Genomic DNA, 144,179 nt, shown 5'->3' on the forward strand with positions numbered 1-144,179 from the left:
TAGGACTGGTGTCTATATGGGAAAAAGAAGAGGCACCAAGGATGTTTGCACACAGAGGCAAGACCGCGTGAGGACACAGTGAGGAGGTAGCCATCTGCAAGCCAAGGGGAGGGACCTTATGAAAAACCAAATCTGTGACACTTGATCTTGGACTTCCAGCCTCCAGAACTGTGAGAAATAAATTCCTGTTGTTTAAACCACTCCATCTGTTACAGTTTGCTATGGCAGGCTTAGCAGATTACTACATATATATAGTGGGAACTAATCTCAATCCAAAAAAATTACATATTCAGAAAATATTAATACTTTGTTATAGATCAATTTACATGGAATTTCAGAATCTGAATCCCACCTCCACCTCAGGTAGTATAGAACTTAAATTTAGTCCGCCCCAAGTTCTCCAAGGGCTGAGGCATGGAGAACGGGAGGTGAGGGCCCTATCTGGCCTTTGAGCCTTACGACATCCTTTGTCGACATTAGTCCTTCAGGTTGGGATCTCTGTGAAGCTGAAATGGTCCCATTGACCTGGATGCACCGTTACATGGTTTTTCTTTTCTGAGGTCACGTCACCTCCTCTTATACTGTATTATTCTTAGACTTGATCATGTTGAGTCCTGTTCTGTGTCCTTTGCTTTAAAGGGCCCCATTCTGTTCCTTCTCTGACCTCACCTCTCCCCATGGGCAAGGAGCCATGAAGCTAAGTGGCATGCCACTGTGGAGCTGGTGTCTCCCTTCCAGACCTATTCCCCTAGATTCCTGGGATATTGGAATTCCGTAATCAGAAGGCCCTGAGCCCATTTCTTGAGTCTTTTCCCAGGATGGGGTTGATAGGGAAAAAAGGGGGCAGGTCTAGATAAGGATGGGTATGGGATTCTGAGGATCCTGAGAAGTCTACCTTTGAACCTGATCTTTCACATTATCATGAAAGCCTTAAGATCCATCTTGCCAAGGTTTGGACTTGATTGGGACCCATCATCCCTCTTTCCTTCCAATTTCTCCCTTTTGGAATAAGAATGTCTATCCCAGATTCACAGTTGAGAAGAATTTTGGGATGGAATGAATGTAGTCTGCATGCAAAAAGGGAATGAATTTGGGGAAGCCAGGGACAGAATGTTATAGACAAAAGGTGTGTCCCTCCTAAAATCCATACATAGAAGCCATAACCCTTAATGTGATGATACTTGAAGATAGGGCCTTCAGGAGGTAACAGAGGTTAGATGAGGTCATACAAGTGGGTCCTCGTGATGGAATTGGTGCCTGTATAAGAAGACACATGAGAGTGCTTGCTGTGTATTCTCTCCCTCTTCCCTGTGAGGACACTGCAAGAAGGCAGCTGCTTGCAAGCCGGAAATAGAGTCCTTGCTAAAACAGTCAGCACCTTGATCTTAAACTTCCCAGCCTCAAGACTGTGATAAAAATTCTGATGTTTAAGTCACTCAGTCTATGGTACTTTGTTATGGCAGACCAAATGGACTAATTTGGGCAACACCTAGAGACCTGTTGGAAATGCAAATCTCTGAGCTCCACCCCAGACCTACTGAATCAGAAACTCTAGGTCTGGGGCCCAGCAGTCTGTATTTGACAGCACTCCAGGGGATTCTAATGCTTGCTTTTACTGCTCAAGGTGCAGTTTTTATTCTTTTATGTTCGTCCACCAGAACAACTTAGAGAATATTTTTTATGAGAACTTAGCTTTAGCCTTTTTAGAGCTGAAAGTGCTCCTTGTTCCATTATCAGCAGGATCTCAGATTCCCCATCAAGTTTTTGAATACAAAATGCAACTGCTGATATAATGTGTGTTAAATTGATGTACCTGGTTAAAAATATCCCAAAAATCAACCAATATGCTCTATCTCCAAGAATTTTCAGATGCATCCTTTTGTTTCAAAGAAGATGGTTATTTCCCCCCATTTATTTTATCTTCTTTAAAATCTTGGTGGTAAGGCCTTAGGGAGCACATTTTTGGAAACACATATCTCTTTATATATATGTAGGCATTAAAATCACAAGGAGACCCTGGCTGGTGTTGCTCAGTGGTTGAACATCAACCCATGCACCAAGAGGCCACCAGTTCAATTCCTGGTCAGGGCTCATACCTGGGTTTTGGGCTCAATCCCCTGTGGGGGGCATGCAGAAGGCAGCCAATCAATGTATCTCTCTCATCAATGTTTCTATCTCTCCTTCCCTCTCCTTTCCCCTCTCTCTAAAATCAATAAAAAGATATTTTAAAAACATTTTTAAGTCACAAGGGGATATGACAACTGCTTATTGCTTCAACCTCTTTCCTGAGATTCTTGGAAGAGTTATGTCTCCCTAGCAATATTTAAATGGGGAGGGAATTTGGTGTAAAAAAATAATTAATACTTGGATTTAAGTAAGCACAGCATGGCAAGTTTTTGTATGTGCCCTGTGAGAAGAACAGAAAAAGGAAGTCATATGTCTTAATGTACTTGCAAGACATTCTTTACATGCCTCAGGTTTTATTCAACCGTCACAGTACCTTGAGGTTGGTAGCATTATCTCCACTTATAAGTGAGCAAAATGTAGACTCAGACAGCGGGCATATGTATCTTACTGAAGGAAACTTGGTCAACCATTGGAAGTCTTGGGATTTGAATCCAAGGCTGTTTATATCTAGAAAAGCCTCCACATTCCCAAACTATCACGCCACCTATGGAAAATGCATAACCACCTTACAGTCTGACCATCTTTGAAAAAACATTTGCAATATTGCAACTGCTTCATTCAGGTTCTCATAACTTTTGCTGTACTTGCTAGAAGAACCTCCTAATGAATCTTTTAATCTCTAGCTGTTTTACCCATGTACCATGGCTAGAAGTGGTTCTCTGAAAAGTAAATTTAATCACATCACTCTCCCAACTAAAAATTCTCAACCTCAGCCTTCAAGATTAAGCCCAAACTCCTTGACATGCCATCCAAGGACCTTCCCAACTTATCATTTGACTACATGGTCAATGCTCTCCATGTCACCTCCCACCACTCCACTCCAGGAAGTCTATATGCTCTACCTTTAACACTTACAATCCCCGCTCACGCCATGCCTCTTGCCTCTCTTCCCTGACACACATACTTCTTTCTGCTCAGAATGCTCTTCCTGACCTGTTTTACTTAACCAGCTCCTACTTGTTTTTCCAGGCCAACTTACAGATTCACCTGTTCTCAGAAGCATCTCTCAATCTTTGCTGTCTAACTGGAGTGTGTCTCTTCTGTCTTCCTGTTCCTTCTGTCATGGCACTTACCATGGTGTATTAGAACTATATACTTATACAATGCTTTGTCCCAGGGCCTGCCAGTCCAGGACCACTAACCAAGTGAGCTATGGTTTCCTGGTGCAGGCCCTCTCTACCTGGGCCTTGTGTACCCTTGAAATTGCCCTCTCACATTCATGGGAATCCTCATGTGAAGTCTCACATTTGCTCATGATTAATTCCCTGTGCCTCCAGAGCTACAGGAGACCTGTCTGGAGACTATTTCCAGCCTCTGTCTCCAAACAGTTGCCCCTTCAGGACTACTTTTCCTTCTACTACCTACTGCTGCTACTGAGTGTGCTACACCCATTTAACGTTCCAGGCCCTTTCTCAAGTGTGACAGAATCCATGTGGTGCCAAAGTAGTCCAACTACATTGCTTCGTTAGAGACTTTTGTGTGAAAACAATTACTTCTATTTTATTTTGTGTTTCACTTACAGTTCCCACACTCTGCCAAAGCCTCAGACAAAGGAGGTATGGGCCCCATTCCATTCTCAAAGCTAGTTTGATAACAAAGACCATAAATTTGAGCATAGCTTGTCCTGACTATTTCCCAGGAGAAATTCTTCTCCTGGAGGCTTCTTATTTTCACATGCAAATAGATTCCTAGAAGTCCTGTCCCCTCAGTAATCTAGATTTTCCCCAGAAAGCTCCACTCCCGGAAATAAACTCAATTTAGGCTTAAACTGATTATCCCCAGTACTCTCACCCATAATGCAAGGTACTGAGTATTAAAAATAAAATAGGGCATGGCTGTTATTTCTCTAAACTGAAGATGCTATTGTAACTGAATACTTCACAGAGAGAGAAAAAAATGCATACTTTCCAGAGACTTTCTTCAGTAAGAGAAAAAACTAAAGGTGTTCCTCACAGGGGTGGGCCCTGGCCTTGGTGTTTGTTCATTCGCTTTCTCGATTCTTCCAGCCTGGGAGCCTACCTTACGAGGAAAGGAACAATATATGGGGCTGATTGAAGCCAGAGCTGAACACAAGGAGCCGCTATGGTGGTCAGACAGTGATTAAACCTTTCCAGGGGAAAAAGTTGCATACATACTTTGTCGTTCCCAAACATCCTGACACAGCTACAAATCCCCCCAAATCCAGCATTTTACAGAGTGTTTTATTTCCTGGCAGAGCTGATTTGGTCTCCTACAAGAGACGGATGAGAATTTGGCCAATGGGCTCCAAAAAAAGCCCCTTTTTTAAAGAAGGGGATGCATATCATCAAATTTCTTTCTTTCCCTTCAGAAGTGACACTTTGCTAGATTCCACACATTTTACCCTGATGAGTGTTTACCTAGGAAAGTCCCAACCCAGAAACTTCTAGTTCAAAAACAGCTTGTGTGGCCAGCCAATTTGAGGAAGTCTAGTTGCCGGAAAACCCACTGGTTAAATGTGAGGCTAGAGAGCTATGTGGCAGGATTCAGAAAAGAGAAAGCTTATTTTCCCCCCAAATTGGAAGGCCAAGGCCTGGCTCTTCAAAAAACAAGCACATCCCTGATGCTAGGAGTATAGCCGTTGCCATGGCACCCATCCAGCTAAAGCTTCAAATGCTACAGAGGCTCCACAGAGACCAGATCCTCAGAGCTGACAGTGACAGTAAGAAGCAGCTGCTAAGTATATCTTAAAGCAACAAGAAAACCCCTCTGACAGGCTGCAGAGGGTCTCATGTTCTAAGGTAAGCTCTTGGCAAGAACAGAGCTGCCATGGATAAACTCCTGTCTGCTCTTTTAAAATGCACTATGCTGGGTCATGTCTATGGCAACAAAACCCAATCTATAGAACATTGAGAGTATCTACCTCCTTTGGTTTTCTCTACAGTACACATTGTAATTCTGTCCCCTTTTTGTTTTTTACCTTCAGCACACATTAAGGAATTATTTTTTTTAATTTTCATGGTTTGATTTTAGCATCCATTTGTCCAGTTTGCTCATTTAACACATGAGGAAATTCATGTTCTAAGATGTTTATTACCTTGCTCAATCAAGTTCATATCCCTTGTAAATAATCGAGCCAGGTCTGTCTAATTCCAAACAAGATCTATACTTTTTTCTCATTGGTCTATATTGCTTCCCTAAAACTAGTGGCAACTATATTTTGTCCTCTATCAGTTAAGAATGATTTGGGCTTCAAGTAACAATAACAACAATAACAAAAAACTGAGTATCTCAAACTATAAAGGAATGAAATCTGGACCTGGGTAGTTATAAAACTGGCTCAAAGGCAACCTAGGGTCAGGACTTTGAGGCAGCATCTCTGCAATTTTCATGACCTTCCTCACATGATCACAACATAGTCATTGCAAATGCATAAGGTCTACATGATCATGTCCAAGGCCAGGACAGGTGGACAACTGCATAATAGGAGGAGGAAGATGAATTAGAATCATCATGATGGTCTTTCCTTTTATTAGGGAGTAAAATTCTACCTAGATTTCTCCCAGTTGACTTTCTCTTGTCTCACTGGACAGAACCTTGGACAATGGTAGCTGCAAGGGAGGCTGAAAAAGTGAGCATTTGGCTTTTCACTGCTGCTACAACAGGAGGCAGTTAATAGAAGTGCATTAGGATGGCCATTAAGTAGCCAATCGAAAGTGTTTGTCCCATGTCCTCACAGCCTCCAGGGAACCACTGTTGTATGGCACACTTCCTTAGTGCTCATAGTCTTTTTCTAGAATTATTCTAAGAGCCTCTTAACTGAGAGTCCCTGTCCATAATCTACCCATTTAGTGGTAGAATTTGACTGAATCTTGAGTTGTCTCATTTATACTTTTCAGCCCTTTCCATCAACAGACCTAACAAACCAGCCATGTATTTAATACATAAGCGTTTTGAAAACAGTTGTTTAGATTTCCTATATAGAAAATATTTACAACAAAAATACAGCAGAAGAACCCACTGTCTTTCCTTTCCCCCATAAGCAGTCTCACCCTGTTTAGTCCCAGTCACATAAGCTTTCCATATGATAGAAATCCCAGATGAACTTGAAATGTTGTACCATGTCTGGAGGAAGAAAGAAGCACACACACACAGAGAGATGCCAGAATCAAAAGTGGGACTTATAAATTGTATGGAAATACAGGGTTTTTTAATTTTTTTAAAATATATTTTATTGATTTTTTTTTTTACAGAGAGGAAGGGAGAGGGATAGAGAGTTAGAAACATAGATGAGAGAGAGAGAGGAACATCGATTCAGCTGCCTTCTGCACACTCCCTACTGGGGATGTGCCCGCAACCAAGGTACATGCCCTTGGCTGGAATCGAACCTGGGACCCTTCAGTCCACAGGCCGACACTCTATCCACTGAGCCAAACCCATTAGGGCAGGGTTTTTTATTTTTAACACAAGCATTGCAGTGTCAGTGCTGGTTTTCAGATTTAGTGGCTTGGAAAATTAAGACTTTCCTATGGGATGTTTTATGCTTGCCACTTGGTAAAGTCACTAACTACTTGACTTAAAGCCCCAGACTCAAGAAAATTTTATCCGAAAAGCCACAGAGAACATCTGAATTTATTTTTTGTTTCCATAAACAAAGGCTGGAATGGTGCATCAATGAGAATACACAGCAGCAACCCCTAAGCACCTAAGCCCCGCAGATTCCTGGAGGAGTCATTAGCATTGTGTTCCATGTAAATGGGCCCTCCCTGGAGCTTGGCAGCAGCAGCCTACCAGTAGCTGCTACAAAACCCAGCAAACAGCACACCACTTAGCCTGAGAGATCGTCCCCACAAGATCTGTGCTCACAGTGATGAGACACTTTTTTCTACTTGGACTTTGCCTATAAGGTTATGCATAAAAAACCGTTCTGCTCAGAGCCCAGGCTGATTGAAATCTGAGCTGAGCAGTTGTCTTTCGGTTTTCATACCATGATGCATAGCTCTCATTTTTAAATGACAAGAGAGAGGGCACCATGGTTCCCCAAATCCCCCACCCCTCTAGACAATGAAGACAAAGGACAGGATGAGGGAATGAAGGTTTGGTGAGGGTCAGAGGTAAGTGCCTGGCACAGACTGAGCAGAACTGGGGCACACAAGCCATTAGGTTTCTGAAAAAAAGATGAAGGCTACTATTTTTCAGGCAGAACCTATGCCAGTTTGGGAGAGCCTGAGTAGAGTGTGTTGGAAGAGAGAATATAGATTAGTCCACGGGAATCAGATTTAGTAGAAGAAAGCAGGCACAGAGTTTTTATTGTGCTTTTCGTTCATTTAGCAACAGAAGATTTTGTGTCTATTGTGCAGGCACACTGCTATGCCAGGCACTAGGGTGGGATTCAACAGTGGAGGCAGACACAGTCCTTGCCCCCAGGTAGCTTACAGTCTGGTGGGCAAGGCAGACATTAAAAAATTACCATGCTTGCCGAAACCGGTTTGGCTCAGTGGATAGAGCGTCAGCCTGCGGACTGAAAGGTCCCAGGTTCGATTCCGGTCAAGGGCATATACCTGGGTTGCGGGCATATCCCCAGTAGGAGATGTGCAGGAGGCAGCTGATCGATGTTTCTCTCTCATCGATATTTCTAACTCTCTATCTCTCTCCCTTCCTCTCTGTAAAAAATCAATAAAATATATTTTTTAAAAAAATTACCATGCTAATAAGTATTCAATTTGAATTGTGATAAATGATGGGGGGGGGGGGTGTTCAGGACACAGTACCCTGAAACATGGCAATTTTTCAAGCTGAAGAAATTTGAGAAAAAAAAGGCATATGCAGGAAGAACTTTTGACTTGTCCTTGAAGCAGGTCACAGAACCTTCATGTGAGAGATGCCCTCCCTACACCTGATGGAGTGTCCTATCTATTTCAGTCTATCTCCTTGGCAGAGAGAAATCTGAAATAAGGCCTTGCTCGATTTACTCCCCCCACCCCACCCCCCACCCCCGCCGCCCCATTTACTACACTGAGCTCACTGCTGTCCGAACTTTTTACCCTTCATCAAACGTAACATAAAAACACTCAAAATTAACCATTTCTTTGGGCCTTCAAGTTCTTATGAAGGCTCCCGTGTCACATAAAACATAAATAAATTTGTATGTTTTTCTCTTTGTTAGTTTAATTTTCAGACCCAGCCAGGAATCCTAAGAGGATCTAGTAAAACTATTTTCTCCCCTCTACAAGCATTTCAAAGGAAAAATGCACAGCAGAAGAGTGAAAAACACAAGAACAAACCCAGACTGAGGCGGAGTGTGCACAGGGAAGTGATGTTTAAGCCCATGACCGATGTGTAGGGTCCAGCCTAGTGAAGAAGCCACTGGGTGCTGGAGGCAGACGGAACAGCAGGCTGGGAGGCCCTGTGTGCAGAAGAACTTGGCACATTTGAGGACAGAAGGGAGGCTAGTGTGAGCCAACTGGGCACTGCAAAGCCCAGAGCTCAGGGAGCAGAGGCTTTTCGAGAAAACCCCTTTCAGGTCCTGAACTTCAGTTCTGGATCAATCTAACAAAAGAGTCCCACTGGTCAGCGCATCAACCACCGTGCTGGAGGCCACCTTGCTCTGACGCCACTGTTCTCTGTGCTGAACCGTCAGCAGAGCATAAATGTGTGCCCTAAAGCGATTCAGAGGGATTAGCAGAGGAAGCACCAGGTCCGAAGAGGCCAATGGCTATTCAAATCACTGATATTTGGGGTACTGGGTCAGGTTCCTGGGACCTCCCTTCAATCACATGTTAGCAACTGCCAACCGCACAAGGTGGGGGAGCTGGCTTCAGACCAAAGCACCAGCTCCTCTGCAAAAAGCTCCCTCCCCTTCCTGTTGCCTCTGCTGCACACTAGTGATGGGCAGGCAGCCTGGCCAGTGACTTCAAGGTCTCTTTATTTCCTAGCATTTGGAAAGGAAAGAATTTCTATAATATGGGGCTTCAGGATTCAATTATTCCAGTTCCCTGTTACCTGTTGCATCAGCAATCCCTCCCAGTGGGCAGGAGGAGAGAAAAGAGCTACATGAGTTTAAGGAGGCTGCCTGACATCCAGGATGGTTTGAGGGGCAACTTGTCACCCCACAGCCTTCTGTAGTCCCTCATTTGCATAGCAAACTCAGATCCTGGGACTCAAGCAGCTAATTAGAAGACAAGTTTCTCCCTCAACTGAGGTTGTCTTCTTCCATCATGCAAATAAGTGCAGGAGCTGTTCATTCCTTGCATTCTAATCTAGGCACAGGCTTGGCCAAAAATAAAAAAATAAAAACCTTCCCACACTAACTTCCACTAAAGTGCTAATGCGGAACTAGCTGGAGCTCTTAAGATCTGTGCACCCCAGAAAGAGCCTGCTCCAACACCTAGGAAATAAAGAGACCTTGGAAATAAAGAGAACTTGAAGTCCTTGGGCAAAATAGCAAAGTGGAGGGCATAATTATGTTTTGTTTTATTTTAACTAAAGTCTAAAAGGACTCAGAAATGAGAGACTAAATATGCAAAGAGACAACAGCCAGACAATATATAGAATAGACCTCTGACCCACAACCTGCGGCAACGAACCCAGAAAAACAATCCATTATCTGCATTAGCCAGGCCGGGAAGCCAACCCACTATCTAAATCAGACTTGTAGGAAGTCAGACATTATCTCTAGTAAAACCCAGGAAACCAAACAAAAACCCGTGTAACAATCAGCCCAAAAGGGCCAGGACTTGATTAATAACTGACAGCTTTCCTGCTTCCAATGTAGGACCAATTAGAGAGGACCAGGTATGCATCCCTAACCAATCACATTGGAACCCAACTAAAGCTCCCCCATGCCAACCGCCTCCAAGCAGGCATACCTCAAGCCTTCTCTCTTCCCACTGTAATGCTTTCCCATCCTCCACCAGCCTTAGAGTATCTGCCAAAACCTAAATGACAATAGCTGGCTCCCTTGTAACAAAGTCGACAACACAGCCTTTGCTTGTTTTCATTTGGTCAGTCTCCATTTCTCTCCACACTAGGATCCCATCACTTGCTGGCTACCTGGTACATCACTGGTCATCATCTCTGGACCTGTTTCCTTCTCTATACAACTGAGTTAGTATTGCTGCCCCTGTCCCTGTTATAGTATTGTGAGGAAGGAATAAATGCTTTGTAAACTAAAGCACTAAAGCAACTAAGTTCTTCTGTTAGCAGAGGCAGCTAGGAGTTAAAAGAGAGGGGAACTAGACTGGCTGGGCCTGATTGAGTCTGGAAATTATACTTAATCAGGTTTAGGTCTAGACCAGCGGTTCTCAACCTGTGGGTCGCGACCGGGTTGAACGATCCTTTCACAGGGGTCGCCCAAGACATTGGAAAACACATATATAATTACATATTGTTTTTGTGATTAATCACTATGCTTTAATTATGTTCAATTTGTAACAATGAAATTGGGGGTCACCACAACATGAGGGACTGTATTAAAGGGTTGCTGCATTAGGAAGGTTGAGAACCACTGGTCTAGAAGTTACAGTTTCAAATACCCCCAGGGAATAGCTGACTCTTTGCCAAGGGGATTAACATCCCTTAGTCCCCATAAGAGGAGAAAGGACTGGCTTTCCAATCTCCCCAGGGAATCACTGTGTGCCCCAATTACTGAGGGGAAGGGCAGGGGCAGTAAAGGGGAAATTCCTCTGTTGAGGCCTACACAGTAGAAGCCAAGATAGATGGCAACCATAAAGGGGAGATGTCTAGCCTGAGAAAAGAATTGGATTGGATGAGGGCATGGAACTCCAGAAGGTCCTAGAAAGGTAGAGGATAAGGAGAGGGCTCAGCACAAGCCCACAAAAAGCAGGACAAGAGATTGGTTAGCTTGAAAGAAAACGTACCCCTTCCCAAACCTGAGAGAATACAATCAAAGTTTAACAAAGGCCCTGCTCAGGAGCAAGCCTTCACCCCTTCCTTTGGGAGCGTCTTCTCTCTGTAGCAGCCCCATGACGCCAAGCCCAGCTCTAAGTGTAGACCTGGTTGAGGGGCAGTCAGTCAGGAACAGAGACTATGCTAACCAGATGAGGACAGAGGCTGAGCTGGATTAAGCTTTGGCATGTACTGAACTGAACTACGAAAGCGTCTGGGGTCCTGCGGATGCTGGGCCAATGGCACAGAATCTCTGGACCCTGCCCTTTCTCCTCAGCTTGTGCAGACAAGGCTGGACTTCTTTCACAGCACGATGGAGCTGACCACCTGTCACAGAGGAGACTCCATATTTCTACTCCAATACATCTGACCACCACTCCTCATCCTTTCATGTGTGGGTCCCTGACATGCTTTTCTCATGACTGGAAGAGCCCTATTTCCACTGGCCACACGTCCTACTCTGGGTGTCAACACTGTCTGTCCATCTACCACTTTCCCCTGATCTTATTCTTCCTCCTCCCATTTCACAACTCTAGGACTTAGTTCAGCATTTTGACTTTACTATGTAAAACATGTGAAAAGTCATGTAAATGTCTATTGATATAGAATTTTAGAAACTGAGACATGTTGTATTTTTCTCCATTGCCAATGACTTAGCCTCTCGACCATCCTTCCTCCCGCCCCCCTCATGTGAGTTTCTCTTCCCAAGGTGTGCCTTTTATCCTGCCAGCTTCTGTTTCTCTTTCTCTCTCCTTCCTCTGTTGTTATTGGTGGCTTCTGTTCTCTGATGCTAGATTTGGGGATTCTCAAACTTATAAAATCCTGAAAGTTTTCCCTATTCGAGGACACATGTTGCTCTGGTGGGTCTGAGAGCATTTTAAAAGAAATACAGTTTCATTACTTCCAAGGACAAAAAGATAACACTGGTTAAAAAGGGAATAACAAAGCCTTGAAGGACTCAGAGTTGCAATTAGCCTATTCATTGTGTGAATGCAAATTCAGGTTCACTGATAGAGGAGCATTTTCTTTGTTTGTGCTCTTAATTCCATTAGCAACTCTTATTCTCTTAGTTGCATAAAATCCCATTACAGAGTAATATTCATCACAAAAATTAATCCCAGGGTTTCATATAATTGCAAATATGAATCCCTGGTATAGCCCAGTGCTTTGCTCACATGATTGCAGCCAATTCTCCACACAACATAACTGTGTATCATACACTCTGTCACAGCAACCAGCCTGCCTTGCATGTGTAGGCCTAGAGCAGTGATTCCTGGGGCAGTGGTTCTCAAACTTGAGGAGACCATTTATGCTGCTGTCAGGGCCAGGAAAACTTTTCCCTTACCACTTTCATCCTTCTGCTGGTAAAATAATTTAAATGACATACTGCAGATTAACAGGAGAAAATAAAATTTTAATACATGCACGGGGAATTCACATAAGCATGAAAATTCCAAAGACAGTGAAGCTACTTGAAAAGTAGGTTCCTAGTGTCTGGCTGGTATGGTTCAGTGGTTGAGTGTCGACCTATGAACCAGGAGGTCATGATTCAATTCCCGGACAGGGCACATACCCAGGTTGTGGGCTCCATCCCCAGTGTGGGGAGTGCAGAAGGCAGCTGATCAATGATTCTCTCTCATCGTTGATGTTTCAATCTCTCTCCCTTCCTTTCTAAAATCAATTACACACACACACACACACACACACACACACAGTATATGTAAAAGAAAAGTAAGCTACTCGTCAATAAATTAATACATAACAGAATAGTCAGTTGACATCCACAAAGAATCAGCATCAGGCAGCAGCTTTAAACCTACAGTGCTGATGATATATGGAATGAAATTTTAGTTGATGCAGAAAGCATATGATTAGGTGTCTCCTATCAATCATTCCATGTAATCCATGCCATACTCTTTCTTTAAACAATGTTGCACCATAAATGCTGCCAGAAAGAGTGATTCTTTTCCATAATATTCCGAAGCTTATAATAATGTAAACTCTTTGAGAAATGGTAATAAACTCTGATGATAATAGTTGTGATTTCCTTCTGTTAGACAGTGGGAGGTTCACATATTAAGAATGCCAGAAGTTGGGAAACTAAAGTGTTAAATAAGGGCACTTCTAGTAGATGTGGTAGGTAAATACCAGTTGTTGGTCTATGGCTGTCAAAGCAGTTAAGTTTGAGAAAAGGCAACATAATCCTGAATTAAAAAAAAATGTTTCTGACAGAATGAAGAGGATTTTTTATATCCAAGTCATCTTACACAACTGATATGCAATCATCTTGGGAAATATACTCCTGTACAATGTCTCATCATCATTAGCATACTATCGCTAATGCAATGGTTAATGATCCTCGTTTTAATAAAATTGATGAATTGAAATGGAATCATATCATCAATCCTGGGATTATTAATAGGTAATAGGATCAATACTGCTCCTGTTACTGGCCAAGGGTTTGAGCTTCCTATACAGTAAGTATATATTTGGTGGGTCTTGATATACAGATTTCTTAGGAGAGAAGATATATGGGAATTAAGGCAACTGGTAACTCTAAAACTGTAAGAAGTACTAAAATAATATATTCAATTGAGAGCACCAAAGGGCTAGTTGACAACAGGGCTAACATTCCATCTCTAATTAGGAGAATTACTACGTGGCGAGCTGCCACATTTGCTGTAAGCTGCATGCCAAGTGCTATTGGTTGACTGTTAATATGGTTCGGGGATTAGTGAAACAGATGTTCCATAGGGTGCAAAATGTACAGACGAGCTTTTGGTTATACAAGGAAACCAATAATAACTGTCCCTGATACTCGTAGAGTTTTTGAGATTTGAGTGATTGTGGTAGATGTCTGGTATAGCACCCCTAACAGGTTTATAGAATAAATAAATAAAATAAGTCACATAAAGATTAGAGATCAAGCTTGTTCTTAGTGGCTATGAATTAACTTTAGCTGTTTTTAAAGCAATTAGACTAATCATTGCTGGAATGTAATGAATTATGCAGTTCTTAATAAAACGGTTTGGTGGGAGAAACAGAATTGTTGGAAATATCATCAAGATGACAATAAGTAATCCTAATAATGTGGGATACTAAAAAAGACAAATATATTTTGCTTCATTTTGTTTCTCAAGGGGCTGTTTTGGTATTTCAAGTGTTTTGAGCAAGAATAGGCTAAAAAATTTGAATCAGAATTTTTAAATTGAAAATTGCTGTGGTTTTAGAATTTCTGATAAGACAGTAACGTTTCCTGGTGCTGTATCTAATTGGGATATGTCAAGGAACAATTTATAATCTCAATGTTTAACCAAAATTTTAATGATACAAGCTCCTTAATTAGTTTATAGTAAAGCTGCCAGTCAGCTTTTGAAATATCCTACAGGTGCCATTTCAAGTGCTACGGTTGAGGCACAATTTCGAAGCACTGCTCTTAACAAATACTAGGTCTTGTGAATATTACCACTTTTTTACTTAAAACTTCTGAAATAGCATCTGTTTTTGTTCATTTCTTTTTTTGTCTGCATATGGCATAGCTCATGAGTAAAGCACATCTCTTTGTAAGATTAATATATTGATCAGAAGTTCTATAGGTGGTAGGTACTATTTATCAAGTTCCAGGAGACAAAATGTCCCAGGTTTTGAATCTGTTGCTGAAATTATGTATGAATCAAAGTTAATCATAGTGTGTATAATTTCAACATCATTTATGTCCTGTTGTTTTTGTGGTTATGAATAGGCTATTAATTTTATCCATTAAGTGCAGAATTCAGCAAAGAATTCGTAAAGATTTTAAAAAGAATTAAAATAATTGCAGGTAACATTTCAAACTGTTTCCACTTCATGAGTATCTATTGTGCTTAGGTAAGATAATTTGGCACATAATGAAATGCAATTATAAGGGCATAGTCACAGAAATGTAGCTGTTTTTGATAATAAAAGTTACATTTTGAAACTATAGTTGGAATGGGTGTACCATTATGGTATAAGGAATTTTAACCAATAAATAACTTTGACAAATATGTATAACAGTTTTCACTCATAATTAATCTGTAAGAAAAATCTTAGTTATAATGAGATTAAAGCTAATTTTGAGGAATTTGATTTTCCAGTGGATGGTTGGTTTAGTGTTTCCAGTGTTTTCAGTACTTAAGATTGTGTATAAGTTGATTTTTCAAATGTTTGATATAATGGAGGGCATACTTCTGTTTTCAGGAAATGTTCCTCTAATTATAAATGTTATTAGCATTACTGTTTTGAGTGAGATAAATGACCCTCAATATGAGAGTGTTTGATGCTTTGTAAGCATGTATAACCTAGATAGTATGAGTATTGTCATAGCATACCAGAAAGACTACAGTATGTTGGGGGTAGTTAAAATAACACTTAGAGATACTATTGTAAAGTGGACTTTTGGCTCCTGTGACATGATGATTATCCTGAAATAATAGGCATCAGTCTGCAAAGCCACCTGCTGCTACAGACGGGACATGGTAAAAAGGGGCAAAATCATAATATATATTGTTGGGATGGTTAATTTTATGTATCAACTTGACTAGACAATGGTAACCAGATATTTGATCAAGTAGAATAGTATGATGCTGTGAAAGTACATTTCAGATGAGATTAACATTTAAATCAGTAGAGTTTGAGTAAAGTGGATTATTGTTCATAATGTGGATGGGCCTTGTCCAATCAGTTGAAGGCCTTAAGAAATAAGATTGCTCTCCCTCAAGGAAAAGGGAATTCTGAGAGAATTCTGCAGGCTTTGAACTCAAGCTGCAACATCAATTCTTCCCTGGGCCTCCTGTCAGCCTATCTTACAGATTTTGGATTTTCCAGCCTTCATAATTGTGTAAGCCACTTCCCTAAAATAATCCCTCTCCCTCATCTCTTCTCTCTCCTCTCTATATCTCTCTTCTTCACCCTTCATCTCTCTGTCTCTTCTCATGCCTATTTCAAATTTAATTCTTAGAGAGGAAATATCTCAGCTCACTCGAAATAAAACTAAAGGGCAATTCATTCAAAGAATACTAATGAATGACAGATATTGTCAGAGAAAAGTTAAGTATGCTAATGATTTTTCCTTGCTTTTGGTAAGAAATTATCTTTCCCTTAAAGAAAAAAGATAAGGAATGTGCTTGGCAAAGTTGAAGTGATTCATCTTATTCCTCCAAGGTGAAGTGACCCACACACCATTTCATCATTTTCAGACTAGCATTCATGTTAGGTTTCAAAGAAAATGTGATTGCTGAAAGGTAAAATCTAAGCACACCACAGAGAAGTCACAATATTCAACCTTTTCATCCTCCTAGTTTGCCTTTTCCCTTCTTCCAGCTTACATCTCTTTCCAGCTTGCCAAAATAAGACTCATTTATAAAACCAAGTATTTAGATGAAAAACTTTCTGCCTCAGTTTCACTGTATGTGGAAGATGGTTACTGGGGAAAATCTCAAATATTTTCTTTGACCTCCCTATATACCTCAGGTCCTTGATCCTGCTCTTTGAGTAATGCCCACAGTCTAAATCTTATTTTCTTAAGAATTATAACCCCAACTTTGGGAATGAGAATGATAAATTTGTTTACTCCAAAGTGACATGGGTTCCCCCAAAACATTCCCCCTTATTGGTTGGATTTTCCAGCTTTCTTGCACAGACAACATGGAACTCTGCATATACTTGTTTTGTCCCTCCCCTTTGGTTCCTGGATAACTCCTTAAGATTTAGTTTAGATGTAACCTCTAAGCTTCTCTCCCTCTTCCTCTGAGGCAGGTGCTCCTCTTTTCTGTTCCCACAGAGACCTATGCATAGTGGCTAAAATATCCGAAGGCCAAGATTTGAACCCTAGTTTTTCATTTATTAACATTTTTTCTCTCATCTAGTATTTTGATTTCAATGTTCTTCATGCAATATAATCCCTTTGTGGACCTGCTTCTAAAACCAAGAATAGATGTTCACCACCAGCATGAGGGATTCTTCTATAGCCAATGGAGAACCTGGATGGAGATGGGCAGAAAGCTGGAAACTTTTCTAGTGTGCTCTAGAGCTATAGCAGGACGCTCAGACAATAACAAGCCAACAAACAAAACAGAACACATATTCTCCTTTCTGAGAATGGTGAGAAAGAGCGAATGTAGCCTAAGAGAAGAAAGAAGGGGACATTACATGAGCATTGATAGACGTCTTGAGCTTGAAACACTCCTCAGTGTTTATTAGAAGAAACTAAAAACCAAGCATCCTCTATGCTTTTAAAAATCTAACCTTGGTGCATCCAAATGTCATTAAATTATTTTGGAAGAGGAAGCTTTACCATATTCAAGACATGAGAGACTATAAACCCAGCATTTTGGAGTTATGCATATTCTGAATAGAAATAGATTTATTCCAGGCGAATGAGCACGAGGAGGCAGCTACCGAGTGTTCCGCATTTATTTAAGTAATTATTCCCCCTTAAGGAAAATATTTTACAACCATAATGGGGCAGTGAGGAGAAATCAAGCAAGTCAAAATGCCTTCAAGTACAACCAATGGCCTGGGGACTGCAGGAAGGATGCCATGTGTTAAGAGCCCACTCAACTTGGCAGCCCTAAGAAAATAATTCAGGATCAGAAACTTATGGCCCCTTCTACTGCTCTAACAAGGACTTATGCGGTACCAACCCGCACCTAACCTGTCAAAACGTAGCAGATTCTGAGAGGAACTAGATTTTATCCTTAAAATGACGTAGAGTTGACAGGGAGGTGGGAAATGATCAGAAATGCCTACATGGAGAAAAATATGAGTAAATATAGTGTAATTCTCTCATCATCAGCTCATCAAGAACCAAAAATAATTTTCCCTCTGGTTATTTCTTGTTAGTAGGCTGCATAGCCCCTTGAATATTAATAGTAATCATCTCCTCAGATTATATATTAAAAGAAAATAACCAATTTGTTTCAGAATTCTTGGGAAATTTTTCTGGGTTTCAGATATCATCTATTGCATTCTCTGCTTTTATGCCACTAAATAAAGCATGTGAAGCATTCACTGAGAAATGAGAAAAGCTCCCTCAAGTGTTCTCAACACCATGCTAAGACTAAACTCGGCTTTGTAAGATCAATAGATTCGGTAACCCTTACAAATCCAAAAGAATGTCAATGTCTTCACTTATATAAGTGGTTAGTGTTGACACCAAGAAAAAAGAAAAATTACTGAGAACCAGCTTGATAAATATGTTCTTAAGAACAGCATAAAATGGACAAGCAAAGAAAGGTCTGATCTCCTTATCATAAAGAGGCAAGAATGTCTACACTTAGATTTTTTTCCTGTGATGGTAAGACCTCTGAGAAATAACATTTTCAAAGGTTTTTTTTTTTTTTTTTTTACCACTGTTGACTACAGGATATTTTGAAAAGTGCAGTCATCGAAAAAAGGCAAATGGCACCATATCAACTTCATCATCTGTAGCCATTTGGATTTTAATTTTCATTAAAGGTTATTCCATCCCCCCCCCCTCCCCGCCCCACAACTCCCACTATACAGACCTGGAACTGTCACCTCCAGCTCTTTCTGTGCTCTTTGATGCATTGAAATTAGTTGTTTCCAGAATATGTTGCATGACAGAGGAGAAAGGGATTTAATAATATATTATAATTTACAAATCTCACTTGGCAAAATATGTGCATATAAATCAACATTTCTGGTGAAAGGCCCCAAATCTTTTTAGTCTTCCACTGAATACACTCAGTGTTCCACATGTGAATACATTCAGAGGAATAATGCATAAGGAAAGTGCCTCACTTGATAAAGGTGACTAAAAAAATAATTCAACAAGACAAACCTAACTGTAAGCCTCATTCAAGCCTTCAAGATAGAGATGGGAATCAGTCATATAGTTTTGTCCTAAAGTTGCCAAGGCGAAGGCCTGAGGGAGAAAGGCATCTAGCCTCTAGTCATAATAGTAGTATCATACTACTAAAAAAAAGAACTTACACACACACACACACACACACACACACACACACACACACACACATATATATATATATACATCCTAGGAAAGAGTTTGACAAAATAAACAAACTGAACAGGGATTTTGGAATAGGGCAGAACTAAATTTGAATCCAAGCTTTTCACTATGGTCAAACTACTCTTGACCTTGGTCAAATCATTTAATCTTGTTGAGCTTCAAGTCCTTCATTTGGAAAATGGAGGAAATTAAATCTACTTTGTGGATTTTGTGAGGATTAGTTAGGTATTACGTGTACAGGAACCTGACACATAGTAGGGGCACATCCGATGGTGGTTATCACACCTTTCATGTTCCCCACTCCCCAGGTGAAACAGGCTGGCAAGAAACAATAAAGAAACCACAACTCAAGTAACAGTTCTTAAATTACATCAGATCTTTCAAGCTGTACACTCTGCCTAGTGAAGAAAAACTTCACCTATGTTTCTGAAACCCTAGTGTTATCGGCTTCTCCTGGAAAGAGTGAGGTAGTAAAGTTTAGATCTAAATTGTCTTACTATTAGCTCATTAGATACATAGAGTCCAAATAACATATAAAACAGTACATTTCCCTAGATTTGACTTATTACTGGGGTAAGACCTTCGTTCTTAACTGTTAACACACACCCACACAGCCACCACCTTACAGAGAACAGAGAAATCTCCTCGTCTACTTCAGCTTTATCTTCCCTGTGGTTCTTTGGACACTAAAGAGGTTTCTCTTTGACTTTGTGCCTTTAGAATATATTTTGTGTGTGTCCAGATCATCATTCCTTCATTCCACCAAATGCCATGTACATGGTTTTTGGGCAGATAATTCTGGGAGGTAGAAGAGGGAAGAAAGAGAGGGAAAAAGTCCTTCATAGATGTCCTCATTTCAGGTGCGATAGCTTCCCAGTGATGAACACTTTCACACTGTCCAGAAATCCTCTTGGCATCTCCAGAGTGTTCTTATGTGTTTTTCCACCAATGAGAAAGGAAAAGGAGAAAACAGACCCATCCTGCTATGGCCCCCTCCATGGAAACTTCTCATTTCTCACAAAGACCAGTACCCTCAATCCCTTGTGTAGGTGAAAAGATACTGAGTTTTCTCCATTCAGACTTTGACAACACTGTGAGTCTCTAGAGTTATTGTAGCTGGTCTCCCAGGGACAACAGATTACACACACTGATGATTGCTCTCCACCACCAACACTCCCTCTGTCATACCCACACACCATATGTCACTCTGCTTCCAGTATACCATTTGCAGTCCCATTGAACACTGATGCTCCAGATTAAGTTCTTTACAGGGGGTGCACTTCCTTCCTGTTTAGGAGTGGTAGGAATCTCCCCCCCAAACCTGCAGAGAGAAATCACTGAGCTCCGAGATCCTAAACCCTCACCTTCAATGTCACCCTCCTTGTACATCTCTCCCTTCCTCTAGAGAAATAGGAGGGATTCTTGACTTTGTAATCAAGCCTTATCACCTCCTCACGGGTGATAAGGTCAAGCTTCTGAGAAATAGTAGATCCTCTCTCCCTTCTGACTCCCAGATGAAGGAGAACATTCTGAGCCCTGGTTTGATCCAACCTTCAAACAAACTTTATAAACTTGAAGGTATCCTAGTTAGCCTTTTATTAGACTGAATGTTGGGTTCAAATACTGTTTACTATCCATCTCTTAAGTATCCTGGATTGCTAATGCCTCTGCAAGTGATAATGAACTAGTCCTAGAATTTTTAATCCTAAACAATTGAAATTTTTGGTGGTAAACAACTCTCAAATTTTTTTCCTTAATCAGGATGGACCCAAGAGAGAAATCTTTAAATTGTTAAGATTTTTTTCTAATGTGTGTGGTATGTGCCTGGAAGGGAAAAGTGTCTGAACAGTTCATTGCCACCAAGATATCACAATATCTGGCCTGCAAACAAAAAGAAAAGCCAAAGTGAATTGTAATTCTAGGGATTTGCTGATTGAATGAGAAGTAGAGAGGCAGTCTTTTGGGGGAAATGTGGATGCAGCAGATCCAGCAGTCTCCTTTTGTCACCACATTCTCACCATCAGAGGCAGAACTGCCCTAAGAATCCCCAGGGCTTCTTTCCTCACCAAGTGGCTCAAGTCATCATGGGTCACTCGGGATCCTAGAAAGGCCTATTTTCAAATGCTCCCACAGTCCATCTCTGGTGTGCTCAACAACTTTATACAGCATTTCATTTCTCCTGGTCCTGGAAAAGCCACGTTCCTTCCCTTACAAGGATCCCTTTCTCCTTCCTCCACTGTCCACAGCTCTGAGGATTCTCAACAAGGATTTTCTTCTACCCCATCCCACTGGGCCAGTGGAAAGAAGTTGCCTAACAACTTCTCAGCAGTATGTGGGCATCTCTCCAAATGAACACCATTTATATTGGATTAGAATCCACTTTAATGGCCTCATTTTAATTTGATTACCTCAGTAAAGACCCTAGATATTTTGGGGAAAGGGGATCAGATACTCAACTCACAACACTGCTCATTTATAGACTCTGTTAAAGAACCCCCAGAATAAAGCATCATCCTGGTACAAGACGAAGTCTCTAGTGGCAGTTAGAAAAGAACTCTGCCTGGTTCTTATGTTGAGGCTCAATCAACAACCAAAACATAGTCCTCCCACCCACTAATTCACTGATCTCTTAAATTACATAGAGTTCATAAACATTTTTTTATTCCAAGATTTTATATTTAATGTGAACTTTTTTCTGGCATCTTAAAGCTCAGCTCTCAAGTGGGTAATTTTAAAAATGCTCTTGGTGTTTTTCAATAATTTTGTTCAAAATATTGTGCACAATTATGGAATTTTTTCATTTATTAACCAATGAATTATCAAAATATGCTGAACAAGTTGCCAGAGTAAATAAAGTTGCATAGAAAATAAGTTGGCTGCTTGCCAATTTTCTGTTTTGCATTGCCAAGCAGTTACCAACATGCTTTTGTACTCAAGCAAGACCAAGAAATTATCATTCATGTTTTTACACATTTTAGCTCAGGGCTTAGAAGAGTTCTTTGAAAGTTAATTGTCACTTTTAAAGAAATGTTTGGTAAAATTTGAAAATTTTCACTTACTTTAGAAGTTTGTTCTCCAACAAAATATTCTATCTTCCATTGTCCTTTGAGCAAATGGTATTATAAGATATATTAAACCAAAAAGATAATATGGCTTTTAGAAAGGGGTATTGGTTTTATACAAATTTGAAATTTTAAAAGTACACCTGCTCCTCAGTCCCAGAGTCTATTTCAGAAACGAAAATCACTTTTTGCTTTCAGCTTTGATAAAGTTTTTATATAGCCTCCATCTTATTTCCCCCCAAATCCTCTAACTTAAAACAGTACTATCTTTTCATAAAGGTCTAAATATGCTTTCATTTTCTCATACAAGCCCCCAAATAATTCTTGAGTTTACCTCAAATAGAAATCCAATAAGAAAAAAATCAATGCTGGGAAGAACATGAGCCCTTTTCTCTCATCATTCCTTTAATATTTAGGTGGAGACCCTCAAGCATTTAGTGACCCAAAGTTTTCCAGGAGAGAGAGGTCACCTGAGCCTCAGGTACTTGAATTAGACCAATTCTAGATAGTGAAACTGGTGATGGTGGGGAATACCTGAGAGAATATGTCATACTTAATAACTGAGACAGCTTATTAATGTCCAATATCACCTTGGGGTTTGGGTAGTTAATATCCTTCTATGTTAACTTTATTGGGCTTAGAATCTATTTTAGAATTATGTCCTATGTGATATCCCAGCCTATTCATCTACTCGCACTACTATTCAGTCTGAACATTCAAGGAGGTTGAGCCCATTGAACTCATGGCAGACACAGCTATGCCTGGAATGTCAGGTACCAGTCTGAAAAACTGACAGTCCAGCTCACCAGGTTCCTAAAAAGTAACCCCCATTTCTATTTCTACATCTTTACCTCTGGGTTCTCCAATTCCAGCATCTCCTACTTTGCCTGGGTAAACCCAATAGACACAATCATTAATATTTTCATAGTCTGGAATTTGTGAACTAATTTACATCTTACTTTCCAGAAGGAAATTTCCATATCGATATTTAGCAGTTATAAAGGCAGTTTAGTCACCCAGGTTTGTGACTTGGTGGGTGGACCCAGTCTAGGAGGACACTTTCAAATAGAATGGTTGGCAATAAGAAGATACTTCCTTTTGAACCATGGCTCAAATGCTTCTGGGTTCCCACTTCGGTTTCTGATTTAGTGAAAGCTGGGAAGTGCAATCAGATCTGGAAGCACTTCCTAAAGAAGCAGGTTACTCTCAGTTCTGTGACCAGGTTCTATCCTCTTCTAGTATTTTTCCTCAAGTCAGTTTTTGAAAATTGAGAATTGTTTTTATTGGCACACACATTAGCCAGAGTTCTCCAGAGAAACAACCACTAGGAGATATACATATAGAGATTTATTATAAGGTATTGGCTCACATGAGAAGTCCCATGATCCACCATCTACAAGCTGAAGCTCCAGGAAAGCCAGTGGTGTAGTTTGGGGTTCTGAGAGCTGGAGAGCTGATGGTGTAGATTCCAGTCCAAGTCTGAAAGCCTGAGAAGTAGGAGTGCTGATGGCAAGATAAGATCAATAATCAGGACGAGAGCAGCTTCAATTCTTCCTCTGCCTTTTTGTTCTATTCAGGCCCTCAATGGATGGGATGAAGCCCACCCACACTGCAGAGGGCCATCAGCTTTACTCAGCCCACCAATTCCCATTTGAACCTATTCCAGAAACACCCTCATAGACACACCTAGAAATAAGGTCCCATGCCTCAGTCAAGTTGACATAAAATTAACTATCAAAGGCCATGCCGCCCAGGATTGCTACGTGGGCTCGCTTCCTTCTAAGTGATGAAAATTGGGTTTTATTTCTCATTGGCACACCAGCTTATATGCTTCTTAGTAAGCCAAAAATGAACAACACTGGGGACCAGCACATATTTGCAGCCAGTAGTTACTGCTTTATACAGATTCAATCTATTGTCTTTAAGTGGTATGTGCTGTATGTAAACTAATTTAATATTGGCTCCCTTATCTTGTAATGGAGCATTCAGAATCCCCAATATAATGGCCTAGCATTATATTCTTGAGGAAGGCATGAGGGGGAACACCAACATAGAGAAATTGAATAAAACAGACAAAATGGTGGGTCCTACTCTCAAGCTACAAAATTGTCCTTCCACAATTGCATATAACATACCACATGATAATGCATATCATATTAGAGATATGTTTCAATTAGTTTACCAACTATGAAATTATCTAAACAATATATTTTATAAAAACTATGCTATATTCACTATGTAATACATCCCCCTTTACCCCAGCTTTTTTTCCTCTTGGTAAAAGCTTAGTGGTATGAGGATAAAGAGTATTTGTAAGATTACAGTAAATTGTTCTCCCCTTACATATCTTACCTAATGGTTTGCAAATAAAAGAAATTTAAACACCAGGTTTAAATTAGTAATACTTTAATGTGATCTGAGTGATATTAAAAAATTTTTATGGGGAGAAGACAACAGTAAATATAGCAGTTTAAAATTGGTGAAAGAACTACAACCTATTAAATGGTTTTCTTTTCTCATTAAAGAGTAACTTGTGTTCATTATAAAATGTTATATGTTCAATTACAAAAATTTTCATATAAAATTCATCTATAATAATATTTTTCAATGCAAATCATTTTACAAATAACTTTTTCTTTATTTAGCTAGGTAATGTGAATATTTTTTCTTATCCTTAATAACCCCGGGCATTTTTTAAAATTTATATATTTATCAGCAGTTAGTGAAAATCTCCTTTCCACATATTGGCTATGATCTTCAAAATAAGAACCAACTTTATCAATCTGAAGCATTTTCTTTGCTCCATTTTTTAAAATAAATTTGGAAATTTTATATAACCAATTTCTATCCTTCCAGAGTTTTAAAATACTTATGAGGTCATATTTTCAGATCATTGTTACTATCAACAGTCACTTAAAACCTGAAATCAAACAAAAAGGTAGACACAATTGAAAGGATGTTTGTCTCTTTCCCACCCCATGAACTGAGTGGAGAAAAGGGAGGTGGGAGAAGTTCTACCATCTCTCCTTGGGTCCTGGCACTAGGACAAGACAGAGCAGTTTTCCTACATTTTTTGGCAAGTAAGATGACAAGTAAGCATAGAATTCCGAGTTAGAAGCAGTCCATGAAAGTTATTTCTTCTTGAGGTAGTTTGTTTAAGATGGTAATGCCATTAATTAAATATAGTCTGCCAGGCATAGAGACCCTACCTGGGCCTCTAGTAGTCTGATAAGACAGACATGGCCAGGAGCCTGGTTTACTGGTAGCAGTACTTTACCCAACGTGAGTGTCCATCTTTATTAATTTATTTCTCCAACCAAATCTCCTCACCAGTTTGCTGTGTTTTGGGGCTTCTGGCTTGAAAGATGAACTTTAATTTATAGAGATATAACAATTTGACCTACAAACAACTATTTCTATAAAATAAAGGGTTGCATTCAAGGTGAAATGAGTAACTACTATTTTTGCTTGCTCAGTTTCTAGCCTCCATCTTCTAGTAACAACATCCCATTTGGCTTAAGGTAACCACTGAAGCAGACATGTCCATTCCCTGACCATGTTTTCTCAGTACTCATTTCTACTCACAGAAGGCAGCTCACTGCAAAAATCCCATGACTCCTAAGAAGTTTTGTTACAATAACATGATCAATTCATACACAGGACAAGCCAGAAGTACTCAAGAGTTAATGTCCCAGACGCCCTCAACAAATCATGTAAAGGGATACAGTGGGAAAATATCTTGGCTTTCTCATTTCTCAGTTCACGTAACTCTGGTGTGTGATCTAAGCTGTCTCCCTGTGAGATTAAATTCCAATTGCCTCAAGTGGGAACTGCTTTGATAACACATCCTTTATTGGCTTCCTTCCCTTTACTGCCTCTCTTTCCCACTCCCAAATAAACCTCCTGGGATCAGCTCCCAAATGAACCACTTGCTCTTGAACCCTTGTCTCAGAGTCAGACTCTGGGGGAACCTGAAACAGGACACTATCCCTGCCCAAGCAGACCCCAGCTTTGGGGGACTGGTAATCATGGTACGTTACATGCTCTGTCTCTGATAGTTGGACCTTGAGTGGAATCACACAAAGACTATTTCAGGGAGGCCAAGGCTGTTCAAAGGGTGTGCTCATTAGTTCTTTATGGATTGCTGCAGCCCCCCTGACACAGGTCATTTTTGAGCCAGATTCCTTAGTTGTTCTGCCCAATTCTACGAGTTACCCTATATAATTTCAATAAGTTCATTTTGGTATAAAATAGCTACAATTGCTTTCCATGACTTGCAGTCAAAGAAACCAATGAATATAGATGGGATGATATGGTGAGCCTTTTACAGCTATAAAGATTTTGTGATAAAAAATAAACAAGCTATTAAGAGTGTCAGAGCACTAAATGCTATATATTTATTATTCATAAAGTCAAACCAATAGAAGTCACATTAAAATGTCAGTGTTTTTATTTTTTTTTTCACACTTTACTTGAAATAACATCTTCAGCTGGTGAGAATGTCTCTCTAACATTTCCACCCAATTCCCATGAATGGTGATTGATCGGGAAGAGTAAAATAACTTCGGGTGGGGGGGAGGAAGGGGTTATTATGGTTGCCGTTGTTTTGTTTTTATCTGGGGTGGCTATTAAATTCCCATTTCCTAGTGTAGATCTTTAATTAAATGTTTCTAAGAGTAAGAAATTCTTACTCTTTTTCTATGCAAATAATTCATAATGCTATAATCCTAGAGAAACCTATTCATGCTAATTTTACATAATTGAACAAGAAAATTCATAGAGAAAAGCTATTTAAATATGATTTAAAGAGAGGCTCCTAATACCCAAATCTAGGAAAAGTTGAGAAACAAAACAAATAATGAGAGTAATGGATTACAACCCAGAATATAAAATGCATGTATTCATGAGTCCATAATGATATAACTAGCTAAGGAAATAAATTGGAGAGCAGAATTCCAATTAGTAAATGTGGAAGGAACAATGACAATGTAAAATCATCATTTGGTAACATTACAGTCATAACTATTCCAGCCAAGAATCATTAATAGATGCTAAAATTAGTAGGTGAAAGTGTGATGAGAAACAGAATATTTACAGAGTCTCAAATACCTTCCCCTAATACACCTGCCGTATGCAAAGTGGAAAATAGCAATGTTACAGTGGAGAGACTTGGAAGACTCTGCTTTGTCCAAGCCAGGGGTCCTCCAACTACGGCCCGCAGGCCACAAATATTGTATTTGTTCCCGTTTTGTTTTTTTTAACTTCAAAATAAAATACGTGCAGTGTGCATAGGAATTTGTTCATAGTATTTTTTTTAAACTATAGTCCGGCCCTCCAACGGTCTGAGGGACAGTGAACTGGCCCCCTGTTTAAAAAGTTTGAGGACCTCTGGTCCAAGTGATCCAAGTTAACATTGCCAGTAATGAGATAAAATGACATCATAGCCTCCTAACTTGATCTGCTGAAAAGGTGATGACTAATTTTCCATGTCAACTTGCCTGGCCCATGGGATGCCAAAGATACTTGGTTAAACAGTATTCTGGGTGTGATTGTGAGGGTGTTTCTGGATGAGGTTAACATTTAAATTGATGGACTGAGTAAAGCAGATTGTGCTCCCCAACATGGGTGGGCTTCATCCAATCACCTGAAGGCCAGAGTAGAATAACAGGCTGAGTAAGAACTCTTTCTCTCTGCCTTACTGCCTTCAAGCTGGGACATCACTCTTCTCCTGCATTTGAACTCAAACTTCCACTGAAACTATACCATTGGCTCTCCTGGATCTGGACTCCTCAGGCTCCATAATCACATGAGCTAATTCTCTCTCTCTCTCTCTCTCTCTCTCTCTCTCTCTCTCTCTCTATATATATATATATATATATATATATATATATATATATATATATATTCTCTCTCTCTCTCTCCTCTGTTTCTCTGGAGAACCCTGACTAATACAGATATTTTGGTACTGTGAGTAGTTGTAGAGTAAAAGAATTCTAAGAATGAATTTTCTGAATTGATTCTGGTAATTCTGAGTTCTTTTGCTCTCTAATCTGATTAGATTTAAAGATGCTAATGGCTCTATTTCCAGTGGTAGAGAGACCACTGATAGTCCATGGCTTGATCTGGCAATAGAGATACACAAAATGTCTGTATTGGATACTCCTAATCAACCACTTATAAGAAGCAAGGAGCTGAGTGTGTACATGGTACTTACAAATATTTTTGGGAATCTAACAAATATAATGAGGTTGACTGGTTGCTCCTAATGTTGTTAGACAAATAGTGAAAAGAAAATGATGAGCTCATGGTTACGAATTCCCAGCTCAGGCACCACATTAAGGACCTGAAAACTTCTATTTGTGTCCTGAAGGACCCTAGTCTCCTGTAGCTGCAGGGCTGAGATTGCTGAAAAGCAAAAGCAGAATCTCATCATGTTATTGGCTGAATTACAATACAAGTTCAACACCCAGACTCACAGAGTGTCTACGGTTAAAGTGAGGGCGTTGAATCGGAAAGAATGGGATCCTGAAAGCTAGCATGGGGACATGTGGGGAGACCCTAACAAAGCTGTGGACACTGAGCTCCCAAATTCTGATGAGTCTTCTTTGCCAGTGGAAGAGACCACCCACCCGGAGTGGAAGCAGCATTGCACCAGGTATGTGAGATTTTTTATCAATAATGCATAACCTAAATTTAATTATGACAAAATATGAGACAGACCAAAATGGAGGGACAGTTTACAAAATAACTGGCCAGTACTCTTCAAAAGTGTCAAGGCCATGAAAGACGAAAAACCAACCAACAGGTTGAGGAACTTTCACAGATTAAAGGAAACCAAAAAGATATGCAACTAAATGCAATGTGGAATTCTAGTGTGGAATGTGGTTCAGAAAAAAAAAAAAAGATCATCAGTGGGATAATTGATAAAATTTGAATAAAGGCTGTAGATTAGTTAATAGTATTATATCAGTACTGATTCCTGTTTCTGACCATTGTACTGTGGTTATTATAAGATGTGAACATTTGGGGGAGCTGGATGAAGGCGGTGCAGGAATTCTTTGTGCTATTTTTACCATGGTTTTATCCATCTTAAATGATCTCAAAATGAAAAAAGTTCAGAAATGAAACAAAAAAAGTTCAAAACATTATTTAAAGTAAATTACACAAACAATCACTGAAATAGCAACGGGAGGTGGAGGCTACACTGAGGAAGTAAGTGTGAGAAACCCAGCACATTGATTATGCCCTCTGACACAGTAACGTGTTCAGAACAAGCTGTGATCTCGCTATGAAAAGGAAAATGGAAATAAGGAACTAGTAGCCTGAAGAATAATGCCGAATGATGACTTATCCAATGCATAAATGTCAAAGGAACGCAGAGTGAAAACAAATTGAAGAGCTTGGAAGTCTTAAGAAAAATGTGACTGTAAACAAGTGGTGAATTTTGACATATGAGTGATTTCTTTCCTCTATAATTTTTTGATAATAAAATATAAACATGTGCCTGGCTGCGATGGCTCAGTGGTTGAGCATCGACCTATAAATCTGGAGGGCGTGATTTGATTCCTGTTTGGGGCACATGCTTGGGTTGTGGGCTCCATCTCCAGTGAGGGGATGTGCAGGAGGCAGCCGATCGATGATTCTCTCTCATCATTGAAGTTTGTGTCTCTCTTTCACTCTCCCTTCCTCTCTGAAATCAATAAAAATATTTTTTATAAAGAAGAAGAAAAGAAAATTGACTTTCAGGTAGAATTTGATTTGAACTGGCAATGTCAGGCCTTATCACAAGTACCATTTTGCTCCAAATTGGCAGCTGGGACAATCAGCAGAGGACAGGAGACAGATGCTTCTAAGTGTGAATTTCTATTTGAGAAAACATCCTCAAGTCAGTTCATATACTCTGTGTTTCAAAAACATGGACACCAACATTCTGGACTCATGGAGGTTAATTGAGTAGGAAAAATAACATGATGAAACCATTTGAGAAAGATCTGTCCTGGGAACTGAATTTGCAAATGAATTTCAAGTAGGATCAACTCAAAACCCACGGAGATAATGAATTACAATCAAATAAGACAGGCAGGGCTGCTTCTTTGAAGAGGCTATGTTTCTTTATTAAACACACACACTATTCATCCCTTCCACAAAGAAATGCACTCTCTCTTTATTTTTTGTTAATCCTCACCCGAGGATATTTTTCCATTGGTTTTTAGAGAGAATGGAAGGGAGGGGAAGAGACAGAGAAAGAGAAACATCGATGTGAGAGAGACTCATCCATTGGTTGCCTCCACACACACCCCAAACAGGGTCAGGGATAGAGCCTGCAACCCAGGTACATGTCCTTGACCAGAATAGAACCCGGGACCCTTCAATCCATGGGCTGACACTCTATCCACTGAGCCAAACCAGCTAGGGCTCCAAGTTTGCTTTTAAACATGGGCTATTGGGGGGCATCTCCTGTTTACCTGGCTGTGATGGAGAGAGTTATGCACAGAGAAATAGTTCTCTCCCGCGGACATTTGACGATGGGAGCATGATGGTAAAGGAGGACTGACAAGCCCTAGCAATCAGGGAGATGGGAGGGAACTGGAGAGTGCATGACCTCTGCTGAGGCCCTCTGTGTGCCTGCAACAGGGTTTACCCTGCAGGATGTGAGCCCCATGTTGTCAGACCTGCCAATTGTTCATGAAAAGCTGAAGATCTACATTTTTTTCTGTGAAATAGCTTGACCTTGCAATATTTACCTAAAGCTTTTTAAACTAGGTGCAGACCTCCTTCTTCAAATGCTGTCATCTTTTCCTTCCATGACACTCTCCCAAGTTTCTTCCTTCATTACTGCATGTTTCTCATCTCCTTTCCTTGACCTTCCTCTTCTGCTCACCATCTAAAAACCTTCTCTGCTCTCTCTACATCCTCTACCTGGGCAACCCCACCTGATCCACCTGTGCTGGACATTCCCAAACCCATATCCAGCCCTGATCTCTACCTGACACTCCAGGCTGTCAATTTGACCTCTCCAAATGGGTGCCTCATGGGAATCTCAAATTATCCTGACCAAGAGGGGTCTTTCCCCTGACCCACCCATACCTTTTCCTCATCTCAGTAAATGGAACCACCATCCACCAACACGTCCGTGACAGAAGGAAAAGAAGCCCCTTCTGCATGTGTGGTGAGATTTTATGCTTCATACATTTGTTCATGTTATTCCCTCTTCTTAGGAGACCCTTCCAGCTCCTTCCCCATCCTTTTCTCCTGGAAATTTTCTATTTATCCTTCAAAAATCAGTTCTAGCATCATCAGCTCCAGGAAGGGCTAAGCACATAATTTTATGGACCTAAGACACAATGAAAATCTGCATGGAGAAGTCAAGATTGACTGCCACCCAACCCAAGGATAGTGCCTCTACACAGGGCACACGTGGTACCTGAACTGAGGGTGCAAGAGAGATCTCCAGCCAGTTGCCTGCCAAACATGCCTGTGGTGCTGCCAGCCCAGGTGGGGACACCTGACACCTTGCCTACCCCAAACACTGCAGGGTCCAAGCCTAACCTCTTCCTGCTGCTGGTCTATGCTTGGGATGAAGGGCAAGGAGACAGCAAGCAGCCTCCCACCCCCTATTGCCTGCCTCTCTGCCCCAGAGCTGCTGAGAACCCCTCCTCGGAAGACAGGAAAGCAGCAGACGGTAAATCTGAACTAAGCCCCTGGCATATGCTCCATGTCCCATTGGACTTTATTTACAAAACATACATCCAAAGATAAAACTAATAAGAATTTCAAAGAAGGGACCACAAAGCATTAAACCTCCAGCATGGGCACTTCTGAGCATGGGCCCTAAGCTACTGGTTGTAAGCCAGTCCTGCCTCAAAGAGATTGTCCCTGACCAGCCCCACCCCGACCCCCAAATTGAGCCAGCTGCCCCTTGCTGTGCTCCCTGCTCACCCCATGCTTGCCTTTGTCAGATTATGTTAATATTGTCTATTTATATGTATGTTTCACAAAATATTTTGTAAAATTCATAAGTTTAGGGAATTCAGCTAAATTTTTAAAAATTAATTTCTAGATCTTGGTATTGAAACTGCTTCTAATGGGCCTTAAAGAAGATGTTAAAAATGACCAGACAAATACACTAACTGGCTGAGCTGAACCAAGTGTATGCACTGTTGTTGCTTGGCCCTGCCACCACCACTTGCACCATGATAGCTGTCTTCTCACTCCCATAACATCCTCAGCAATGGATCACACCTGACCCACAGTTTTATATCCGACTACTACGCCCCTGCCACCACCACTGTTCGGGAAGTTTCCATGTACAGCTCTAGCTGACAAAGAGAGATCACCACATCTGACACCTGCCAGACTACACTCACGGAGGCTCTGGCTTCCTCAGGTAGCTTGGAAAGGCTAGGTAACAACACAGCTGGGAAGGTGGAGAAGATAACACCCTAAGAAAGCAGATGTCAACAATGAAAGGCAGGAGACAGACAGGAGTCAACAGGTATTTGTCCGTCATTCCTTATCCTAACAGACTGAGCTGAAATGCAGTAATTTCATTTGGCCTCTCTGAAAATATCTCACAAGACTGAGCAACCAGCTATGTTAGCTCTGAAGCCATGACCAGCTTGGTAATTCTTGTCATTTCCCTCCTTCATTCCTTGCCTGGTTCCTTTCCCCCTTTCTCTTGCTTCCCTGGGACTGTACCTCCATAAAACATTAGCATGAAAGCTGTCCCTCAGATTGTCTTCTGTAAAAAGCCAGCCTGAGGCAATTGGTAGCAGAAGTGGGGTAGTGACGACGGCCAGCAGGCTTTGGTATCAGAATTACTAATGCTCTTCCCTGTGGTTGATTGGGATAAGGTGGAGGTTTAGGGTACGCCTTATGGATATCAAGTTGACACTGCAATTGATCAATATGAGGGTAATGATAATTATGAGACTACTGCTATGCCTGGCTACTTATGATGATATTGAATTTCTTGATAGGCTCAGGGCAGCTGATTGTCCTTTTAAGACATTCTGTGAAAGGTAAAGATAGCTCTAAGGTAAGTAGTAAGACCAGATCATAAATATATCAAGAAAGAACCAGAGAAACATCAATGGGGGCAGATCTTGAGGGTGTTAGATCAAGAATCTGGAATTTGACTGAACAAGGAGAATTCATTCAAATGGACAACTCATCCATAACTTGGAATTTAATGTCTAGCAGGTCTTAATGATGTCCCAATAACATTTAATGTCTACCAGTCCTAATGTTATCTGGTATCACTGCTTAAAGCCTGCATTCACAATGGCTCAGGAATTTTGTTGGAATTTACTTGGCAGAGTAATGAGGAAGGGTTCAGAAGGCTCAGGAAAGAAAAGAGTATTAGAATGAAGACATGCAAACTCACCACCTGAGTATATTCTCCAGGGGGGACCAGGGCAAAATCCCTTGACTAAGAAATGTACTGATCATGGGGGCATGGACATTGTTGAGAAACTCACTGTTGGGTGTCCTTTTCAGACCAGGGTTGACAGTGGAAGATCCTGGCATATCACTGGGCTTCTTAATATCAATGGGGATATTGGGATTCTGGAAAAATCAGAGGCCAGGTGAGTATAATTACCATACTGAGCAGAATGGCTTAGAATGGCAATCAAGGTGTTTTGGCCCCAAATGCCAAATGACCTATTATTACAGTTGATTTATGCTGTTTTTCCCAAAGGTAACACAGACAAACAACCCTCTAGAACAGTGGTTGTCAGAGCTTGATCCTAAGAGCAGCAGTTTTAGCATCACCTTGGAACTGTCTGAAAATGAAAATTCTGATGACATGACCCAGCAATCTGTTTTAACTAGCCCTCCGGTTGATTGGATACATGTGAAAGCTTGAGAACCATTAAACTAAGGTTTTGTTTGATTTTTAAAGCCAAGAAGAATTGGCCACTGATGAGCATAGGCTGATGTTAGACATTATAATGGAAAATTGCAATTTCTAGTAACTAGATCTAAGTCACTTCACAGATCCAGGGCCCATTGTTGGAAGGAAAATCTGTGTCCCCACAAGGACACCAAAAGGATAGCAAATAATTCTCTAACCCTTCCTCAAATTTGCCAGAATAATTGTGCACCAAAAAAAGGGAATAGCCCTGGCTGGTGTGACTCAGTTGGTTGGGCGTCATCACATGCACTGAAAGGTCACCAGTTTGAGGTGATCCAGTTGCTCATCGAGTTGCTCGCTCAATCCCTGATCGGGGTGTGTGCGGGAGGTAGCTGATACATGTTTCTCTCTCAACTCAATGTTTTTCTCTCTCTTTCTCTAGGAGCAATAAGAACATATTTTTTTAAAAAGAAAGAAAATGGAATATCCAGACTTCTTGAGAATGGTGAGACTGAGGTAACATCTGACACGGACATCCAAACATGGTCCTCCAGTTAAAATGGAACCTTAGAGATACCAGACTACAAATGGTGTTTGGACTCAAGTCCACCTTACAGTGGATCTAATAGATCTAAGGACTCACTCTGTTGCTGTTTCCCTAGTCTCTGAATGCCTAATGGCACAGACATGCTTAGAAGTTGGCATTTGGTTTCCTGACCTGTGATTTAAGGAACAGTATGATAAAAAGGTGCAATGCATCTTCCCTCCAGGCCAAGGCATTAACTCAGAAGCAGTATCACCTCCCCGAAAAAATTGCAGAAACTTGTTCCAACAAAGATTTAAAAGATTCATGGATGGAGATTCCCATAATATCCCTAGTCATTCCACCCATCTGGCCTCTGAAAAAAAAGGCATATGGCTCGTGGTGGATTGCAGTGGATTATTATAAATAAATCAGTATCCCTAATGACAGTTTCTGTGCTTAGGTATGATTTTTATTAGAGTAAACCAAGTCAACCTCTGGGACATCATTTGGGGCTTTTTCTCTACTGAATGCTTTATTCCTGATTCTTATCAACAGAAAGGACCAAAAGCAGTTAACCTTTATATTGCAAGGAGAGCAGTACATCTTCACTCTCTTGCCCAAGGTCTGTGTTAATTTTCCTGCTATCTGTCATGGTCTATTCCAGAATGGTATCAATCATCTTGATATTCCGCAGTTCATCACGCTAGCCTTCTATACTAATTGACATTTTACTAATTGGACCTAATAAGGAAAATGGGTCAAGTACTTTGAATGCCCTACTAAAACACATGTATGTCAGAGGGTAGGTGGGAAGTCCTTGATGATTAAGGAGCCTGACACATCAGTGAACTTTTTAGGGATCCAGTGGTCTGGAACATGGAGGTACACACCATCTGAAGTAAAGCCTGACTATGGCACAAGTAACTGTGCAATTGGAGTTGCCTGACATGAGCTTGGTGTTAACACAAACTCCCAGAAAAAGACTGAAAGGCATAGAAACAAACTACTGTGTTAAGGAAATAGTATTCTATATAATAAAAGCCTAATATGCTAAGTATCTAGTTGTTTGGTTGGCCATTCAACCTATCAAAGCATAATATGCTAATAACATGATAAGGCCACTCAACTGCTCGCTATGATGTGCACTGACCACCAGGGGGAAAACAGTCAACTGGTCAACCAGTTGCTATGATGTGCACCAACCCCAGGGGGCAGACACTCTGACCAGTAGGTTAGCTTGCTGCTGGGGTCCAGCCGATCAGGATTGAAGGAAACGGGCCAGACACACCCTGGAGTCCTCTCGCAATCCCTACCTGGCCCCGATCATGCACGGATGGGGTCCTTCGGCCTGGCCTGCACCCTCTTGCAATCCGGGCTGAGGACACCCACCACCCCCCCAGCCGAGGGCATGAATTTTGTGCACCAGGCCTCTAGTATTTAAAAAAAGACTCAAGTAGCCCAGAAGATACAAAAACTATGACTTGTTGGCCTAGAACTTCATATCACCTGCCCCTGTTACATAGGTGCCATTTCCTAAGCTCTCACCTATGGCCTCATGGGAAATTACCTATAACCAACTGATGGAGAAGGAAAAATCTTGAACCCAAGTCTTGATCAAAGACAGCTGCAATGCTATATGGGCGTTCTATAGAAATGAATCACTGTCACAATACAGTCCCTCTCAGGAGTGACTCTGAAAATATAGAAATAGCCACAGGAGGTTCAAGAGTGTCAACCAGCTTCTCTTTGGCCAACCCACTGCTTGCACAATAGGCGAGTGATCAAAGTGGGCCTGGTGGGAGGCTCAGAACCTGTACATGGATCCAAAAGCAGGTGCTCCAGAAACCAAGGCATAGAACTCGGCTTAGCCTCTCTCACCATCACTCTCAATGACCCAGTTGCAGAATTTGTACTTTTCTGTCCCTACAACCTTGTATCTGCTGGGTTTGGAGATCTTGATTCCCAGAGGAGCACTGCTTCCCAGAAAACACATTAAGTATTTTACTGAACTGGAATTGAACTATTTTTAACTCAGCATGCCAATGGACAAGAAAAGGAAAGAATTTCTATACTGTATGGTTTGACTGTCATTCCAGTGGTTGCTACACAATGGGGACAAATACATGTACACCTACATTGCTGGACTCACTGAGGTACCTCTTGGAGATTCTGTGCCCAATGATAGTTATAAATAGACACTCACAGCCACTACTGCCTAACAAAGGAAAACAACAGAGAGTTCATGTATACCAGGGATGAGGGACTGTGCCAACATAACAAGCAAGCAACCTAGAGCAGCTGATGTACTGACTAAAGGTGAGAGATACTAGAATGGGTGACAGACAAGGGAGTTGATAAATATCAGCTTTGACCCTGGGTCCCACTGCAGCAGTGAAAACTGTTGCTTGGTTTCTAATCCTCTTTAAAATCTTAGGTGACTGAAACTTACCACTACTTGCAAGGATTGGCCTTGCACCTCCTTTTTTAAGAAGTAGAGAAAGCATCTTGTTCTCATACAAGATCTTGGATATTATAACAGAATGCAAAGTGAACCTGATTGTTGCAGGGATGTAGTATAGGAAACTCAGTCTATGCATCACCCTAGATCTACTCCATTCCACCAGACAGCAACCATTTGCAATGCTTCTAGCTATCTGAAATATACCCACAGTGTTTAAGTCTCAGCCACTGCCACTGAATACTGCAGGCCCCCTCATTTAGCCCCAAATGACAGGGAGTGACTGCTACCCTGCAGGCCAGAGGCTCTGGCTGCCCCAGGGGCTGCCTGGAAGGGCTACATACTACAACCTGGACATATAGGAAGTTAATGCCTTGTAAGGTGAACTTTACTACTGGAAGACAGTAGATGGGAAGGACACCAGGAGGTGCATTTCTCACCATTCCTTCTCTCCGATAGACTGCTCTGAGGTGTGGTGTTTCCATATGGCTTCTCAGGAGACATCCTGCAAATCTCAGCATCTGGCTGATTGTGTTGGGAAGATAAGGCAATCTTATTAGCTCATCCTCTTGAATTTTCCTTCTTTCTTTCTTTCTTTCTTTCTTTCTCACCTCAATTGCCTTTATCCTCATTCTTGCTTCCCTAGGAAAGCACCCACCTCACCCCCACCCCCCCCAATACAATGTTAGCATGTTAGATTTTGCAGTAGGTACTTTTTCTGTAATACTGAACAAGAAGTCAGCTATTTTTTGTTTCTTTTAAAGAGTGGGAGATTCAGGACTCTGTTTCCAACCTGAAATTAAGGAGCTTAGAGGTCACCACTCCATTCTAACAGCAATTATAAAGCAGAACAAAATGAAAAATTAACAGCTTTTTTAAAAAGATCTGTCACAGATATAAGGTCACAGGGCAAACCACTGCTCCCAAAATTGGAGAGAATTTTTATATTTGAATACAGAAAATCACAACTTACCAGAGCAGAAACCCAGGAACAGTCACCTCCATGGGAACCAATGCTAGAGTAGGAAAACCTGTAGTGGATGATTACTGGAGGCTCAGTGTGGACAATCTGAGAATTAAAAACTCCAGAGTGAACCAGTCACAGGGCCCCCACACATTTGTGAGTTTTACCTCCAGAAGCTCCACTAGGTCCTCACAGAAAAATCCCCTCAAGTTTCCCGCAGCAGAAGGACAAAAAGAACCATGTTGAAATATGCCAGAGGATTCTGTTCTTAACAAGCCTGGTACCTATTTGCATCCAGTAAACATTTGATAAATTGATAAGAGAATGTAGGCAAATGTGAGAGAAAACATTTCTCCAATGTCTCAGTTTGTTGTGTGTGTGGAAGGAGAAAAAAGCACAGAATCTTGTACCAGGCCTTGAGCTAGGGAAAGGGCACAGGTCTAAATACTGCCCTCAGAGAAGTCAAAGTCCAATGGAGGAGGCAGACATGTGAACAGATTGATACAACGGAGGGGAACTGGAGACCCTCAAATGGAATCAAGTAATTCTAGATAGGCTGGGTACAACCAGGAAAGAGAAGACGACAATCAGAGAAGACTCTCTAGAGAACAGGATCTTCCAAGATACATCTTGAAAAGTGCAGTGTGCAAAGAAGGAAAGGGCATTCTAAGGTAGAGGAAAATAGGCTGTAGAAACAGACAAGGGCACCAAATCAGACGACCTTGTATGCAACAATATGGAATCTTATTCTATAAATATGGAGATGCACTAAAGCAGAGGTTCTCAACCTGTGGGTCGCGACCCCTTTGGGGGTCGAATGATCCTTTCACAGGGGTCGCCTAAGACCATGGGAAAACACATATATAATTACATATTGTTTTTGTGATTAATCACTATGCTTTAATTATGTTCAATTTGTAACAATAAAAATACATCCTGCATATCAGATATTTACATTACGATTCATAACAGTAGCAAAATTACAGTTATGAAGTAGCAACGAAAATAATTTTATGCTTGGGGGTCACCACAACATGAGGAACTGTATTTAAAGGGGCAGAAGGTTGAGAACCACTGCACTAAAGGCTTTTAAGCAGGAAAGATGGCTTGATCAGATTTCTGTAAAGAAACTTTACTCTGTCTTTTGTGGATATTGTCACTGCTGTAGACAACTCGCCCAGCCACCTGTCACTGCTCAGCCTTGGAATATTCCATCTAGCTTATAAGAAACAAGTCAAATGAGAAAACTTTGAAACTACATAGTCAGAGACTGAGGGCTTCCTGGACTTGCTAGCTTGCAAAAGGAAGAAAAAAGTTGCAAGCCTGTTACTATCTTGCTTGACAGCTCATCTGATGTGTGATTTCCTTGTGACTCTGTGAGTTCCTGATCCATTCTACTAAAAAGTGAAAGAAACCATGGTTTTGGAATCTAATCTGAGCACTGAAAGTTTGTGGTAAAATTGAAGATGTATTGCCTCCTCTGTGGGAAGCCACCCATTGTCTTCACTATTAAAGAAGTGTAAACAAGGATCCTGGAATGCTGGTGAACCTTGAGCTGCTGGCAAGGGCCAGAGCTATGCACCGGTTGTTTAGTCCAGACAATGGGGGCTCAAGCTATTTCCTGACCAAATAGTCTCAGAGTAAATCTTTCTAATATTTGCTGACCTTTAAGTTCGTTTGTCTGTTACGGCAATTAACTGCCTAAGAGCTAGATGTGTATCCAAAATTGAATAAAAGGTTGGCAAGGCCTGGGCACCAGTGGAAGTCCTTTCCCTTGCACTGGGCTTTCTGCCTGGCCCCCAATATTTCCAAATTATTATTTCTCGTCTCGTCTCTTTCATTTGTGTGCGGCCCCTTCTCCAGATCCCGAACCCCGAACCACACGGTACGTGTAACATTCACACTCTTCTGCCTTATTAGGCCATCCTAAAACAGTAATTATGAACTTGCTTTCTCTTCTCTTCCTAAGTTCTATTAGAAGAAGATTGCAGGTATGGGCAACAAATACACATGGACACCAAGGGGTTGGTCTGATAACCTATCATTTGGCACCAAACGTATTTTACCACTAGATCACTTTGTGACAGGGTTGACATCCAAATGTAAACTCCTGGGTTTCTGTAAGAACACAAATTCTGTCAAATTCCAATAGGCAGGCAGCTTCATTCTATCCCTTTGCAAATGAATTTCAACACCTTTACATCATGCCGATCTCTTTTCAGACAAGTACACTTTAAAAACAAGCCAAGGTCTAAGGATCAAACTTTGTGGGTTCAGAACTCCCAAGAAGACAAAAACATCGCAAGTTCACTAAGGGAATGAGGAGGAGTAACTCTCCCTCTCACCATTACGTTTCAATCCCAACCAGCATCCCAGGACTTGTCCGAAGAGAGGAAGACCCTCAGCACTGGGGGAAGGTAACTGGGGACTGAGGGTAACCAGGGTCTGATTGCTTTCCTCCCCACTCTTCCCTCACACAACAAAGCTTTATGTAGTCTGATCTGCCAAACAAAGCATCTTGCCTGCTTTTTCCAACACGCCCCCACCCCCACCCCTCTTCCCCCCGGCCGCCCCCCAGGATTTGGGAAGAAATTTTTTTTAATCTTTATTGTTTAAAGTATTACATAGGTCCTCCTTTTTTCCCATTAACCTCTTCCAGCCCACTCCCGTCCTCCCCACATTCCCCCACCCAGGCCCTCACCACCCATTGTCCACGGGTTATGCATATATGCATACAAGTTCATTGGTTGATCTCTTCCCAACCACCCTCCCCTGCAGGAAGGAATATTTTTAAACTAGTAATAACACCAAATTCAAGGAACTCATTATATTTGATTTCATTTCAAGTCACCTTACAAATAGGGCCTTTGAAGCATAATGAAAACACCCAGAGACATAAACTGCTGCTTAAAACCATCCCCTGTAGAACTTACCCCTTCTGCTGAAAAGAGATGAAAAGGAAAATATTTCCAAGTGTTCTGAGTTCCTTACTTAACAGTCATCATATGAACTTCAATTGAAAAAAAAAAAAAAAGGGTCACCAAGTGTTTAAAAATCTGCTTTAATTATATTTTCATGAATTCCCGGAGAACATCATCGCAGTGAATGTTACAAAAAAGCAAAGAGAGACATCTGAACATGCAATAAAAAATGGATTCACAGTGAAAATAATGTATGTGGGTCCTAAAATATAGTTACTTGGCTCCCTGAAGGAAAAGATTTCTTCTAATTATCTATTCACTTGGGTTTTATTAGGATAAAGTTTTGTGGGTTGTTTTTTTTTTTTTCTCAAAAGCTTTGGGGGAAGCTTTCAATTTCTGCTACCATTGTTAGCGTCTGGAAGTCCCTCATTCTGAAAGCCATTATTTGCAGCCTATAATTTAATCAGAAAATTCCAAAGTACAACAAACAACTTGGCAACTGTGTTCCTGTTACATACAAAGCCATTAGCAAAAATATGTAACAAAATTTATGTAGAACAAACAAGTTTGTCCTTATATACAGGAGTTTGCTTTATTCCACCCCCTCACCGCCTGCTGTAAAATGAGAGGGTCTGGGGTGGGGGGGAGTAGCTACCAGAACTCTTATTCTGGTTGGGAGAGAGAAATCTTAAAAGGTAAGGTAACTATTTTAACCACCTTTTAACCGAGTTGTAAAAACGCATCTGGGCTTCTCAACAAAGGAGGAAAAATAGGAACGATGACAATGGCTTTAAAATAAAGAATTCATCCCTCCGTCCTTTGCAAAGCTTCTTAGCTAACTCAGGTTAGAGAGTGAAAATGACTACATTGGTGACTGTGATTAGAGGTGAAACATACGTACACTGTCACCCAAGCCGCTGAGAAGGTTCGCATGTAGGGCATGCACATATTTCATACCGACAGAGTTCACACCACAGGGGAGAAAGATCATATAGGTGCGTGAGGAGTGCCACCCAAATCTATACATAAACGCAGGAAGAACTCATGGAGTCAAAGGCAGACCAAAACACAAGTTTAAAAATACACGTCCAAATCATTTCAAAGCCAAGGACCCTGTTTACTGAAAACTCTTGACAGTCCTACAGAATACCTTGTAAACATGGAAAATGTGGCATTATGTAACTCACAGTCTCAAAAGAAAATAAATTTCTGGTTTATCATCGCTGCTTGGCTCTGTCTGCAAAACAGAATGATCCGAACAAAGCTGGTCGGTGTGGCCTGCGTGCAGGGCTGTGCACGCGCCCTCGGGGATGCCCCGGCCCTCCACGCAGCTGCCCTTGGCGTTGCTCAGGTAGCCGGCTATGTAGGAGCCCGTGGAGTGCCGGTTCCCCGCGGGTGCGGGCGCCGCGGGCTTGTTTCGAAGAACCACTCCAGCCACGTGGGTGGGGTTCACACCCTTTTGCTTGTTGGCTTCCTGCTTCTCCTTGGCCCGGCTGGCAATATTGCGCACTCTGCTCTGACTCCTGGATGACAGCTTTCTGACCAGCGCCCTGGGGAGCTGATTGGCATCCTGCTTTGCATACAGCACCTGGCAGCTGTCTTCCTGCTCGAAGGACACGAGTTTCCGCAGCTGCTCGGTCAGGGCATCCATAGGCTCTAACGACTGTGTCTTCACAGCCACACCCTTCCTGTCTCGGATGCCCGTTGTCACAAAACTCTTACTGATACACTGGTACTTGCTTTCGAAATTGCAGGCGATGTCCTCCGACGTTAAGTCCCCCAGGCTTTTGGATTTGCAAGGACTGGGCAGCTTCAGGACAGGCAGAGGAGGCTGCTGGGGCTGCCTGGGCGCAGGGGCATGCAAGTCTTGGGCACCAGACGGGGGCACGCAGGTCTGGTTCATTTTTGCATCTGAATTGGAGAAGTGCTTGTGCATAAAACCAGCACCCTGATAGGCTCGACAGGAACGACTTTGATTTTTGACATCTTGACTAGTGTTGAATATTTCTGAGACAGGAGGGTGGAGAGTCGCTTTGCAGTAGCCATTTCTCAAGCCTCTTTGGAAATGGTCCACCACATCCCGGCTGTACTTCAGTTTGAAAGGAGAAGCAAGGGGACTTGTGCCTTCTCGCCTATAATCATAGGTGGTTATAGACAGATTTTCTGAGTCTCCATCGATTTCCACAAGACTGCTCTCCCCAGAAATTAGACAGAGTGTGGGGTCAGCTATTCCGTCTCCCAGGGTCAGGTCGGTGGAAGGGGCGAGGCTGTTCTTCAGGATTTCCCAGTCTTTCCCATCGGTGGGACTTTTTGGTAACCAGCAGTGAGAAGTGTTAGAGGAACACGGCAGGTTGCTTTCCGTGGCCCCTGTCTTGGCCTTAGCAGAAGGGTCATCATCTAGTTTGTCTTTAGAGACGTTAGGAGTGCAGGCAGTTTCACAAACCACTGTGTGTGTTGAGCGTTCAGAGGCCTCAGGACTTAAGAATGCCATCCGCTCAGGAGTTGAGCAGAGTAAGGATGCCTTGGGTTTTCCCTTGGGAAAGTCATGCTGGAAGGGCATTTTTAGGTCCATGGTGGGCAAGGGAGGATGGTCTGACCTCATACGGGTGCCATGAAGAGGAGAAACAACTGTGAGGTTAGCCTGATCCCTGGTCTCCTCAAACTGGCCAATCAGCGCTGAGATGGAGCTGCCCGGCTCATTCTCATTCGTTAAAGTGACATTGTCGATAAGATGGGAAATGTCACTCTCCTGCAGAATCTCGGTAGAATGTAAGTCAGGTGTGTCAGGACAGAGCGTAGAGACGTCTGACAAAGAAAAGGATGTTGTAGCTGGACCCTTACCGCCATCACCATCCGCGGTTTTAATCTCCAGATCGCTCTGAGAAAGGATGCTTCCTGACAAGGCGCTTTTCCCTTCCACAAAGCCCCCGGCATTCCCATTCTCCTTAGTTTCCACACCATACCGATCATGCGCTGGGTTAACTGCAGGATTAAGAGCCAAATGCTTCCTTGGGGAGAGGGATTTGTTGCGGCAGCGGTGTTCCTGGCCATCACCTGACACTGTCGGTTTGGTTCTCCCACCCTTGGGACCTGGCACTCCCTCCTGTTCTGTGATTGACATCTTGGTAGGAGAAACAGCAGAGTCCCCTTGGCTGATGTCTTTGTGGAGGAGAGCGCTGGAGGAAGAGGATAACTTTTTGCTGAAATGTGGAAAGTGTTGATCTTTTGTACTTGCCTTCCCACTTCTGCTGCCATCCTCATCTTCTGCTGAAGGAAACAAACAACATTTTAGGTGACGTGTAGCCCTTTATGTAGAAGCTGCACACACTCATGTTTGTCTTCAGACAGACAAATGGGGAATGTAAATCTGTCACATCATGAAAGGATATAATTATGGATTGCATAGATTTTCAACAAAGTATCTGTGTGATGAAGAAATGGTAAAATATATGTATAGGAATTTCACTGAAGTTTCCCTTTGAATATCTATTACATCAGTGGAGGATGTAATATTCATTATCCAAAAAAAAAATGTCAATGAGTTACCATACTTTTACAGTGAGGATTACCTTAAGTTGTTTCCTATTCAGATTTGTACTACACAGAAGCATGGCAATAAAAACAGAACAAGACAGCTCTGTTAAACAAAGTATTGTGGTACCTGTAAGCAAGATACTATAAGTTTTCAGAGTTAAGCATGTTTTAAAAGTACAAATCATATTATTTTTAAAAATCATTCTGGCAAAAGATATAATATAATTTCTAAAACAAAATGGAAGGTGCAATAAATATATTAAAATGTCAATATATTGTCTTTAAAATGTAAAATTGAAGAATTGGTCACTAATTCTATCCCCTTGTGAATGCCTAATTTTCTGTTATCATATTTTTGTTTCTGGTACACACATTTTATATTGCAATCTCTCCTAAAAGAGGCAGGAAAATAACAAGCACAGTAAAGAAAACTGTAAAAACACACAAATCACAGCAATTTGGGGTACCCCATTATGCTTATTATAGTGCTAAGACAATATTGGGTGTTTAAGAATTCTTGAATATATTCTTTTAATAGTATTTCAATGCTTTCAGTCATAATCTATACAAAAAGAATTTGTTTAATTATTAAATATTTTCCTAACTAAAAGTATTCATCATAAATCTTTGATAAACCCTAAAATTATAAGGAAAATAATTAAATTTCCAATGATGTTACCACTCAGAGTCAGGCACTGTAAGTTTTGTAGAGGAATAGAACTATGTATAGAATTTTGTATTCAGTATTTTCTCCACTTAATATTTTTTCTACATTATAACTTGAATCATTCCATGACTATGTATTGCTCCATATTTGCCACAAATTTTATCTATACATATACATATACATATACATATACATATACATATATGAAAGACTAACTTATATAATTGTTTTTTAAATGGAAAAAAGAAACATCACCTCAATATTACTTTCTAACTCACCTTAATAGTATTAACATCTTAATTTTGGCATTGACAGAATAACTACCAATTTTTATTAAATATAGTTTTATTTTCTCCCAAATGGAATTCTAATATAAATTTTGAATCATGTATTTCATCTTTCCTCTGATATTCCTCTTAGCAAAAAATTTCAGACTTTTAAACTCCCTTTTCTTATTCAAATAAGCGATTCAAAAATTGGTGTGTCTCCCTAGAATATCTTTAAAATAAAAATCAATATAAGCAAAATGGTGCTTGTGAGAAAATCGATTATTGAAATTAGATTGCATGATAAAAGGAGAATTTCCCAAAAGAAATAGGTATCACATTCTACTTGTCTGAAATTATTCTGATTTAATTAAAACATACTTGTTTCAGAGACATCAAATGAAAACAGTTTTGGTGCTAAATTATCTAGAATAAGGCAGGAGGAGTCACTGACACAAGCCAAGAAGTCTTCGGTACATTGCAAGGCAAGCCGCACTGCTTATCAAGGTCTTGATATGAGTGAGGTATTACGGTCAAATTAGGGGAAAAGCTGAGTAACACGCTTAAGGAGCCTATGACCGGGAAGGAGCTGCAGGCAGGCTGCCTTCCCAGCAGCATCCAGGGATCAGGGAAATGAGGCCACAGGAAAACAGCGCCTGAGCTACCTCTGAGGACTCAGAGATGTTTAAGTGAAGATAGTAACTTGCTTTAACATCTGGTTTTCCCTCTTTCTCCATAAACATTCCCAATCACAGAAATGTATTATATGTTGGGGAGAGAAAAACAACTATATGCAACTTCAGAAAAATCAACACATTCCTATTCAACCTGAGAGCAATCAGTATATATGGCGCCCACCGAGAAGATCAAGGTCTCTCTGCTCATATTCTGCAGGCTTCACCTCTCCCTGCCAGACCCAACAGATCCCTGCAGTCACACCTGCTGGTGTCTCATCACTCACTGTCACTCTCAGATGTCAATGTGAGTTGAGGCTTAACCTTTTCTATCACCCTCTCCCCAAAGTTTAAAATCTGGTCTAAAAAAATCACTTTAGTCTGGCCGGTGTGGCTGAGTGTTGACCTATGAACAAGAAAGTCATCGTTCGATTCCCGGTCGGGCACATGCCCGGGGTTGCAGGCTCAGTCCCCAGTAGGGGGCGTGCTGGATGCAGCCGATCAATGATTCTCATCATTGGTGTTTCTATCTCTTGTTCCCTCTCCCTTCCTCTTTGAAATCAATACAAATATATATATTTTTTTTAAAAAAATAACTTTAACAATTACTTATTTTTCAGTGTGTTTTCCTTTGACTACAAAATGTCAACCACATTATAATAACTAGAGGTCAAAATGCTGCTTACAGGGGTCTCTTTTTAGAGAAACTTAAAGCATCTTACCCAGAGAGTTTTCTTTTCCATCGGTGTCTTTTGCTGTTTCGGATACAGGCAGCGACAAAGCCCCCAGAAAGCACTTGTCAACAGGCATCGAGACCGGGCGCACCTGCAGGCTCCTCGTGGTCCTCCTCACCACACCATCCTGATCCCTTGCAGCCTCGGACACGGAGTCCTTTACCTCCACCACTTCCTGGAAGCCCATTTTGCTCTTTTTTCTGCCTTTGGCCGGCGCGCTGGCCGTGCGGCGCAGAATCCGATCTCCAATCGATCGCTTCCGGACGTAATGGGAATTGCTTTCTGAAGAACTGTGCCTGGGGTTCTTATTGAACAGTCCCTTCAGACCTTGGAGCTGTCTGTTCTGGAGATACAAAAGGACCAAACTCAAAGTCAGCAAAGGCAGTGGTGTCAACAACTTGCCTTTCTTAAAATGACAGCTCCATGAAAAATGGAATACAGAATGGAAATTTTCAGCCATTGCAATATACTCAGACCAAGGAAACAGCAGCTCACAGCATGTTTGCACAATGTCATGCACGTCTTATCCACCTTTACTTTGTGAGGAAGGCAGCCTTCCAGAAGTTTCCTACCCGGAGGTGACGAGGGGGCAGGAAAAGTTTTCACAGTTAACAGACTGTTAAAAACTTCGGCCACCTTAAAGCAACGGATGTGTGTTTCAAACTGGTAAGCGGGAAGATGGAGTGACATGAGAGAGCATGAGGCCGTAACTTTAAAAAAGACATATGTCAGCAAGAACAAAGCGCCACGCTGAGCAACTACCTTTGTAGCTCCTAGAAAGTGCAATATAGTGTAACTGGGGTTGAGTATTAAAGGGCTCCACTGCAAGGAAAGAGACAAACAGACAAGACACAATTTGGGCTCAGTTCAAGGTGGCACAAGTGAAAACAAAAGAAAAAAAAATGCATATATGCTTCTATAAACCCTGCCTTGAGGTTTCAGTGATTTTAGCCACGGGTTCATTCATGGCTCCACTCACCACCACCACCGCATGGCGGTTTGTGCATCCCAACCCAAACAGACCTTGAAAGTAATAAATTATATGACTTCTAAATGGACACTTGATTAAAAGAGAGAAGTCTGTGGAACACTTTCTTTTTCATATTTTAATTTATTTCTGGACCAAGTTTTGAACAGCTTCTGAATTTTATTATTTCTGTCAAGTATGATAAATACTAGAAAAACTACTTCGTTACCCTGGGATTCCTAGAAATTCAAGAGTCATTTTACGATCGTTTATATTTGTGTGTATTTAGGCCAGAGGAAAAGATATCAACAAGCAGCACAAACAGAAACCCAGGACTAAACGTAGAAAGTCGAGGAATAAAACTGCATCACTCTTCGGCCAGGCAGATTTCTAAGTATAACATTTATTTATTTACGAGGTAGGTACTATTTTTACTCCACATTTACAGGTGAGAAAGCTGAGGCATAGAGGATGTATATGCCTCTGCAGCGAAGCTCCCTGCTACGCATTCTTCCTGGGAAAGAACACGGTATTTCTGGGCCTTACTCAATGCTCTCCGAGTCCCTCCAAATCCCCTCTGGTTCTGCAAGCGCCTTCCAGTGGCCAAGTCTCCAATTACTTGGCATGACCGGAGGATAGCCTGTTGATTGATCAACCTCAAGGGAGTCGCACAATGAAGTGAGCAGTGTCAGGAGAGAACTAGAATACATTTTTGTGGTCTTTTAAGTCCTGTGGGTGGCTTTAAATTCATTCTTGAGTTTTAGGTTTTCTATGAAATACAGTGGCATCCAATGAAGGCAGCCTGCCTAGAGCTGGCTGGAATCATAGCTTGGTTAGTACAAGTAATTCATCAAACAGCTGAGACACTACATTTCCCATTGCAGCCAGCCAGGACTTTTTAAGAATTAAAATAAAAATCAACATTTAACTCTATCTCCACTGTGTTAACCAATGATCACCTGAGAGGAGAGTTTTCTGTCAAGCCCAGAGGGTCCCGCTGAGGGGAAAGGAATGGGTACACACCCCTAAGAGCAGAAGGAGCACATGTGGATGGGGACCTGAGCGCAGGACAGCACAGGGCTCTCTGGGCTTCCCTGCAATTTTCTGTTCAGAGGTACAGTCCTTTGATGCAGTCAGTCAATAAATAACTTTGTTAAGGACCATATGATAGTTGCAAGCGGCTTTAACCCCTATAATCTTTCTCACCTTTCCAAAGATTTCATTGATTGTTATGTGGACAAATATGGATGCTTCTGTCAGCCCTTCCAAATAGACATGCCGGTAGCCTGATAAGAGAAGAGAAAGCCGTTTTCTTTCATTGAACTTGCATTTGGCTTCCCCACTGGTACAGTCAAATTGGGATTTTGACTTTCCATTTCACAGAGCATGTCAACACACATATTATCATACAACGCGTTTAACATGTCATACATTGTGTATATCAACATCATATATTAAATCTTCCAAAGAAAAAGGAATGGCCAGTCTAGAGAGGGAAGACCAGGCCATACCTACCAGGCACTAAGCTGCTGAAGGTCACAGTTCTTTGCCCAACGAAGTCTCGTCCAATAGGATCGTGATCCCACACAAGGAACCGAACCAAAGCTATTTCTGGCATGTGTACTGTAAATGTCAGGGTTTCTTCCCACACAGGGTTAAATCCTCAGAGAAAACAGGAAAAGAAAAATCAGAAAAGTGAAGGGATTGGATAAAAATGAATTGGCCACAACATCTGCAAAGCAGGCAGTGAAAATTGCTTGCGATGGTTATTAAACTCATGCAGAAGACCAAGCCGCCCCAGGATGCCTTACTGAAATAAAGCCTCGGAATTTACCCCATTGCTAGAAAATAATTGGTAAGAAAATTGCCTGTAAATGATTACATCAATTCTAATAATCTTTGATGCCAAATTGCACTGCAGAGAAAGCTCTTTCACGCAATATTCAGGATGCTTCAATGAGGTCAAAGTAGCTATAGTAGGGATCTCAGAATGTTTTAGCATAAAATGATAAAGGATGATTCCCACCCCCACCCCAACCCCCACCAGAGAATTATGCCTCTCGCGCATCAAAAATTCTACTGCTGCAATAATCACTAGCAACTGTTTCATAAGGAAGGTTTCTTGCAGATTTCAATGCTTAGATATCATGCTATTTAATTCTTAAGGCAATCTTCTAAGGGTGGTAGGTAGGTCAGGGTTTGTTTTTGTTTTCTTCTATTTAAGAAAAAGATGTATATTACCAACTTTCAAAAATTACACAGGTAACACATGCTCCTTTTTTTAAAGTAGGAAAATAGTATTTATAAATAATTTTATAGTTGAAAAACTGATGTTCAGAGAAAATAATGTGCCTAGGGGCACACAATTAGTACCATAGCCTAATTAGGCTATTCATTATTGATTTCCAGTGGCTTCTTGTGAAGCAAGACCTTAATACATTCAGATGACATATTTTTATAGCTACTAAAAATAAATAGAAAGGTCTATAATTCAATTCAAATTCTAAAAGCAAAACTCCATTTATTTCTTGGTAAGATTCTCTCAGATAAAATAATTATTTAAATTGATAAAAATTTAAGTACTCTATAAGTTTTTCCTGTCTAAAAATGAATAAAAAATTTATTATAATGTATGCACTAAGGGGCATCAGCATTTAACCCTATTAAACACCTTAGCTAATGGCATAATTATGGGCTGAAAAGCATTGAAATGCAGTCCCTCCTGAACAAAAGAAGAGATTTTCTTTGTCTTGACTTAGTGATGACCTCTCAATTACTTCTGGGTGAAGAAAAGCTATTGAACACTGATAGGAAAATGCAATATAGGAAGTTCTTAAGCATGGCATTCAAGTAAGAAGTTTGTGCTACGCTTTTACCCCCAAATTCCTCTCCTTAAACCAGTGCTTAGAAAAACTCCCCTTCAGGCCTCTCTTTGAATTTCTAATGTCTCCAATGTTTTGAGAATTGAGAAGAACAAGTATGCAATAATGTTTATCAAACATATAAACAAACACAATTTTAGATGATTGCGAAGAAAAAGACACAAAGGTTGGCTAAAGAAAGCGGTCTTTACATTATAGCCAAAAAGACAAGAATGCTGCCCACTCACCACGTGTGCATATTTAAGAAGACTTGCCAGAGCAGGATGCCTGAGCCTTAGAGTTTTACATGCTCCAGAAAACAGGGGAAATCATCAGGACATAGATGTGCAAAATAAAAACACAATATAAAAACAGGACGGAGGCATCTTCCTAAGTGGAGTTTTAACTCAGCCCTTAAAAATATAATTTATTCTTTTCATGAGAAAAAATTTTTTGCTTTGAAAGCAAAAATCTTGAGAGCCTGCCCATCAAAACATCTCATTCATTAATCCATGTTTACTTAGTTTTATGTGTTGAATAGCCCTTAACATAAACTCAGATGGCAGTTATGGACTTTAGGAATTTCTGTTCTACGTAGACACATTTTTCTTTTTCAGTGCAAATTCTATTTCTAGAGCACCCTGATTAAAGTGAACACAGATTATCATCTTACCATTGTCATCCACCACACGGGTTTGATCTTTACAGCAATCTACTGGCAATCCAATAATTTCAACTTCAACAAAAGGATCGATGATCTACAAAGAGAGTGTATTATAATAACTCATACATTTCTACACATGTGTTAATTAATATGACAATACTGGCCAAAATGTCTACATTTCAGCAGTAACCCATTTTATTAGGTGCTTAACAAGAAAAAGAAAATGTACTAGGTGCAATAGATTCTGCTACATGGGACAGAAATTTAAAAATTGGATTAAATTTTTGTTTGCCAATATCTACTAATGCTATACAAACTTTATCCGATGATCTACAACTTCAGTTCAGGGTATACACCCAACAGATATGTGAGCTTTTGTCTTTGTACAAATGTTCAGAGCAGCTGTATTCATAATAGTCACACTGGAAACAACCTAAATGTCTATTATGAGTGGGATGGCTACATTATGAAATATTCATTTAATGAATACTATACAACAATGAACAAAAACAAATTTCTGCTATATAGACATAATGTTGAGCAAGCCAGACCCAAAAGACTGAATACTGTAAAAGTAAGTTTACAAAAAGTTTGAAAATTACTCTCTTATGATAGGGGCTGGTGTTTGATGAGGGAGCAGTACTGACTAGGAAGGACAGAAGCATTCTGGGGTGCTGTCTTTGAACTGGGTTACATAATCATTAAGAGAGCTTATCCTCATTTGATTTGTGAATTTTAATGTAGTTAAATCAGTGGTGCTATAATATAAATTTTAAAATATTTAAAAAGATTAAAATATAATCAAAAGAAAAAATATGAGTGCTTATCTTCCTCCCACCCCCTCCACATTACTCCTCCTCTAGGGGAAGGCATCCTGCATTGCTGACCATCTGGAGGCTCATTACCTGGTGCAGGTTCCAGATAATGAGCAATGAAGGACTCAAACCTGAAGGGACCCAAGAGAGCAGAGAGAATGATTGAAGTCCAAGAAAATACATTTTTAGGATCTTGGAGAGTAAAGAGAATATAGATTCCTCATCTGTGAGCCGGAGATAACAGTGTCTGCTTCAGCCCACCGTAACCCAGGTGAGACACCAGAAGAATGGAATCAGATAGTGGCAGCAAGACCGGAAAGAGATTTGGGAGGTAGGGCACCTAGCAGATGGTAATTTACTAGATGTGGAAAGAAAAAAAAAAAAGGTGAAAATTAAAGATGACAATTTCTGATTGGAAGCAAGAAAAATTGTCATTTCATTCTCAGAAATATGAATAATATGAGAGGATAATGGAAGCCAGGGTGGGGAGAAAAACCTCTATCTGTATTTTCATTACCCTCTGACTAAAGGACAACATAGTAGTATTAGTACTGCAATTTTGTCTCTGATAGAAATCACAGATGTCCTCAAGTCACGTTTTGGTTGTTGCAGAAATCTTCATGTATCAGCTATACTCATCACAACTTAAAATTCTAATAGTTATTAGACCACCTCTAATCCTGCTATTCATTTACTGCCTTAATGAACACATATATTTGCATATCACAATTTGTTTGTAATATTTTGATAAGTGAATTTTAATATAATTGGTTTCTGTGTAGCCCTATGGTATTTTATGCATTTAAAAACATTATTTTGAGAAGGTCCTCATGGCTCAAAAAGGTCATAATATCCTGATAAAGAACCTTATAAGCCAAGATAAGGAGGTTGGGTTTTGTTTTAATTACAAAGAAAGACAGTCCCTATACATTTAAAAGTTTACACTAACTCCACAAACTACGTATTAATTACAAAGGTAAAGAGATACCTATTTAATGAAGACAAAGAGCTTAAGGTAATACTAAACTGCAGAGCTGCATGGTTTCCCATAACATTCACGGTCCAGAAATGACAGTTTAACAGGTAGGAGTGGCAAAGAGCCCAAAGTGATGGGCCACTCCTGAGAGGAAGGGCATGAACATAGGAGGGCTGACAGGTCAGGAGAAAACTGTGGCCAAGAAGGTCAAGACCAGGTGTCATGGGAACAATGGAATAAGAGCTCTGGGAAGACAGGATGCTATGGTCATAGAGGAGACATTTTAAAATCATGCCACAGAGGTGTAGCAAGTAATGACAAGGTTCAGCATGTGGCCAGGAGCAGGTATCTGATGTGTAGCAGAGATGAGGGGATGAGGAATGTGGATGGAAAATTAAGACATACTCTTATGTAATGTTTCTATTGATAAAAAAGTTGTTCTTTGTACCCGAATGTTAGCATTGCCCATGTCAGTCTTGAAAAATGAATTGAATCATATGAACTCATGCCTCCAAGGACTGTGTGTGCTCTGCCCAAAAGAGCTGGTTAATATCTGGTGAGCTGAGATCAGTGGCTCATTTATAAACACACACACACACACACATACACACACACACACACACCTGACATTTTGGATGAAGTGTGAACCCAATAAGATAGTCACAAAATTAACCACTGGGTCACACATGGCTTACCTCTCCTCGGTCTCCAAACATGGAGTCTGGAGGTTTGGGAAGTTGTTGTCCACTGATCACTTTCAGGATGAGCTGCTTTTTCGGGTTGGCAGGAAGTGGATCACCAGAGAAAGGGTTGAAAGTACCTAAGCCAAGTAAGCAGATGTTAAAATATAACGTTAGTAGCATGGAAACACAAACACATACACACACAGCTAAAGCTTGTAGAAAAAAGAAATGACAAATGCTGAGTTATTAGAGTGCGTCTTAGAGCCAAGAAACTATCAGGTAACTCTCAGTGTGGCCTTTGCGTGAAGGCAATAGCAGCTGGCATTTCCATAGCTGTGGCTTTTGGTAGAATCCATGCTCCCATTCAAAGAAATGGGCCAATTTAAAGCAAGTGTCTGTGATGCAATTATCAACCATGGCACGGGGGCAGGAGTAGCATTTTACTCCAATGCCAATAGTATAGGGGAGGGGAGCAGTTACGTCAGATTTAAATAATTTCCTAACCTAAACTATCTCAGCTATAGGGTAAATATAACAAACAGAAAGACTTTCTGAAATTAAGTAAATAGCAGAGGGAAAAAAACATACAAAGTACAGAATCCTGAAGATACACCTGTCAACACATTTAACCTGAATTGTTAAAAATCCAATTTGGAGAATTTTAATAAACAGAACCAAAAAAACATGTTTTTTCCCCCATCTACAATGACATTATCTTTATTTCTTGTTAGCACTGTCTTGTATTAGAAATCCAATTTGGAGAATTTTAATAAGCAGAACCAAAAAAACACGTTCTTTTTTTTAAATCTAACACTACATTATCTTTCCTCTTTTGTTAGCACTGTTTTATAATTGGAACATACTGACTAAAGAGCTTGATAAGCCTAGCAGGTGTGGCTCAGTGGTTGAGCATTGATCTATAAAGCAGGAGGTCACGGTTCGATTCCTGGTCAGGGCACATGCCCGGGTTGTGGGCTTGATCCCCATTGTGGGGCATGTAGGAGGCAGCCAATCAATGATTCTTTCTCATCATTGATGTTTCTCTCTCACTCTCTCTCCGTCCCTTTCCTTTCCTCTCTGAAATCAGTAAAAATATATTTTAAAAAATAAAGGGCTTGATAAAATTGTTTCAGGTGGTATTTTAATTTTGCCACTAGATTTCCAACTCATACACCCTAAGAAAGCTTCTGAGATGGCTCAAACCTTAGTAATGGTAGAAAGTCCAATTTAGAAGTAATGCCCAATGAATGTCATGCTGGGCACTAGATTTCAGATGGCAATCCATTGCTACCTCTGCCCTTCTTCACATGCAAAACCGCAGGAGGGTACATTCTACACATCATAGGGTGACAATAGTTTTAATTTACACTCCAACCTGAACCTACCTCTTTTTTGAAATCATGTTGCTAAACACTGGGGCATCACACTTTCCACAGGGCTCCTTCAATAGAGGCCACCTGCCTTCAGATACATGACTCGGAAATTAACACATACCTTTGCACATTTGCTGGGGTTTGAGGACATAGCCACAGTTTCCATTTGTCTTGAATTTGGCTCGGTTTAACTGCATGATTCGCCCTTCAGACTGGTAGTTCAGTGCCACTGTGCAAGTTCAAAGTGAGAGAATTAGGCAAAATGTCAGCATAGACTCAAGACAGGCAGAGGACCACGCCTTCCCGAGGGGTACACACCTAGCTGGCAGCCTGCGTTCCAGTAGGGCAGTGGGTTGAAGTTACTGGAGTCAATGCGGTAGGCAGAGGGGTAAATCCTTGTGAGTTGCTTTTGGTTATAAATCATAAACTGCTCTGATTTCTGCTGAACCACCTGGTGTGCTCTTGTTTCACTGAATGATAACACATTTCCTGTGGTTCCTGGCAATTTTTAATAAAGAAAAAAGAAAAGTGAGAACTACAGCAAAACAAGCAAGCAAACCGGCAGTCGGACATCCCCCTCGCAATCTGGGACTACTGGCTCCTAACCAATCACCTGCATGCCTACCTGATTGCCCCTAACCCCCTGCCTGCCTACCTGATCGCCCCTAACTGCCTCTGCCTGCCTGTCTGGTAGCCCCTAACTGCCCTCCCCTGCCGACCTGATCTTGCCCCTAACTGCTCTCCCCTGCCAGCCTAATCTCTCCTAACTGCCTCTACCTGCCTGATTGCCCCTAACTGCCCTCCCCTGCCGGCCTGATCTTGCCCCCAACTGCCCTCTCTGCCTCGGCCCCCACCACCATGTCTATGTCCAGAAGGAAGTTGGATATCCAGAAGATGGCCAGTCAACCTGGTCTAATTAGCATATTACCCTTCTATTAGTATAGATTATATAGGATAGGATTGTGGGAAACTGTTTATTGCCTTCACTATCTGATAAACATAGACAGAGAACCCCCCGAAGGCTGGGTGCCTTTGAAGCCCTAGCAAAGGTTGGAGCTAGGCGCCACCTCTGTTTGTCCAGACAGTGGTAGCTGAAACTACTCCCCCATTTATTATTATGTAAATCCTTGCTGATGGCCTAGTCTGCTTGTTGCCAGGGGTCACCTGCCTAAGGGCTATGCTATGGGTGCATCCCAGATCAATAAAAGCTTGGTGAGGCCTGAGCACGGAGGAAGTCCTTCGGGACTTGGCCGCCTGGTCCCCCAATATTTCTAAATTATCTCGTGTCTTTTTCTCTCATTTGTTGTGCGGCTCCTCTTTCAGATACCGAACCCTACTCCACGCAGAACGTGGAGGGAGTCTTACACAACATAGGATTGCTTAAATGGGGCGGGGCGGGGGCGTTTTTCAGCAGGAAGAGGTGCTCTTGGCAGACAAAAATACATAATCCCTATATCTGGACTGATAGCCAACCATATGCACTATACTGCCAAACCGGTCATTAAAAAATTGAACCACTCTCTTACACCACACACCAAACAGCTGTTTCCCTTAAAACCCCTCCTTAGCCCCCAACTTAGGTTCTGCCTTCACAGTTCACCCAGGTTAGGTTCTGATTGGTCAGTTTCTATGCCAGTGTCAAAAGCTCCACCTCCTAGGCAGCCATTGGCTCCTCGCACTTCACCTAGATCTGGTTCTGATTGGTCGGTTTCTATGCCAGTCAGCATCTCCGGGTCTATCTCTGGGCCTGATCAGAGAGGTGAGATTGATCAGCAGCCCCCATGGAGGCCCGGAGAGAAACAGAGGTGCAGCTGCTGGTGAAGCCCGAAGAGAAAGAGAGAGGCAACGGCTTATCAACAGCTGCCACGGAGGCTGTGGATCAGACCCTGCCTCTCTCTTTGGGACTCTCTCTGGGCCTGATCCATAGCCCCTTTGGCAGTCAGTGCTGGGTTGCCAGCACTGACTGCAGGACTGACTTCCAGTCGGTTGAGCCTTTGGTCATTACGGACCCTGGGTTTTTATATATTAAGATGCCTGTTTGGACATCAGGTTGGATCAATCCAGGGCCAAGGACACTGCAGATTTGGGGTCATGATGGAGTAAACCTCCAAACATTTAATATCCTACCCTTCCCCTAATCATATCTTTTGCACCTTGTCTACAGTATTCCCACTACTATCACCCCTTCCCCAAACATCCATACCTCACCCCCAAAATGACTACCATGTCTCCTGGGCCTGCTGGAAAAGGTCAGTCTAGATAAAGAGCCCAACTTGCCCAGAGCCTCATTTTCATTCCAATGTGTTCTGTGACAGCTGAGTGTGTCTAAACCCAGGCTGAGTGACATGGCCCATGAAACCAAGGAGTAGAGTTATAGTCCAGCTGGTCCACTGACCTGAATTATGTCCTTATTGTGCATGTTTATTAGAGCACAGTCTCCCAGGGCCCTGTTGTCCTTGGGGGTTGTACACCCTTAGATAGAAAATGCTGGCCAAGTGACTAACAACTACATTCCAGAGCTGGAGCTTGGAATAGTCATAAATACAGGTGGGAGGCAAAGCAATTAGAGAATTCATTTTTAATCTGATGATGTGCTTCAAATTAACTCTTTCCTTATCATGTATAGTTTATTGACATTAATTTATTAACTTATTCACAGCACAAGTATTCTAAAAATGATGTTATTTGAGGATTTTGATGAATACTTTGAACATGATAGGAGAAAATACAGTCTTTTTGACAAGTTAGTGCAGATAATATAGTACTGTAATCAGTGTCACTGTTTGCTGTCTTTCCACATAAATATGCATACCACATCATCATCAAGATGACCCTGATAGGCATATGTCAATTAATATATTAATGCAGTTGAGTTGCTTTGCATTAGAATAAGCCATTCACTCATTGTCTATTGTTCATTTTAAGGCTGAAAAGAAAACCCACAAAAGACAAAAACAGCTGAAGTTCAAAAGCTAAACAGTACTCAATACTATTTTTCTCTTAAGCTAATAGAATTATGATTTCCTAAGGCATTTGTTAGAAATTATATTCCTCTAAACCAAAACACCTTCAACTCCATTGAACCACTCTAGGTTTATTTTCTAGCTGTGGGCAGTTATTACAAGAATGTGTCTATTGTTCACATGCTGAGAATCCTACCGTTTATCATGCTTTCACATGAAATTAATTTAAAATGTTTATGTCACTATTTGAAGAAGAAATCAATATAAAAGGAAAGAAAATCTACAGATAGGAAAAGATACACTTGTGAGTTAGAGGAAGGAAAAGAGATCTAAGGAAAAATCCTGGAGGTTTGTGAGGATATAAGTCACCACAATGTCATTTCCCTTCACTAAGACTTACTGAGAAAATGGGAGATTCTGATTTACATTTAACTTCCACTCAAATTGAAAGTAGATTGAAAAGCCACATGACCATAGTTTATGTCTAGAAACATTCATTAACTGGACAAAATAGAAATGAGAAGGACTGAGAATAAAGGGGAATCGAGCAACTAGCAGGAAAGCCCAGGATAAGAACATTTGTGACTAGAATTTCTCAACCCAATTTGTGGCAATTAATAAGTGAAAATCAGTGAAGAGTCAGCACTTCTGAAATTTTTCCTTCTTTCTTTCTTTTGTTTTTTGTTTTTGTTTTGTTGTTGAAACCTCAATCTTGGGGTTAAATTGTTTTCATCAAAGTCAAATTTTCCAATGAGAAAATAGGAGGTTTTTCAAGGTGTTCTTTAGGCCAATTAATTTCTTCTTTTTTCTGGTCATTCACATTGGGAATGGCCATCAAATCGGGGCAGGTCTCTATAGTTCAAGTGTGGGGGAAGCCCTACTCTGACACATTTGTCTTTTTTATAATAAAGTCTTCCTCTGCCCTGTAGGAAGTTTCTCTGGCCTCTAGACAATCAGGCAACCCCAGTAATCAACAGAGGCATCCCTGTGAGCTAAAAGCTTGGTCCTAATAGTCAGTTTCCTGACAACTCAAGTGGGATTGTACCCAGTTCCAGAAATGTGTGCTGATGATCTGATTAACAAAAATTAATTAACTGTTGACAAAGAAAGGTCAAGGATATTTATCCAGAAGAAAAAAAAATCCTTACCATCGTCCACGATGTCTTGGGCTGCCACAGAGTTTGTGTACACCACCAAATCAGACAGCTCTCGGCAGAGCTTCATGGTTTTCCTCCGGCGACCCAACCTGTGAAATGCACAAGGGACTCATGATACTTTAGACCTGGAAGAAATGAGGGCCTTTGTCTACTCTACCTTTCTTACCTGCTCCTCATGGAGCCAGGATTAGAACCCAGTGTGTTTCCTAGTTCAACACTCTTTCCACTAAAAACCCTACTTATGTGGTGAATTCACAGCTCATTCAGAATCAATCTCATATCCAGTTATCTTTACGGGCCCCACTGCACTGAGCACTTTATCTTGTGATCCAATTCTCTAGACACATACAACTAAAACAGCCAAGGTGACGGGGATGGAGAGGCCCAGAGAGTCTAAGCAAGAAACATGGAGACACCTTCTGACCTGTACAGCTGGCCTATCTCCTTGCCAGGATTCTGCTGTGCATCCTCCTCATCATCAGTATTGTAAGATTTAGACTGTGATTTTGTGGTTTTCTGCTGGAAAAAAAAATCACAGTAAACTTAACAACAAACTGCAGCAGGTACATCTACAACATCCAGAGAATGGACTGGGCTTTAACACATACATACACACACACACACACACACACACACACACACACACACACGGACAATAACTTGGAGGGAGAATAAATGCCCAGATATTGCACCTTGCCTGACCATTAATAACAAGCATGGCCATGTCCATAATTATAATACTAAGGCAAAACTGAGGATTTCATGCTCTAAAATTGACTTCCAAGCCACATAAAATGTAGGTCTTAGAAAGACCTTATTCGTCATGCATTGACGGTCTCTATAAGGAATGACGGTCAAAGAAGTAACATCTATTTAAATACTATTAAGGAATAACATATCATCTTTATAGGAAGCTCGCTATTCATGTTGACTTATAAAAGGCAGATTTGATCTTTTTGAAAGCTAGCAGCATTATTTTTAATGATTAACCACCATGCCTGCTTTTGATCAGTATGCACTCAAATAACCATCTATATCAAACTGCTCTGTTGAGGTTTTGACCCCTTTTAATTTCTAGCAGCAGAATGAAATTGTTACCCACAGGATTCAGGCTGAAAGGCTTCAGGACTAATCTGGTGTTGTCTGGACACATTCGCTGTTAGACATACAACCTTTTTGAAATGATGAGGTTTCGCTCCCATCACATTGGAGAGAACCCCATTATTTGGCAACACATACCTTCACAATACAAATGATGGGGAGGAAATTGCAGAAAACCTTGCCATCAAAACAGTTTCCACAAACCAACAAAGGTGAGACCTTCACACAGAGTAGCCTGGACATCTGGGGAATGTAGCTTTAAAAAAGTAAAGGGACTCCATACTCATATTGCCATGAGACCATGTCACCTTTCCGATCGTCTCACAATCAACAAATACAAAACCAGCTACCCTGTTGGCGTACACACACTCGACTCCGTTGCACTCACAGCGAGCCACCAATTTGGTCTGGAACCTTCTCAGGTGTTGTTTGTGACTCACAAACCTCGGTGCGCATGGTGTGGGAGTCCTAGCCTCTGAGGATCTCCTGTGCAAGCTGGCCAACCTCTCTAGCTTCCTATTGTGTTTCTTAAAAGGGCAGGACAATAACATCTTTTTTAAAGAATTATTATTGTGGTGTTGATTAAATAAGATGGCATGGGAAGTCATCCTCTAAGCTACAGAATATTAACTTTCAATTTTAAGTACTCTTAATACTTATTAAAATAATCTGTAAATAGTCTTGTAGTCATTCATTTTTATGGCTTGAGACATAACAAATTCTATTTCTATGGTAGCACAAGTACAGCCTAAAACGTTTACTTTGGAAAAGAAGTTTAATTTAAATCAGTAGCTGTAATCAAGAAATGAAATATTCTCTAATGCTACATATAATTAGTACCTTGAGGTGTTAAAATAAGTGTCTTTTTGAAGTTCCTTTTTAACATAAAAGGCAAAAAGAATTAAGAAATGAATCACCAATGGCAGATAATATTTGGAAAAATGATGATATATTTTCTTTACGTACAGTTCGAGCACTTTTTATCATGCTTAATGTACCATGTAATCAATTTTTCATTTTACTTTTTTACTTAATGTTTTGCGTGATGAGCTCTTTAGAGTGATCATCTTTTAGTGGCTGCATAATTGTCCATTGTGTGAATGAATCATGATTCACTTAAGAAGTCCTTATGGGTGAACATTTTGGTTATTTTCAGTTTTTTGTTATAATAACTATTTTGGGGACCTTTTAAGAAATTATCCTACTGATGGGGCAGGAAATTCCAGATACAATATTCCTTAAAATACAAGAAATGTCCTTACAGAAACCTCACACACAAAGTTCATCATCCAATAATTGATTACTTATATAACCTTTTCACTGAGGAAAGTACAAGAATTATAAGCACCCAGCATGATGACATGCACAAAATGAAACCACCAAATGAGGAAATGGAATATTATCTACCCTCCAAAGCCTTTTGATTCTTCCACTCAGCATTGCCTTCTCCCCATAGGTAACTACTAATCTGACTTTTACCCTATTGATTTGGTTTTGCCTGTGTTTAAACTTCATATAAATTGAATCAAATTGCATGTACTCTCTTGGGTCTGGCTTTTTTTGCTCAGTGTCATATTGATAAAGATCATGTTATTGTTTATAGTTGCAATTTTGTCATTTTTTGCTGATAAATATTACCTTATGTGAAGATACCATAACTTTTATTCATTCTATTATTGATGGACACTTAAACTATTTCCTATTTGTACTATTACAAATGCATATTCTCATTAGCATTGCATGAGAGTTTAACTTCCTCACCATCACTGGGTGTTGTCAGTCTTTTTATGTTTGCTATTGTGGTGGGTGTGTATGGAATCTCAATGGCATTTTAATTTGCATTTCCCAGGTAAGGGTGAGCACCTTTTCCAGATTCGCCATTCCAAGTCTTTTGTGAAGTGTCATATAATAAACCTTTTGCCCAGTTTTTTTTATTATTATTATTTAGGGTACCTGTCTTTTTTATTGATTTGTAGAAATTCTTTTTTTTTAAATATATTGATTTTTTACAGAGAGGAAGGGAGAGAGATAGAGAATTAGAAACATCGATGAGAGAGAAACATCGATCAGCTGCCTCCTGCACATCTCCTACTGGGGATGTGCCCACAACCAAGGTACATGCCCTTGACCGGAATCGAACCTAGGACCTTTCAGTCTGCAGGCCAACGCTCTATCCACTGAGCCAAACCGGTTTCGGCAAGGAATTCTTTATATTGTCAAGATACAAGACCTCTATTGCATGTATGTATTGACAATATTCTTTGCCAGTATTACTTGCTTTTTGATACTTTTGATGAACAGCAATTCCTAAATTTCCAAGTCATTTAATTATCAATATTTTCCTTTTCTGGAGGCCTATTTAAGCAACCTTCAGTTATTCCAAGGCCATGATGGTATTCTCCAGTTACCTTCTAGATTTAATTTAAGTGAACTTCACTCGTTTTTCAATCTCATTTAGTACCTTATGTTTTCCAAAGTTGGTCATGAGGGATCGTCCCTGTGATTTCTTTCCACTCTCCTTCACATCTGGATGCTGAGAAAATAAAGCACAATATAACTGTTTTTCTTCTTTATTTTTTCCTTCATTCTGATGAAATGGCAGGCAAACTTCTCTGTCTGCCTCTAAGTGGGAAGCATGAGGTCACTTCCTCCTGCTAAGCACCCTCCAGTACAAGGTGGCAGAGTCTGCCAGGGGGACACTGACACGGAGAGGCCCAGGTACCATCCAGGAGACAGGAACAGCCAGCAGCTGCCCAAAGCTGGGGTCAAAGGCCTCTCAGTGGCCCATCCAGTACCTGATCACAAGGCTCTCCACAGCATAGGATGTAGTCTTTTGAATGCCATGAGTGGGGATAAAATCACCTTCAGTTAAAATAGATTTAATTTTGAAAAATGGCCAAAAATCATTAAGAGCCAATTCTACAAAAAAAAAAAAAAAAAAAATCACATTGATCAAACACTTATTTGGAATTTTAAAAACATGAAATATAAATAAAATCCAAGCATATGCATGAGGTAATAAGATTATTTTTATTTAAGTAAACCAGAGCAACGCTTAACTATTCATTGAAATAATTCCCTCTGTGGTGAGCACTGGAAAAATGTATGAACTTTCCTCATGTGGGTTAATTTTCTAGTCTAGAGATCTCCTTGCTCAAGCTTATCTCTCGTTAGGATGCAGGAAGGCCACTCTGCTAAAAGGGTTTAGATTTTTATTAATTTATCAACCCTAAAAAGAGTTCACTACTAATGACATGGTTTAAGGAGAGACCAGCACAACAGGCCATGCCCTCCCAGAACTTCCTGCTAAACCAAGAAGAAACAGAGATAACCTCATTCGTGGAATGCATGTGGGTAAGTAAAACTATTTAAAATCAAACGGCCAGGGAGGGCATCCATATAGACTAATCAGAGATGCCATTTGGAGTGGGGAGTGGAGAAGACTATTAGTTGGAGAAAGAGGCAGTTCAGAAAATACTAGCGGGGTAGGGGGCTATAGGGTAATTTTAGTTGACCATTTATATATATGGACTGCCTTTGAAGATCTATTAAAGCTGACCACTATCTGTTCAAAAATCCTGAAATTAAGAAGGTAGCCAGATGCGGTCATAGAAGCAACACTGCTCTCTAAGTTAGGAGACCCAGTCCTGCCACCAAGTGGCTACATGTCCTTTGGCAAGCCTCTTCTCCTGACTTGTTTTCTTATCTATGAAATGGAGGAGGAATGACCCAATTAACTTCTGAGTTCCTTTCTACTTCTAATAGCCCATCTATAGGGAGATCATGTCACTTATTGTCCCAAACAGGACCCATTTAAGAGTGAAATGGGGTATTTTTAATAATTACACTAGGACAATAGATATAAAACAGGGTTGTCCCAGGCAAGTTAAGGTAAATGGGCATTCTATTTAGTAGGCACCTACTATGCCCCAAGGATTATGCTAAGTGCATATATATATTCTCATTTAATATATACAACCATTTTTTGAGATAAGTATGATTAAAATCTCAATTTTACAGATTAAAAAAATCTGAAATATAGTGAAGTTAAAGAATATATCCAAAGTTACAAAGCTACCGCTAGTGATCAAATAGGGATTCTTCTTGCCTGGCTCACCCCCCTCCCACACCCTCTTTATATAGAAGTGTAATATAAAATATATGTCTCCCAAACCATCCATTCAACAACTATTTATGAAGGTCTTGCTAAGTCCCAAGCACTAGAGAAGCCAGCATAATAATGGTTATCAAGAATGACATGGTTCTGGTCTTCATGGAATCTATAGTCTAGTTAGGTAGACAGACATGAGCAAGTAGTTGCAACTGTGGTTTTAAAACTTCAGAAAAGAGAAGATAAAATAGGCTACTATGGGCAATATAAAGGGGATAGCTAACCCAACTCAGCACTCAAGTCAGGACTCATTTAAGACATCACATTAAAGCTGGAATTTAAAAGACTAAGCAGGACTTAGAGCAAATGTGAGAATGGAGTGTTCCAGGCAGAGGAAACGTAATGTGGGGAAGACAATGGAATAAACAGTTATGGCTGGTATGACAATTGTGAGAGGTGGTATGACAAGGAAAATGAGGAGATCTGAGACTGGAAAGGTAGGCAAGGATGCAATGATGCAGGTCCTTGGAAAGCCTATTCATAGAATTTGTTAGTTATCCCCAGCATAATGGGAAGCCTCCAAAGAATTTTGAACAGTAGAGTAACATGATCAGATTTGCATTTTTAAAGAACCATGCTGATTTCAGAGTGGAGATTCTATTGAAGATGGGCAAGAGAAGTCTAGGTGAGAGTTGACAATGGCTAAGATTGGGACCAAGCCACGAAGAAGAAGGGAAGTGGACAGATGGAAGACACGTCCAGGAAGTGCAATCAACAGGGTATGGAGGCTGCCCAAACCCAGACAGGTGGGAGGCTGCAGTATGTGGTGGGCTAAAGCTTCTCTGCTCACCTGCACAAGCATGAGGAAGGTGAGTCCAGGAGTACTGGGCTTTCTCCTGTCATTTTCAGCCCCACCCATCCAACTATTAACTATTTCTCATATTATTTTGCAACAGGAGATTTTTATTTCTCAAGCAACAGGAAGATAGAAATGGATGAAACTGGAGGAGCATTTCCCAAATAACAAATGTTCAGAAACATCACATATGATATGCTTTCTTTTTCCTGTCAAAGGACAAGTACCGGAGGGCAGCTTATACCTGCTTCAGGTGTGCATGTAAGCCTTCATGCGTGGCCTTCAGTAGAGCCCTCACTGTGAAACTATCAGGATCTTCTTTGTCTCGAATCTGAGATTCTTTTAACAGTGACTCCAGTTTTTTCCTTATGAAAGACTCCACCTGGTGCTCAGTGGTCCCGTTATTCTGCAAAGAATTAAGCGATGGAAATGATTGTCCTTAAGAAACATAGAATCCATTAGAATACACCCTTCATTCAAGCCAATATTGCTTTTATAATTTGATTCTCTCTCAATTAACTGTAATAAGTTAACCTCATTGTACCATTTTGGTCCTCCCTCTCCCCCGACCAATCCCATTAAAAAATGATCATCATGATTGCATTCAACCCTCAAGAACCTTATAAAGTCTTATTGTCATTTCTATTTCAGAGATGCAAAATCTGATGCTCTGAGAAATTAAATAAGCTGCTCAAGGTTCCAGAGCTGGCAAGCAATTGCCATAGAATTCAAACTCAGGTCTCTACACCCTTCCCACTGTGCTACTTTATGCTCTCAAATGAGGAAAGGCCAGCAAGAATTTTTGGAGACTAAGTTTTCCATATCCACATAGATAAATTTGAGAAAAAAAATATGCTATTTAAAACACACCACTTTCTTCACTGAAGGGAAAAGAAAGTTATGGAAATCTCTGCATGGTAATTAAGATTTCAACAGTGATGAAGAGAAGGGCTTTCCTGCCATCAATAGTTCTAGCAAAGGTTCTACATTAGTAAAGCATGTTCTATAAACACATGAATGGATTAGTTTTCCTAAAGCAGAAATTTATAAAGGAGGGTAGTGACAGATAAAGCTGGAAACATACTTTGGGACCAGATAGTAGAGGCATTTGAATGAAGGAGGAGTGGAGTCGCTGAGAGTCTCTGGGTAGACAGTGCCAGAATAGCATTTTAGATATATTATGAACAGGTAGTGTGTCAGAGAGAGGAAAGGTGCCTGCAGATGAAAAGCCAGACCATGGTCCCACCACAAGCACTAAGAGCCTAAGCCAATGCACTGGTGGGCGACGGAATAAAGAGGAGAGAGAGTTTGAGAGCAAAATTCATTTTGCACAAAACAAGTACATATCAAGCTGCTATATGCCAGGTGAGAAACATTAACAAGGCACAACCCCACCGAATCCTTGCTGTCACGGAGACAGACAGCCTCATCAATGGGTAATTATAGAAGCAGGTGCAAGTAGAGTGACAGATGTAAGGGATATCACAGGTACACGGGGGGGGGGGGGGATGTTGGAGAGACTTGGGAATGTAGGAGAGATTTCCCAGGGCAGAGAACACCAGAGCCAAGCTGTAAAAAAAATGAGTGTATTAGTTTTTCTGTGACTGCTGTAACAAACTACCACAAACCTGGTTGTTCAAAACAACAGAACTTTATTCTCATTCAGTTCCAAAGGCCAGAATATAAAATCAAGATGTTGGCAGAGTTTCACTCCCTCCCAAAGACACTAGCTTTCTTGGGATATATTCCTAGAAGTGGAATATATCCCAAGAAACCAGAAACACCAATCAGAAAGGATATATGCACCCCTATGTTCATAGCAGCACAATTTACCATTGCAAAGATCTGGAAACAGCCTAAGTGCCCATCAGCAGATGAATGGATTAGAAAACTGTGATACATCTACACAATGGAATACTATGCTGCTGTAAAAAAGAAGGAATTCTTACCATTTGCAACAGCATGGATGGAACTGGAGAGCATTATGCTAAGTAAAATAAGCCAGTCAATGAAAGAAAAATACCACATGATCTCACTCATTTATGGATAATAAAGACCATTATAAACTGATGAACAAAAATAGATACAGAGGCAGAGCAGCATCGAACAGACTGTCGAACTACAGCGGGAAGGCTGGGGAGGGTTGGGGGGCGGGAGGGGGTGGGTAAGAGATCAACCGAAGGACTTGTATGCATGCATATAACCATAACCAATGGACACAAGACACTGGGGGGTAGGGGAGGCCGGGGGAATGTCAAGGGGGCGGGGGGAGGAGACATATGTGATACTCTTTGTAATACTTTAAGCAATACAACAAAATTTTTTAAAAAAGACACTAGCTTTCATGCTTCCTTCAGTTTACAGCAGCACCAAGCACTTACTGACTTGTGGCAGAATAACTCCTGTCTCTGCCCCGGTCATCACATGCTCTCCTCCTGGGTGTTCCCCCTCCTGTTTGTGTCCTCTCTTTTTCTTATGAGGACACTTGACATTAGATTTTTAAGTCCCACCCAGTCAATCCAAGATCCTTAATTACACCTGCAAATACCATTTTCTCAAATAAGGTCACATTCACAGGTAGCAGGGGTTTGGACTTGGACAAATCCTTTGGTGGCAACAAATTAATCTACTACAATGATTAAGAGCTGATCATCTGGCAGAGTAGGGTGAGAGCATCCAACATGAGCAAAAGCATGAGAAAAACAATATCAAGGAGAACTAGTAACCATCTGAACATGGAGAAAAGAGCACAGGGAAATATAGAAAAAAACAACTATATTGTGCTAAGACTCACAAAGCACGCTCACATAACAATATTTCATTTGAGCTGTCAGACACCCTTTAAGGTAGCACTAGGGTTAGATAAACTTTACTCATAATGATAGAGGCAGAACGATTCAAAAGCTTATCCAAACACACATGCCTATGCAGTGGCTGAACTGGGACTTGAACCTAAGACTTCCAACACAAAATTGTGCCTATTTCACCGAACAGTGCTGCAGCCATCCCTTTTATGCTGTTCCAAATAAAGACAAATTCTTGAGTCAAGTTCGTCATGAGCAGGCTCATATTTAAACAAGCATTATTCCTTTTTGACACCTGGAAAATATATGGCCAGTACCCCTCTGTGGAAAATACTAGGTTTCACTTAAGGTCGGAAGGGAATCCAAGAAAAGAACTCCAGGAAGCAAATCCCCCAATGCATTTGATCAAATGCACCAGAGCCTGGCAGAGGGCCTGCTTGGTAGGAGGACACAAAGAGAAAGCCTGCAAGAGCACCTGGTGTGCCCAGGTCACACAGAATGCCCCAAGTTCCCCTCCCTTTCCTTCTCTGGATCAGAGCACACTGAGTCGCAGACAGTGGGGAGATGAACTGTGGCCATTATGCACAAACACTCTCAATGTCAGCACAGCAAGGCTAAACATACAAAGCCCAAGCCAACTGGTGCTGGTGAAATCGTGAATGATTAATGCAAAGGCTGTACTTATTCACTTCACAGCCTCTAAACACGGGGAGTTGTTGCTGAAGGAATGATATTCTGTGATTTTTTTTCCTGTGATTTACAGCACAAGAAAATCAGCAGCCAAATAAAAGTGTGGCTGAGGTTTCATTAATATATTATCACTGGAGCTGGGAGCCCAATAGCACTGCTTAAAGGAAGCGGAGACAGACAGACGACCTCAAACCTGCCAGCCATTGTGCAGCGGCACCAGGGACCACAGATGAACACCACATGCGTCTTGCTCTTTTGTTCCCTGAGCTAGTGGGAAAGGGAGGATGCATGGTGGGGATGGGGAGGGGAAGGCAGCCCTTTAGTGTGGCAAGGAGGAGTTTCCCCAAGGGAAGTAATCACCGTTCCGAATTCCTTTTCTGAGACGTACATATGATCTGAATACCTACTAAAAATAAAGAAATCAAACATATAAACACATTCTTGTTTTATCTCTCATGAGAAAGAAAAGGATCGCTGAAAAAGTGAAGGGCTACCAAGAATCTTGGCCACTGCTCCAGGCTGGGAAGCAGCAGGAAAAGGGAGAGATTGGGGAAGAGGGGCTGACCCTTAAAGGCGGACCTTCTCAAACAGTGGTGCTCTACACTGAACACTGGAATCACCGGAGGAGCGTTCCTAAACCCCAGGCACACACCCAGACCATTCACAGGGGAATCTCTGGGCAGGGACCTTGCACTGGGGTTTTTGAAAGCTCCTCTGTCATTCCAATGTGCAGCCAAAGTTGAGCATCTTTGCTTTAAAGCAAACAAACAACACACTGGACTATCTCACCATCCCCAAATGTCTTCTGGCTCTCTGGGCTTGAGTCTGGAGGCAGAAAGAACAATACCATAGCTGTGCTTGGTGAGTGCACTACAGCTTTGCAACCCATAACCTGAAAGTCTTGGGCTGAAGAGCAGCTGCTACTCAGCCATGTACTCTCGTGCTCCACTGTTTCCTGTCTGCTCCTTAGCTCCTTTAAAACACCTCCTCTGTTCAAGGACCAGGTGAGGACTTCCTTGAGCAATAATCATGCTGCTGCTGACATTCTTGTTACTGATGATGTCTAGCATTTACTGAGCACAATTGGGCATTCTTCTGAGTTCTTTGCAGGGAATGAACTTAGCCCTCATTTTAAAGTTAAATTATTATTTTATTCTCTTAGTACATAAAAAGTCAAATTTTGCAAACAGGCAGAGAATGAGAGTGACTTATATTTCCTACAGGGAGAAATCACTTATTTTTATAATAATAGAGCCAATTGATTTGATTTGCTCTCAGTATAAATCAGACAGAATATAGAATCCTTATTTTTTCTGTGTGTCTCAAGTTGTTTCAAATAGCAACAGGTCTTTCAAAAGCACAGATTCTCAGGAGGATCAGGAGATAATTTCAGACTGCAGGGCTCTCAAGATTTGATTGCTTGTCACTTAATGTACGTGTGTGATGTCATGGAGTCCTAGGATTGTAGATCTGCTCTTTCTCCAGCTCAGATGTCAATTTTGGCCAGGAGAGGATACTACTGCCACAGTTCAAAGCCACGGGGACAGTCACTTTCCAGGAGTGTGCATGCAACTTATAAAACAGGTAGTCAGGGAGGGAGGGAGGGAGGGAGGGAGGGGGGGAGAGAGAGAGAGAGAGAGAGAGAGAGAGAGAGAGAGAGAGAGAGAGAGACTCAATAACATTTTGAAATGTTATGATGTCCATTTAGAAAAAGAAGATAAAGAAACTCAGGTTTAGAAAGGTGGGTGAGCTGCTCAAGGTCATACAGTTAGCAAGTGGTAGAGCCAGCTTGGAACTCAGGTAGCCTGGCTCCAGAGTCTGTGTGTTTAACAATTGCAACAATCTCTCTCTAATCTTCTCTGGGTGTTCCAGCCTGCTCTTACCTCCCTTTCCTATGAACCCACTTCCACTAAGTCAAAACCAAATGACCTAACAGTTTAAGTTTATAATTCATTTTTTTGCTCACAATGTGATTGTGCTTCTATAGTTAGATGGACTCAACTTTGAGGGGTCATACACAATTAATGTCACCCTGAAGGTCAAGGATGTCCCATGTATTTCTCCTTATCTGAATTAATCACATTGAAATGAATGGTTTTGTAGTTCCAGGAATCTTCTAGAAAAGCTTCATGTGATCCTACTTATGTGATATGAAATGAGGGGGGGTCTCAGGAGGAGGCAGTTCCCAAATCACTAGATAAGAAGGGTGAACACAGAATGAAAGAGGGTGAAAGGGGAAAAAACCCACTCAAAATGAAGCCTTTAACTTGAAATTCTAAAACCAATGAGGAAAAGTAATGTCAAGACAGAGTGGTAAAAACATCAACACAAGGGACAGGAATTCACTCTTTCACTTTAAAATTAGTGTGTTTAGATGCTCAAAGATATGAAGAAATAGCTCCATAAAAACACACACAAGAAACTAAGAAGTCAAATAATTAAATAAAAGCAAGTGTCTATAAAAAAGAACCAATAAATTTTGTAAATAAAGAGTATAGTGCTGAAATGAGAAGCGCAATAGCTAAATAAACTCTAGACCCAAGTCAAAGAGATAGTTAATGAATTGAAAAATAATATTGCAAATGGTACCCAGAAGTCAGCACAAAAATAAAAATATATGTATTATGAATAAATATGAGATTTGGAGAATAGACTGAGAGATCCCAACATAAATCTAACAGGACTTCCAGAGAAACAGGACTGAAAAAGTGGCATAAAACAATATTCAAATAAAAAAAAATGGTTGATTTCCAGAATGAAAGAAAATATGAGCTAATAGGAAATGAATCCTGAGTGATAAGAAAATAGCTAAATAAATCCACTCCTAGTCATTTAACAGTGAAAACACAGAATGAAGAGATGGAAAGGGAAGACAGATTAACAACAAGAAAAGAAAAATTAGACTAATAAGAGACTTCTCTTCAGCAATTGTAGTTCCCAAAAGACGATACCTTTGAAACACAAGGAATATATATATATACAGTCACACACTGCTTACCAATGGGGATACATTTTGAGAAATGTGTTGTTAGGAGATTTTGTCATTGTGCGAACATCATAGAGTGCACTCACACAAACCTAGATGATATAGCTTACTACACACATAGGCTCCATGGTACAGCCACTGCTGGGCCACAAGCCTATACAGCAAGTTACTCTGTACAAAACAACAGTAGATGAAATCAAGCACAAGAGAAAATGATAAGATCAAGAGGCACAGTGAACATGAGATGTATGAGGCTACTGCTGGTGTAACACAGCACACTGTAAACTTTTTTTCATAATTGGACAGACATACTCTAAAATAATGATAAAATGTATGGTACGTACATAAACCAATAACATAGTCATTAATTATCATCATTGAAGATTACGTGCTGTACATAGTTGTATGTGCTATACTTGTACTGTATACGACTGGCAGTAGGTTTGTTTACACCAGCATCATTACAAACATGTGAGTTATGTGTTGTGCTATGATGTTACCATGGCTATGACATCACTAGACGATAAGAATATTTCAGCTCCATTATAATCTTAAGGAACCATTGTCATACATGCGGTCCGTGGTTGACCAAAATGTCATTATGCAGTGCATGACTGTAATATATACATGATGTTAGGCCTTAAATGTTCACTACCTTTACTCTTTGGCAGGACTGCAGAAGTGTAGCAGGTTCTAGAAACCACTGGAATCTTCCAGGGATCTTCCAAGTCACCTTGTCCATTCCCCACTCCTTGCTACCAGGATACAACAGCATGTCCAGCATGTGGGCATTTAGTCTCTGTGTGAACACTTTCAGTAGCAAGACCTCACCACCTCATGAGGTAACTCATCCCTTCTATGAGTGCTGACAACTCTTAGCCCAACAAGACATAGGCCTTATAATAGCTCATTTATCAAACAAATCACTTAGGAAGATGAATTTGTGGCGAAAGGAGTAGGAGGAGAGGAAAACAGTGGCTATGCTAGTGTGAGATGGACACCCAGATTGAATAATGTTTTTAGGGCATTAGTGTAATAAAAACTTGTGACATGTTACTATACTAGGACTCATTTAAAACTTGTTGAAGGCTTGGTGTTTATGAGATGAGCTTCACAGAGGATTTTAGAAGAGGAGAAAAAAAATCAGTGAAGTTGAAATATGGTGGTGGAAAGTCTATAAGGCACCTTGACATTAGAAGACCCCATGAAGATGAATAATGGTGAGCTGGCTCGCTGAATCATATCTGGTAACTACTGTGGTTGAAAGGAAACTGTTCCCTGTGCCTTTGAGCTGTGTGATTCTTGGATCATTAAACACACTGCTATACCTTGTGGCTTAGACATCATGAGCCCGAGTTTCTCTATGGCTGAAGCCACAAAACAGTAGGAGGCAGAAACATAAAGGATTCAATTAATTCAACAGAAAGGAATTATTACATGAGAAATAGACTTTCTGTGTGATTTGAATCCCTTGGTTAGAAATAGCAGTAGACTAACAGGAATAGGAAGCCTGTGTGAGGGCTCTGCTTAACACGAAGATAATGCTGGGTGAACCACAAATCCTGCTTCTGATCGTTGTATTCACTGTTCCCTCTGCCTGGAACATTCTTCCCCAGATACCAGCATGGCTAACTCCTCACTTCCTTCAGGTCTTTGTTCACACGTGACCTTCTCTCTGAGACCTTTCCTGATCAATTTAAAAGTTCAATAGACCCTTCACATATACACACTTTCTCCACTTTTTCTCTCGTTTTGTCCCTTTAGCACTTATCACTGCCTAGTACAGTGATAAGTATAGACGTTACTTACTTGTTTTAATTCTTATCTATCCTCCCCTTCTCTCAATAATGTCTAACTACATAAAGGCAAAGATTGTTATCTGTTTTGTTTACTGATAGATGCCCCAACTCCTATAGCATGATGGTGGTATCTTCAATAAGAGATGCTGAATAAAAAATGGTTGAATGTGCAAATGTATCTGTTTAAGCCTCAGGAGTTAGTATTGCAATGTTCATGAAAGCTAAGTTAAAATGTTTATTGCAATAATTCAGATATAACATAAATCTAACCACACCCTGTTGCATTACAACTGAGGTTAAGAACTTTCTCTAAGGTTTCACATAGTTATGCACAGTCCATCCTCTTTTGCAGAAATATGATCAGGCATTCGGGGTAAGATCAGGCAACTTACATTTGACATTCAGATAATGCATTGAACCCTCTGCTGACAATAGGAGTATAAATTGACTGATTACAGGATAACACTTCGGTTTTCAAAAGACAACAGCCCCATGTCTTAGAAGAGTTCAAAATTAGAGATAAAGGATTTGGAAAAGTGTAGTAAAAACTACAAATTTCCACTAGAATGTTGATTTCTTTTTTTCTTTTTAAATGTATTTTTATTGATTTCAGAGATGAAGGGAGAGGAAGAAAGAGATAGAAACATCAAGGATGAAGGAGAATCACTGATCCACTGCCTCCCGCATACCCTCCACTGGGGATCGAGCCTGAAACATGGACACATGCCCTGACCAGAAATCAAACCATGACCTCCTGGTTCATAGGTTGATGCTCAACCACTGACCCATACCAGCTGGGCTAGAATGTTGATTTCTTTATATATTTTTCTCTCTGAAAGTGTAACAAAGACACACTTGTAAAATTTCACAATTGAGGTGTTTTCTGCCTTCACTTAAGCCCAAATCAAAGAATCTAAATTAAAAATCATAACTATCTTTATGGAATCATGTTTGAAACTATCTTCCCATATGGGTTCTTAGAAACCAACTAAGAAGCTTTGAAGATAAGAGGAACTCAGTTGGATATTTTTACAGGTGAAGTTACTGATCTTTCCCTCTTAAGAAAAAACTATAGCTACTTAATTTTATAATTACAGATATTTAATTTATAAAGTTAAAAGGCTCACTGGCATTAAAGAAAAAATTAAATAAGTGGGTGGATGTAGAAACCAGACAACTTGGGTTTTACTCAGAGCAAAAAATGACTATATTGTAATAATAGCTAAATTTTTATCATCATTTTCACTAAAAACAGCATTCCCTAAACTTGTAACTTAGTCAAACCTCTTTGTTCCCTGTTTCAGATGAGGCCTGCAACCAACAGATCTTGGAAACAAGATGCAAAGATAATAAAAATCAGAGACAAAAGTCTGGTTTCTAAAACAAAGCTAAGACATTTGAGCCACATTACTCGTAATGTCAAGTAATTAATCACAATATAGTAAATATCTGGGAGAGTAAAAAAGAAACTATTTAAAATACTAAGTGTATTTTCACTTATGTAAATAGATTTAGATTAATTTTCTAAAACCAGAGCCCCATTAGTGAGTGGTAATAAATTGAACCAAGATAAACCATCAAAAGGCGAGAGATTAATACAGATGGTGATTTTTTTCCTTTTCACTTCAAGCTGAATCTTTTAAAGTGTATCAAAGCCAAGAAAGAAGTGTCTACTGAGACTTCAGCTGTCATCCAGCTCTTGCCTCCTTTCAGAATGATGCCGGCTCCCTTTGGTACCTATAGGGAGGTAGCTCAGCTACTACTGTCTAGAAGGGAACAGACCATTTTTTAACAATGTAATAGATAAACTCAGGGCAATGATGCAAATTAGAAGAATTTATACAAAACTTCACTGTTTTTTTGAGAGCAGAGTAACACAGTAGTTCTGATATCTAGAGAAGTACTACTTTTCTACATAGGTGAAATTGTAAGCCCTATACCAAACTAAGATGAGCAAATGCTACTCTCAGGGTATTATGTGATCCTGACAATCACATGAGTTGCAGAAGATGGGGGTGGCAGGGGCAAGGTTGAGAAATTCTAGTCCCCAGCTGGGAGGGGTGCCCCTTTAAGCCTTACAGTTGCCCCTGGCTTGCATTTCCCTTGGATGACCTGGCTGAATGGTGCTTTTTTAGAAAGGCAGCTCCTTGATGTAGGACAGGGGTCTGAAGCACCATGCGGGTAACAAACTATTCTATGCCATTTTATTTATTTAAGATGTAGCAACTTAAAGAGAAAGCCAAGAGCCCCATGTCTGAAGGAACTGGGAAATCCTCTGGCCTATGGTCCATTTTCTTAGGGTGGGGATGGGCATCCTAGAGCCCCAAGCAGCTGGGTCCTGTGAGTCGGCCGTGACGGGCAGCATGCAGGGCTGCTAGCAGGAGCCAGAGAGACAATAGGAAAGTCAGTCTATTTCAACAAAGACAGTGACATTTGGAACTGCAATTTGAGTTTTGCTCAAGTTGTGATAGCAAGGGATTTGTCCCTGGAGAGAGGGTAACATGGGTTAATCACTAACATTCTATCCAACTCGAAGACACAAGACTCCTTGACACATTCACTCAATAAACATTTGAGTGTCTGTGCGCAAGCAACACTGAGTAACTTTCAACAAATATCCTTTTTTATCCAATAAATGTCCTTTTCTTGGTGAGGATTCCAACACAGCTGCAACTTTTACTGCAGCACTTAGCAGGTAAAAATTAGGGCCAAGTCTGTCACTTACATAATGGAGCTTGAACTTGCACTCATCTTCAATTTCATCGGCACTGTCTTCATCAGAGACATCCCCTTCCTCTGCATCATCTCCAAGGTGATAAGGCAGCTTCTTACCCTGAAATAAAACAAAACACTCAATATAAAAATGAAAATAAATTCACAATAGCCAAAAGATGGAAGCAGTTCAAGTGTCCACCAACAGATGAGTCGGTAAACAAAATGTGATATATGCATACACTGGCATATTATTCAGCCAAAAAAAGGAAGAAAATTAGGACATTTGCTATGGCATGAACAAACCTTGAGGACATTAGGCTAAGTAAAATATCCATGACAAAAAGATAAACTATATGATTCCACTTACATGAGGCACCCAGAGAAGTCAGATTCATAAAGACAGAAAATAGAATAGTGGTTACCAAGGCTGGGGGGAGTTGTTTAATGGGTGTGGAGTTTCAGTTTTGCAGAAGGAAGAGAGTTCTGGGGATTAGTTACATGGCAGTGTGAATGTACTTAATGCTACTGAGATGTACACTTGAAAAGGTTGAGATGGCAGATAAATATTAATATTGCATTTCACTACAATTTAAAAAATTTTTAATATGAAAAATAAAAATGTGTAATCCCTTGGCCAATCATTGCTTCAGACTGACTAGTAAGCAGATAGTTTGAGTTAAGGGCAAAACAAGGAAAAAGACTTTCAAGAAAAGGTAGATTAATTACTTTCAACTAAATATAAATTAATTACAGATGTTATATTTACAAATAAAAATCAGGCTTATTTTTGAGAATATATGGCTCACTATAACAAGCATAATCCCATTCCACATCCTTAAGAGAAGCATTATATAGATATAGATGATATAGATAGATATAGATATAGATATAGATATAGATATAGATATAGATATAGATATAGTTGGAAAGTGTGTATGTGTTTTAGTTATTATAATAATAAATAACTTGCCTATCTCCAAAGTGGTACATAGTCATTCAAATGATACCTTTTGAATCAGAAGTCACTCTGATACTAGAGGAACATAGGAAAATCAGTTTACTTGTTTTTGCTTTAAACAGGAGCATGATGGTTTATAGATCTATGAAATCTCCTTAAAGTCTGAAGAATGACCCTATTGCAAACAGACCTTGGCTGCCTTGCAATACTTCACTCACAGTCCGCATTGCCCACCACTCCTTCCATTGAGTTCCTCAGTTTCCTGGCTCTGACTCCTCCTGATACCTATCAGCCCTGGGACATCCTGTGTCAAATGACCAAAGTCCAGTTATGCAGAAGGGATTCAGTCCATATCAATATCTACCTTAAGTTTCACTGTCTAAAATGGAAAGATTTCAATCAAATGGCCCTATTCCACATTGAACCTTCTGGCTGCTGGCTAAAGGTGATTCAGGAAACATGGAAGCATTTACAAGCTGATAAAGGTAACAACTTTCTAACACAGCCATCAGTATTCATCACAAGAATTTACTTCAGAAAGATTTTATGAAAATTGACAGTGTTATCTCTGGCATTATTTGGAGCTTGTATTCAAAATGCTGCCTTACAACACCTTTTTGATGGAGTCAGTCTATAATTTTCATTTAAGACAGAAAAACAGGTTTGACCAATTCCAAAGATGAATACTTTACCTCTTTCTCACCCGCTGCCCTCCCTTAAAGTCTTGCTATGACATCACAGTTACTTTGACTTTTTTGCACCTCCTATCTGATACCTGGCTTTTCTGTGCACACCCCTTTTAGGCAACAAATAAACCACTTTGAATATTCATACCCTACTGCTCTTCCTTAGGTTTTTAGTCTCAAAACAATGCAACTATCCGAGATGGTTTTAATCCAAACACAAAATGAACTGGAATTAAGTCAAATCACAAAGCAATCTGCCATCTCAAGGAACTGTCTTTCTGGCTATCCCTTGCATTAATAATATTCATTGCAGGTATTAAGTTTCCCTTCTCGCAAAAATCTGCTTAGGAAATGTCAGTCTAGTCACCAACTGCTCCTTCGCATACGCGCGAGTCCTGTGGGCGCTGTCAGTGCTATGCTCCGCTGGGAAGGGAGCTCTTCTCACTTACTTATCCAGGGCCGAGCAACTGTGAAGACTCCCCTCCACACCCACCCTCGACAGTTATTGGAGCTTGAAATTGGAGAGAAGAATCTGAAAGAAATGCTTTCAGATATGGACACAGGAACCTTCTCCGCCCTGTACCCCACACAGTTCTCCAGTATGAACTAATACAAGACTAAAGTATTAAGCCTTTGGCTTACAGTATTGATGTTCTCACTTCATAAAAATAAATTCCAGAATCTGTGATCACTCGATAGCTAGCTTTTTCTTAAGGTAGGACTATAAATAATTTGGAGCGAGGTGCATACACAAATCAAGACAACCCTCATGTACAAACTGTAACTATTATTCTCCTGAGAAACCAGTTTGCAGGGTGGGCGGGAGGGCTGAGTTGGTCATTCATGCCTTTAAATATGTTCCTTTGGGTAGTTACCTTCACTAGGATTTTGCCTTTCAGACTTTGAGGACTTGGAAGCTGCTTGGTCTCTCCTGGGTCTATGGATGACAGGTCCAGTTTGTCCTGGAATATTCCTTTCAGGTACTGAGCAATCTTCCTTTGCTGCTGGACACTGCAGTGATTCTCAATCGATAGTATGACCGGGAACCTGCAAGAACAGCAACACCTTCTAAAGGCAGAGCACGGCAACTCAGGGAATTTCAGCAATCATTCCATGTTCATTATGTTCTTGCCATCCTAGTAACTTGTGAGAATGTGACAATTAAAATGCTTCAACTGAGGAAAATGAGAGATGCATTAAACAAAACAACTCCTCTGAGTAAATATATTTTGCTAGACGTAATGGATAAAATACCAATCCATATGGGATTGCTTAGTTTGCTATTTTGTATCATGGAAAAAAAATAACCATATATCTCTCTCTATCTATAGATATATGTAGATATATCTACATAGAAATTGATTTAAATGAAGAAAGGAGAAAATTTTAAGAGTGATAAGAAGCCTAAAGAAATAAAACTCATATAATGTAATTCTGTCTTATTTATTCAAAAGTCCAGAAACATCTCAGAGACCCCTGAATATCCTAAAATGCAGATATCTACATTTAATATATCATATATGTTATAAATAAAATATACAAATAAAATGCATAATCAGCCCCCAGCTTGAATATTACTCTTGAAGATAAAATAATGGCATTTATAGGATCCCCTGCCAGGCATTTCAGTCATTTGTAGATAATCATATACTAGTCTTTACTTTCAGATAAAAAGAAAAAGACAGAAAGCTCAAGCATCCCCTCTCCGCCAGCACTCAGGTTTCTGCGCAGAGAACTTGAGACCAGAGAGACATGATCAGAAAAGGCAGCCTGAGAGGTGGCACCCAGGCCAGCAAGTGGAGCAGAACGGATTGTGTGATATCCCTCCTCTTCTGATTTTGTTTTCTTCCTCAGAGCGAGAAATTATTTCAAATTCAGACTGATTGATTTTTTTCAGTTTTCTATCAATATTTTCCAAAGTAATAGGTAATATATAGGGTGTAACAAAAAATCTATACACACACTTTGATAAACCCTGGTTTAAACATGCAACTAAAATTTAAGAAGGAAAAGAAGAATGAACTTTTGAAGTGTGCTAAATAGGCTTATGAGTTGTTTTAATTTGAAGTGCTCTTCTCTTTAAGGATTCCAGAGCTTGAAGCAAGCACTGTCAGGTCACCAGACATTCCCTTGAGATACACGCAGCAGGTCTTCTCAACAGGCTACTTCACATATTGGGAATGGAGTGGTAAAATCCCTTCTGCATCTTGGCTAAGACTAGAGTAATGGCACATCAGAAATCAGTACTCGAGGTTCTTCCATGAAGAACACACTGTAAACTACACCTGCTATGCAGCAAGTGCCTCTTATTAGAACAGCATTTTAACCTCATGGTTAATTAATGACAAGACCAAATATTAAAAATTTAAAAGGCTACTAACTTTCATAAGAATAATTTTATGCAATTTTAATTTGCTTCTTTAAATTGAAAAGTCATTTCTTGAGTGTCTGGTATATTGCAGGTACCTGCTAGGCAATAAAGAATGAATAAGACATAGCTTCGTATTTTCAATGAGTTCATGATCTTTAAGACTTAAAAAAGAAAGCAAGTAACCAACAATTATAAGAAAGCACTATATGACATAATAGGAATATGCTCAGGCGTTAAGAAGAGAAAAAGGGAGCATTTCATTCAGGTGGAGGCATCAGTAAGCAGTAAGTTTGCCAGAGGGACCCTGCTTAAACAGTCTTGTAGGATGAGTAAGAATTAGGCAGGTGGAATAATGGGGAAGGGTGTTGCAGACGGAGAGAATAGCATATGCCAGGGTTGGGAGTTGTGAAAGAACTGGGATCACTGGGAAATCCTAAAGACAGTCAGTGAAGGCAGAATCCTCAGTCTCAAGAAAGAAGACACTGGAAGACAAGGAAGGAGCCAGGCTTTGAAGGGCATGGAAGACACAGCTGTGTACTAGAGGGAGTGGGACTTTAAGACAAGAAATACAACTTGCTTATATTTTCAGAAAGAGAAATATTGCACCAGTGTGGAGATGAACAAAAGGGGAAGTGAAAATAAAGAGAAGGCAATAGAGTCAAAGGATAATTTAGGAAATCGAATTGAAAAGAATTGGCTAAATTGAGAATGACTCCCAGTTTCTGGCTAAAGCCACTGATTGGCAGTGCTACTCCTAACTAAAAAATAAAATAAAATAATAAAAAATACAGAGCCAGAGTAGGTTTGGCAGAATGAGATGTAAGTTCAGTTTAGGGCAGCCGTGGGCAAACTACGGCCCGCGGGCTGGATCCGGCCCGTTTGAAATGCATTCAATCAGCATGAAATTCTCAAAAGAATTCTTCAGACTCACACAAATATGCTAATGGCATATTTGTCTAATCATACATCCAGAACTCTCCCCCCAAGTTTCAGAACTATATAGAAAAATTCTTAGTAAAAATTCATCTGCATATCCATCCTATAGGTACCTCAAAACCATAGGCCAAAAAAGGAGAGTGAGAAATAATGACAGCAATGGAGGAGAGAATGTTATAACAGAAACCATAAAAAGCAAGTATTAGGGAGAAAACAGTCAACAGTATCATATACGAAGGAGGGGTCCACTGAAATAAGTACGCTCGACACAGCAAGTCTGGAACCTAGATATTATTTTACTGAAATTTAGTACAATATCAATAAACTACTGTGTATAGTAACCTGTGTTTCCAGACTTTATAGACACTCTGTACACCCTGGTTTAGAAATTTTGAGATCACTCTTTGCAAGACCACACTTTGAGGCAACGTCTAGAGACACGATGGGGTATGGAATAGATGGAGCATGAGAAAGTATGTACACAGAGTCCATATTATTTGTTTTATGTTTTGTTGGGTCGGAAGGAAAGAACCACACGGTAGCAGAAAAGAGATGAATACTCCAAGGATGAGTGTGTGCTTTTGTCGTCACATCACATCAGGAGATGCTCCACGTGCCGCCTTAGCTTAGCTCCCAGGTGTTGCTACACTTACTCATTCTTCACGAAGGCGTGCTTGTTGATGGTCTCCACAACATCTCTGAAGGGGATTTTTGAAGTGAGAGTATAACCGTGGTGAACGACTGGCTCTCCATCTGGGCCATCCCAGCAGTCAACTGCCAAAAACAAAGCTTCTCATCAACAACCAAAGCTTTCTGGCATTTACTAATATTACTGGAAACATCAGACAAGTATTATTTTATTTTTCGAGATTATACATATACCATGTTATGATCCTGAGGATGTCGAACAGAGAAATAGGTGTTTATTAGAATAAGGAATTAAAGATAAATAATTTGTTTGTGAGTGCTTATAAGTTAGCAAAGATGTCATATTCACAATCAGCTTAGCATGTACCATGAATTCTCATTAGAAATTGATCTGAATCACCCTGGCCAGTGTGGCTCAGTTGTTTGAGCAGCGTCTCATTCTCCAAAAGGTCACTGGTTGATTCCTGGTCAGGGCACATGACAGGGTTGCAGGCTTGATCCCCAGTAGGGGTTATGCAGGTGGCAGCTGATCGATGCTTCTCTCTCACATCAATGTTTTTCTCTCTATCCCTCTTTTCCTCTCTTTCTAAAATCAATAAAAACATTTTTTTTAAAGAAAATGAAATTGATCTGAATCCAATCAAGTGTTCCAAGGATAGTGATATTTCTTAACAGGTCGTTTCTTTAATTTCACATCTTCAGTTTACTAAGGTCTTTTAATAAGTCACAGTGACCATCTCAAATCAATTAACAAGGTTTTTCATTATTGTTTATTTAAAATCATTATGTTTCTGTTAGATTTATTTCTATTTTATTAATTCTACCATAGTTATAAAATAACATGAACTTCTGAAGTTCAAATCCCCAGGTCCTGCCAAGATTTATGTGAATATGGGCAAATGACTAACTATAAAAGGAAAATAGTAATAGCACTTAATCATAAGTCTCAGTGGTGATTAAGTATATATAAAGTTACTTATAATATGGCACATAGTAACTGATATGGTTATTGATAAATTGATATTGTTATGTGTGTAGACAACCGCACTGGCTCCGAGCTGGAGAGACATTGGCTCTCTCACCATCCTCCCAGACTTAAGAGTTTGCCTTCTCTTGTTTTATCAGACTCATTTCTCAAAACACTGCTCCTTTGCTCAAAAGCCTACCAGGTACATAACACAGCATCCAACACATATTGTATACCCAGCAGATATATGCTAAATGTATTAATAAATATCCTATAGCAGCCCCTGCCTGCTTAACCCCAAGGTCCCTAAATCTGGTGCTAGAGACAGGCTAGCCATTCACTCAGCCTGCTTTCCCTTTCACCCTGGCACACAGCTGGACTAACTGACCAGCCTTCCCTTGCAGTGGGATGTGGTCATTAAACTGTGGGCAGAAATGATGTGTACCACATCTAGGTCTGGTCTACAAAACCTTGCCCTACACCAAGCATGTCAAACTTGTGGCCCACAGGCCGCATGCGGCCCACAACGATTATTTTTGTGGCCAATATAACGGTATGTAAGAAACGTTTTAATAAAAATTTAGTAACTTAATTTTTACAATATTCTGTTATACATAATTATTAATAACAAACTACAATGTTTGCTAATGACCGATTACTGTAATCGTGTTGCATTCATTTCCCTTATGCTCCTTACACGCAGGCACACCATTTCTCTCCACTAGTACTAGCAGCGAATATTTTAGCAGCCGATTGCCACATCATTAGTCTTGGACTGACTTGTTTGGTGTGCACAACAAGAGATATTTCGCTTTCGGAGAATAAGAAAAATAGCTTTATTTGCATTACAGTTAATAATTTGTGCAGTTATTCAGTGTCTGGTATGTTAATGTTCAAGAAAAAATATTAATTTTTTTATTAAAATGTTCTATTATTTTATGTTAACGATTACTCATTTATTTCAGCCCTTCGTATTCAGCATGTCTCTTAGCGAAATAACCCTAGGTTTCTATGAAAATTGAAGCTTTTGTTTTGTTTGCAGCCCACATAAACATTGTTTATTTGGCCTGTGTTAGCCTATGAGTTTGATATGCTTGCCCTACACCGTGATGGCGAACCTATGACACGCGTGTCAGAGGTGACAGGCGAACTCATTTTTTTGGTTGATTTTTCTTTGTTAAATGGCATTTAAATATATAAAATAAATATCAAAAATATAAGTCTTTGTTTTACTATGGTTGCAAATATCAAAAAATTTCTATATGTGACACGGCACCAGAGTTAAGTTAGGGTTTTTCAAAATGCTGACACGCTGAGCTCAAAAGGTTCGCCATCACTGCACTACACAGTCATCCCTGCTCTCTCTTCTCCTGTGACTTAGAAGCCATTGTTGAAGGTGGCACACCCACAGGATAGAGAGAGCCTGGCCCCTAAGATTCACCCATTAGGAGCAACTGTTTTGAAGTTCATATAAGCAAGAAATGAACTTCAGTTGTTTTAAGGAAACAGATTTTAGGTTTGATAGTTAGAGGAACTAGTATTGTCTTAATTAATATCCTACCTCCTGTCTGACAAGTCAACCTTATTTCTCCTACACCCAAACTCACAGACTTGTTCTTCCAGTTAGGCAAGTTTCCTCACATACCATCCTGCCTCGAACCTTCCCTTCTTTCATTGAAGATCACTGAATTGCCTCCTTTCACTTTCACTCTGCTTATCTAAATCCCAATCCAGGCTAAGTAGGATCCTCTGTAGAGCCTTGACAGTTCTCATGACATTGGCCTAGGACAGTGGTCAGCAAACTCATTAGTCAACAGAGCCAAATATCAACAGTACAACGATTGAAATTTCTTTTGAGAGCCAAATTTTTTAAACTTAAACTATATAGGTAGGTACATTGTTATTAACCTACCTATACAGTTTAAGTACTGTTGATATTTGGCGCCACCCCCGTGCTGCGTATCCTGCAGCCCGCCTGCACCGCATCTCCGGACGCCCAACCGACCGACCCCCCCCCCACCCCCCCCCACAAACACACACACACACACACACACACTTATTCTAACACCACTTCTTCAAAATAGACTCGCCCAGGCCGAAAACCGACTTCTGCGCATGGGCCACGAAGTTTCAATCTCACTGTACGTGCACGCCTGCACGTGGTATTTTGTGGAAGAGCCAAACTCAAGGGGCCAAAGAGCCACATGTGGCTTGCAAGCCGCGGTTTGCCAACCACTGGCCTTGGAGGTCACAAGCTCAAACACCAACAAGAGCCTAGGAGGCAACACAAATGAGAGCAGTAGGCCAACAGCAACTGTATGTCTAATGAGACAATTACTTGTCACTCTGGTTACCAGATCTGAGAAAAATCCAAAACCTAGGTGCTATTGCTGTGAAATTTTCCATTTCATAGCTATTGACAATTAATCTATTTTTAAAATTACAATGTGGACCAAACATAATTCTGCAGGCTGGATTTGGCTAATGCAGCCATGGGCAAACTACAGCCCGCGGGCCGGATCCGGCCAGTTTGAAATGAATAAAACTAAAAAAAAAAAAAAAAGACCGTACCCTTTTATGTCATGATGTTTACTTTGAATTTATATTAGTTCACACAAACACTCCATCCATGCTTTTGTTCCGGCCCTCCGGTCCAGTTTAAGAACCCATTGTGGCCCTCGAGTCAAAAAGTTTGCCCACCCCTGGATGGCATGCCAACTGAAACTGCCTTGTAATTAAGGCCACACAGTTCAGGACCATAGCTATTCTCTATTTAAGTAACACATTTCCTATATGTGTGTTTTGTATATTACCTCAAAATAATATCTCCATCTCCTTCTAAAACATGTTCACCATAACCATAATGTGATTTGATGGTTAATGTTATATGTCAACTTGTCTGGGCTATGATGCCCAGTTTTGGTCAAACACCAGTCTAGATGTTGCTATAAAGATATTTTTAGATGTAATTAACATTTACATCAATAAGTTTTGGGTAAAGCAGGTTATTCTCCATAATGTGAGAGGTGGGTCTCACCCAATCAGTTGGAGACCTTAAAAGCAAATACTGATGTTTCCTAAAGAAACGATACAGCGATAGAGAGATCTCCTATTGGTTCTAACACAGTTACCTATATTAATCAATTAAGCATTAGTTGTTAAAATATTCTTAGGAGGAAACATTTAGAGAAAATAAAAGAAAAAAAGAACATTCAAAGTTAATAGCATAGGAATACTAGAAACAAAGTTTAAGAATAAATATGCTATTGAGAAGACCAAAAGTTTTAAGACATTGCAGGTTATATTTGGGCCTGCAAATGAGATCAAATGTATCAAAAGCATCTTCTCAGAAGAGAAGCTCCATCCATCCTTTGACATACACTTGGCATTCTTTCATTGGTCTTTGGATATAGGTGTTGAAAGAATAAACAGGTGTTTCAAAAATACAGAATTTTAACAATTTGTACCCTGATTTATAGTCCTATCTTGGATAAGAAAGGGCATAACAGGGTTCCTCACAAATGAACTAACCTTTTCCCCCCCAAAATGCAACACAGACAAGGCAATGCCCCCCCTGACCTCATTGTCATGGACACATACAAATAGCTCTTAAAACTACATTGATCATAAACTATTTGCTGATAGTTTCACACAGGCAGAATATCCATTGCTGATGATGGTTCTCCTAATGTTCAGATTTTAGGTCTGATTTCTTGACTGTCTATTATCTATAATTATAAAAGCATAATATGCTAATTAGACCAGACATCCTTCTGGATGAAGCTGGACTGCGAGGGAAGCCTGGGTCCCGGGTGCCAGTGGCCGGAGGGAAGCCCAGGTCCTGGCTGCCAGAGGGAAGCTGGTGCTGGCAGCCAGGGGAAGGAAGGCCTACTCTTGCACAAATTCATGCATCACGTCTCTAGTATGAAGATAACAACACTCCAAATGGTGCTGGCATCCTAACAGGTGGTATCAGTAACCATGTTTAAATGGCAGCGACATTTCCTGTAAAAGCTCATGCTGTCATGAGAATGCTGGCAAGGTCAAAATCTTCTAACCAATCCCCATAGCCACAAAACAGTCAGGGCCCATTTTTCAACCAGACCATCGAGTAGAGGCCCCCAAAAGCACTCTGACAGGGTTGGTCAGTTGTAAAGGCCGAGCAGCTACCACGACATCTCTTCATAATGTCACTTAAAAACGTTCCACCTGATAGAGCTCCCAGTGATAACAGGGAAGGTTGCAAACCGATTATACCAGCAATGCAACATCACTTCCATAATGAGAGTGAGAATCTCCTGGACAGAACATCCATATTTATTAAGCAATTCGGGCTGAAAATCAGGGGAATAAAAGGCCATGTAAAAAATGCTATCAATTTGATTTTCTGACAAGCCCACTTTACCAAGAAAGACTGACTGATTACTCTTCCCTAAGACGCCATATATATATATATATATCCTGACCAAGGTCATTACTGCAGCTGAACACTATGACGGTGTGTGCCATCCCACCCCCAGCCCGGGCCCCGCCCCGTATCTCTATGCATGTCAGACATGTATAACTTGTTGAGCGCTGAGGGAACAAAGGGTAGAGTAATGGCTAAGAGCAGAATGCCACCTCAAGACCTTTTGTTGCTCGAAAGCTTTTTCTTTAATGTTAATATTTTATGAAAATCTTCATTATTTACCAGTAGTTGCTTAAGTTACTCACTTGTCAATCACTATTGTCTGGAGGTGTTCTCTGTATCCACAGCAAAGATGCCATGTCTTAAAGCATTATTTCCAGAGTGCTAAATTTGTAGTGAGCTTAATGGTTCTGTATGCAGATAGTTATAATGACTATCCACTTTTAAAATATGTTCATTTACTTTTGTAACTTTACTACTATTTTATATATAACATTACATCTTATACTTTTATAGCAGAAAGATCTCCAAGCCAGAAACTATCTGACAAAGGAAGGCCCATCCAGTTAGCAGTCTTACCTTACCACCTTACTGCTTCATTCATTCCCCTAGGCTACTCCAACTCCCCAACAACAACCTGCTGTCCATGTTGACTCCCAGTGTATGCCCACCAAAAAAGCAATTTCCCCTTGATCCATGAGATCTCCTCTCCATCAAAGCAAAATCCCTTTTATCATCAGGCTCTTTTTGGAATTCTCCCTCAATCTCCTTATCTCAGTTAACAACTAGCTTACCTAGGAGGACACTACTTCCTTTCTCCACGGGTTCTTTTCTGTATAAATCACAGAACCAGGACGCATTCTCTAGGACTTTATTGCCACATTTAAACAATTCTTCTTCTATACTCATAAAAACAATCCTCCCCCCATTTTTGAACCTCACTTTATCGAACTGGACCATTCTGGCATATTCCAATTGGCTATTCTATAACATTCTTTTTATACCTAAATATCTAGTTTACAGTTTTTAATCTCTAACTTTTCATCTTTTAATATTTTAATTTTTACTCTCCAAGTCAGCATCATTTGTGAGTTAAACATCCACATGGGCAATCTACTCAATCTCTTAGCTTTGACCTCCTCAATGCCAATAATCTCTGGCTTCACTCCATTCATGCTCGCCCCTGGCATGCCCTGGATATGGTTGGCCTCACTTTTAACTGCATCCAAAATCCTACCTGGTGATCATAACTCTCTGTTCTTGTTTTTTTGTGTGATGACAACTTTCTCCATATTTCTCTTTGAGTCTTCTAGTCTCATAACCTCATTTTGTAGCCCTTTATTGACTTCACTTCCTTTCTTAGACCCATGGACTTATTGTCAATTACTTAAAAGAGCTCTTACCAACACCTTGAAGACATTTCATCAGACCTAGAAATCCAGAAGCTTGGGTCAGTTCTATAATCTTTCCTCACTGCTCCTATATCTGATCTGCTGGGGAGAGGGTGGGAGGAGTACAAGCATGATGATCTTTGTCTCACAAAAAATAATTTTAAAAGACTATTTTTGAAATTAGCTGGGGCCTTCCCAGCTGATCTTGCCAACTCCTTACCCATTACCTGATGAGTTTTTCAAGTTCTCTGATCTTCCTAAGCCCCCAAGCCAACCTCCACCCATTTTACTAGTATACTTAGTAAATGATTCTCCTATTTCCTTGAGGAGAGAGAGACATTCAGACATGAACCCTTTTTAAAAAAATCTCTTGTCCCTTTATTCCATCTAAAAACAAACCTGTATCCCCATTTTACCCTCTTTCATATCTAAAAATCTTCCCAACCCTGTATCATCCAGTCCTCCCCTAATGCAGAAAAATGCTGAGACACTAACCTACAGGTTAGCTACTCCCTTCTTCCAATTAACACACTACCCAAACTATAACATCCCAGCTTTCAAACACCAGATTGGCCACTGAAGTCTTTACCTTATTTTGCTTTCCGTTGCATGGGACATCGCTGACCATTCCTTTCTGATATTTTCTTCCCTTAGGTCCAAGGCACCACTGTGTTAGTTGTCCCCACTGGGTCCCGTTGCTCTTCCTACTTCCAAATGTTGGACCGTTTAAGTCCTCATGTCTTGTTCTCTTGTCCATTCTTCTTTGTAAGTGATCCTGCACACTTTTGTGATTCTAACTACCATACGTAAAGCTAACAGTAAGGCATCTTTATCTTGCCTGGATCTTCCCACTGAGTTCAGATATTGTTATCCAACTGACTGAGAAAAACGTCCACATAAATATGACCATTAGCAGCATCACTATGAACTCAACAGTTGGAAAACTGAACCAGTTAATGCTCTCCCCCTTAAATTCCCCATAAGTGGTGCCATTTATTCATTCCAGATTCTTCCTTTCATTTCTTGCATCCTTTCCTTTTCTCCCAGGTCCTGTTAAGTTTATTTTTTTAATATCCATATAATAGTCTCTTTCTCACTTAGTCCAAGCTTTTATAATCTTCCCTTTGAATCTTTGCAATAGCCTTTCCATCATTTTATTTGCTCTAACTTCACAAACACACATCCTAAAAAAAAGTTTCCTCCTACACTATTGTCCAAGCAATCATTCTAAACTTCAAACCTGATCATATTACTATAAGTATTAAGACTTTTTATTGGACCCTAGACACCAAAGCTGAAGTTGAAATTCCTCACTACAGCAGTCAAAACCCTTTATGATTGACCCAAGTCTACTCAGCCTACCTGATTTGTCATACTTCTCTACCACGTATATGATTCAACTGCTAGAATTCTCACACTGTACTATTGCTTTAACTTCCATCCTTCCACTAGACTACACTCCTTGGAGATAGAAACCATGTCTTACATCTGTGTACTCACCCCCAGGAACCCACTATAAATCGAAAAAGTGTTGATAGACCATGAAGTATCCTGAAAACAAATAGTAACCTTGAACTCTTTTCCCCACTATTGCATCAAAAATACCTTTCTAGAAAAATTTTCATTGTTAGCACAATTTTTTCAGAAACCAAAGGTGTTATTTCCCAACTGCAAGTACTGATCTCTCTCCCTCCTGACTGACAGTAGGGATAAGCCATAGAAGATTACAAGTTAAGAAAGACTTTACAATAGCAGGAAAATGATTCTCATTAGTGTGAGTGCATTTTTTAGGTCTCCGTTATTTATGGTAGGTTTGACAGACCAACTAAAGGACATGTTCACCAACACAAACTGGAGCTCAGGCAAAGGACATACCTTCCACACAGCGACAGCCCTCTTGTAGCACCCGAGCGTACATGTCCACCTTGGACTGAGAGAGGAGCTGGTCCCCAGTCAGGTACGTGTTGTGAGAGGATGCGATATAGTAGTTACACAGGGGCTGATCCATGTCCTGGTACACTTCGTGGTGCAATGGGTTAAATATATCACAAGCAGGACTTCGCATGTAGCTGGTGAAGCCTTTGGAAGAGAGAGTGGAATACTATAGCTTTAAGGCATATGTACTTGATTGACTGTAACAGGAACAAGAGAGATCAAATATGTTCATAGTGATTATTTTCGTGATTAACCCAGGACAGCCTTGGCAGGGAACACTGGAGCAATGAGATTTGTTGAGTCAAGTAATGACAAAAGCTTAAATATGACTTTTGGGAGTAGCAGTTTAAATATAACCTACAGAAAAACAGACTTTTTAAAAATTTTGATTGAGTGGGTTTCCTACAAAGCCATTCAGTAACTACTGAGCTCAAGCTAGGATTATGCTATGTGACCTAATTGGTGACTGACATAATGTTAAAGCGTTATTTATACTAAGCAGTAGAATGCTGTACCAATAATTTGATAGGTTATTAAGTAAACTTGAAAAATAGGCACGGCCAAATTTAGGGTGTGATTATTTGACTATGAAATTGGCTTACAAAGATGCTGCTAATTGCCAGCACATTTAATAACTCTGAAATAATGCTTAAAGGTTATGTAGAAAACCCTATCAGTTTTTCTACAGTTTTCAAAACATAATGTCTAAGTAGAAAAGGCATTCATTAGTATATGAATAAATACATGAATGACTCACAAGTACTTAAGTGGAATGGTTATTAGGGTAAATTGTTTCAAGGCTTCAAGAACCATATAGTAAAACTCTATCTGTAAATATCCTCTGAGACTCTGGAGAATTTCTTCATGCCTTTCTTTATGGCCAAAACTTAGAAGTCATGTTTAATCCATCTTAGGGCCACACCAAGGAAAAGATTCACTTCTTAGCAAATGTCCAAACTAATTTATTTTTTCTGGCTGTCTTTAAATGGTTTTTGATCATGTAAATTTTAAATTGTTCCTCTTCATTTTAATTACCCTCAACCTCAGGAAGTAAGCACATGTCACCAAAACCCCCTTGTCCACACAGCCTGGGAGCAAGGGGACTAGGCCAACAATAAAAAATGGTGAGATGAATCCTGGCTTTGCATGCTCTTCAGGGCAGCAAATGGCCCAGTGGTCTTTCGCTAAGATATCTGTTCAGCCTGCAATTGATTTCCTTACATACTTTACATATACACAATTTAGACACACATGTAGCTAGTAGCTACATTCATATCATACTATCTACACTAAGAAAAGAGAATCATGCAAATTAACCATCACTCCGCCACTCCACTACACCCACAAGCCATGCCCACCAGCCAATCAGGAGCAAGTATACAAATTAACCCAACTGAGATGGTGGTGGCCATGGAGCTGGAGTGAGCAGGAGGCTTGGTTGCCCCCGGCAATGGAGGAAGCCAAGCTTCCCACCTGCCCTGGCTGGCTCTGGACTCTGCTCAAGGCTACAAAATTTCAATTATAGAAGATAAATAAATCCCAGATACCTGCTTCCAGCCCACCCTGGCCTCCGCTCAAGGAGGCGCTGAACAAACAAAAAAAGAAGAAAAAAAGGATAAGCTGGGAGCTTGGGTTGCCGGGGGCCGTGGCCAGCCTGAAAATGGCCATCAGCCCCTCACCCAGGCTGACCAGGCACCCCAGCGGGACACCCCTATCCTGAAGGGGCAGTAGCCAGCTTGCAGCCATCAGCCCCTCACCCAGGCTAGCCAGGCACCCCAGCAGAGACCTCCACCCTGTCGGGGGTGTGGCCAGCCTGAAAACAGCCCTCAGCCCCTCACCCAGGCTGGCCACACCCACATGGGGTGAGGGTCCCCGCTGGGGGGCTTGGTCAACCTGCAAACAGCCATCATCCCCTCACCCAGGCAGGCCAGGCACCCCAGTGGGGACCCCTACCCTGAAGGGGGTGTGACCAGCCTGCAAACACCCATCAGCTCCTCACCTAGGCTGGCCAGGCACCCCAGCGGGACCCCCCCATCCTGATTCGGGACACCCTTCAGGGCAAACCAGCCAGCTCCCACCTGTGCACCAGGCCTCTATCCTATATAATAAAAAGGTAATATGCAAATTGACCCTAACAGCAGAAATACTGGTCACTATGACACACACTGACCACCAGGGGGCAGATGCTCAATGCATGAGCTGCCCCCTGGTGGTCAGTGCACTCCCACAGGAGGAGCTCTGCTCAGCCACAAGCCAGGCTGATGGCTACCAGCACAGTGGTGGAGGCAGGAGCCTCTCCCACCTCCTCAGCAGCACTAAGGATGTCTGACTGCAGCGTAGGCCTGCTCCCCGCTGGCAAGTGGACATGCCCTGAGGGCTCCCAGACTGCGAGAGGGCACAGGCTGGGCTGAGGGACCCCCGGAGCGCACAAATTTTTGTGCACTGGGCCTCTAGTTTATATATAAGATCCTTGGATGTAGATTCTGAGTATCTATCTGTTGGCAAATTACTTAACTTCTTTGAGCTTCACTTTTCTTGATGGTAAAATGAGATGGTTGTAGTAAAGAGATTTGTGGTTCCAACAAACCTCTCCACTGCTACCAACTAGGTAAAACTGACTCATTGTCAACATTTTTTAAGAAACACGTTCACTTTCAAGTCCCTAGTTTCCTAGATTACTTATTTTAGGGCCTAATTGCCCTTCATAAAATTATCAGGTTGAGGCTATTCCCCAAAATTAGCTATTTGAAAAAAGTCCAAATATTTCTTAGTATCTTCATAATAGTGGCTTCAAATTGCCTTGTGAGGAGTAAAAAATGTAAATTATTATTGCAAAAGTAAAAGAAGTGGCAATATGATGGCATCTGCTTTGTAGGAAAATAGATATTGGAATCATCAGTAATTCCAGAGATATTTCTGATTTCTCTTTCTAAAATTTTTGCAAGAATTTAACTTAGTGAACTAAATGAAAAATGAGAAATTAAGAATTTTTGTTATTTTACCTTCTATGCCAAGAACGTTTTTCGCCTTATATTCTTCTGAAACTTCAAATTTCCTTATGATGTCAAGGCAATAGTCTATTGTCACATTATTCATCTAAACAAAACAGAACATTAGTCGAGTACCTGAAATATCATGATATGTGTTTCTCTACACTAAAAAAAGCTTAGTGCAAAGTGGCTTAATGAACAGTGTTTGTAGTGTTTGTAGTTACTAATGTATAGCCACTTTATCTTTGCAAAAGATCATGATCGCAATCTTCCTTGCATCTTTCACATTTAATCAGTGAAAACAACCCTTCCACTATTAGAAAAATGTGCTCTATGAAGCAATAAAATTAATTAAATAGAATTAATAGTCAATGCAAATCCATTGCTAAAAATCCACTCACTGTAAGCTAGTAGCTAACTGCAAAAGCAGACACTGAAGTTTGCTAATCATAAATTTATGTTGAAAGAAAATGATTCATTACCAAAACAGAGTGTTGTAGATGAATCTACCTGTGCATTATCTGTATATATCCTTCCATTAAATCATGAGAGCAGCCTGTCATGTTGATTCAAGAACATAAAGGTTAGCAAAAAAAAAATAAAAAGCTAGGTGAGACGGCTAGTGTACAGAAAGCTCTGGAGCTGGACTGCTTGTGTTCCAGTCAGCTAGCTGATGTCATTGACAGTGTGATCTTGAATGAGTCACTTACTTTCTCTGTGGCTTCCTTATAAGGCAGCTGTGAGGATTAAATGAATTAATATTTGTAAGAATATTAATGGGAGGCACCAAAAGGCAGGACATGATATATTACCGAGTCAGCCTCAAGGTTGCTGCATGAATATTACATACTTAGTATCACTGGGAAAAGTAAACTCTTCAGAAATAATTCTTTAATTAAGTAGCAATACAAAGGATGTGAAATTTGATCAACAATCCATTGAGCCCCATAGTTTAACAGTGATATTTAAAATACTAATGAATAGTGACAGAGGAAGCTAATCTTGTGAGCCAGTATTTCATATTTCAGTGATACTTCTCAGAAATTATATTATCTCTTAGGTTCAATACTTATGATTTAGCAAAATCTAATTTTTCTAAACAGTCTATTTAATAGCATTAAAATTTGCTAAGACAGCTGATCTTAAATATTCTTGCCACACACAAAAAAAAAATCATAGCTATATGAGGTGTTGAATATGTTAATTAGCATTGTGGTCATTATTTCACAATGTATACATATATCAAATCCTCATATATTGTACACCTTTAGTATTTTTATTCATCAAGTAAACCTCAATAAAGCTGGAAAAACAAAAATATTATTTTTCTACTTTAGTGAGAAACAGAGTTTAAGGTTAATATCAAGAAAAAAGAAGCACTAGAATAAGACTTGGCCACAATTCAGCTGACACAATATTAAAAGATCTAATTTAAATATATTTAGAAATTCCCTTTGCTAATCAGGACTTAATTTACCTAGCCTTCTCATATGGTCAAATGCCAATTTCCCATCAGAATTATCAATGAATTATTATATTGCTAGTTAGGAATTATGTCATAGTTAATAAATACTTAGCTATATTGTTATTATAAAGGAAATTACTGTTGTATCTAAAATGAAATGTATAAGTTACTACTGGTTACTTTGTGTAAAAATATACATATCTATGCTCAACATCTTTAAGGTAAAAAATTATATGTGTTCAATTTATCACTCCCTCTTTAAAAAGCTGCTGAAACACGTTTTAAATAACTCATAGTAAGATTTTTTGGAATTTTAATGTTTCTACTTCTACCCTAAATTTAAACTATATCTACATCCAACCCAAGAAAAAACCCATGCATCTTTCACAAATATTTTTAAGTAAACATTCAACTCTGTAGTCTAATAGTACCTTTTGTTCCACCTTTAAAAATTGAGCCAATTCTTCCACAGTTAGGTGATCTTTCTTGTCACTGTAGCTCAAGAGCAACAAATAAAGGTCCCGTCTCAATGACATCATTTTGTAAAAAACACAGAACTCTTCAAATGTCAAAGTTCCCTGATTCTCATCTGTATCAGCTTCCTGAAAGAGGCACATTAAAATCATGTCAGGGTCAGAGTTTGAAACAAAAAATTCAGTGCTGGTAAATATTTACTATAAAAGAGAGAGTGCACATTTTACAAATGGTAAATATTCTTTTCTAGCATACATGGATCAGTTTTAAAATTGGCTATATATTAGGCCACAAGCAACATCACAAATTATAAAGAATTAAGCTTATTTTAAAAACTAATTTCTCTCAGAACCATAAATTTATAAATCAACAAAGAAAGTTAAAAAAAACTGTGGGAACAACATAATACCCTTTTAAGTAGGAACTAAAACATATAGAAGTGAACCACATATTAAAATATGCATCACATATTAAAATTTGTGTGATGAAGTTAAAGCAGTAGAGGAAACTTGAAGTTTTCAATTTATCTGAAAGCAAAGTAAATCAAAAATAGAGAAGTTAATAATTCAACTTAAAAATCTAGAAAAAAAATTAAGCTAAAGAAAATAGAAATAAATTATAAGCAAAAGCAGAAAGCAATGACATAGAAAACAAATGGATAGAACATATCAAAGGTGAACCATTAAACCAAAAGCTGATCTTTTGAAGAAACTAATGAAAAAGAGAAATCTTAGACAAGATAACATAAACAAAAGAGAGAAGACACACTTAACACATAACAAAAATGCCAGTCTCTTGTCACTTCCGGAGCTGCTTTTCAATCACGTATAAATGTTACCTATAACAGAAGCTCTGTTAATTCTGCATAGGTAGCTTAGTGCTCTTACAGCCATCAGCATCATTGGTACCTCCCTGCTTTTCTTCCACAGAAATCTGAAAAATCCATCTGCACATATTTGTAGTTCAAATTATTTGTTTCTAGCAATTATTAAGCAAGAATCTTTCACCAGGTATCAAACCTTCTGATTGAATGAATTTGTCATAAAACTGTTGGGAATATATAATGAAAAACCAATCCATTTACATGCTCTTCTTCATTCTACGTGTACACAATTGTAACTGAATAAAAACCGACAAGGAATCAATGGCATTTTGATGTACTAGATTTTGTGAAGTACAGGCAGCTGTTACATGATTTTAAACATAGATTTGAAAGTCAAAGTTTTTATGAGCAAAAACTTTGATCAATATTTAATCAGACACAGTTTCTTTGTAAGGCTGATTGCCATTGCCTTCTGTAATTTTAAAGGTAGAGATAGATTGGTCCATGGAATATCAATATTTGGGTGTTTGAGGCTCCTGGTTGTAGAGTTTTTGGACCCTAAGAAATTAGGTCTAATGGTCATGTTTCTTCCATAACTTTGTTTCAAAATATCTAACCCTGGATACAGAGATGAAACATTTTTCAAGACTTCCTTATATATGCCTAAAAAATTAAGAGTAGTAAAACTCTGAGGTTTAAACCATAGCATCAAAGACTTCAAAAGAAGCTATCCATACATTAAACGATTTTTTTTTAAAGTCAGTTGAGCCCTAGCTGGTTTGGCTCAGTGGATAGAGCATTGGCCTGTGGACTGAAGGGTCCTGGGTTCGATTCTGGTCAAGGGCACATGCCCAGGTTGCAGGCCCAATCCCTAGTAGGGGACATGCAGGAGGCAGCCAATCAATGATTCTCTCACATCATTGATGTTTCTATCTCTCTCTCCTTCTCCCTTCCTCTTTGAAATCAATAAGAATATATTTTAAAAATAAATAAAAATTAAAAATCAGTTGAATCTTGCATTGGAATAAATAGTCAAAGAAAATGCTAGGGAGTCTTTAATGTCTTTATTAACAATTCAGTAAAAAATAGAGAAAGAGGAGGAGGAGAGAGAGAGAGAGAGAGAGAGAGAGAGAGAGAGAGAGAGAGAGAGAGAGAGATTGTTCCTGAAATAATACTAAGATCCTTGGTTCTCCCACCACAAGTACTTAGAGAAGCCCGCAAGAAGCCAGGCCCAGTTGCAATGTTCTACGTACAGCAGGCCCAACAGCTTCTCCACTTACTTCTGGTTTGATAAGTTCTTTAGATCAAATGTCATAAAAAGAGACCTTTAATGTTTTCTTAAAACTTCTCTAAAGGATTTACTGTGAGCCCAGTAACATTTGACATACACATTTCCTGATTCACCCTCTAAACTGCTTGATGCATTAAACATAAAAGGTGTCTGAAGTGGAAAAATACAGAATTAAAAATAGATCAATATCTTATGTTTCTTCCTTATCTTCCTAAAAAGTACCCAGAAAATCATTATTTTTGTAGATGTAAACTTTACCCTCCTCCTTAAGCTTGGCCTGTCTGATTCAATCAGCAGCTACCTCTTCAGTACTATAAACACCACCTACAGAAAGGATCAGATGGGGATGTGGAGTTCACAACAGGACAAAAGTGAGATGTCACAGAGAGAGCCAGGAACATGGCAAATCTTTTTATATAGTTTAAAGAGAATTCACAAAATACATGACAACCCATTTCTCCTCCTAAGTCCCTCACTCCATCTCGGGGATTCCTTCTACAGCTTATCTCATTCCTTCCTCTCAGGCTGTCCTCTGGTGTAATAGGACCAAGTTCCCCACAATGCAGACCATATCCAGCCTAGAGTTTCAAATGGCAGGACCACTATAAGAGGTCACAGATGGAAGCCAGCCTCCACCTACCACTCATTGTTGCAACTCACCCCTCATGTTGTTTCTGCCCTTATCCACTCTAAGAGCAAGTGATTAGAAAACAAAGCACAAAACATTGTAACATATCACCCCCATACTTCTTTTTAGAGGTACAAAATACCACTTATGTAGTCAATGATAAAATCATTGCAAGTCATGGATAATGCATGTGACTTGCCTCCAAAGAAGAGCCTTTCCTAAATTCATATCGCAGTAATTACTAATAATCTAACATTGTCTTCACACCAACTCAAACTTAGCAGAGCTGACTTCTACACCTCTGGAGGACTAAGTTTGGGCCCAAGGATTTTTTTCTCAAGGAATTGCCAACAGGGGAAGAGCATCTCATCTAATACCAACAGGCAGTTGAATGAACTTCGGGAGAGCTCCCTAAACACATTTACTGATTCACCCTCTAACCTGCTTGATGCATTAAACATAAAAGTGATACAGCACTTCTGAGTCCTATGGATTCTGAATTTCAAACTCATCTGAAACAAAATAGAGGACCCTTGGGGATTTCAACAAGTGCAATTTTTTTTTTCATGTCTTTATTCTGATCCTCACAACAGTCTGTGAGGTGGACAGTTGAGATATTGCCATCCTCTCTAGGAGACTTGATCACATTTACTCCATTATTTGTCAGGTAAGATGTTTATGATCACTCTCTGAAAGCAGCAACAAGGCATTTTAGGAAGTGAAATTATGAATGAAAGTGTGTTTTTTCCTTGATGGAACAAAATGTCTCTTTGTCAAAGAAAAACAAAGCAAAACACAGCAGGTAATATTAGCTTCCCAAAAAATAGCCCTTTAAAATACCTGAATACACCAATAACCACTCATGTGGATTTTACTTAAGGCCAACTGGATTGTAAAAAACGTACCTGAAACATTTGTCTGACTTTTCTTCGGGGTAGGTTGACATTTAGTTTATGCATCAATTGGTGTATCTCTTCAATATTCAATAAGCCGTCACCATTCTTATCAGCTTCCTCAAAGGTCTGCTTCACCCACATGCAGAAACGTCAAGAAAAACACTTGTGTTTTCACAAAATAAAAGCTGCTTTCTAACAGAACACTCCGAAGAAATTCTTTTAAGGAGGCTCTTAGTGAGCTGCTAATAGTGACAACAGAAGAAGCAGGGGAAGGAGAACACAGACAGGCGATTCCCTTCTCTGAAATGAGTCAAGCCACGCTATTGTGAGAGGTTCAACTCCAACATTGTTATCCAATCCGTTAAAGCATCTCTCTCATGTGATGAAACCCCAACTATTCCAAGCTGAGGCCTTCTCCGTCTATGACCTTTCATTTAGTATCTTTTTTACCTTCACAACACTCCATGGTACACAATCTTTTCAATTCCCTTTTCTGAGTTCCACTCCTACATTTAGAAATTTAGACCATCTAGTTCAATCTCCTTATTCACATGAGGATATACACTATAGGAGAGGGAGAAATTTAGAAAGGATTAGCAAGGGAACCAGGTACACAGGGTAGGCGCTATCATTAATATCATCACCATTTACAGATAACAACTCTGAGGCAAAGAGTTTAAGTAACTCACCCATGTGGATTTGGGACTGGAACCCAGCACCAGTCTGAGTCTTCAACCACAACACCATATTGCTTCTAATAGATATGAGTACTGCATCTGCCTCCAATTCAACATGTTCATACTGCAGAAATAGCTTGAATTACACTTTACACTGGATGAATTTTTTTTTTCCTACAGCCAATTAAGATTCATTATTCTCATTATTCATTCACAGTTGAAGTTTTCAGGCCTAATTGAAATGTAATAATCATGAACATTCCAAATCTGTTCCCTCAATTAATGTAATTAAATGTGAGTCCAATTAAGGATGTCATACTATTATTAAGACATTATCTAAAACCCTATCAAATTATGACAAAACCATATGAGAATGGTTCCCAAACTCAAATAATGTTCCCTATTTTTGACATCAGCTTCCTTTTTATCATTCATTAATTTCCTCTTTCCTTTTCTCTCCTCATTTAAACAACTATCAACTGCTTCTGAATTTTTTAACTGTTCTGTACAGTTCTTGGGTACATGTGCTTTCCAGGTAGCATATTTTCAGAATATGAAATCGCTCAGTTATCAACTGGTTAATTCAAATATGGAAACTTTCTACTGCTAGTAAACATGGACAAACAAGTCAGGTTGAAGAACTATTGCCTAAGCTGGTATAAATTCTATGTAGAGTACTGTAACTTTAAAATGTTAAAAGTAATCCCCATGGTAATCACACACAAAAATAGCCAAAGAATATATGCAAAAGAAAATGAGAAATGACTTATATATTACACTGGAAAAAAAGTCAACTAAACACAAAAGAAGACAGGAATGCAGAAAATGAGGGACAATAACAGCCATAAGGCATACAGATAAGAAATAGCACAATTACAGAACTCCCTTCTTATCAGTAATTACTTCAAATATAAATGGACTAAACTTTTTGCTCAAAAGTCAGAGATTGGCATTGGTAAAAACACATAACCCAACTATATGTTGTCTTAAGAGATGCACTTGAGATCCAGAGACACAAACAGGTTGAAAATAAAAAGATGGCGGGGGGGGGGGAAGACTTTCTATGTAAATTAGGGGTGAAAGAACAAAAGCTTCATAACAATGGATTTGATGATGATTTCTTTTATAGGATACCAAAGGTACAGGTAACAAATGGAACTTCATGAAAATTTAAAAACTGTATGCGTCAAATGACACTGTCAACAGAGTAAAGGCAACTCACAGAATGAAAGCAAATATTTTAAAATTATATATCTGATAAGGGATTCATATCCAAACAATGTAGAGAACTTCTAAAACTTAATGACCAAACAAAAAAATGCTTCAAAACTGGGCACAGGACTTGAGTAGCCATTTCTCCAAAGAAGTTATATGAATGGCCAACAAGCACATGAAAAGATGCCCAACATCACCAACATTAGGAAAATGCAATTAAAAGCCCTGGCTGGTTTGGCTCGGTGACTAAAGCATCAGCCTGCGGACTGAATGATCCCGGGTTCGATTCGGGTCAAGGGCATATGCCTGGTTGTGGGGCTCAATCCCCAGAGGGGGGCGTGCAGGAGGCAGCCAATCAATGATTCTCTCTCATCATTGATGTTCTATCTCTCCCTCTCCCTTCCTCTCTGAAATCAATAAAAATATATATTTTTTAAAAACTACCACCTCACATTCATTAGAATGACTACTATCAAAAGAACAGAAAACAAGTGTGGTGCAGATGTGGAGAAATTGGAACCCTTGTGCACTGTTGGTGGGAATGTAAAATGATACAGCTGCTGTGGAAACCAGTATGGCAGGTCCTCAAAAAATTAAAAATATAATTAACAAAAGGAAGTCAACACACTGAAGATGGCAGAACCTAGGTCTCTGTGACATCTCTGGGCCACTGATTAACCAACCCTGGAACTGCCCCATTTCAGAGCTCTTGTTCATGAAAAATAAATATTCCTTATTGTTTAATAAATATTGCCTTAAACAATATTAGTATGGTTGCGTCACTTGCACCAAAAAGCATTCTTACTGGTTCAGTATTTTTGTTTTTCCCAAAGGTTAGGAAGTTAAGAAGGAAACTAACAGAATAAAGCACCAAAATTTGTTCCTATGTTTGTATTTTGTTCCTATGTTTGTTCTCTTATGAATCCCAGTTGCATTTATCTTCATGCTGAGAATACTGATGAAAGCTCATCAGCTAAGGAATTCACACTGTCAAAACCCTTTTCTGGGCTGACTATTTCCCCTCTCCTCCAACAATACCCCAGGTGAGGGATTACAGCCAGAATAATATAAATTTATCACCACTCTTGGCAAAAAATTAAGGCGCACATTCCAATGATAGGAAGTGGTACTACTCCCTACACATGGACAGGAGGCACTTGTACTCTAAGGCCATTCAAAATGTGCAGAAGGAACAAAAAAGCAGTCTCATACTCTCACTTCACAGCTAAGAAACCTGAGGCCAGAACCACCAGCTCGATCCCAGCAGGAGAGGTGCCTTTCAGATCAAGTACATCAATCATTTAACTTGTTAGCACTGCAGAACCACAAGAATGGGTTTAACCAATAATGAAACTCGGCCTCCCATCTCTCAAGCAATTTACAGAGGATAACTGTTAAGTAAAATGTAAGTTCCCCTGGAGCATCAATCAGTTCTGTTTCCAAACTGTACTAAGAGAGAGGGAAAGTAGAAAGGACCTAAGTCCTGGGTACATAATTGGAACTCAAAAAATATTTGTTAAACTAAACTGGCTATAACAAAGCAGGGTTTTTTCTCTAATGTGAATAAATGCTTTCCTGGTTATGTCATCTCTCTGGGGAAACTTCATTTTGGATATTTCTCAGAGCTAAATTCAGTCTCTTCTGAAGAAGTCTGCTTCTGGCTTTACATACACTTGTTTTTATGTGCTTCACACATTCGTTTACTTTCTGTGAGAGTGAGGAGGGAACAGTGAGGGCTAGGGGTAAAGAAAGAAAAAAATTGGGGGAACATAAGCATAGACTGACCATCACTTAGACCAGCCGTGGGCAAACTACGGCCCGCGGGCCGGATCCGGCCCGTTTGAAATGAATAAAACTAAAAAAAAAAAAAAAAAAAAAAAAGACCGTACCCTTTTATGTAATGATGTTTACTTTGAATTTATATTAGTTCACACAAACACTCCATCCATGCTTTTGTTCCGGCCCTCCGGTCCAGTTTAAGAACCCATTGTGGCCCTCGAGTCAAAAAGTGTGCCCACCCCTGACTTAGACACACACACACACACACACACACACACACACACACACACCACCATTCCACACAGAACTCAAAAATAACGTTTTAGGAAGGATATTGGTCATGAGTCCTTTGCCTTTTGGCAAGGGAATCTTCATCACTGATGCCGGCCATCAGGTACTTGAGGCCTGTGATCCAGGTGCGGGCCTCCTCGGGGTTGGAGGTGATGAGGTCCAGGGACTCCATGTGGTTACCATGGTAGATGGTAAAGCAGCAGCTGGGGTCAAAGTTCCCCTCAGCTTGTCTGTGGAATATTTCAGACTGCCGACCCTCGGTGACTTTGTAAATGGAGTCGATAAGTACTGTGAGGCAAGTGAAATACATGACAGGTGAAGATATGGATACAGACTAAAAAAAAGGAAAAGCAAAATCATTGTAAATTTTTAAAAGTAAGCATGAACAAGGTCATGGTCCGTGAGTTGGGGTTTCTACGTCTACATGTGAAATACAAGCCCTGGCACTTATGGCTAGGAGCCTTCTCTACATGAGACTTTACCTTCCTGGGCAGACTAGACAATGCCCTCCCAGGTACTGGGCCTGGATGGGTTGAAATTTATGATAAAATGATAGATATGCCCAGTAGGGCAAGAAGACTGGTAGAAGAGGGACCTAATAAATATGTCAAATTTACAGTTCACATATTTATGCCGGGAAAACATACAAAGACCAAGAGCCAACTTCGGTGTTTTAAATATGTACGAGAACATAAAAAAATTAGTGGTAACCAAATAGCACAGTTAAAAGTGATTGGCATTTATAGTAAGGATGCTATTAGGAGAAGTAGAGCAGAGCTGAGAGAGATGGAAAAGAACATGGTGGCATCCCAGGGAAAGAGGCATAAAGATGCAGAAGCATAAGGCCCACCCCAGGGATGCTGAGCAGGCCGTTCATGCTGGACTGCAAAGCTCAAGAGGGGAATCCAGGAGTAAAGGTTGGAGGGGTAGTGAGAGGCTAGATTGTGCAGAGCCCAGAACAATAAATGAGAGATTAGCACTATTTATCCAGTGGGACAGCACCAAACATTTGTATCAGAGAAGCACTACAGGGAATATTATGTACTTTAAACTAAAACGATATGTTTTATTTGCTTCTTTATAGATAAGCATAAATCAGAAGAGTTGCATATCCTGTTGATTGCCCACAAACACCATCCTCTTCTCCCCTCTGCCTGAATAGCAGAGTCCCAACTTTCTTCTGGTATTCTCATGGTCCCTACATGATTCAGGAAAATGAGTATGTGCCCAGTCCCAGGGAAAATTCTGGTGGGGCTCAGCCATTGGGGTGTCCCCATTCATATTTCTTACAATTGATTTAGGTGTGGGAATGCATCCCGGCTCTAACCAAGGAGACTAGGGGCAATGTGCCATGAGTGAAAGGTCTAGAAAGAGGTTCTTCTCTTCTAAAAAGGAAGAAGAGAAGGTTCCTTTCTGCCTCTTCACTGTTATGTCAGGTTGTGAGGCCCAGAACAGCTGAACCCTTGGTTACAAAGCCAACACACCAGGGACAGAGCCAAGAGCACTCAACAACACAGAACTAGAGACTCAGTACCCCATACCTGGGGCCTGCCAACCTCTGGGTTTCCTGTCATGTGAGATAATAAATTTGTTTGTCGTGTAAGCCTAATTTGGTCCAGGTCTTCTGCTACTTGAAGCGGAAAGCATCAGAACTGATCAAAGCAGAGAAAACTAGCAAAATGGAAATTGGTTAGGAGACTTCACAATAGGCCACCGGAAAGGTGATGAGACCCTGGACAATGTTCGTGTGACAAGAGGATGGAAGGAGCAGATGAGAGAGGCATTACAGGAGACCACGGGACTTGGTGCTGAATAGAAGGTGTGAGAGACAGGCCTTAACGAGGAGTCAGATCAAAGCTATTTTACTTGATTTCATTAAAACAATTTTCTTAACTTATTAATCAGTCAACTGTGCTCAGAAAATGGCAAAACACTTTAACGGATCTATATTCATAACATCCTTTGGATTTATGATACCCATAAACTTTCATAGGAAAATGAAAGACCTCAGGCAATAAAATCTCATATGCCAAGTAAAATATATATACATATACATGCGTGTGTGTGTGTGTGTGTGTGTGTATAATGTCTCAACACAGGGGAATATTAACATTTATAGAATTCATGAACAAGAAAACTTTTATGGATTTAAATTCCCCAAATAATTTAAAAAGCAAAAATGGTTATAACTTATTCTGCCTCTCCACATCCGTTAACAGCTGAGCCCAAAACTTGCAAAAAATATTGATGGTCCAGAGGTCTGAAGCTTCCACAGAAGCCACCCAATATAACCCACATATAACTGTGTCAGGACACACAAAAAAATCAGAGATGGATCTTACTTTTTGCCTTCTCACTCTTCCTGGAGGGTCTCCATCGGAGGCGGGTCCGGTGCTCATCCAGGTAAAAGAGCCGGACGAGCCCTTTGGTCCCACGCTTCAGTTTGATCATCTGTGTCCCGGACTGCATTACACTCATGCATCTTTCAACTGCAAGAGATCAAAGCACATTCAGCTCTCAGACAATGCACGTGGGTACTGGTGTTCAGAAACCACTGTCAAATAAAACCTGATTCACCCCTAAAGACACCCAGGACCAGAAGACAAATTTGCTACAGATACTCTAGAAAGAGTTGTTAAGCAATTTATCAGGCTTAAGCCAGGAAAAAAACCATACTTACTGAAATAAAATTGTACTTCCAGGTACACAATGCATTAGTGCTGCACAAAGTCATCTTTTGTTCAAGGGGGTAACTCATTGTTTTTTGGTGTGAGACTGATGACCATTTGATACTTGGACCTATATTCATAAAGCAAGGTCTCAGATTTTATGTTAGATCTTCTAAGTTCTTACATAGCCAGCTGTAAAAGCATCTTATGATAATGCCTTAAAAGGCAATCAACAGAAACATAATTGGCAAAATGTTTCAACAATGCTGAATTGTATGATGGCTACATATGGGTTCATCTATATCTATATATATAAAAGCCTAAGTGACCATTATGACTGGTCGACTGAATGACCAGTCGACTGGTTGCTATGATGACACACTGACCACCAGGGGGCAGACACTCAACGCAGGAGCTGTCCCCTGGGGGTCAGTGCACTCCCACAGCCAACCTCCTGTAGCTGGCCAACCTCCCATGGTCCCTCCCCACAGCCAGCCCCAATTGGCCCCCATCACTGGCCAGGCTGAGGGACCCCACATGTGCACGAATTCGTGCACCGGGCCTCTAGTATGTATATAAAAGCCTAAGTGACCAGCTGACTGGCCGGTAGCTATGATACACAATGACCACCAGGGGGCAGATGCTCAATGCAGGAGCTGCTGAGCTGCAGTGACTTGGCAGCTGCGGTTCTCGGGTGACACACCCAGAACCAGAGAGAAGGGAGCCGATTCCAGGGTGCAACACCTGAGGACCGCCCTCTCGCAATTCAGGACCCCTCAGGGAATGTTGGAGAGCTGGTTTTGGCCCAATCCTCGTAGGCCAGGCTGAGGGACCCCACCTGCCGGAGGGACCCCACTCACTCAGAGAAAACCTCAAGCTGCGCCGCCTGGGTGTGGCCATCCAGGGAGGGACTGCGGGAGGTTGGCTCCAGGGCATGTCCCACCTGTCTTACCCAGTCCAACACCACCGGCCACCTTCTAATTAATATCCTTTCAATGTGCATGAATCCATGCACAAGGGCACTAGTATTATTATATTTATGTATGTTTGCAAATAACTAAATAAATATCATTTAAAATATAATTTAAAAAATCAAGTTTTCACAATTGAACATAATTTTTTTTTTTTACTTCCCAGCATCATAACCCTCTTCCTTTCCTGCCAAAAACTTTCTGGTTATTCTTTAAGTCATTCATTTTTCCCTCCATTTTCAGTCATATGGACTGTTTAAAATTGATCTACCCTTCAGCTCCAGGGTATCTCATCACTGTGGTTACAGTAATTGGTTCAGAAATGGGCATGTGATTGAATCTAAGACAACTGGGACTTCTGGAAAAAATGGATTTTAACCCCTCTATACCTAAATTTTGCAGTCCAGGGCTTCCAGTTTCCATCTGGGATCCATGAAAAGCAAGTCTGCTTGAAACAGAACCCAAAGCTGAGCTGATAAATAGGAAGGGAGAAAAATGTTGAGGTCCTGCTATTTGAGCCCTGTATCAAGACCCTCGTGAAACTGGAGACCTATCCCTGAACTATTTAGTTTCTGCTCAAATAGCTTCAATTTGAGTTTTCTGGCACCTGCAACACAGAGAATTTTAACCAATATGCTCAATAATACTTCTATCTCAGCTTGATCAAGCTAATTAACCTGTCAAGTTCTGATTCTACCTCTAGGATTTTATGAGGCTAAACTGAAAGTTGCTAACTTCCAGAGATAGAATCTAGTGACAGCTCCTCTAAAGAAAACCCTTGTTGAACTAAAAGGAAGGCTTATCCTAAAAGAAGAAGCCTAGTGTATAAGAGAGGGAAATAAGGATCTAGACATAAAAGATGTGTTGATGAATTAAACTGCAAGGATTTTCCAAATAGAGAATAACTTGGTGATTGAATTCTGGTAATATCCAAATAGCATCTTGTACAAGTGAAAGCTATCATTTAATTCTCTCTGCTTTGAGATGAACCTTGTAAGAAGAAGCCATTGGTGTTGCCTGTTTCCCCGTCACTGGTAACTGGAAATACTCTTTTCCCATTTCATGTGCCTTTGGTGGCCTGTCAATCACCCAACTAAGACATGTGCACCTGACTTAAGCTTCCAACAAATCTGTCTCCCTCCATGGGAGCAGAGTGCTGAATAAAAACAGCACTGAGCCGTTGCAGTGGCCAAGACTTAAGAGATGCTCCTGGTTGGCCACTCCAACATGCCACAGTTGTCAGAGTTATTCTTCCTGAGGGTGACAAATTATTCCACTTTCCCCTTGATTCTGCAACTATGCAATACTCCTCCAAATGTTCTTTTATCATATCAGCCAGAAACAGCTTTTACTTCATCAACAAATACACAGGCACATATATAACCCTTAGAGCACTAGAAGCATCTAGCTGAGTACCCACAAACAGTACGATGTTAGAAAGAGATCAAAGAAACACAGTAAATAAACTTTAACAACATTTTAGACTTCAACTTTGCTGGCTGAGTATCTTATCTTTACTAAGAAAGATAATTTGACCCCAAAGCTTAACATTGCATGTGCAAGGTACTCATTACAGGGCCTATAACCAACATTCACTATATCCTCCATGAAGAACCTTTCTTCACCCCCAAAATTAAGGGAGAGTAGCATAAAGTTAAGTACGATTTTAAGAACTGATATTACAAGGGAAGGGAAATGTAGCTTGCTCTTACTCACCTTACCTGACATATCAAATACCCAAGTAATAAAAATAATGCTTCTTAAAATATTTACTTTGAAGCACAGAACAAAATTTAAGATTTAGTTTCACTCTAGTAAATTTACCCACCACTGAGCACCATTCAGTTAGATAATGAGAGCCACGAATTTCAATTCTTGACAGTCACATTAACCATGTCATACCAGTAATTAAAGGGAGAACAGAAGAGAGTATGTCATCATATCAAGATAAAATCAAATCAAACTAACCAAGCCAAAACACCCAAAAAACTCTATTAGAATGTCAATAAACAGATGTTCACAGAGCAACTCCTTGTTCTAGGCACAGGGCTTTGTAATGAGGGAAAGCAAAAAGCACGAAGACTTCTCTTCACCTTAAAGAGGTGGAATTTTAAGAGAATGAAGCATCTAACGAGAGTATTATGGTAGTTCAGAGCTGTGGTTAAGAACACCAAGTTTGGATCTAGACAGCCTGGGGTAGAACTCCAGGTCTGCCTCGTAGTAGCTGTATGATGCTGGGCAAGATTTTTAATCCCTCTGTGTCTCCACTTGCTTATCTATAAAACGGGGGATAATATTATTTACCTCTTGAGTTGCTGTTAATTGAATGAGTTCATTCAAGTGGAGTACTGAAAATGGTACCTGGCATATCATAAACAGTATTAATGGTAGTTATTATTATGGTTTTATTATTGAAATATTTTTAAAATAAATGCCAGTCAGAAGTAAAGACAGAAATACTATGGGGGTCTATAGAAAAAGGAGTCTACAGTGAGCTGGAATGGGGAGAAGTATGGTAATAAAACAGAATCAGTGAAGACTTGGGGGCAGGAAAGAGGAGAGGTATGATCAAAGGGTAGGGAAAGACGGGCCTCCATCTTTGGAAGAGTGACTCAAAGGGCATTGACAGGATATATCAATCCATGGGCCAGATAAAACTGGACTGTAGAGGGTCAGAGGTGCTGGAATAACATTTTAATCCATTGGGAATGAGAGATTCACTAGATATTTCTGAACAAAGGAGTGACAGGATAAAAGACATAATTTAGGAATGTATGTCTTTGGGAAGAGAGAATAAAATAAATTGTTTAAGCCAGAGTAAAGAAGTTGAAGTAACTGAACCATCACAGATCTATAAAGCAAGGATTATACATCCATAGACCGTCCACATACCTGACAGTCCCTCTGCTTTGCTCACACTGCCTTTCGTTCCCCTTCCTTTCCACAATACCATTTCTTTTCCCTGAAATGGAATTGCTATGGCTACAATATCTCGACAATTTAACAGGAAAAACACAGTGATATAAACGAATAATCAGTTACTTGAGCTAATAAATACCACCTACCACTTAGCAAATACCATCCAGAGAAACAAAACATTTTAGAAAATGGGATACAATCCCTTAGAGAGGGAGTATATTTACACAATATATTACTGTAAATATTCACTAGCTTCACATTTATTCCACCAACTCAGCCATGGGCTTAGACCAGGGGTGGGCAAACTTTTTGACTCGAGGGCCACAATGGGTTCTTAAACTGGACCGGAGGGCCGGAACAAAAGCATGGATGGAGTATTTGTGTGAACTAATATAAATTCAAAGTAAACATCATTACATAAAAGGCTACGGTCTTTTTTTTTTTTTTAGTTTTATTCATTTCAAACGGGCCAGATCCGGCCTGTGGGCCGTAGTTTGCCCATGGCTGGCCTAGACTCTAGCACCATCCAGTAGAGTGGGCAAGCATACATGATCAAAATGTCCTTGCGAGCTAGGTTTTGAAACAATACGCTGCCTAAATTGTTTATGGAGCTGCTTTCCACTTCCTCCGTGATCTTTCCCTGTCACACAGAAAAGCCATTTGGTTAGAGTCAAATTGAAAAATCAAGTCCAGTGGAGTCCTGAGAGTCATTCTAGTCCACTTCTCCCTGCCTCAAACAGTCCATTGAGTTGTCCGGTTAACCAGAGAAAGAAAACCCTCAAATCATCCCTTGTAATTCATCCCAGTAGGTAATGATCACCAATGTTGGAGACAAAATATTCTTCCAGAGTCCTCTAAATCACTTGTGTCAGCATAAGCCAATTTCTTCTTGCTCTGCCTTCAGTAGAGGAATTAACAGGGGTTACTACCCCCCTTAAAAGTCATTCTCCAACCATTCTGGGTCGGTCAATTCCATTAAATGGGATGAGAAACAAGGGAACAAAGAAGGAGTTCCAGAAGCAGGTCAACAAGGACAGAGTCCCAGTGGCTTAGAATGGAATACCCTCATCACACCATTTCCAGTGCTGGAAAGTGTCTGGGGAAAGTCTGCAAATGTGGGCTATAAATTCAGGCAGCTACCAACACCTGCATAATCCCTTTGAGCCCACGTCATTCTCCCTATGATAGCCTTAATATTTTTAGAAAACACATTATGTGAATACAATGCAGCAACATTCAAGAATATAAAGGGAGAAATGCCCATCAACCCATCACATAATACACATATTGTTTTGGTCTATTATGGTCCAGATCTTAATATGTACACAATTTGACACACTGGTTGCAATCATGATACTTTAGCCATTTGGCCCTCTGCTTTATTTCATTTGCATTATAAAGTTTTCCATGTTTCTACACAGTCTTAATAATTATCATTTTACTGGCTGCCTTATAGTATAGTATAAATATTTAAAGAGCAGAAGAGATGAGTAGAGAACTATATTCTAACTTTATTACATAATTAGAGTTTAAAACTTAACAGAGTCTCATCTGTAAAATGAAAGGGCTAACAAAGTGGTCTGCAAAGTCCTTTAGAATTCAACTCCCTATCAGGATTAAATCAATCATTTGGCTACAGTTTAAAATAAGTAAATTTCCTTAGGGGCTATCAGTTCAACAAATCCTTCAAGTAGAAAATACTGTAAATCTATACTAATAAAAGGGTAATATGATAATTAGACCGGGTCAACCGGCCATCTTCCAGACATCCAACTTTCTTCCAACGGCCATGGTGGTGGGGGTATCAGTCCAGATATAGACCTTATGTATTTCTGTCTGCCAAGAGCATCTCCTCCTGCTGAAAAAGCGCCCCCCCCCTCATTTAAGCAATCCTATCCTATATAATCTATCTTTACTAATAAAAGGGTAATATGCTAATTAGACCAGGTCAACAGGCCATCTTCCGGACATCCAACTTCCTTCTGGACAAAGCCATGATGGTGGGGGCTGAGGCAGAGGCAGTTAGGTGCGATCAGCCCAGCAGGGGAGGGTTATTGGGGGCGACCAGGCCAGCAGTGGAGGGCATTTGGGGGCATTAGGCAGGCAGGCAGGTGAGTGGTTAGGAGCCAGTGGTCCTGGATTGTGAGAGGGATGTCCCGGATTGGAGAGGGTGCAGGCTGGGCTGAGGGACCACCATCCCTCCCCCCATGCACGAATTTCATGCACCGGGCCTCTAGAGTGTGTGTGTGTATCTATTATAATAAAAGCATGTGTCTGTGTGTGTGTATATATCTATAATAATAATAAAAGCATAATATGCTAATTAGACCAGACGTCCTTCCGGATGAAGATGAGGCAGGCGGGGGCTGGGGCAGAGGCGGCCCAGGCAGAGGCAGCAGAGGCCCCTGGCCTTGGCAGCAGCGGGGGCCAAACACCTTGCATGAATTTTGTGCATTGGGCCTCTACTATATATATATATATATGTATTTGTGATATGAAGTATCCTAATACAAAGTATGTATCCTTTGGGGAGAGATTTCCACTATGTATATATGATATCAAGAGGTTCAATTCTTTCAGCCATGTTTGAAGCAGAGATAGTCACAGTCTGTTAGGAATGCCAAACATGCGATCCAATGCTGATTTTTATAGCAGCTTAAGGTATACGTTATATACACTAACATTGACCTGTCTTAAATGTACAGTTCAATAGCTTTAGTGTATTTGCAGTTATGTGGTGATCTAATTTTAGAACAGTTCCATCACCCTAGCTCTATGCTTTAAAAAGCCAAGATGCAAAATCATCTCCAACAGTAATAAGCACAGCTGGTACCCTGCTCCTTCTCTGCTGGAAAGGTCACCTGGAGACTGGCTGCAATATAGGGCTACAGCCATGCCTGCGTTAGGCCACACAAGAATATCACTTGCACTTTCTTGTGAACACACCTATCACCAAACTGTTTATTAGCAGGCAAAACAAACGTGCACATCATTTGCAAGAGTGTCTTTTCAGCAAAATGGTTCATGAAAAAATGTGCATTGATTTCTTGCCAGCTTCCACCGATCAGAGTAAATCTGAGTGACTGAAAGAAATTAGTTTCTGAAAACAATTTCATTACCAGTGGAAAAAGGTGTCAAATGATACAGGTAATGTTTCTCTCAGAGGAAGAGAAGGGAGAGTTCCTAAAATCACCAGAGAAGTAAAGGGCATGTGTAATTCTCAGCACAGACCAAAAACAGATTCGAGGCCTGGTACACAATGAATATAAGATACCTTGCTGAGGGCAGTGCAGCGGGAGGGGTCGGCCCACAGGCTCAGGGCCAGAGAGCTGGGAGCAAAAGGCAGTTCTGGTTATTCCCTCAACCTAAAATTGCATTTTCCTCCGAGTTCTGAGTCCATAAAACAACTGACCTGCATCCCATTAATGTTTTATCTTTGAGGAAGGCAAAATTCCTGTTCATCCAAAAGCCTTTAAGAATAACTTAAAAGAAAAAAAAACCTGATTCACACCTGGACATGAATGTTTTGGATGACATTTATATAAAATATAACTGTTCTTCAAAGGAACTGGCTTCACCTGAAAAGCTCTCCCTCACCAATAGTCGGGCTTTAAAGTCAAGTAATATCTGCTTATGAATAAATGTGTTTCCAAATAACCAGGGAAAACTCCACTCTTATTAAGTCAAGATTCTTCCCAGTGCAGAGCAGACAATGTAGAGATCGCTGTTTTTTATGCCACTGCTTAAATCACTCCCATGGCAAAGATAAGATTATTTGAAAAGGTTTTAGAAACTAATTGGTTAGCAGTAACATTTTGGAACTTGTTTGCAAACCTATAGGCACACAGTCAACGTAGGTACATTTGGGGGAATTTAAGTCAGAGTGAAAGAAATTAATCAGTAATTTTTAAAATGTCGGAAACTTTTTTCTATTTTACTAAAGCCTTACATAACACTTTTGTTTTTTAATGAAACCTATATTATATTCAACAATTGTTTCTGTTCCATAATTGTTAGCTCTGGGAAACAAATGAAATACAAATAAGAATTCATAACAGTACAGTTTCGTTGGTTTTATTTAACGTCATCCCATTGGGGAAGGGGACATGAATTAATTTTAAATTTAGTTTCATCTAATATGTAAAGAGTTTTCTACTTCAACATAAGATCAGAAATGTCAATGTCATCAACATTCTGCAATGTGGTTTGTTATTTTTTAAAAATCCTTTAAAACAAACAAATCAAGAACAGACTCAGCAGCAGAGGAATAACCGATGGTTGGCAGAGGAAAGGGGGCTGCAGGAGGAGTGAAAAAGGGAAATAAGAGGTACAAGCTTCCAGCTATAAACCATGGAGATGGAGTGTACAGCACAGGGAAAATAGTCAATATGCTATAATAACTTTACACAGTGACAGATGGTTACTAGACTTGCAGTGATTACATCATAAGGTATATAAATATTGAATCACCATGTTATATGCCTGAAACTGATATAACATTATATGTCAACTATACTTTAATTAAAAAAAGTTAAATAAATTTTTTTAAAAACAAAAGTCATACATGTGTGAAATATACATACTTCAGATCCTATTTCATCATTTTTTCAGTAATATGACATTGGACTAAATATTTGGGGCAAAATCCCCAAGCCACATTAAGTACTGGCCTTTATTTATAGAGTACCTTGTCATCTAACAAGTCTGTTTCATAGTTTGCCACCCTGGCTGTATATCATAATCAACTGGGGACCTTCCTAAAGTGTTGATCACAAAGCCCCACTACAGAGCAATTAAATCAACATCTGTTGGGATGGGGCTGGGGTGGGCATCTGTTTTATTTTATTACTAGAGGTCTGGTGCACAAAATTCATGTCCGGAAGGGAGGGTCCCTCAGCCCAGCCTGCACCCTCTCCAATCTGGGACCCCTCAGGGGATACTCAACTGCCAGTTTAAGCCCAATCCCTGCATGATCAGGCCTAAACTGGTGGTCGGACATCCCTTTTGCAATCCGGGACTGCTGGCTCCTAACTGCTTGTCTCCTTGCCTGTCTGATCGCCCCTAACCACCTCTGCCTGCTGGCCTGAATGCCCCTAACTGCTCCCCTGCCTGCCAGCCTGATCACCTCTAACTGCCTCTGCCTGCTGGCCTGATTGCCCCCTAACTGCTCTCTCTGCTGGTCTGATCGCCCCTATCTGCTCTCCCCTGCTGACCTGATTGCCCACACCCTAACTGCTCTCCCCTGCTGGCCTGATCGCCCCTAACTGCCTCTGCCTCAGCCCCTGCCACCGTGGCTTTGTTCAGTTTAATTAGCATATTACCCTTTTATTAGTATAGCTGCTTCCCAGGGAGTCTACTGTATATCTAGAGTTAAAATTATTGACATATATATTATGTGGCTTATTCTCTTAAGATCTCTGAAGTTAGTAAAATAATTAATTGTCTCTGTAGAGCAGATGAGCAAAGAACTTGGCTGAGGTCATAAAGCTAGTAAGTGGCAAAGTCAGCTGTGAAAGTAGGTGCCCTGAATCCCGGGCAATTCTCTCCATTTCACTATGTGTAATGTCTGCCTGCAAGTCCTGTCTGGGCCAGTAACTGGCTGATCACTGATAAGTCCTTTAAACAGCCTTGACTGCAATTTTCTGAAAATAAAGAATCCGTTTGCTGGTTCCTAAGACCTTTCTTGCCACGCACTGGGAATCTATAATATACCAGGTCTAGCTTTTGGAAATTTTATGTATCATAATGATACTAGGGGTGGGATACAAAACATATGAACAATAAGGACTTGGGCAGGGGAAGAAGTGGGTGCTCAAAGATTAGGTAAACTCCAGAGGAGGCAGAATTTGAGCCTGACCCTTGAAGATCATAATAAGAATACTTAGTAGATTTTTTTAAATTGTTCTTATTCTAGGGCTGTGTACATGTTTTTATCCTCAGAGGATATGATTATTTACAATGAATTATAACTTCACACCTGTTGGAGTGGCCATTATCAAGACAAGCAGTAACAAGTGTTGGAGAGGTTGTGGAGCAAAGGGAACCTTCATTCACTGCTGGTGGGAATGGAGACTGGTACAACCACAATGGAAAGCAGTGATGCGATTCCTCAAAAAGTTAAGAATAGAGCCCAGCCGGCATGGCTCAGTGATTGAGCATCGACCTATGAACCAAGAGGTCATGGTTCAATTCCCAGTCAGGGCACATGCCCAGGTTGTGGGCTCAATCCCCAGTGTAGGCCATGCAGGAGGCAGCCAATCAATGATTCTCTCTCATCATTGATGTTTCTCGCTCTCACTTTCACTCTCTCTCCCTCTCCCTTCCCCTCTGAAATTAATAAAAATACATTTAAAAAAACTAAGAATAGCTCTACCATATGACCCAGCAACCCCTCTCCTGGGTATATACCCGAAAAACTTGAAAACATATATTCGCAAATATATATGCACCCCTACGTTCACTGCAGCATTATTCACAGTGGCCAAGACATGGAAACAACCAATGGGTTCCATGATAGAGGACTTGATAAAGAAGATGTGTTACATAAATATACACAATGGAATACTACTCGGCCATAAGAAAGGATGAAATACTGACATTTGTAGCAACATGAATGGACCTTGAGAATATTATGCTGGGGGGAATAAGTCAGTCAGAAAAAGCTAAGAACCATATGATTTCACTCATATGTGGGATATAAAACTGAAACTCGTGAACACAAACAACAGTGTGGTGGCTGCCAGAAGGAAGGGAGTAGGGGGTCCTAATATATGGTGATTAGAGAAGATTTGACTTTGGGTGATGGGCACACAGTGCAATATACAGATCTTGCAACAGAAACCACACCTGAAACCTATATGATCATATTAACCAATGTCAGCCTAATAAATTTAATTTTTAAAATAGATAAAAAATAAAATAAAATGAATTAAAAATACTCTGTTCACCACATTAAAAATTATACCTTAATGTTTATTTTTATCCTATATAATACAGGCTAATATGCAAATTGACCAAACAGCAGAACAACCAGTCGCTATGATGCGCACTGACCACCAGGGGGCAGACGCTCAATGCAGGAGCTTCCCCCTTGTGATCAGTGCACTCCCACAGGGGGAGAGCTGATCAGCCAGAAGCCCTGAGCTGGGCTCACAGCTGGCAAGTGCTCACAGCTGGCAAGTGCAGTGATGGTGGCGGGAGCCTCTCCCCCCTCCACAGCAGCGCTAAGGATGTCAGACTGACAGCTCCTGGACTGAGGGCTTGTGGACTGCGAGAGGGCACAGGCTGGGCTGAGGGACCCTCCCTTCCCCCCAAGTGCACGAATTTCATACACCGGGCCTCTAGTTAAGGTATAATTTTCTACACAGTCTTAATAATTACAATTTTAATGGCTATGTTTCATTTATTGCTTACTCCTAATCTCGGCTGTTTCTTGGGTGACACTGGGCAAGGGCAATTTATTTGGCTATATGAATAAGGTTTAACCTTCCCTAAAACCAGTAAAATATTTTCTCTTAGTTCTATATGACACAAAAAGAATTTTTACTGAGCAAGTTTTTTTAAAGTTTACCATACCACACATTAATTTTAAAGTACTGGCTTATTTTTGATTGCTGGTTGGGGGGTGTACATTATTGATAGGAGGCAAAAGTTGAATGCAATCCTTGGACAAATCTAATTTCTCCTACGGCAGCAACTGGACCCCAATCTTGGCTTTCTTTAGAGTATAGACTCCTAGACCACTTCTCCAGATATCCTTGCTGCTTAAGAATCTGCATTTAAAAGCTCCCCCTGGTAATTCTGAGGCATGCTTAAGTTTGCAGACCACATCTCCAGACACCATTACACCTTACCTACTTAGTATGTGGTCATTGGGAGCCAGCCAGTTTCCTTCATTGGACCTTAATTCAGAGTCACTTGAATGACAGAAGCAAAGGCTTATTGCTCAGATGCATGTTAGGACATAGCTCAAGGTCTCACCCCATACTTATAAAATATTAAATATCCCAGTTAAGTATCCCAGTGAGGATTAAAAGATGAAATGCTGATGGTCAGATAATCATTATTGCTTGTTTCTCTATAATCTCTTGTTCCGTTGGGGGCTGCTCAATACCTCACAATTTTAGATGTGTCCTAACTTGTACATAGGTGCTTCCTTAGTTTTGAGCCTTAATGACAAATAGCATTTTATCTGACCTCACCCACACCCCATCTAGACTCATGTCTTTGAAAAGAAAGATACCTCTATAGCAGCGATTTTCAACTGGTGTGTTGCAAAACCTGACTATTTAGTCAGGGGCACTGGCCTCATTTCCCTTAGATTGTCAAATTTTTTAAAAATGATGACAGCCAACACAACAATAGCTATCCGATGTGAATGGGTCAAAATTATAACTATGTTTTGTAATATCAGCAAAAAATATCTTTGTGCGTGTACCACAGAATTTCCGTAATTAGTTTATGTGTGTCATGAGATGAAAAAGGTTGAAAATCACTGCTCTATAAAATACCTATCCAGTGTGCTACATACATTGACATAAAATAAGTATTTATTGAGGTAGTTATTATCTCATTCATTGCTTAAATTAACTGTGCACACTTCCTACCTGAGTTTAATTGCATTTTAAAAAAGAATACCTGTTCTGTATTCCTAAAATTCATTTGCAGAATGCCTATTCTGTATTCCAAAAATTCATAAGCTCCCAGCAGTTCCCAGTTCTTACACCCAAACTCTTACTTCCTCCACCAACTATTGTTTTTTAGTTTCCTTGCATTATTATAGTGTCTCTGTTACTGGTTTTAAGAGCTTGTTTATGACTGAAGATGTTAACCATTTCTCATGCATTGCAAATGAAATACCATGTTTTTTGTTACTGTTTTACTCTGGTGTTTCAGTTTTTGGTTGTATCAAACTTGTGCATTAAATGTAATCATGTTCCGTTTTATAATAATAATAATAATTAATAATAATAATAATTTCTTAATTTAAAAAATAGAGGGGGGGGGCAGGAGTCAAGAAAGCTTAACTGATTTCATGTAAACTGTCCTAATTTTATCCATTCAGGTTTCACTTCGGTGCCTTTTTTATATATTTTTTCATTGTTGATAGTATTACAGATGTCTCCCATTCCCCCCCTTTACTCCTCTCCTTCCAGCCCGTACCCACCCACCCCCAGTCTTCACCCCCCTATTGCCCGTGTCCATGGACTATGCATATAAGTATATAAGTTCTTTGGTTTCTCTCTTGTGTGTCTTTAAGGCTCTCCATCTAAGAGTCAATTAACAGAAAATGGAAGAAGTGATCACATTTTCTCTAGAAAACAAGTGCCTCTCCACCCACAAGCCTGCGATGCTCTCAGCCACTGGTCTCCCAGGCTGAAGATTGCAGAGCCCACCTGCTGGGTGAGCAGGCCTGGTACCTGCCACCCACAGCCAGTTGGAAATCCAGTTGTGTGTCATTTAAAAAGCAGGCACCTTATTTCTGTGGCAGGTGTTTCTGAGGGAAAAAAGAATCCATGCTAAAAAGGAAAAAATATTTCCATGTGGTAAGGAAAGTGCCTGGGAGAATCCCCTCAGGTTTATTTTTCAAAAATCATTTGTCCTCACCCAGACCCTGGCCCTAATATTACAAGGTTCCATTTCAAAAATGTAATATCACATAAACATCACTAAGTAACCAAGCATTCATCACAGCTAATGTGTGGCATTTTGATTGGAGTTACTATCCCAAATCACTGCACTATAGATCTTAAAATCATTTTTAAGTAAAAAAAAAAAATCTAAAAATGGGAGAAAGATTAAAAAAAAACTGAAATTTTCTTTTAAGCCACATTTGCATATATAATCAGAACAGATGTGCTATAAAGTTTTCTAAACAGTCAATCCCAGAGAAAAGGCCTGCATTAAACCATAATTGCCTGGACATAAGATTTCTTGAGTCTCTCTGCATTCAGAAATAATTAGTCTAACCCACACACATGCACATGAACACAGACATTCACACACTTCTTCAGCAGAACCCGGCTGACCATTGAGCAAGAATAAACAAGGCTGAGCCGTGTATACATGATTAACCTGTGGTTGGTGGGGTATTTCAAGTAAGTCATTGGAAACATACAAGAATTGATGAGGGATAGGAAAAAAATGTCTTGGAGGACAGGAGAGTGTTAGGGAAGAAGCAAAAGAGAATAGAAAATATTAAACACAGTGCCAGAGACAAGAAGGAGCAACTGGAAGTAAAAGTTTAGATGGTGAGGAAGAGAATCAGTAAGAAAGACACAAAATATAAGAAAGAGCTGTGATTCCAGGAAAAAAAAGTAGGAGGTAGGTAGGAAAGGTAACAAACACCTGTCAGCCATGTCAATATCAGAAACACAGGACACTAGGAGAGTCATATGACACTGATAGGTCAGTGAAATGCAGGGCGTATCGCCCCAAAGAAAGCAAACACTCCACTGGTGCGCAGCCTTCCCAGGATGCCCTGGGCCACAACATTCAGTACAGGAGTGAACAACATAGAGGCCCTCAGCATTTTGTCTCCCAGTGTGTTTAATCTGTACGTAGAACATGTCATCGACAAAAACTGGGCTAGACTCAGAGGAAGGAGGAGTGACACTTGGTGGAAGAAACATCAATAACAAGAGATGCGGAAAGTGGCCATCTTTAAACATCTTACTGGCAGAAAGTGGCCATGATTGAAACAACTTCTGGATAAAAATGAAAAAAGAGGTGCTGAAGCAGGACTGCATTTGAACATCAAGAAGACAAGAATCATGACTACAGAAGAAACACACAAATTTTAACAGAGGCAATAAAGACAGTGAAATTGTTAGAGATGTTGCTTACTTACCTCGGTTCAGTCGTTGTTTCAAATGAAGACTGCGGCCAAGAACTCGGGAAAAGGCTGAGACTCGGAAGGGCAGCCAGGGAAGAATTAGAAAAAATCACCAAGAGCAAAGCTGTGTCATGAGAGACCAAGGCTAAGATCATCCACACCTCGTTTCTCGATTACTATGTGCAAATGTGAAAGTTGAACAGTGGAGAAGTCAAATCAGGGGTAAAGGGGGGAAATGATGCACCTGAAATATGGTGCAGGGAAAAAGGGGACATATGTCATACTTTCAACAATAAAGAATTAAAGAAAAAGAAAGAAAAAAATATGATGCGGGAAGGAGAGCTCCACAGATACCCTGGACTGCCAGAAACAGGAACAAGGAGGGCCTAGTGCAGGGGTGGGCAACCTTTTTGTGAGTGCGTGCCAAAACCAACAAAATCTCTGACTCAAAATTCTTCTGCGTGCCAACCCTAATTTTTTGAGACCATGTCACACCTACTTAATATCTCTTAAGGTGTACGTATGTGAAGAACCTTGAAGAAATAATAAAGTTCACTCGAGTGACAAAAACACAGTATATGATGATGAAAAATACATTTATTTTTTAATGTACACATGTACACTGATAGTCCGACAGAAAACTTTTTGACTCCGTTTGATATTATCAGTGGGACTTTTGCTGCTGCATCACTGATGACAGAGATTTTACATCAGGTTTATATTTCGTGACCTTCAGAGATGTGCACGAGCTACTACTTTCATCCATCAGGCTACTCCTATTACGAGACTTAACAAAATTCGTCACTGAGAACAAAGATTCACAAGCGTATGTGGATGAAACCAAAACACTAGTCGGATCTAGGAAGGCAGGGAGAATTAAGGCAGAGGCATAGAAATTGCTCTTGCCCTCTCTCATCAATCCATGTCTACGGTCTTTAAGATAACTTGTTATGTAAAATTATTTATTTATCTAAGATGCACCTACACTGAATTTATCTGAAAAATAAAAAAGTCCATATTAAAAAATAAATTGTAAATGGAAGATTATAAGAGAGGGTTTCGCGTGCCAGCAAAAGTTACTGGCATGCCATGTTTGGCATGCGTGTCAGGGGTTGCCCACCCCTGGCCTACAGCAAATTAAGCCTGAAGCATCACTGGAGGTTGCCGGGAGCCGGTCCATCCTTGCTGTTTCAAAGGACCTGGCATATATGGCATACTGTTCTTAAAATGTTTGCTCACCTTCTTGGCACTATGTGTTTTAACCAAGGTCTCCTCTCTGAGAAAGGTTGTTTCCCCAGGTAGGGATTTTCCCCTGAAGTTAGGGAGGGAATAAAACCCCTCAACTAAGTGCCAGGTGGGTAATTAATCACTTTAACTATGAACAATCATGCTTAAGCTACATAATCTTTACTCCCTGGAATGGAGATAAGAAACGCCCTAACCTTTGTAATAGAGATTGAAGGATTGAATCAACTGGTATAAATACAGGTGTAACAAGACAGCAACACACAGAACTTAGAACACAGAACTTAGAAGACAGAACTTAGAACACAGAACCTACACAGAACCTACAAGCAGAACCTACACACAGAACCTACACACAGAACCTACACAGAACCTAGAGACAGAAGAACTTCGCTGGAGAGAACATGGCAAAAGATCCTGGACAGAAACTGGCCACAGAACCTAGAGACAGAACCCAGCGAGAGAACCTGGCTGAAGAACCTAGAGACAGAACCTGGCTACAGAACCTGGATAGAACATGGCAAGAGAACCTGACTAGAACCTGGTGACTGAACCTGGCTGGAGAACCTGGACAGAACCTGGCTGGAGATCCTAGCAAGGGAACATGGCTACAGAACCTGGCTGGAGAACCTGGAGAACCTAGCAAGAGAACATGGACACAGAACCTGGCTGGAGATCCTAGCCAGAACTTCGCTGGAGATCCTGACCAGAACTTGGCTAGAGATCCTGGCTAGGCTGCTGATCAACTGAACACTGTCTCCATGTCATTCCTTCTTCGTCGACTCCGTCCACACCTTTGGGGACCCCTGGACATGCTGGGGTTGGACCCCGGCAGGAGGTGATGATACAAAACTAAAGCTATCCTACTTCAGGCATGTCATGAGATGGCAGGGTTCTAAAGAAAAGACAATCATGCTGGGAGAAACAGAAGGCAGCAAGAAAAGAGGACGACCAAATACTAGATGGGTTGATTCCATAGAAGAAGCCAGAGGTGCGAGTCTACAGGAGCTGAGCGGGGCTGTTGAAGACAGGATATAGGAGACATCACTCATTCAAGGGTGACCAGGAGCCGGAGCTGACTCAAAGGCTCGTAATACACACAGACCCTCATCTCATCAGGCTGCTTTCCTGAACATCTATTCCAGGACAATTATGTCGCAGTCTGCATGCTATTTTGAATTTCTGCAACTGATTCAGCACTGTAATTGCTGATAAATACTGTAATCAGAAATTCTTTTCCTCTCGCAGAGCAAGGGCAATGCCATCATCAGCGTTATCCCCACAATCCTGATCTGAAAAGCAAGAAGGCACCAACTAGTCCTGCATCTTCCTGTAATCTCAGAAAATACTTGCAGCACTGTGCAAGCAGTGTGATACTAATGACAGAAGAAACTGATGGTTGAATGATACAAAAGCATCTGTCAGCATTTAGGAAACAATTACCACTGCTGGACATGTAAATGAGCCCATCCTAGGTGAACAGTGACCAGAAGGACTGTTTTGTTGTTAAGTACTTATCTCAGCAACAGAAAAACAAACAGGGTTCATTTAACTAAAATCCCATTTCCGACCAATGTACCGTTCCTTCTGTTCTTGACATGTGGGGACCCAAGGTTAAGCCACTCTGGCCAGCTTGACTCATCTAAAGCAGCTTTCCATTTCACAGTGACCATCGGCTTGGCCAGATGGTGGATGTAGCTTGAGAGGGCAGGCCATCTCAGCAAACGGTAACTACTGTGTTGGAAAAGAGCTGCTCTCAGTGGCAGAAATATTCCGACTACCGAAAGCTCCAAGTGGAACCCCCACTAAACCAGTTGGTGTGCAGTCACAAAGTGCCCTATTCCAACCCACCTCAGCACACACTACTGCCTATACTTCTATTGCGACAAAAAGCCACATCTTCTTTAAATTACTTGCCATGCTTTAATCCAGAATTTGAAACTACTCAGGGCAACTCAATCAAGTATCTACTGCCTTCTAGAGACATCACCATAACCATGAACAAGTCAGCTGTCAAACAGTTTATTGGTGGGGATTGAATATTTCCCAATCCAAAATGCAGTTTTTAAAATACAATTTCTGCCAAAACCGGTTTGGCTCAGTGGATAGAGCGTCGGCCTGCGGACTGAGAGGTCCCAGGTTCGATTCCGGTCAGGGGCATGTGCCTGGGTTGCGGGCATATCCCCAGTGGGAGATGTGCGGGAGGCAGCTGATCAATGTTTCTCTCTCATCGATGTTTCTGACTCTCTATATCTCTCCCTTCCTCTCTGTAAAAAATCAATAAAAAATATATTAAAAAAAAATACAATTTCTGCCTTTCTCTTCTGTATTCTGAGATGACTAGGCCTAAGTCAATTAACTGTGTCTCTATAAAGCCATGCCCATGTAGGCACTTTAAAAGCTCAATCACCCCTGAAAAAAATAAAATAAAAATATAAAATTCTGAATCACAAAAGATTTTTAAGGGCACTGTTTAAAGCAGCAGTGGGGGAACCTTTTTTCTGCCAAGGGCCATTTGAATATTTCTATCATTCACAGGCCATACAAAATTATCAACTTAAAAATTAGCCTGCTATATTTGGTCAAACATTTAATTAACTCACCCCTAATGCCTTGGCAGGGCTACACCAAATGATTTCAGGCCATACATTCCCTACCCCTGACTTAAAGGAAGATCTTATAAACAAAAAATACTGGTGCAGTTTATTTAAAATTGAAAGCAAAAAATAAAGGAAAACTGGACAGGAAAGAAGAGGGGAAAAAAGAACAAAAAAGAAAGGCTTTCTTAATATTTTATCTCATTTATGGGAGCCCTTATTAGTGAACTAAAGAGGAAGGCTTCACATGATCTCTAATATTCATGCTATGAATCCTCATGGCAATCACATTATGGAAGTAATTGCCACGTGAATTTTTGATATTAATAAAAAGCTCATTTCCACCTTGACAGATTCCAGGTCAGGGCACATGCCCAGGTTGTGTTCAGTCTCCAGTAGGGTGTACACAGGAGGCAGCCAACAATGATTCTCTCTCATCATTGATGTCTCTATCCCTCTCTCTCCCTCTCCCTTCCTCTCTGAAATCAATAAAAACATATTTTTAAAAAATGTTCACGTATCCTTCTGAAACAATCAATCTAATTTCTTAGAATCAAAAAAGCTCAGGTAAAATAGGATATTCATGACCAAGAGAGGGAAGTATTGTAAGTCAAAGAAATTGGCCATGGTCCCTCCAATGAAGCAACACAGTGTGCTGTGCAAGTATGGTGTGCCTGCACTGTAAGAGGATAAAACAAAAACAAAAAAACCATTGCTCAATTGAGCCTCCTACCTATGACCAGCAAATAAGAAATAAACACTGCCCAGGGTAGCACTGAACAAGATAAACCTCCTTTTCTTGAATCACAAGATCAGAAAAGTTGCATGACCCTTCTGTTTGCCGTAAGGCTCACGGTGGTGAGAAGGGCTGAACCTGTGGGGCAGCAGGTCACCAAGACCAACAGAGAGCAGTAGGTCACTTGCAGGGAAATGAGGGCTAAATGAAGACTAAAAGGATGCGCCCTATGATTGGGGGGCCAGAGGTAGGCTCACTAAGATGCAGAGCAAAGGTGTGATTCTGGGCTCCAGAACCGAGGCTGAAGAGAACTGCTTCCAATGGCTTTCAGAACTGCTGCTTCAGTAAGGAGGGCCCAAGAGGTCTGAGAAAGCAGACTGAGCTTCTCTACCAAAAACGGAACCATACCTCATGCCAGAGAGAGAACGATCACAGAATGAAAGAGGGGTGGGAGCAAAGAGAGGTGCCCAGGGACCAACCAGGTCCCTAATGTATCTCTTTAAAGACAGAGTGGAGTGTTGACTACCTGGCTGAGTCTTACACTATTCTCTGCACTTGTCTGTACAGCTGAGATAGCCCCTATGGAGAGAGTAGAGTTCAATGGTAAGAGCCTGGACTCTGGCTGGGCACCTTGAGTGAGTTAGTTACTTCTCTAGACTCACTTCCTTCATTTGTAACATGGTATGCTTCATTCTAGACTAAATGAATTAATATAAGCGAAGTGCTATCAACAGTGCCTGATACATAATAATACCAGACTCCTAAAATGTCATTTATTTAATATTTTAAAATTAAGATTTCCCTGCTCTATTACCAGCTACAGGTATATCCACATTTGGCCTTCATCTCCTTTTTCCTTCCCATCTATTTCTCCAACACTCCAACTGCCCAAAAGCTTAGTAATAGTTCTTTTACACCAGTAGGTATTTCTGCAGCTTTTATCGCCTCCACCTGGTATTTCAGTCAACTTGAAAATCTGAAAGCAGAGTGCCCCGTTGGAAAACAAGAATGTTCAACCCTTCAGTCAGAGCTCCCAGCAGTTGATGATAGTCAATCCCACTCTGTGAGTATTATGTATATTATGTACTTTCCTTCAACACTCAAAACAAGATTCAGACTTGATTTTAACCTGTTCCACCCCAAAGGTTAGACAGGTCCTTTAATCCAAACAAAAACAGTCTTTATGGTTGCAGTACGCCCTGTTATTCTGACATGTGCTTAAATGTTTGGCTTGCAAAGCAAACTCTACAGAGATTTGTGTGTTTCTTGCCTGCCAGTCTAGAGGTACCACCTGATGGAAAGCCATGCCTTGGGGCAAAACCCTGCATAGAAAACTGATTTTGAAACATCTACTCAATTGTTGCTTTTCCTTAAAAATTGAACTCATTAAGATATATGCATTGAACTACTCCTGAATTGCTAACTGTTAAATGCTTTGGACTGCAAGTAAAAAAAAAACCAAAAAACCAGCTACAAATAAATTCCTTAACCAATAAAGAGGGTTTTTAAAATTCCCCCTAAGAAGTTTGAAAGGAAGTAACATGGATAATTTATGTTCAAGAATTCACCAAAAGTCCAAGTTTCTTCCTAAACTGATGAACTGCCAGATGGCCGCAGCAGCTTAAGGCATAGTGTCCCATGGTCATTTCATGCAGCTTTTTTCAAAGGAAAACTTTCTCAGAAGTGCCCTGATTTTCCTCATGTCTCATTGGCCAGAATTGGTCAGGTGTCCCTGCCTACACAAAGCCTTCAGAGGAAACTAAAATAACCAATCTGATCAAGACTCCCCCAGACAGCAGATGCTCAGAACTTCCTTGAATAGGATTAACCTGATTGAGGCTCTGTTAGAAAAAAAGGAAGCTGTTGTTCTTGTAACAAGTTTAAATCAAGATAACTTTCTGGGAAAGTTTTTAAATGAAAGCTTCTAGGTATGATTTAACTTTTCAACTTCAACTAAATAATTAGATTTGGTGTCTCAAAGTGTAATCTCAAGGCCCATGCCAGTCTGCAAACTGGTTGTGGTATGTGCAAAACGAGGTAAGTATAGAAACTGAAAGAGTTTAGAGACTTTTATCACAATGGACAGATCATTTTATAGTTAAATCTAATAAAAAAATTTGGTGCTTGTCCTTTTTTTATCTTGGTTTTTATTATTAGTAATTGATTTTTATTGTATTCTACAAAAATTATCAGTCCATGGTGGCCTCAAAATTGGGGTGGGGGCCCCAGTCATTCACCAGGGATAGATTGCCTTATGCGATTTGTTTAACTTTAGTTTATATGTTATACACAAAACAAATTAAATTCTACCTTTAACTGTCGTTAACACATCCAAGCAGCTTTTTCCTCCCACCCTGACTAAGGTCTAGGATTTTTAGAGCTAAATGTGTGGTCTAAACATTGTAAAATATACTTGAATGTAAAAATTACATTACTAAGTAAAACTATCTAGGACTAATGAGCCTTAGGCCCGAGTTCCAACTAGTCCATTCCAAAAGAGACTCAACCTTTAACTTCGGCCAGCCCCTGGACACATCATGAAAAAAGCGGGCAAGATTTGCATCTCTCAAATGATTACTGACTTTGAGCATGTTTTCATATGTCTCTTGGCCTTCTGTACGTCCTTTTTTGAAAAGTATCTATTTAGGTCCGTTGCCCATTTTTTGATTGGGTTATTTATCTTCCTTTTGTTAAGTTGTATGAGTTCCCTGTAAATATTGGAGATTAAACCCTTATCGGAGATAACATTGGCAAATATGTTCTCCCACGCAGAGTTTTTTGTTGTTGTTGTTTTCTTGATGGTTTCTTTTGCTGTGCAGAAGCTTTTTATTTATATGTAGTCCCATATGTTTATTTTCTCTTTAGTTTCCATTGCCCTAGGAGCTGTATTGGTGAAGATATTACTTTGGCACATGTCTGTGATTTTGCTGCCTGTGGATTCCTCTAAGATTTTTATGATTTCCCATTTTACGTTTAAGTCCTTTATCCATTTTGAGTTTATTTTTGTGTATGGTGTAAGTTGGTGGTTTAGTTTCATTTTTTTTTTAATATATTTTATTGGTTTTTTCACAGAGAGGAAGGGAGAAGGACAGAGAGTCAGAAACATCGATGAGAGAGAAACATCGATCAGCTGGCTCCTGCACACCCCCCACTGGGGATATGCCTGCAACCAAGGCACATGCCCTTGACTGGAATCGAACCTGGGACCCTTCAGTCCGCAGGCCGACACTCTATCCACTGAGCCAAACCAGTTAGGGCTAGTTTCATTTTTTTTGCTTGTATCTGTCCAATCTTCCCAACACCATTTCTTAAAGAGACTGTCTTAACTCCATTGTATGCTCTTGCCTCCTTTGTCAAATATTTACTAAGCATAATGGTTTGGGTTGATTACTGGGTTCTCTATTCTATTCCATTGGTCTATATGTCTGTTCTTGTGCCAGTACCAGGCAGTTTTGAGAACAGTGGCTTTGTTATACAGTTTGATATATGGTATTGAGATCCCACCTACTTTGTTCTTCTTTCTCAGGATTACTGTAGCTATTCGGGGTCTTTTTTTATTCTAGATGAATTTTTGGAGAGTTCGTTCTAGGTCTGTGAAATATGCCATTGATATTTTAATGGGGAGTGCATTGAATCTATAGATTGCTTTGGGTAGTATGGACATTTTAAAGATGTTGATTCTACCAATCCATGAACACGGTATGTTCTTCCATCTGTTTATGTCTTCCTCTATCTCTTTTTTCAGTGTACTATAGTTTTCCAAGTACAGGTCTTTTACCTCCTTAGTTAAGTTTATTCCTAGGTATCTTAATTTTTTTAGTGCAATGGTAAATGGGATTGTTGTTGTTTTTTTATCTCTCTTTCTGTAAGTTCACTATTTTTTTATATTTTTATTGATTTCAGAGAGGAAGGGGGAGAGAGAGAGAGAGAGAGAGAGAGAGAGAGAGACATCAACGATGAGAGAGAATCATGGATCAGCTGCCTCCTGCATGCCTCCTACTGGGGATGAGCCCACAACCTGGGCATGTGCTCTTGACCAGAATCGAACCTGGACCCTTTAGGCTGCAGGCTGATGCTCTATCCACTGAGCCAAACCAGCTAGGGCTGTAAGTTCACTATTGGTGTATTAAAATGCCATAGATTTCTGGGCATTACTTTTGTATCCTGCTACATTGCCAAAATCATTTATTAAGTCTAATAATTTTTTATGGAGTCTTTAGGGTTTTATACGTACAATGTCATGTCATCTGCAAATAATGACAGTTTTACTTCTTCTTTCCCAATTTGGATACCTTTTATTTCTTCTTCTTGTCTAATTGCTATGGCTAGCACTTCCAGTACTATGTCAAACAGCAGTCGTGAAAGTGGGCATCCTTGTCTTGTTCCTGTTCTTAGGTGAAATGATTTTAGTTTTTGCCCACTGAATATGATGTTGGCTGTAGATTTGTCGTATAAGGCTTTTATTATGTTGAGGTATGATCCCTCTATTCCCACTTTGGTGAGGGTTTTTACCAAGAAATGGTGTTGGATTTTGTCAAATGCTTTTTCTGCATCAATTGATATGACTATGTGATTTTTATCTCTCAATTTGTTTATGTGATGTACCATGCTTATTGATTTGTGCAAATCAAAACAACAATGAGGTACCATCTCACACCTGTCAGAATGGCTATCATCAACAAATCAACAAATGACAAGTGCTGCCGAGGATGCAGAGAAAAAGGAACCCTCGTGCACTGCTGGTGGGAATGCAGACTGGTGCAGCCACTGTGGAGAACAGTATGGAGTTTCCTCAAAAAACTAAAAATAAAACTCCCATTTGATCCAGTGATCCTACTTCTAGGAATATATCCCAAGAAACTAGAAACATCAATCAGAAAGGATATATGCACCCCTATGTTCATAGCAGCACAATTTACAATTGCTAAGATTTGGAAACAGCCTAAGTGCCCATCAGCAGATGAATGGATGAAAAAACTGTGGTACATCTACACAATGGAATACTATGCTGCTGTAAAAAGGAAGGAACTCCTACCATTTGCAACAGCATGGATGGACCTGGAGAGCATTATGCTAAGCGAAATAAGTCAGTCAGAGAAAGAAAAATATCATATGATCTCACTCATTTGTGGAATATAATGAACAACATAAACTGATGAACAAAAACAGATCCAGAGACAGAGAAGCATCGATCAGACCATCAAACCTCAGAGGGAAGGCAGGGGAGGGTGGGGGTAAGGAGGAAAGATCAACCAAAGGACTTGTATGCATGCATATAAGCCTAACCAATGGACACAGACACCAGGGGGGTGAGGGCATGAGCAGGGGGGTGGAGGGACAATGGAGGGATAAGGACACATACGTAATACCTTAATCAATAAAGCAAATAAAAAAAATACTGGAAAAAATAGCAGGCAAGAGAAAGTTGTGCATGAATTTGATCAGGCCAACATTATTTGAAAAAACTTGTTAGGTCCTGTTATAACACAAATTGAGAAAAGTCCTTAGGATGAACAAAATGTTACTGTCATTAAGAACTGGATTTAAAGTTAATATCACTTTTTCCTTCAAATGAGAATAGTACCTACATTCAATTAGCACTTTAGGTCTTCTGCTATAGAAAATGTGTTTTGTAAATAGTCTCACATCTTATCATATGTAGTTTCTCAGACAGAAATCATATTAATTAATTCTTGACCCTCTCCATAAAGGACAGGACAGACCTGTAGTTAATATTGAACATTAGGAGGTTATCTTTGCTAATTATGATATCTCATAATTAGCATACATCAATAACACATATTCATACCCAAACAAAGAACCTCTTACCTACCTGGATATGTTGGTTTTGTTTTGGGTTTTTTTCAGTAGATTTAAAGTAACCTTTCAAATCACCAATTGCAGAGATAACATTCATCTCAAAATGTATTCAAATTACAGGGCCTTTATGAAATTATTAACATACCATCTTCTCATGAAAAGCTCCCCCGCATCCTTGAGAGCACCAGAAAAGGCACTCACAAAGGAGCCAAGAGGCTCAGCAGTTAAGAATTTTAAATTGATTCTTGAATGGCAGCTTCACAGTAAAGCTCATTCTGAGCGTTAGCACATCTCTGCTGGCATTTGTTAGTGTTACGCTTTCTTCTCCTTGATTATTTCCCATTGGTTATTGTGACATGGCTCTCTTTATTTTAGGTATTCAATTTTAAGAACAAAAGTTCAATTAAGCTCCCTCCATCACTACAGGATAATTTGGTTTCATATATTTAACAAACAGGCTCACCTACAGGTCGCTTTGTGGGAGTCTCCTACTGTTTGTTCACTATCACCCTAAGAAACATTCAAGAGATAGAACTTCAACAGTTCCCTTTACTGAACTTAAAAAATATAATGCAGCCCGGCCGCTGTGGCACAGCGGTTGAGTGTTGACCTATGAACCAGGAGGTTACAGTTCGATATCCAGTCAGGGCACATGCCCAGGCAGGAGGCAGTCAATCATGATTCTCATCATTGATGATTCTTTCTCTCTCCCCTTCTCCCTTCCTCTCTAAAATCAATAAAAATATATATTTTTAAAAAATACAATGCTGTACTTCCCACCAGCGCAAGTCCCTTACCACTACCAGGTCCCACAAAGAGCTAAACTGAAGCCCAACACAAGAGAGTGACAACGCTGCATTTCTGCTAGGCTCTCCTCCCTCGACTATGGACATGCAAAACAGCTGACTGGGCCATCAAAGCTCACCCTCCTCTTCCCGAAACAGCCAGCTGTAACTTCATTTCGGACTTAGGCTACGATTTTTTTTCTATGCACATGAATGTTTATTTGTGAAGTCTTGACTTTGAGCTACCTCCAATTCTAAAAATAACGTGGGCAAGTTCTATCATCTTAAAGCTTCAGCTTCCCAGATTATGCCAAATCTATCTCTTGCTACTTAATTAACGTCAAAAGCATAATGTGATGCAACGTTGCTGTTGGAAAACTTCTATTTTTCCAACATGTCTGTTCTCCTACACATAACTAGAATGAGTAAAACTTCTGACTAAATCATAGACACATATACAGGCAAATGATTAAAGGGTTTGACTGCCTGCCATAATATTGGAACAAAATCTGGGGACGAATACTAATGAATAAAGGGTTATAACCCTGGACAAGCAATTAAATGCAGCTTAAATATATAACATTATTTTCCTCAAAAAATAGAGTTTAAACTTCATATGATTACATTCCATAAATTAAATTGTAGCACCTTAAACAATCTAGTTAATTAATAAATATTTGTTAAACAAATGAATGAATAAAATTAAACAACAACAACAACAAGATATCACCTGGTTGGAAAGGTAAATTCTTCATCGCATTAAGCTTCTCACAAATAAACCATGTAGATGGCAATCAGTCCTTAGTACCAAAGACAAAAAAACGAAGTCCATTTGAAGACATTTGAGAGTAATGAGAGGAGGGGTACGCACAGATCACAGGTTGAAAATCTAAAAGCACTCCCTGGGTTTTTATCTGGGAGCGTTTTAAACACTCCCACTCTTAAAAATGGCAGCCTGCGTTCATAGCCAGTGCCCATGGGATCATCCCCAGGCTCAAGGGAGGGAGTGCGGGGGCATCCATCAGATTCACATTCCCAGGAACCTGTACCGGAGCCTGAGGACCTAGTCTCCATCTCTGATGATCACTTGCAAGCCAGTGAGCTAAACCAGGGAACTGTGACGTGGTCCTTTCTGAGCACACCAAGGCAGAGAAAGGCAGTGCGCAAAGAGCGGGCAGATGGGAGGGAGAGCCATGGAGATCACGGATAGGCACCGAAGAGCCTGTGCTCCCAGCTCCAGTCTCTGTGAAGCCTGGCCATCCTTGGTTTCTTGACATGACCATATCCAAGTTATCTGGGGGATAAAATGGTGGAGTGGGATAAAAATAAGGACTGAGAAGAAGAGATGCAATACAGTTTGGACTTCCTTTGATGGCTCTAAGAGCCACTGAAGGGTTTTAAGCAGAAAGTGACCATGATCAGAATTCATCTTTACAAACACCACCCTGGCTCAGAGTAGAGAATGAGTTGGAATACAGCAAGAGCGCAATGGGGAGGCTTTTGTGGGAATTCAACAGCCCATGTCCCAGGGAAGTATCTGTTGTTTATGTGCGCTGCTGCCTGCTGGCATAATTTAAACTGATGGGCTCTTTGTCTTCAAAAGGGCATGTTTTATGTAAGATGTCTAAACAGTACATGGAAACTCATTCTGTGGCACCCCAGCATAATAAATGATTAGACTGTTGGTCTAAAGTCTCCATGATTATGTAATTAAATCATTAGGACTGGAGATTAAGCCACCAGGGAGCTCCCATTATTTAACTGAGCGGTATTTCAGGATCGCCTAGGGAGAATATCACTCCACTGCTCTTCTAGCACGGTCTTCAACATTCCTTCCTGAGTGTGGTAGATCTTTCCTTACCCTCTCAAAGAAATGTCAACAAATGAATTTGTAAGGTAACTCTTGGTAGCAGATACTTTTGCTAATTTCACAAAATCTTTCTAAATCCCTCAAGATTTGGGGCTCTCTGTGCTTCTTCTAAATATAACTGAAAATTAAACTGACTCAGGAGAGAGGTAGAATGCAAGTGAGACTTTGAAATGTAGACCATAGTAGCTGTGCATTTAGAATGAACTTAGTTTTGTACAACTATTCTGTCTCTACAACAGGTGCAGCTACTGAAATATGTTTTTCAAACTGATTTTCAATCTAAAAATAAACCACAAAAACAAATGCCTTTAGGATTATTTCACTGACCCTGACATTTATTATTTCCTTAACTTAAAAATCTTGAGAATATAGACCTAGAGGGTATTATGCTAAGTGAAATAAGTCAGAGAAAGACAACTACCATATGACTTCACTGATAAGTGGAATCTAAAGTACAATACAAACAAACAAACAAAACAGAAACAGACTCATAGATTTAAAGAACAGAGTGACAGTTGCCAGAGGGAAGGGAGGTTGGGAGACTGAGAGAAATAGGTGAAGGGATTGACAAGTACAAATTGGTGACTACAGAATAGTCATGAGGATGTAAAGTACAGCATAGGGTAGTCAATAATGTTGTAATAACTATGCATAGTGCCAGGTGGGTACTGGAGATATCAAGGGGACAATTTTTAAAGTATATGATTGTCTAACCACTATGCTGTACAACTAATATAAATAATATTGAATCTAAAATTTAATTAATTTTTTAATTTTTTTTAATCTTGAGAATTCAACTCAGTGTTTCCTATAACCTAACTTTATATATCTTTTCCTAGACTTAAATGGTCATAAACATTATACTGCCTTATATGTCTACCTATATAATAAGCCCCCAAATCCCCTAACTATGTTTGATCCATTTTCTGGTCAAAATTGTTGGAGGGGCTTTTCATCAAAGCAAGTTTAGAGCACCTGAATCCTGCAATTGAAAATTCATACTAACCAACCCCCCGCCCCCGCCCCCACCCGCCTCAAAAAAAAACACACACAAAAAAAAAACATTTTTGGCAAGAAAGTTATGAAACACAAGGCCAGAATTAATTCTGTTTAGATCAGCCAAAAATCTTAATAAAACCGCTAATTCAAAGACTCACCAGCTGCTGAAGGGTGGCATAGTAAAAAATAGGTCAAGGGCAACTTGCCCAGCTACAAGAAGAGCAAAATCATTAATACAATAATAAAAAGAACTGCTAAAATTTATCAAGCACATAATATGTCCTCACACTAGTATTCACCGTGCTTGGCATGCTCGGAGTCACTTAATAACCCTGTGAGCAGCACTATTACCATCCCTATATTACAGCAGAGGCATAAATAAGCTAAGTAGCTTCGCCAAGGTCACCGAGCCAAGAAGCGGTGGAATACGATTCCAGCGTCCACAATGAACTACTTCCCAAGGCCCAGATGTGACTTCGGATTTTCTAGAAATCACTACATTCGTTGGCACAATGAAAGCAGAAAGAAAAAAAAATTTTACTCAGGGTACATGGCAGGCTCTTCCACGCTGCCTCCACCATCACTTTCATCAAAAGAAATCTAGCCGAAACCGGTTTGGCTCAGTGGATAGAGCTACGGCCTGCGGACTGAAGGGTCCCAGGTTCGATTCCGGTCAAGGTCATGTGCCTGGGTTGCGGGCACATCCCCGGTGGGGGATGTGCAGGAGGAGGCTGATCAATGTTTCTGACTCTCTACCTCTCTCCCTTCCTCTCTGTGGAAAATCAATAAAATATATTAAAAAAAAAAAAAGAAATCTAAAGGACTCCATTTTGCAGTCGTTTCTCATTTTAAAAAGACAGATGTATAAATAAATGGCATCCTCAAACTTCCGTATTAAAATGACATTCAGTGGAACAGTCCCGTGGGACCCAGAGGTGAAATGCATTTCCCAGTTAAGGATCACAGGAACCCCCTTACAGGCAGGGGGCGGGGGGGACTATCAGTGCATTAGGGCGCAGAGCACCCGCAGGTCACAGAGTTCTCCGTGGAACACAGCCCAGGCTCTTCAGGAAGGACTCACACACTTAGCTCCGTCACACACACCAGGGACAATGACACCGCAGACAACTGGCTAGAATGTCAACAAAGAAATCATCCAAGCATATTCAGCAATTTGGATTTTGCCCATTAATACTGTTGCTCCTTTTAGAACAAGTGCTCTGTTGCCAAGGGTCTCCATTCAAGTGGAAATTGTTATAATTTTTTCCCTATGGGATGTCCTTCCTTAGCCGCCGTTAACCAAATTTTAACTGACCTTAGTTGTTTTATGGAAATACAGGTTAAGAATCACTGATCTAAAATAAAAGCCCTTGTGATTCATCTAACACTTTATTCTAAATAACTGCCTGTCTTCCACGCTAACTAGGAGCGAATTTTGCCTTTTCCCTCATCTCTCCAAGACATTAAGCTTATGTTTGCGATGTTTAAATAAGCAGCAATTAGAACTCAATGTAGAACTAAGACCAAACATCCCTATTTTCTGGTTCTGATAGATAAGGCTTTAGGCAAACAAGCAAAAAAAAAAAAAAAAAAAAAAAAAAAAAAAAAAAAAAGCTATGATGATTAGCTAATACAATTACAAAATACAGAACAGAAAGCACACCTATTCTCTGTCCATTTTGAATGATGTCAGGCACTGGATTGGACAAATGGCAGAAAATTCACATGGATGGCTGCTCGTAAAGGAACTTTACCTAAAGTATTTACATTTCCATGGGCATATATGGAAAACAAATTCTCAAACATTGGAGGCTATATTTCCCTGGATAATATTTTCAAATATTATCCAGGGAAAACATAGGTTTGGCTTAATTTTGTTATTTGTTTTCCTAAAAATAATGGCCTATGTGATTGGATACACACAGTTGCATGTTCTGTTTGTTATTGGAAGCAAGGTAGATTTAGGAGTCCACAACAGTCTACACGAGAAGCAAAACAGCATGTATTTTTTTAAAAAAAACCTCTGGCAGGCACTGTTCATTGCTTACACAAGCACTGTGGCCATGTGCCTAGCTAAAAATATTTCCCAGCCTCCTTTGCACATATAGGTGGCCATGTGACTAAACTCTGGCCAATGTGACTCAAGTGCAACTTCATGAGTACATTTGTATGAAAGGTATTTTTAAAACGGGGCTGATTCAGTTAGCAGTTGCCTTTTATTCTTGATCCTTCCTGCTATTTGAATGTAGATTTGATGGCTGAAACCACAGCAGCCATCTTATAATCACAAGGCTTCCTTGAATAAGAAACCTAGCTCTTTCCCTTAGCCCCCAAACTTCTCCCTCACATCAAACAGCTTAATAATTACAAAAGTCCTAATGAACAATGGTAGAGCAGAAAGACAAAAGAAACCTGAAACCTAGAAGGGCACAGAGTTGCCACACCTGCCCTTAGGATTTTTATATGTAGAAAAATAAAGTCTTATCTTGTTTAAGACACTGATTTTTAGATTTCATGTTATATTTACCTGAACTTACACCATACTAATGGGAGCCAACCTCCAAGAGAGCCCACCCTGCCAAACAGTCAGACAGCCTTGACTCTGGATAGTCACACCTTTGTTTAGTCTCGTCCCACATTGAAGCAGGCAGTCTGGAGGATGGCATAAGTGACCATGTCATTTCAAATTATTCCACTCCGGGGTTAGCCAGTCACGGCATCATAAGGAGACTCAACCAGCCCCGTGGAGAAACCATGAAGAGGAACTGAGGTCTCCCACCAGCAACAACTTCAGAACCACATGAGTGAGCCACCTTGAAAGTGGATCCTCCAACCTGTTAAACCTTCAGGTGACTACAATCTCAGCTAATATCTGACTGCATTCCCATGAGACACCCTAAGCCAGAACCACCCAGCCAAGACATTTCTGAATTCCTAACTCAGAGAAACTATGAAAGGTAGTAAATGGTTGTTCATTTACAGATAATATGTTATTAGCAATAGATAATAAAATGTGTGCCTGTTGATATTAATCCTCCAGAATACCCTGGCATTGTAGTGTAGCGACCATCTATATATGTAAAAAGCCAGCAACCTGAACGCTGTAATGACCAGAACAACCAGTCGCTATGATGCCCACTGAGGACAGTGAACCAGCCCAATCTGGGGGTGGGGCCAGCTGGCCAACCTACTGCAGCCCCTCCCCCCACCCAGCCCCACCCTGATCAGCCAGCCCACAGCCACTCCCCCCAGCCAGCTCTGCCCCCGATTGCCCACCCCCCCTCCGCCCCAATCAGGGCAGATCGAGGCCAGCCAACCTCCCGCCACCTCCTCCTCCCAATAGGCCCAGCCCCAATCTTCCCCGATTGGGGCCAGGCCGGCCTGACCCCACCCATGCATGAATTCGTGCACTGGGCCTCTAGTTAAATTAATACTGAACTTCTCAAAATTATTCCATTAGTTATATTCTGCATTACCATTTGTTCTAACCTGCCAACATGCTGCTGGTAGCATGTAAGCACCACAAAAGAAGACCATGTCTGGTTTTGCTCATCATTGCATTTCTCCAGTATATACAAGAGAACTAGGCATGGAGGACATGCTCAGTACGTATTTGTGGAATAAGTGAGTCAATAAATATATGACTGAAGAATAAAGGAATAAGTGGCAGTCAGGGACTAAGGTGTATTTAGGTGAGTGATTTTTCTTTTCTTCTCTCTTTGCTGGCTAGTCCCACAGGACCACTGGCATGCTGTACATCCAAGAGCCTGCCTAGTCCCTGACTGTTATTGGGCCCAGAAAAGAAAATTGACCTGAGGTGACATCCTGAATTGGTTTCCATTGCTGGAATATAAGCTTCTTGTTTTAAATTCCAAAGAAAAACCAGAGTCACTGGAATGAAGAATCAATGATGTTAGTAGAATGGCATAATCACAGACGCAGCACCTTGGAACCCAGAAGGGGACAAAGACAAAGCTACAGAAAGATAAGGGGCATAACAGGTGGTGTTACACAGCCCTACTCCCCAGAGTCACAGCCCTAATCCATCTCTGTGATCTCTGGGGCCGAGAGCTCTTTAATCCCCAATTTGAAACACACTTGATGTGCATTTAACAGGTGTAAACACTACTAATTCCAAAAGTATACAATAAAAGAAGCAATTTTTGAAGGAGGAAAGGAATTTCTAAGAAATCAGATTCAAATCTTGATTTTTTGCTGAATCATGTTTAGACTATTCTTATTTTACATCTCCAATTACTAGATCAAAACAGAGAAAAAATATTCACTTCCTAATATTCCCCTTTTCTGTCACTAGGATAGCTGCTCTTTTTAAAGTCAAACCCAAGCCAGTGTGCTGGCAGTAACACTAAGCCAGGTGAACTCCTGTACACGTTCCTGTCTGAATAAAGATTGGCAAGCTTCCTTTTTCAAGCAAAATTCCTTTTTCACTTATTTTCAGCAAAGTACAGCTATTTTGACAGTATTAGCCCTAGATTCTAAAGGAAAGTGATAAAATGAGAATGCTATTTATTGACACAGCATTTCATAATTTTCAAGCCCCTTCTCCTACATGATCTCACCTATTTCCCACAGAAGCCCTTGGGACAAAATGGGAGGAAATACTGAGACTTCTTTCCTAAAACTCCAAGTCCTCATGTCTGATTGCTCCTAGACATCTCCATCCAGGTGTACCCCAGACACTTCAAACTCAGCAAATGTAAAACCACACCCTCCATTGGCCGTAGGGTTTTAAAGATACCCGGGATTTGTTTTAAAATCTCAGTATGTATAGTAAGTGACACAGACGTGGATATAGCTAACAGGAAGGAGAGGTTTGGTACACCCTCAGTCCCTAGAAAGAGGAAGCCCTGAGACGTGGGGGAGGCCACACAGGGAAGCACCAGGGTGGGTCAGGAAGCAGAGGGATCCAGTAGGGGTGGGAGTAGGAGGTGGGCAAGAGCCTTTATTGTGGTTTTGGCAAGAAGGATCAGGTCAGGCAGGGAAAGCATGCTTAGGACTGACTAGTTTAAATAATGTTAGCGGCTCAGGGGCTTAGGGGCTGCCCCTAGTTGCTTGGTATCTGGGCACTGGGTGATTAGGGAAGGTGAACAGTGACCTGCATATGAGAGAGTGGTAAAGGAGGCAGCTGAGCATGAGGAATCTGGATTGGTTAGTTTTTATATATTTTTTTATTGATTTCAGAGAGGAAGGGAGAGGGAAAGGGAGATAGAAACTTCAGTGATGAGAGAGAATCATCGATCAGCTACCTCCTGCACACCCCATACTGGGGATCAAGCTCGCAACTTGGGTATATGCCCTGACCAGGAATCCAACTGGTGACCTCTTGGTTCCGGGTCAACGCTCAATCACTGAGCCACGCTGGTTGGGCTGGATTGGTTAGTTTTTTATATGAAAGGTGTGCTCACGGGTAAGTTGTTTATCATCTCTAGGAATCAGCTCCCCTGGGAGGGGTCGTCCGTCCCCCAGGGTAAGGCCCCAGATATGAAAATATCAGAATACAGAAAATAAAAAGAAATGGTTAATATAGCTGTCTACACATTGTCCCTTCCCCACATCCTAGTTTACTCTCAGGAATGGGTGGTATCACCAACCACCCACTGGCCCAAGCCAGACACCTTGTCACTGCTGACTTCTCCATTCTCCTACACCACACCCTAGCTCAGGGGTGGGCAAACTTTTTGACTGGAGGGCCACAATGGGTTCTTAAACTGGACCGAAGGGTCGGAACAAAAGCATGGATGGAGTGTTTGTGTGAACTAATATAAATTCAAAGTAAACATCATTACATAAAAGGGTACGGTCTTTTTTTTTTTTTAGTTTTATTCATTTCAAACGGGCGGATCCAGCCGGGGCCGTAGTTTGCCCATGGCTGCCCTAGCTTCTCCCTCTTGGGTATCTCCCCTGTCCCCTTACTGCTCAATCCTTCATCTCTAAACTTGGCTGTCATACCATAACTTTTTATATGACATTTTGGAGGCTGACTAGTGTCATGATCCTACCTCACCCTCTCCTCTTTTCAGCACTGACAACAATGGTAACCTTCTTAATGTGCAACTCTAACCTCTTAACTCCCATGCTTAAATCCTTTGAAGACCTATATCTTTAAAAAGTGAAATGGTATCTCAACTTCATAATAAGGGTCCCTTAAAATCTTTAGTAAAACTGGCCTTCTAAGAATAGTTCCCATTTTATCCTGACACTCCTTCAAGTGACCTAAGAGGGTAAAATCACCACAATTTGGAAAACACGGGTCTAAGTAGGGGCCTAAACCAAGTCCCTCCTGGAGCAGCGCTCCTAACCAGCCTCCTGCCCCAAGCTCACGCCCTTGACAATCCACTAATTCTGAAACCGTAAACCCAGGAATACATTGTGCTCCTGATAATGTCTTTGACATGATTTTGCTGGGCTGCCTTTTCATGAAACAGCTCAATGAAGCAATGGAGTACAGGAGACATTACAATATATACCTATTGGGGCTTAAAATACTAGTATATCCACAAATTCTTGGACACTCCTGTCATTGAAAGATCAAGTCCAGTTCTCCCACCACTTGGATGTAGGCTGGCCTCAGTGACTCATATTTAATAAGCAGAATTCATCCCCAGAACAAAATCTGACAGTATAAAGCAGCCGTGGGCAAACTACGGCCCGCGAGCCGGATCCAGCCCGTTTGAAATGAATAAAACTAAAAAAAAAAAAAAGACCATACCCTTTTGTGTAATGATGTTTACTTTGAATTTATATTAGTTCACACAAACACTCCATCCATGCTTTTGTTCCGGCCCTCCGGTCCAGTTTAAGAACCCATTGTGGCCCTCGAGTCAGAAAGTTTGCCCACCCCTGGTATAGAGTCAACCTGATTGCAGCTGCGCAAAATTCACCATCACCTTCATTCTTGATTTCCAACTCCCCTCCCAGGGAGTAAAACAATTTTATACAAATGCAGTATCATGCAGGGCCAGCTCCATTTGCTCTTCCTAGTCAGCAGGCTGAGAATGTAAAAGCTTAGCTAATAAAAAATGCATGTATTCTTCACCTCAGAGTCAATAAGGAAAATGAATGGGCTCTCCCACCCAGCATAACAACAAGCATTTGTGTTCCTAACAATTCAAATAAATCCCTACATACACTTTCACAGTTCCAGGATGAAAGATGTTTGACTGCTTCATTCAAAAGTACTTTCATAAGAATGTTCCTGGGGACGGTACCAGCAAGCCAAGGCACATATCCTAAACCTTTCTCCCAAATTTGCCGAATCTTTGAGATAAATCAAAAGACACAATTAACAATCTGTGTTTTCTTTGTAGATTAACAAAGCAGACAATTTAGAAGATCAGAAGGTGGTGGGGAAAGATGTACATAGAACTCTAGGGGAAAAATGCAGAGTCCAAATATCCAGATGGTCTTTGATATGGAAAAGGGTTTAAGTGATAATTAGCAAATACTTAAATCTATCTCATCTCCTCACTCTAAAACTTAATGAGAACTTCCAAAGTCTTTCTAAAAAAGAAATAAATTTTAAAATATTAAAACACAGAGGTAAGAGAAAAAGGAGAATCATCCATCCTAAAACAGAATAAGCATTAATTCTTTTTGTACTGAACAAGTGTCAAGCATCAGTAGAATATCTAATCTGGTACTAAGAATTTCTGAGCCTACGGCAAAGCTAGATTTTTAAATTCTGAGTACTTGACCGGTTCTCGGTTCTTAACTTGGTATTGCTGTCCCCATCATATGTAGCATAGGGGTTTTGGTAGGGTTCTGGGAAGGAGCAATTTGTGCCTTCATCCTACTGTGTTTACCAGAAGTCAGTAAAGAAGAATGGAAAGCTCCAAAGAGTTAAAAATTTGACTCTTGGGTCATGGGAGAAACCAAGATGGCGGCATAGGTAAACACCGAGAGGCATAGGTAAACACGGGAGTTTGCTGCCTCGAACAACCACTTCAAAAATACAACTAAAAGACGGAACGGACATCACCCAGAACCACAGGAAAGCTGGCTGAGGGGAAATTCTTCAACTAGAAGGAAAGAGAACAGCATACCAAGACTCAGAGGAGGCGCAGTGTGGAAAATACAAAGGTGCGGAGGTGCGCGCGGAGCGGGCCGGTGGTTGAGGGAGCGGTTGTCTTTTTCAATCAGGAGGGAGGCTCAGGCCCTGAGCTCCAGTTCTGGGTGAGTCTCTAGGGACCCAGACTCAAACGGGAGAAGCGGGACTGTCTGGCATTGGTCAGAACGCGAGGGCAGCTTTCTCTCCGAGGTTTGCAGCGGTTACTGGGACTCTGAGAGGCAGAGCCTCTGGGGATGGGACTGAGAGCAGCCATAACTGCTCGCTCCGCCCGCCCTGTTTGATCCTGTGGGACCCGCCCCGCCCAAGCCTTGCACAGAGCCATATGCCAGATAGCCTCAGGCAAAGGCTAGATTAGCACCTCCCCAGAGGACAGAAGTTTTCCCACTGCAGACACAGCTGATTCTCACAGCCAGTTGGCCTGGAGGTCAAATCCCCCTAGTATTAACTACAACAATCAAGGCTTAACTACAACAAGACTGCGCACAAAGACCACTAGGGGGTGCACCAAGAAAGCATAACAAAATGCGGAGACAAAGAAAGAGGACAAAACTGTCAATGGAGGATATTGAGTTCAGAACCACACTTTTAAGGTCTCTCAAGAACTGTCTAGAAGCCACCGATAAACTTATTGAGATCTACAAGAAATCTAATGAGACCCTCGATGTTGTGATAAAGAACCAACCAGAAATTAAGCATACACGGACTGAAATAAAGAATATTATACAGACTCCCAACAGCAGACCAGAGGACCGCAAGAATCAAGTCAAAGATTTGAAATGCGAAGAAGCAAAAAACATCCAACCGGAAAAGCAAAATGGAAAAAGAATCCGAAAATACGAAGATAGTGTAAGGAGCCTCTGGGACAGCTTCAAGCGTACCAACATCAGAATTATAGGGGTGCCAGAAGATGAGAGACAGCAAGATATTGAAAACCTATTTGAAGAAATAATGACAGAAAACTTCTCCCACCTGGTGAAATAGACTTACAACTCCAGGAAGCGCAGAGAACCCCAAACAAAAGGAATCCAAAGAGGACCACACCAAGACACATCATAATTAAAATGCCAAGAACAAAAGACAAAGAGAGAATCTTAAAAGCAGCAAGAGAAAGAAACTCAGTTACCTACAAGGGAGTACCCATATGACTGTCAGCTGATTTCTCAAGAGAAACTTTGCAGGCCAGAAGGGAGTGGCAAGAAATATTCAAAGTGATGAATACCAAGAACCTACAACCAAGATTACTTTATCCAGCAAAGCTATCATTCAGAATTGAAGGTCAGATAAAGAGCTTCACAGATAAGGAAAAGCTAAAGGAGTTCATCACCACCAAACCAGTATTATATGAAATGCTGAAAGGTATCCTTTAAGAAGAGGAAGAAGAAGAAAAAGGTAAAAATACAAATTATGAACAACAAATATGCATCTATCGACAAGGGAATCTAAGAATCAAGTGAATAAATAATCTGATGAACAGAATGAACTGGTGATTATAATAGAATCAGGGACATAGAAAGGGAATGGACTGACTATTCTTGAGGGGGAAGGGGTGTGGGAGATGCAGGAAGAGAC

At 40.4% G+C, this 144,179-nt stretch overlaps 1 protein-coding gene across 1 annotated transcript; it reads right to left on the minus strand.

Annotated features, from left to right (window-relative positions):
• Positions 1–40,750: 40,750 nt before the first annotated feature.
• PLCH1 (phospholipase C eta 1) lies at positions 40,751–105,569 on the minus strand. Its single transcript, XM_081088192.1, has 22 exons — positions 105,419–105,569; positions 103,121–103,364; positions 99,124–99,253; positions 95,434–95,604; positions 93,550–93,643; positions 90,488–90,691; positions 81,852–81,972; positions 78,767–78,938; positions 76,258–76,365; positions 65,498–65,659; positions 62,748–62,819; positions 59,610–59,704; positions 59,177–59,274; positions 55,384–55,563; positions 55,187–55,294; positions 53,705–53,829; positions 51,228–51,312; positions 49,209–49,355; positions 48,900–48,979; positions 47,489–47,548; positions 46,715–47,069; positions 40,751–44,118 (listed from the first exon to the last, which is right to left on the minus strand). Exons 1-22 carry the CDS (start codon positions 105,552–105,554, stop codon positions 42,035–42,037), a joined length of 5,031 nt encoding a protein of 1,676 aa, XP_080944318.1. The 5' UTR covers positions 105,555–105,569; the 3' UTR covers positions 40,751–42,034.
• Between the last annotated feature and the right edge of the window lie 38,610 nt (positions 105,570–144,179).

This window comes from Myotis nattereri (assembly GCF_964212035.1).
Source record: "Myotis nattereri genome assembly, chromosome: 3".
Lineage (NCBI taxonomy): Eukaryota > Metazoa > Chordata > Mammalia > Chiroptera > Vespertilionidae > Myotis > Myotis nattereri.

What these genes read in the sequence shown, in the direction of transcription:
- PLCH1 (XM_081088192.1), bottom strand. Translation starts at nt 105,554, where the DNA reads ATGAGTGTAATGCAGTCCGGGACACAGATGATCAAACTGAAGCGTGGG. An exon ending in GCAAGTTCAAGCTCCATTAT is followed by an intron (nt 65,660 to 76,257) that starts GTAAGTGACAGA and finishes AATTCTTTGCAG; the next exon opens with AATAACGGGACCACTGAGCA. An exon ending in CTTCAGCAGCTTAGTGCCTG is followed by an intron (nt 48,980 to 49,208) that starts GTAGGTATGGCC and finishes TTCTCTTATCAG; the next exon opens with GCTACCGGCATGTCTATTTG.